Below are 114,752 nucleotides of genomic sequence, written 5' to 3' on the forward strand. Positions count from 1 at the left end.
ATTTTCCATTGTTAAAAGGCTATTGTGGATTTCGGTTTCCAGTGGCTTTAACTCTCTAAACAGCCGAGCTTCATGCCCAGAGTTCACAGTACAGCTGCATATCTCTATATATGACGGGTCACATATAAACAACTCTAGCACTAGTAGTCCACAGATACATTCCTCTATTACTATTTCTAGTGATGCTGCAGCAGTTGAGCGCACTGGCCCCTCACCAAAGCTCCTGGGATCTGCCGCATTGACCAAACATGGCCATAGCTCCTGTCAGACTGAAGCTAAACACACCCAGCGAGTACGAGAGGGAACCACAGGAGAGAGGGTGACGGAAACAAATGAAGAGGGAGAAAGTGACAAAGCACGGGAAAGTGATAGTAAACGAGAGTCAAAGGAGACGGTTAGGAGTAAGTGGTTTAGAGTGAGTTCTCCTCTGTTGTCAAGATAATGTTTGGCTTAGTTTTTCACATAGTGGATCATTGAGTCATGAGCAGCCCCAGACCCTTCTACCTACTCCTGCTATATTAGCTTCATTGCACAGCTGCTCTCTGAACTGTCAGGAAGCTGCTTAAATTAGCTGTGAATGTGTTGACACTATAAAAATAAGTTCCTGAGGTTTCGGGGTTGATGGTCAAAATAAACGGCGTTCTCGCTGACTTTTTTGTCCATTCCAGACAAAAAATACCCATTACTCTATACTTTATTTATACATATAAATGGTACTGACTGATTGTGTACAGATTCGTGACTAGCCTGTTGTGAAATGTGTTTGTCTCACTTCCCATTTGAGTATGAGTCAGCTCCTGCAGCCACAATCTGAACAATAACAATTAAGTACTTTCATGTAACATGATGAGATGCTTACCCAGCAGCGTGACCTCCTGCGTGATTCCGTAGATATCTATGATGGCCCACAGCGGACAGCCGATGCTGAGCCCACAGTGGAAAAGGATGGGCTCTCCTTCATTGATGCTGTAAAAGACTCTTCCATGGCGATCGGCCCAGAACGACAGCACGTTGTCCTTCAAGGCCAGCCTCTCTGGCAGAGCTTTGGCCCAGTAGCCCGGGCGGGTCACCAGGTCTGGGCAGGCGTACTTGGGGATGTCTGTAGTGACCAGCTCGCCTGGGTCCAGACTGGTGAAACCGAAGCGTAGAGCTCCGCTCCAGCCAGTGTGCACACCACTCAGGCGAAGACGCACCTGAATCAACAACATAATCAAAACATTACTTTGATTCTTTAAATCTCTAGAAAAAGAGGGTGGTAAAAAGGTTGAACACACACCTTCTCGTAGAGGTGGACGGGCCTGTGGCTGAAAGTGATGCCGTTACAGAAGCTGTTTTTGCGTGTGGCTCGGCGCAGCTGCCCGTCAAGCCTGATGTTCTTTCCTTTGGCGTGGGGATGAAAGCGAGGCGACTCCACGTTGACGCTGACCGGAGGAGCAGACGTTCTCCTCTCCACGCCGGCCCCATTGTTCGGCAGAGTGTAGTATTGCCTGCTGGCCACCGGGCGTTGTTGCAGAGTCGCATCTGTTGGTATAAAGAAAGCAACGTGGTGTGTGAACAGCAGGTCTGCTTTAGTGCGACCCGGGTCGTATCAGCTACGTTTGAGACAGCTGCTGGAAACAGGGATAAACATATCAGCACACAATAACTCGTTTGCAAGTGGTCCATGGCAGTTCGTTTAGAGGGCAGAGGCCGGTTATGTTAAGGAGCCACAGTCTCACACACTTCCTTTCCCACACTGACACTTTGAAGCCTCTCTGCTCCTCTCAACAAGTACATTAAATAGTCCCTTTTAGCACGTAACCCACATTTACAGTATAAAAAGGCAGACTGGCCCAAATCAGTCTACTCACCACATCCATATGGAGTATTTATATCATAGGAAAAACAAGGTAAGCTCAGACAAAACCCTTGAGCATATATCAGTGGGAAACGATTGGTTTATGTAAAATCAACATGGACAGGAGCAGAGCTAATATTAGCAGTGTCACAGGAGAGAGGAGGCATTAAAATAATCCACAGAAAGTCGGCAACAGACGCAATACGTCTTATTTATGGGCATACACCCCTGGCCTACAGCATAAACAAACCCTGAATGGCCCCTTTCATTCCTCAACACTTATCTTCAGAAGAATGAATCACACACTGCTCGCTTAATCTTTGATCTCCATCTTCACAGGAGTCAGAGTCCCACTTGGAAAAAGAGTTTCTTCGTGACCATGAAAAAAGCAAATTTAAAGGGTCAGAAATCAAACAAGACAAACTGATCTTTGGCTTCCATTGATCGTTGGAGTTTCATGTTAAATCAGATTAAACAGCAGATGAGTGTTTATGGTATAGACTGGCTGAAATCCAGTATTCAAAGCGAGGCGGTGTTTCTCCTCTGCCCCGGGCCACAGAGTGATTACATTTCTGTTTAAAATTCACTGTGATCTGGTGTAAAGACAATAACTCAGTGAAATGTTCCACAGCACATTTCCTAAATTAGACATTATCACTGATTATATTCTAAACTATGAAGCAGCAGCAAGAACATCTGTAACGTCTCAAATGCTGTGCGGGTACCCCCTTTACTTTCCGCTCTGTGAATTTGGCTTTTGAGGATATACTTTGGTTTGAATGTGTGGAGGAAAACATGTCAACGGTTTAGCCAATAAATCTTGGGATCAACCCCCTCGCTGACAGAGTGTTATACTGGGGCTCTGCTGTTAAAGGACTTACAATGACGACTCATAGACACTGGCCATTATTAGATGTAAGGCATAGCACAACAGGGCATGCAGGGAGGGGCCGCTCAATGTTAGCCCCAGTTTGTGCCTCGTGTATTTACATTGCTCTCGAGTCACAGACATAAGAATTCCATATCCTGAAAATTGAACGTCAGCGAGGTTAGAAAAAACCAAGATGGTCATTTATTAGCATGTACTTATGTTCTGTAGCTATTTGACAATATTTTTAAACTTTTCCTGACAAAAAGTTGCAACTCTGTTTCATTATCTAAACTTAGTTTTTTGCCTAAAGTGATGTCCTGGACAATTTGAACCACACTTAATGACACCATGTGGAGTTTTTGGCTTCTATTAGTGGAATCACTTTAAAAATAAGTTAGCATTTTGTTTGCCTTGTGCACTTAATGGACAGTCTAAAAAAGTGTACATAGTTGTAGTGATGTTACCCATTAGTTTGTGAACTGTAGGGCTGTCATGGTACTGAATTTTTCTAACCGCGGTGAAACACATACCACCCCTTGCGGTTCGACGGTTAAATGCCACCTCAGCCCAATGCTGGAGTATATTTTATTTGACTACAGCTTGTCCCCCCAGACGGTAAAACATCATCGACATGCGCGAACACAGCATGTTTATTAACCACTACTAAGTTTGTATGCTTAATTGTTGAAATGAAATCCCTAGAGACAGGCTAGTTGTTGTTGTAGCGACTAAATTAGCATGACGTGCTCGTCTGCGCCAATGAGATACGCAGAGGGTTGAAACAGCGGTGCTCTGACAGCCAGGTTTCTTTTGCTGATTACTTTATTTTTAAAACTAGTTTGTTCTTCATTCTGTATTGGAAAGATGAGGTACTTCTCTGGGATGCATGGATAGTGAGTTTACTGCGTCCCTTTAGATTTTAATGTATCAGAGACGCAGGACGCGTACCTAGCAACATCAGTGGGTCTATGATATTAAAAAATAAATAGCTGGGCCAATGATGGCGGTCATGCAGTTACCATGACTACCCTAGAGAACTTATGTTTTGAAGCTGTTAGTTCGGGCACTGTGATCGTCGCCAGGTTTGTTTTTTGGAGCCAGATTAAAGTAGTGGGTGAATGTGCAGAGGAGCAATGGTTTAGCAAATGCTAAGCTATCAAAGATATTCAGTTATACAGTCAGTTTCTGCTGTAAAGCTTTCAGTATGGGGCTTTATGGGCTTTTGGAGCAAGCCTCAAGTGGCCATTTGAGGAACTGCAGTTTTTGGCACTTTCACTTTATTTTACTAATGCAGGTACATGTGCTGGTGGCTGACGTGCTACACAGCCATTCTAATCGTTTCAAGCTATTCCTGTGATGTACAGGTGGCGGTAATGCACCAACAAATGCAGGAATTTGCCAGATAAAGCTATGAAGAAGAAGACTAGTAAACATGATGTGAACAACGCAAGTTTCAAAATACATTTGTTGACCTCAAGAATAGACATATTGAGTCGCAAAGAGAACACAGCCTTGCTATTTCCACTTACTTTGATGGAGTCATAGCTTGCTTGACTCTGAGGTCAATGTCAGCTACGCAAAACTCCTCAGACTACGTCATCTTCCTCATCAGGGTAATGGTTGATTGCAGGCTTGCTAAGCTTTTATTATGTGTTTATTAAACGCCTCCACCTTTATCATGTGACCTTAATCAGATGTGTGGTTAACACGCTAAAGCTCAGTCAGAGGTCCCACATACAGTAGGCCCGCTCCCCCATATGGTTCAATTACTTTAAGAGTTGTGGGAAAGTGTCTCATGAATTCATAAGACTCCACAAGACAGTGCCGTGCCAAGGGAAGCAATTTGAAATGTAAAACTGATTATGTGCATTCGTTATCTTTGGCCACAAGATGATCATGCTCTTTATTCTTTATTCATCTTTAGGCTTTTCTCCAGGCTGCATCATGCTGCATCTCATTCACTGAGAGGCATTAATCTCTGCACAATCTGAGGGAATTTAAGGACCTGTTTTGTCCCACTTTTTGTTTTTGCAGAAGTTGTGAGGCAAAAACAGTGTGTGTCATCTCTTCTACACAGCTGCTAGTAGGAGTTCTTCATCACGCGACGGCCTGCGAGATGACCTTTTTCAATGAGAAATAAACCTATAAAAATAAACTTCCTAATATATTCTAGCGTATCTCAATTAAAGCCCAAGTAAAAACAGATATTCTATTAATTCCACGTTAATAGAAACCATACAGTGCAAACATCGGACTCCTGCTCCCCTGTGACTAACTGTTCTCAGTCCAAACCCCTACGTCAGCTGGCTCTGGTGGCAGTAACCACATCGTTTAGCCGCCGAGTGGGTCTGTTGGGGGCGTGGGAGAGTGACAGACATTAAATCAAAGAGGTATTGGGAACTGATTATCAAGTAATGTGCTTGAGGTGTCAGAGAGTGACGAGCCTGAGAGCTCATAATGACAGCTTTATGCAAAAAAAACTAGAGCTGACAATCAAATCTCAGGAATAATTCTGAGGCAATCACTTGAGATTGTACTTTATATAAGACAGTGTTGATACCGGGGGATACTACAGGATATTAAACAGGCATTATATTGAGAGTATGGTCCTATCTTTTAGCGGTTGTTCAGTGTCGGTTGTTAGTCTGTTGTTTTTTGTGATTCATGGGTGACTTTCCTGCTGTGATGCTGCACTTCCTATTGGGAAAAATAAGTTACTCTATTCATAGGAAGCAATGTTTTTATGGCAAAACAAAAATTATATATAAAAACAATAATTCCTGGCTGAATTAATAGATTACACACTAATACTGTGGCAAGGAAGCAGGTGTTCAAAAGGACACTTGATTTAAATGCTCACAGATCAAACTAACGTGCGTCTTTGGCAGTAGTTGCAAAGAGGCTTTTGGTGATGATGATCCTGCTTGCATTACGATTATCATCAACAAGCCACTTCTCGCCCTTCATGTTCCTACTCTAGCTTTTTATTCAAGCCTACATCCCTGATTATGCTATTATAAATTATGTGTGGAAAAAAAAAAAAAAAAAAAGTGGCATTTTAACGCTGTTGCGGGAGCGCTGCTTTGGACTCGCTCCCTGGGAATCACGCTCAGCTCCCCCGTGATGAGAAGCGCGTCTGCACGCAGCGCGAGCACAAGTACCGGAGGAACCAGGACCAGCCATGTGTATCTGTGGCTCTAACACACACACACACACACACACACACACACACACACACACACACGCCGCTTCATTTCAAGCCTCGTGAATGACACGTTAATAACAAGTCTCACCTATTAGAGGTTTCGGTGTCGTATTCCCCATTATATCCAGAGATTCCTCTCACCGGCTGACAAGTTAATTCCGATTGCAATGTCTCTCTGTCCATCCATGAATCCCCGGTGTGATGCGTATCTGCCTGGAACCAGTTCAATCCGAGTATCAATGCTGTTAAATTATAGCACTATCTCCTCGTTTAAAGCATGCACGCGCTCCTCTTAATGTCAACCCCGAGCCGCTGCGACAGGCAGACACCTCCAACTGGCGAACAGCAGCCCCCTCCTTTCTTTAGTACGAGCTCCCCTCTGCACGACTTTAAAGACACAGTAAGCAGAGATCCCCCTCCAGAGCATCACAGAGCCTCTGAATAATTCAGTTAATTATTCACTGCGAGGCTGTGATGAAGGCTAATGAGAGTGGAGCCTATAGGACAGACAGCGTGTTCGAAGGGGGTGTTTAATCTAAAGGGAAGGCTGTTTACATGTAGAAGCTTGTGCAGGCAGCATGGGGCAAACTTTGATAACAATGAACAGATCATTCATCATGCTTGTTCCAGAAAGAGCGCAAACATCTCATCATGAAGGGGTTAAACTGATCTGAATACAGAGAGAAAGAGATTTACAAGATTGATCCTTCAGTCAGACCAATCATGAGGAGGTCATCTGATTAATCACTATTAGTATGTTGAACGAACTGATAAATAAACTGCACATTTTTCGTAAAAGTCCAAACTGCCACATGAGGAAATCCCCTTTTTCCCACCCTATCCTCTGCCCTCCCACAGCCTTGACTGCTGGGCTTCTCTCAAGCTGTTTCCTGTCTTCTGGACCGCAGCGCTCTCTGAGGAGCCCTGGCCTGCAGGGTTTGAAGCACTCAGAGCATGAGTGAAGGGAGTGCCGGGACGGAGTATCTCCCGTAGTGGAGAATTAAAGTGGCCTGAAGCCTTACAGCAGCTGTGAGTCAAATATTGTGAACAAAAGGAAGGAAAAATTGTGCACAATATTTCTTTTGATGCAAATGCAAATTGGGGTTTACTTCCTGCTTCCTGTCTGCAGGTTGAAACAGACACGATCCATATCACATGTAGATTAGAAGTGCTTCCTGGCTTCTGCAGCTGGCGACGTATATGATCCCTTTCAGTCTGAGGGCTAGTGTGTCTCGTGAGAGATGGCGTTTGGGTGAATGCAGGCTGGATCTAAATATAACTCGGAGACAAAAGCATTTGTTTCGACCTCCTCAATGCTGTTTGTTTTAGCAGGATATGGTGGCTCCTTACATGCGCCGTGGGTGAATGGTGTTTGGGGTGAAGTGAAGCAGAAGTGAAATTCCCCCCCACGCCCTCGCTGCAGAAAGAAAAAAGAACTGCTATGGCAAAAGGGGATTAACACAGGAAGTGAATATGAGGCAGCGATGAAGTCTGCAATCAAGCCGTCCCAGTAAACAGAGCAGAGCTGCAGAAACAAGTGCTGCTCCCCCTGACGCTCGCTTTACTGCCGGAGCTCAGACTGCGGGGTGTTAATGACAGCGTCATGATTGCTGGGCTGAGTTTACTCTAAAAGGCCGCAAACTGTACTTTGAGGATCATTTCAGTAAAATCATTTCAGGCACAGTTGGATACGTGCAGAAATATTGAAACAGTAGAGAAAGAAGAGACAAAACAACAGCATCAATCATTTCAGTACGTGACCCAGAACAGCATCTGTTTACGCTCAAGTGACAAAGCAGACTCGTGTCTGTGGTACTATGGCGGGAGCCAAGGAGGAAGTGAGGTGACTGTATTATGGAGCGATAAAGTCCATGCAGAGAGGTGGGACGAGCCCAACAAAACATCATCTACTGTTTCCTGTTTCCAGCTAACAGTCAATGATGTCTTTTAAAGGAGCAGTTCGCTCCTGGAAAAAGCCACCGTCAGTCAAAGCTGCTGTTCTCTGTAATCGATAGAAGCAATAATATTTGAAATTGGGGCCATAGCTGTGGAGAAAGTTGGACAAACAGCTCGTGGTTTTGCCCGTTCTACATTCCTACAACACCCAGCGTGCATTGCGCCCCTCCATCTGAATGGAACAGCCCAGTGAGAGATGTGGAGTGAAATACTACCGTTTAGCTGCAGGCAATGGCTCAGAGCGGTACAGAATAAAAAATATGACGAGACTACAAAATCTTCAGGTCTGCAGTCTGCATTTTAAACCTAACGATTTTCATAGATTGAGGAAGTGTAGTTTAGCGAGCTCCATGGCCTATGTAGTCTGGCGGAGTTTTTCCAGGGCCCATTAGAGAAGCGGATAGCGGCCTCCAAAGGCACAGAGCATTCTTTTTCTACCATAATGGCATTAGCTGATGTTAGGACTGATGTTGAAAATTGGCAAACTGGCCCTTTAAAAGATGACAACATCATTCCCCAACCTTTACCTCATGTGTCTTATCATAACTTCTAACCAACAATTCATTTTAATCCAAGCAGAAAACTGGTGACATCATTGGTGAGTCAACAAGAGAGATTAAATCAAATAGACATAACATGTTAACTGCTGAGCTTTAGAGGCCCTGGTGAGCATATTTAGTCTTTGGATGGAGCTGAGCCGTTCCCCGCTGATTATAGTTTTTGATGATGATCCGCTAAGCTAAACTCTGCTAAGCTGCGCTAAGCTTTATAAGTTTATGGGACTGAGTAAATATGGTATCAATTTTATCCTCAGCAAGACACTGACTCAGCCCGTCACCCCAAATGTCAAACTCTGTGTCCTTTTTGTGGTGTTTTTGTTGGTTTGTTCTTTGGTAATAGTCTCAAACATTTTCAGTTACAATCATGTGAGATAACACACAATGGTGATTGAGCCCATGGCCCAATGATGAAAGCCCTTGCATTGTAAGAAGTACTAGATAACTAACACCTACTCAGCCAACTCTCCCACACGAACAGCAACGAACAGTAAGTGACGCGTTTCCCATCACCCAACAAGGGTTGGTTCAATAAAAAGAAAATGTGGAGCTAACGCAACAGACTCACTCTTCAACTGTAGGAATCAACATATTCTCTTCACGGTCTCTGTTCGCGTTGCATGTCGTAAGACTAAATCCATGGAGAAAACAGGCTTACTATGAGCGTTATACAAAGAAAAGATCAATGAAGTGACTGAAACAGTCGACACTGTATTGATTACTTGGAGCTATTGAAGCTGAGGGAGGCCAAAAACACATTTACAAAAACACAGTATTGTAACTCACACAATGGCTTAATCTGTAGTATTGACTGCTGCAGCATTCTGAAAAGCTAACACCATTGACACACTGTCAATACTGCTCTGATATTGAGAGATAACTCACTCAGTACATTCAGAAAGTGAGCGGACAGTAAGATGTTAATCCAAACGCAATCGTTTGGAGCGCGTGTCAGCGGCCCTCTTCTTACTCAGCCAAAGCCTGAATTACACCCCGGCATCACCCCGAGCCCCGACCTCTGGACACTGTTAACACAGATCTGTCAGCCTGATTTCTCGGACCGCATGACTCAAGCAAAACCGCCTCGGGAAAAGTACACGTTGATGGTTTGACCACTCGAGTACAGAGAGAATTTAGACTTCCACTTCGTTTCAAATCAGGACTCCACACTTGAGTTTTGATTGACACCAATACCACAAGGCCACACCGTCTATTTCTATTTAAGTGAATGCAAACTTTAAAGTCGAGGTGAAATGAAAAATGTCATTCTAATCCTTTTAGGTCACATCCCCGGTAATATTGTGCATCTTTTTGACAATATAGGCCATAAAAATACAGAAAATCAATTTCTTCATATTCTTATATGAAAATCCGATCATTTTTTCTTCTTGTAAAACGAAATATCACGCATGCTTACGTAAGTTAGCACCAAACAATTTCAACCAATCAATCTGCAACATTTAGCCACAGAGCACCAAGAACGCTTGGTAAGTTAGCTAGCTACTGCGCTGTGGAGAACGTCTGTCTAAGCCCACTTCTCAACGATCAAATCAAATCCCTCTAATGATATGTCCCGCCTGCACGTCCTGTTTCACTCGGAAATACGTCACGATACGGAAGCTAGATACTCTCGAAATGCCGTTTCAGCTCGACTTTGAAGTGAACCATAAAGCCTTCTGTCCCCTTTTGGGTATGAAGCATCTGCGATGAAGCGATCTCACGAGGGCCCCGACAGCGTATAAAGCTATTTTCAGGGAAAGGAGGGCAGACATGCCTCGTTTGCTCAGGGAAACTTGGCCCTCAGCGGTGTGACTGCTGCCATGCAGAGCGCCGCAGTGACTGCTCCTTGGACAGCAAAGTGTTACATTTGCAGGATTTTAATTCCCTTTAAAGATCCGAAGGCAGCGTAGAAATGCTGAGCAGATGGCTGTTTGGGAAGGTTTGTATGTACGTGGTGGTCTTAGTATCAGGGGAGGGCTGCTGTCCAAACCCCAGCCACTGATCTAATGGATGAAGTGAGTCATACCCACCTTCAATGTGAACACAAGCATCTCCATCAAACACACATGGGCCAGCACAATGAGCCACATTCATACAACAATGTTTTTCTGGTCACCTCTTGCTGTTGGAGCGATGTTTTCTACTACAGCGCACGCACATCTGTTTCCAATAAGGGCTCCTATCTTTCATTAGGTCGACTCTTAACAGGCCATCAGAGTCAAGCACCTGCTTTTCAAAAACAGAGTAAGAGTTCAACCACTGCCAGAGCCTTGGTATGAGTAAAAAGTCCCTCACATAGAGGATGAAACACACCGAGCTGAAACCTTTTTAGTCCAAGCAGCAGAGCAGCAGTTCGCCTTTAATTGGAGCCATTTTAAGGGGAGTTTCTTGCCATGTGCTCGGTGCCCTCACAGATTGTTCTCATTTCCAAAATCCTCAGATCATGAGACTGAATGCTGTGGCAGTCTTAAGCAGACAAAACGCATGCATGCTTGGTTTCACTTCTGCAATTTCAGATTTCAGCAAATTAAAAACACCACCATGAAGTGAATCACTGGCAAGTGGGAGAAAAACAAAGGCCTGCCGCTGGTATGAACACTGCACACAGTAATGCAGTAAATTGCTGGATAACTTTTAACTCATGTTCACTCTATAATAATTTAAGTTTTCTTCTGTGCTTTCAGAAAACAGTTTAAATACTTAGAATAATAAGTGATTATGAAAAGCAAGCAGAACTTAGACCTTCAAAATAATCCACTTGCAAAGACCAATCCTCGGTGTGTTTTACAGCCTCAAGAAACCATTAAACAAGTTCAAAGCCAAAGAGAATTAGATTTGATTTATGGCAATATGTGGAAACCTCTTCTACATCTTAACTATTGAGCATTTCACTATATGCTAAAATGGTTTAACAACACATGAGGAAGAAACCCATGAGAACAAAAACTACTTACTGGCCTTTTCTTACACTTTTAACTGCATCTCATGGTCGTCGTGGATGGAGTTTGCTGAGTTGTCAGGGAGAAACAGTAGCTCAGTTGTTCAGTACAACGGAGCAAACTCCAACCATTGAGGAGGGCTGTGACATGCAGTTAAAAGGTCAGCCTTCCATTGTATTAATGCCCTAAAGACACAAGTGCAGATCATCCTTCAACAGTCCGATCATCCTTCAACAGTGTACGCTACGCTGCCGGGGATCAGCACGCCAAGGTCTCCGCCTTGCACCCGATTCCCATGCCTGTCCCTGCAGATGGTGGTCCCCAAAGGTGGCAGCTCCATGTTTCTTGCCACCAGATGCTTGATGTCAAGCATCCCCCCTCGCCAGGTCTGGCTCCAGGAGGTAGCCCTGGTCTCCCTAATCTGGGCGAGGTAGCTCTAAACCGAATAAGCCGATTCGTAGGAGTTTCTGAACCTCTCTTAGCCTGGACCCTTGCCTTGGGAGACCCTTCCAGGTAGGGACAACACAGCTCCCAGGTTCATTGGGACACGCAAACCCCTTTAATCCTTCAACAATAGATCACATTTTTTTCTCAATTAAGGTTTGGTTTTATGAGTTCTTTCTCTCCTAACCTCTGTGGCACAATGATAACAAGTTTTTCCAGGGTGGTTTTATTCATCTGAGAGCCAAAATAGTACACTGATTGTACCACCAGTATAATAGATGTTGGGCCTCATGGTTTATGGGTAATCTTTCATGTTCATTGTTGTCCATGTGGCACACATACATAGACTTGTTGTTGATGATAGTAAGGATAATGGACGGAGATATTGACTGTGATATGAGGAATTTCCCCCCTTCATTTTCCATTGAAGAGGTCCAAATCCTGACATTACGTAACATGTCAGCTCCTGACATGACACGACCCCTGCTGCTCTAACACAATGGAAACAGTCAGGGGGGCTGCATTAAAAGAATGTGCCATCTGAACGTCTTTAATGCTTTATTGAGCATTTTAAAGCACGTCAATGAATGAATGTTGCACTTTGCTACAAAGAACAAAACGCTCGGTTTGCACTAGTGGAACATGAAACAGTGGCACGGCTCCACTAAAATGTTGTTTTAGGCCTCTCTGTCAGTGGGAGACGAGCTAAAAATGGCCTTTCAGTGCATTTAACCAGATGCACGGACAGTGTTCTTCCTCCATCTGTTCTATTGTCTCGGTGTTCTCGGGGATGAGGAGCGGATGCACCACCGAAGGAGATGCAGGAAATACTCTTGACCCAGAACAACACAGTCAACTTCTTCTCGCCTTTTGCCGAGTGCAGTTTAAGACTGTCGCAAAAAAACGCAGGTAATCCTTAATGCTTAAACCATAATGCCTGAAAAATGTTCTGTTGTCTCATAAGCAATCAGTCTTGTTAATTATGATCCAAAAGGACAAACATTGTTCCACGCAAGAATTCAGTCTTCATGCTCCTTTTCTCTATTTTCAGTGTGACTGAACAGTAGCATGCTTGATGTAGTGGAAAATTCATACAGCTGTCAGAGGGCTGATCGGGAACAGGAAGGTCTTATGGTGTCCATGCCAATGTCTTTGTCATCTTTAACATGACTCCACACAAACAGCAGCAGGCCTGCTCAGGACGGCCTGGCAGGCACACTCCTGAAATAGACATTCTGGTCGAGTACAAAATTTACAAGGTAGAAAAGCTACTTATTCTAAATCCTTCTTTAAAAATAAAAGTGTGAGCTGTAAAAATGAGAGAGAGAGCTTGTAGGTATGGAAGGAGTTCATGTTGGTATGTGTTTGTAACAGTATGCATGTGTGTTTTTGTGGGATCATATAATAAAGAGGGACGGATGTTGTTGACCCGCAGCATTTTACCGCAGTTGTTAAAAGTCTTAATGGCATTAATCCTGTCAGACGCACAGGGGGAAAACAGTGAATTCTTGTGGCGTATATCAAACAACAAACCTAGAGTTAAGAAGATCCCAATTAAACCTGTTAACATCGTTAGAATTTATGACAGGGTTCAAAAGGAAATCGCTTCGCAAGCGATATAAAGCTTGTCAGAGTTTGCCTTCAGGCTCCCAAATCCTAACCTCTAAATTGCTTCACTCTCAAATATTTAGCAGAAAGAATCCAAGATCTCATTAGAGAAACGCAAGTGGTTTTTAGGGAACTGCTGAGCAGCCCAGTTTGGGGCTTTTCAGCTACAACCATTTTAATCCATGTCTTTAAGTTGCTCTGCTTTCATGTGTTGATCATATAATATAATTTCTCACTCAAGCTACGGCAGCGGTTTCTGAAAGTTAATGTTCCCTAGAAGTGGAAACGAGTTTTCAGTCCTTACTGTAATCTGAAGTGTATTAAAGAGAGGGTGAAAAGTGTTTTTGTAGACATGCACTCTGTTAGACACACAGAAGCAATTAAGAAGCAGTAAACACGCAACCAGCAAACACAATCATTTTTGGTAAAGTATGTCTTCTGTAAACCTCAAATTACATCATGGAATAACTTTGAGGAGCAATAAAAATATGAACAACATGTAAGCCTTTTGGTTGTTTTCCAAAATCAAATATTAACAGGTTTGAATATTTCCTGCATGTTGCTAGAGGTAACAAAATGTTGACACACAGCCGGCCCCCATGGTGATGTAGACCTTGACCGCAAAGGGCTCAGCGACGCAATGAAGGCCCTGGGGTTATGACACCAAATACTTCTGCTATTATTACCCTGCGAAGCCCCTCAGCGGGCTAAAAAAGACGTCGAAGCCCGCTTTCAACAACAAGCTCGGACAGATTCAGCACGGATTCCAGTGTTTCCACGAAGGGAAAGAAGTTCAAGAACGACCGCCAGCAGCTGTCATATTATATATACTGACCATTAGTGTGTGCTGGTTTTGTCTCACAGTCCCACAGCAGAGGGCATATAGGGTTAGCACACAGCTCCAGGTACTGCATTACATAATAGCATATTTCCCTTCCAAACCTCTTTCCATTCCTGTGCAGTCGGTAGCCAGAGACAGTAAGACAGGCCTGAGCTGCATGTTGCTACCCTAGCTTTTCCTGTCAAATGTTTTTGTAGCAGCTGCCCCTTTTCTGCCCCTCTCTGGAGATTATTAATGTCACACAGGCTGCCCAGCTCTGAATTTTCCCATAAAAGGCAGAAAAATCTGACTGGACGAACAGTACAAACCCACATGTCAAAGGTCATGGAAGCAACATTACTAGTCTTGTAAATGCAGAATTTATTAGCGTTTTCAATGTTAACAAAATACTTCAACTCCCTTTGGTTTCCCTTTGTGGCTGATGATAGATGCCTTTTAGTACTTTCATGATACCATCAAAAATCTCTGTACTCTAACAATTGGTCACCTCCAAAAATAGACCCCAAAACAAAAAATCATTGCACTCATAAACAAGCTAAAACTGAGGCTTTTGTTCTCCACTGGATTGTAAATCACTATGAAGGACATATAATTGACACTCTGGGGGACATAAGTCCAGCCTCTCCCTCCAGGGCTCTGGGTGCATGAGTCACTCATATAATCTCCCATAAAAGACATTCAGGCCACTGGCGGCTATGTACCATGAGGTCCAGTAATAATGTGCCGTTCTTTTGGTGTCAAGGGCGATTTCCATGCCTGCAGCTTCCTCTGTCTAGGATTTTATGACGATACTGCCTGACTTTAATGAAGGATGCCTACAGTCATGTCCTTTGACTTATAGAGGGGAGCCATACTGAGGTTTCATCAAGCAGCAGCCTCCAGGGAAGGAAAATGAAGCTTACGAGGAAAAGCCAAAAACTGCAGTTCCTCAAGTGGCCACTTGAGGCTGGCTCCAAAAGCGAGTCAATCCCTATTCATCCCCATAGTAAAATGCCCAACTTTACAACAGAAGCCGACATGTTTACAGCCTGGTGTATAATTCGGGGCGTGGTCACTTAGAGTGACAGTTGGTAGCTGCTAGCTGTCTGCCAAACATAAACACAGCTAATTTAGACACTGAACTTAACCTCAGGGCTCTGTTTGTGTTGTTTGTGCCTTCTGGGTGTTGTTTTATTTAAATATCTGACAAAAAATATGGCTTGCTGTGCAGTTTATTGTACTAACAGGCTTTCTAAGAACTCTGCATGTAGAATTATGATTTAGCAATAGTTTGCGGGTATTAGTTTCTGTGTTGCTGTACTAGGCTTGTTAGGTCGTTCAGTGTTGGTCATGCAATCAGGTATCCGTGGCAGCCCTAGTTAGGAGTCAGGATTGTTGTTTGCTTGCAGAGACAAAAGTTAGTCATAGTAATGAGAAAACAGGCTAATACAAGTTACCTGATTTGTTTTGGAGACGTGTGAAAGCGAGCCTCGAGTCTGCTACGTTCTTCAAGCTATCTTTGCTTTATTAGAAACTAAATAAACATCTCTGTTCAGCTGCCATCACATGTAACATTTCATTGGAAACAGGATGATTAACTACTAACTACTACTAAATTCTGAACTGGGCTAGTTGAATATGTGGAACTAATCGAAATCCAAAACATGCGACCTGCATGCCACTTGTATTTGAACACTCAAATCGGAATAGGTCTGTGTTGCCTTGGTAACATGCACATTTCCAGGAGTGATGCTAAAGAAGAAGAAGACTTCCTTTTTCCTCTTGACCATGGAGGAGAGTGACAGCAGTGGGGAGATGGCTAAATAGCAGATTTAATTACTATTTGGGGAGATGCCTCTATCCAATCAAAACTAGACGGCTCATACTGCAACCGAAGTGTGTTCGAAAATATTTTGAGAGAAATTTGCCGCTCTTGTCCATTTTGCCCGTCTCTGATGGAGATGTCCCTTACTTGCACAAAAGTTTATGCACATCCAATGTCCCAACGCCAGAGTTGTCAAATGTCATGTCATGTGACGTCTTTTGTTATTGCTGTTTGCGCACTCATTAAATCATTTTCTGTTCACACTGATATCTTACCAGGGTCACATTCTAATATAGATGAACAGTGACCCCAAAAATTCAGATATGAGCCCCAAATCGTCAAGCATGAAGGCCTAAGGCCAGAGCAGCCTAAGACAGACTATATGTGTTTGATAACTTAGTGTCTTTCCAGCACCAACCTCACGTCCAAATATGGTCCCTTCTGGCTCCAAAAAAACAAGATGGCAACGGCCAAAATACCAAACTTGAGGATTCAAAGTAGCATTTAATAAACCAATGGGTGACATTACAATGTAGGGTGGAGGCCACAGTCCTGCTCAACCTGTCTTCAGAAAAGTAGCCATTTCCGCACATATGTTCCCGCACGTTACCTGTCAGCCGAGCTCTACAGTCATGCCAGCATTGTATCCAAAATGACTGTGTTGTTTCCTTTCCAGCCCTCATGTCCTCAGCTCCTGTCCTTTTCCCTTTCTGCATCCTTCTGCCACAACCATTTAGAACAAAAGAGCAACATGAAGTCAAAGAGATGTTGGTTGTTGCTTGAGCGGAGGCATGCTCCCTGCTAGGCGGCTGACTCCGGTGGGTGTAGGTAATTAGAGAGCAGGTCCTGTTAGTCCAGGTCTCCAGGGAAACAGCTGCCATCCATCCCCTGTTCCCATGGAGCAGCTTGAAGCTGAGGTGTGTGCAGACTCCTCCACCATCTACCGCTCTGTGCTGGATGGATGCCCCTCACTGAGCACATCAACGCTGCCTTCTTTCCCGCTACCTGAGTTTTACTTCAGGATCAGTGATCACTGTCACGAATTCTGACAGCATGAGACACGAAACCTAACAGATCTGTCTGAGTCAATTACATTTCAGTCATTTGCAAGTTTAACAAGATCTCAAGTATTCCCGGACGAATAAAGATCTGAGTCTGTAAAAATGCTTCCCGTCTTCATAACTATTACTGTCAGTCACTCAAAGACTGATGTTGCAATTTTCAGAGAATGAGGAGACAGAGGGATATGATGATCAGTGTTCCAGTCTTACTATTAGATTTACAGACTTAGACAAATAAATGATGCACATGGACAAACAGTTCTTCTTCATGATGGACTTACTGCCCCGCGGCTGCAGTTGAGCCGGGGAATCAGAGACAGTTCAGCAGCAAAGAACCAGGCTCCCTCTGTTTTCTTATGATTCAGATCAGCTTGTTTTGGCTGACCCAGTGCAGCTGGAGTCCAAAACCAAATTAAACACAATTGTAAGGGACAGGAAAGGAGCAGAAATATCAAATGTTGATGATTGATAAGGTTGATGAACTTACTTAACAAAGTAAACACACAAGTCTGAGGAAAGAAAGAAAGAAATAGAAGAAATATGGGCGCCTGTTTAGTTTAACGGTTAAATCAATCTTGGCATCTGGCGACAATAGAGCCTCTGGGAGTGACAGACACATTTTCAGGGCGTCTGGTGAAGCCAGCAGTTACCGATAAAGGACTTCCCACTAAAACTTTCTTTTCAGTGCGCTGCGTTGTTCACAGTCTGGCTAGCAAGATTTACAGCGAGGATCCAGTTTGAGTTGAGATATGAGGTCTACTGAGACATGGTCCCTGAGCAGGGCGTGTCGGTGAAGGAATTTTGTCATTTTCATTTCATACTGACTGCAGAGCTCACGTGCTGCTGCAGGACCGAAAATCTAGAAACAAGGAGGCTCACATATTTTACCTTGTGGTTCTTGGCCTAATTAGATCGTCCTAATTGACAAGGTATCAGGAATATTAATGTTTATATCTGTAGAAAAAAAGTATGTTAACATTTCTGGTATGCTTTTTAAAGTAGGGTTTCTGTGAAAAGACGCTTTACGAGCCTAAGACCCTTGTTTGTACACTTTAACTTGATGTTTTGATGGCTGCCAATAGCAACCTGCATGGCATTGAAGTGGATGGCGTTACGCCAATTTTGTTCTCCACGTTTTTCCCGCATGTAATCAAAGCCTGCTGATACTAATAGATCAATACTATTTGAACTACAAACAAACTACAAACGAAAACCAGAACACTTCCGATACAAAAATCCTGTCCTGCATCTGCATTTTATCCATCCAGAAGCTACAGAACTACTTCACTTCTTCTACTTCAAAAGTTCAAAAGAGACACCAGAAGTCTCCTACTTCACCAAAAGGTCAAATTCAACAGTATGCACAGGGCTCTCAAGTTGCCACATAATGCTTGTGTAGGTTTCTTATTGGACCATGACTCGCTTCTAAATTAGATGTTATGACACAAAATCAATGTCTGGTCATTCACTATTACTGTTTGTACGTACAAGCCTTATACTGTCCTCATTCAGGAGATGAATGTAGGTGCTGTCACACTTGTGCATATTGTCTTCTATTTATCGTCCTAGAAGCAGTAACAGCAAGTGTAGACACTACACACTCACAAGGTTTCTCTCTTGCATACGTGCTCTCAGCAACTTCAGAGGGAAACTCCCCCAAAAAAAGCTAATTGTGTAAATTGATAAATTTAATGTTAGAAACAAAAACATATATACATGCATAAACCTTCAGACCTGTAGTCAAGACTAGATTAAACATCTAAAGGGTTTCTATTGTCTTCATGCTCTTTGTGCCTGTCCCTAAAGTCCCGGAATGCAAGGTGCTAGCAAACAGTCTCAGCAATGCACTTTAGCTTAGCAAGCTACATGGCAGCCGCGCAACACACATTTCCCCACACACTTCCTCCCCTAATTAGAAGATTTAATCATGAAAAATAAACTGCAACTCTGAAACATGACATTGACGAAGCGGTGACTTTAGGCTTTAACTTTTAAGTAACTTAAATTGACATTAACAGCGAAAGAACAATAAAAGCTAGCAGACAGAAGGTATGTAGCAGAAGTGCAGCAATTGCTGTTAATAAAATAAAAGCTCGACATACTGTACCTCCCAAGATAACCACTAACATTTTAAGGGAACATTTCTAACCTTAACATGATACACAATAAACCTATTTATATATATATTCATAACGTGTAGACAAAAATAGAAGTTCTGCTAGCGGAAATGCTAACCCGCTACCTTCTAAATAAAACTCTTAGCTTCAGCACGTACATTTTTTATGAATGTACAACTCCCTGTTCATAATATCGCACTACATCACACAACTACATCTGCATCATTCGTCACAGTGAACGTCAAACATCCCAGTGAAGGAACAAAACACTCTTTTCTTTATCTGACGCCTTAGGTGAGGGGTTTGCCAGTAAGTGACATGGCTGATAATTCCTGCGCCGTCAGAATCCAGCTAACTTGGACCAGACCCTATCGGCTATCTGGAGGCTCGCTCCAAAGACGGACTGCATTCCAGACATCAAAGACAAACTGTCATGGAGGAGCATGAGCCAATGGGAGCTGAGTAAGCTGATCTCATGTCGGGGACACTTTTTCATGTTACAATGTACAGTATGCAGCTAAAATGTGAAACAGGTAAACAAGCGGGCCCGGGAGGAGGTAGGGGTTACAGCTCTGAAGTTTTTCCTCAAAGGGATGAAAGACAAAGAGGTGGGCGCCGTAAACACACTGTTACATAACTATTGCGTGTGGTTTAAGAAGGAGACAGGCGTTGGGGTCAGTTTCAGTCACTCCGTTCACCTTTAACACTTCTACAGAGCTAAGTGCTTCCGCCCATCTGTGCCCCTTTTCCCGTTCTCCTCCTCCTTCCGCTGCCATCAAGTCATCATCCAAACCTTTTGTCTCACCATGTGTCTCCTCCTGACATGAGTCTGTAAGCTTTTATTTATCTTACTCATTATTTTCTTTCCCTCTCCTTGAAGCTAATCTCGCCTCCTTCCCATTCCCCCGGCCCCCTCTTCCTTTTCTGTCATGACATTGGCCTGTGACACGTGTGGGAAACTTCTGCGGGGCCCCCGCTTCAGACAGGACACTGATATACTGAGAGTGCTGGGTGACACGGCTATTTCGGGAACTTGTAAATATGAGAACTTCCTTAACTAAAGAGTACCTAATATTCCAGAGGATTATTAACAACAACAAGAAATACAGAGCGTCCATTATCACAGCTTTCTCTTTCTGTTTGAATCAATGCTATCTGATAAGACTGAGGTTCAGGATAGTGGCCGCCATTTTGCTTTTAAATGACTCTTTCAGAAACAACAACAAATTAAGGAAACAGCAAATGTAACACACTTCCAAGATGTCTTTTAAATTGCCTTTCTATCTCTATAACAGGTTTTCAAGTGCTTCAAAACAGAAGGCCAAGTTTTGATTTGAACTCGGTCTCTTGTATGGACGTGGGGAGACAAGTCAAGAAGCAGAGCGGAGAGGAGACGTTACTGAACTGGAACTTCAAAAGAGGAAGTTGAGATTAGGATAAGGGCGATGTGGAGTCCGCTGGCACCCTTTAAGCTGCAAACAGATCAGGTTTGAACGGATGAGCGACTCTGAGCTGCTATCCTGCACACTTAATAGAAGATTGAAAGTGACTTTTCTTGCACTACATTGTAATCCATACTAATTACAGGGCTGGGTTTAGGTAATCTAAATTCAAACTAGATAATTATAATAACATTGGCTGAAATAGTTAAAGGGGACATATCTTTTGAATGGATATTCTCATATTTTTATGGGTTTCACATTTTTGGGTGTTTATTGTTCACAATGAAAAAGTGAAAACTGCATAATTCTGTGTTTTTCTTAAATCACGTTTGGGCTGAAATGGGCTGTTCAGAACAGCTGCAGGTTTCTACAAAGAACCTTGCTTTGGCGGAAATCGACCATTCGTCATTCACAACCGTACACCGCAAGCTGCCTTCTTGCCTTCGCCTGTAGTCGTTGTCAAGATTTCAACTTACCATTCCGATACCTTCTGGCCATTCTGGCTCGTACATATAAGGCCGAATAACCGATCTTAAAGCAGCCATGTTTTTTACAACTTCAGAGTGACCGTGCAGTGCGACCGCTCCCCCACGTGGGATCGTACAAAAGGGGGAGGGGCTACACGGCCACTCCAAATACTGTCAGCCAATCGTGGCTAAGGTCTGACCTTTGAATGGCAAAACGGCTTGTTTGTTTCAGGAGGAAGGAGAGGCACCGCAAAATAATTACATTAAAATATGTATACAATTTTATAAAACGAAACAAACTTTACCAACATGATTCAAAAACACATTAGAATAATAAAAAATTGATTCCAGAGCTAAAATATGTCCCCTTTACAATATGCTGATTTAGGCTTGTAAAGAACAATTTGCTGCTTTTCTCTGTTTAATGCAATTGAAACTTACAAATCTTCTTATTTTTAGAGGACATCACCAGTCAATCACTAAGTATATTTCAATTTGTTTCCCTTTTTTTCCCTCTGTTGTTGCTGTCCTCGTTGTTGTTTGTTCTATTTTGGACACTATCTCCCTGTCATTTCTTACATAAGCTTTTGTTTTTGTTAACCACTTATCTTGCACCAATAAACAAAGAAAACATCAACTACTACTTATAATAATGATAACTATAAATATAATCTTAGACCACTTTGAATGAAGTCACTCAATATTCAAAATGCTCCTCAGCAGCAGTAAGAACAAAGGCTGAACGGCTGCCATGACCTGTTCATGAAAATTTAAATCAACATTAATAATGTATGGAAGCAGCTTCAACGCCTACAGACTGCTCTCTATCAGTACATATAATTAAAAGCTATTTCAAGTATATTTCTCGTGAATATTACAGATAACATGATGATGTGTCTCATTATCTTTGTCTTCTGTCTCTCTCAGTCTTTCCAGACTCACAAAAACACACACACACACACTTACACACTCACACACATGCACACAGTCAAGCTGTCTTGCATAATTAAGCTGTGCTGAATGTTTAACTGCCTCCCCTTCTGCCGGCCCAAAGATCTTCATCACATGTGAGAAATGGCCAAGGTCAAACACACACACACACACACACACACACACACACACGCAGTTCACATTCCTGTTTGACTTCCATACATTCAGTTGGCGCATGATGCAACTTAAGATAACTAAGATGTAATCAGAAAACACCAGATGAAGTCGTCATGATGGAACAGATCAAGTCTAACCTCAATACTCTGACAACTCTTTCCTCCTCTCATCCTCCTTCAAAACACTCATCCAGTCTGATGGTATCAGCTCCTCCGTCCTCTGAAGGAGCGACAAACACTTCAAAGCCGGGGCCCGGCTGCAGCTTAAAATACAGGAACACATCATAGCAGACATTACACAACCACACCTGTCGCTGGAGGCAGCAACACATAAGCAAGAACTTCCCCTGAACCGCAGCGTAAACACGTCTTAATGACAACTGTTGCCTCACACAATGTCAGCTTACATTTGGACAATTGGTGTTTAAATAGAAACATTGTTCACTCTTTTATTCGGTGATCTAATACAGAGGGGAGAAATCGATGAAAGATGGAGCTTAGCTTGGCTACGATAATCCAATGAAATCATCCATGGACTTGCCAAAGTCAGATCATGAAGGCCTTGGCTCCTTGATGGCCCTCACCACTAAGTGATATCATAGTTATGGAGTGGCGCCATCTAGTGGTGAGTATTGATATGAAGCACAATTATGTTCTCAGAATTTTAAGAATCAGTACTCACAGAGATTATGCACGCTGAATGCTTACAAGATAATTTTGCTATGATGTATCACTTTAAATCTGTCCTTCAAGTCTGCCATGTGCTCTGGGAGGAGTAACGAGCACACCTGGGCTGTCTGGAGTTGATTAGACACAGGTGACCTCAATCTTCCTGCAATTAGTGCTCTTATAAATAGGAGAAGAAGCTATCGTTCAGTTTGCTCTGCAACCAACCAGACCTGAGTTCTCCTTTGCCTATCAAGTGAATCTAAAGTGTGTTGTTCTTTAAGGTTTATCTGTCTGGTAATTCTGTGTATATGTTGAGCTTAGTTTGATGAAATTCAGTGTTTAATTGGTGTATTTTCCTGTGTTTTACTCTTACTTTGTTGAGCGTGAATGATCATTAAACTGGTAACTTGAAAAAAGTTCAAATTAAGATAACTAAAGAGCATGGGACTGACCTATTGTATGTTTTTATTCTTTGTGTAAACTACTGTCTAAATAAAGCCCTTTTCTGTGGAATCTGCTGTCTTACTGCCTGTAATTGCTTGTCTCACGTCCATTATTTGACCTCCCTTAGCTCCAGCTTTTGTTGTTTAAGTTGCACAGAAAACATGGTGTTGAACAATAGACTGTTATCATCACTGTTATCAAGTAGCTTGAGGTAAGAAAAAGGCATTGTTCAAGAAAAAGAAGTGCTAAACTCTCTTTTTAACCATACTCCACCACGCTTTCATTTCTAACTTCGTGGACTAAGTTTATTTTCTGAAAAAAAGACATAACCTATTTATGAACAAGAACAGGGAAATGGAGCAAGATAAATGCAGCCAAAAGAAACAGATAGTAAGGGGTTGTCCAAACCACAGTGAGCTAGTTTGTTTTCTTTTCTTCTAGATTATATTGGTTCTTGTCCAGTGACTTCCTTTTCTGTTCTCACACCCATTTTGTCCTTTTCCCATCACCCCGCGGGGGTCTGGGAAAGCGATGACATCACCCGAGGCCTCTGTGAACCTCTCTCAGCCGCACTGGGCTAAAAACCACACTGAATGAGCGACAGGCATTTCCTGTCTGTCTACAACAACAAATAACAGCCTGATTAATATCAGATGTGGTAACAATTATATTATAGTAGCAGAGATAAGACGTGTAACATATCAGAAGTATAGAAAAATGTTTTTCTCTAATAAGGAAATACAATTATAGGCTATAGGTTGAATCTGTATCAATCTTTCAAGTCTGCCTAAAAGTAGGTAACCGTCTGAAAAAGGTCTGGAAATGTGTTAAATGAGTACAATTTTTTTTTTTGTCATTTTAGAGTTAACAGAAATATCTATTTTTTTATGTCATATTCTATATAGGCTAAATGAGGTTTTGCAGTTGAGTTTCAAGTATCCTAGTCTGAGGGGGAAGCTTAGTCTTATTACTGTATTTCCAGATAATATTTAACAGCCTTAAGTAACACAATAATCTAGTCACAAAGAAAACAATAAACATGAAATGAATGGTCTCTCTTACCCTCTGTGCTGCACTGAAGTTTCTTCTCTTTGTTGGGCAGAGGAAAACTGAGGGGAATGCACAGGTTTGATGACTGCTTATTGCCCATGTTGTTTCCCATACTGCTCTGTTCTCTTAAAATCAATAAACTAGAAAGTTTAATAACGTTTTCTCAAAGCCTCCTCTGGTGTGCTGGTCTCTTCTTGGTCGTGTCCTGGTGATCTGTGTTAGGTGCTGTGAAACTGTGTCTTTTAGTAACTTGAACAAATCCCGCCAGAAATTTGAAGACTTGTAAACATGGGCACGTGGCTATTGCTATCTCTTTATTCCGTCCAATAAAATTCAACACGGAGGAGGGAGGACGTTGGCACGTGTGTGCGTGTGTGTGTGTGCTGTTAATCTCCACCGCGGACCGTTAAATTTACACGACAAGACTTGTGCCTTTAGTAACGGCCCACACAGTAGTTTCTAAAAAAGGTAAAGGGGGCGTTCATGTCTCTGTCCATGAGAGGTGAGCGCGAACCGGATGTTTGGTTTGATTCTACTCGCAGTGCCAAAAAAATAAAAGTCTAAAAAAAACAGCTTTCCGTTGACACGCTTCAGTGGATTGTGAAGTAACCCTGGTATGTCATAATTAAATTACTGAACTTTTTACTGTATCTGTAGACTTTTTGACACGTCACTGTGGGATACAAAGCAGGTGTAAAAATAACGTTAATGCCTAAATTCAAACTAGCTACTTCCGCTTCAGAGCCCTTGTAAAAGTATCAAAAGTGGGGATCTTGCATTAAAAATGTAACTTAAATAAAAGTACAGAAGCATTATCAGCAAAATGTATCCACTTAAAGTATCAAAAGTACTTATTGTGAGGAAGGGCCACTTCAGAGCTGAAATTGTTTAACTGCTACTAATAACTAACTCACATAATGTATTCTATTATATGCCACTCTTCGGAGGAGACATAAAGTAGAAGCACATGTGACGCTTACTTTTATGACTGTTATAATAAAGTTTATTTAGGCTTTATAGCACTTATTAAAACCAGTGTTACAAAGTGCTTTTCAGAGCATAAAATCCCGATAATAACATACATAACAATGTAGGAATAAAACAGAAAGACATACAGAATAAAAGAGGAACAACTTAAAACAATGGTTGACTAAAAGAGACAATAAATAAATAAAACCTGAAAACTACATTATACAAGACAGCCTTTTGATAAAAATAAGTCTTCAAAAGTGACCTACATTGACTCGGTTACAGTTTAATAAGTGACTGAGCCCTTGTTTATTTTATTAGCCATAATGTCTAATGTTATTATTACACCCGTGCTTTTTCTTCTGTAAAAATATCTCTACTGAAAATGCTACATTTCTCATTACACCACAAATTAAACTACATATCAAAGATTAAAGCAATGAGCGTTCATACACCAGTGTGAAAGTTAAAGAAAAGATGATCATTAACTTCTTTTCTGTTGTGTCAGTGAAAATAGATAACTCAGTGGTAACATGTCCCTCTAAAAAGCAGGTTGCAGCCTGTGCAACAGCAGTGTTACTCATTAACAGTATCAGTCAATAGTCAACAGTTTGAATCCGAACCACTTGAGTTGGACCAATAGCAGCCCAGCCTGTCTCTCTACTCATCCTGCCAGCTCAGCACTTTTCATCCATTGGACCCGGGGTGTTTGTTTGACTACAGTTTAAATTTGAATAGCAGATTAAAAAAATACACTATCAACAGAGGGAGCATGAGGTCAGGTTAATCTAACATCCTCTGCTCCCGCTCATGAAAAGTAAGTCTCTGTTTGGCTGTAGGCTATTGGTTTTTCTACACCCACTCTGATCAGTTCATTTCACAACCTCGTCTATGTCAACAGAGACTTTGACATTGAACCACTCAAATTCGGCATGAAAAACTGACTGTGTATTCAAACTGTGCTGCTGCCTGAGTGGAACTGCTTCTGAACGCTAAAAGCAAAGGTTTAGTCCGCAAGCTGTACGTTCTGTTTAATTACCATTACATGTTAAATATGTCTTATGGTAACACACATTATCTACCAGAGGAGGGCGCTGACGCCCAATGAACTTGGAAGAAGGCACAAAGGATGCGTCTTAGGGACTCATCTATTTGTGACGCACTCTACTGAGCCCGTGTTAGACACTCATCATTTACTCTCCGGTCTGCATCTGTAGTGTCATGCTAACACTGCTAAATTACAGCTTTACTCAGCTGAGCAGCCCAAACTCAGCCTCACACAGATTACCAAAACTACAATCAAAATCCAAACTTATATTTAAGACACAGCAGGACAAAACAGCTTAGTAAATTGAAGGTGTTGAAACTTCAAGAATACTATGGTGGACATTTGAATTGCAATATTAAAGCATGAAAAGTTATGTACTGAATGTCGACAGAAAATAAATGGTATCATTTTTACACATTGTTTGGTCAAATGTTTGGAAGAACTTGTAGGACAGTCTGATTAAAGAAAATGCAACTTCTATGTGTGATTTAGACCTTAAAAGTATAAATATAAATGCAACGCATGAATGAACAGGAAGATGTGAACCACTGATGTGTGAATTTAAAGGAAATGTGTGATACTGAATTGAGACAGATGTCACGTGTGCATCTAATAACACCAATGTAACAACTTAAAGCTCCTGTCAGCTGATGATGAATCAGACTGAAATTAATTCTGATGCCTCTTTATGATCTACAAAAGAGACTAGATTGACTTATGTGGTTGTTTTTAATGCCTGAAACTGCTGGTGGTAAATGACACCTTTGACTGTTAAAAGAAACCATATTTATGCATGTACAGGACAGGATCAGCAAAGAGACACGAGGTAGTGCTTTGTGCAGAGGTCACCAAGATCGACACAAAATGAAAGTTCCTCACAGTGGCTTTAAGTCAATACTGTACTTTTAATACAGTATCTTCACTCAAATCAAAGACAAAAAAAAATAAAAAATACAACACCCATATCGAAACAGCAAAGTTTTTGTCAGCTGCTTTTCATCAGAAGAACAGCTGCAAAAATGTTGCAAGTAGCAACAGTAAGACCGTATGAGAGGTGATCATTTCTCAGTCATGTGGGATCTGCTGCAGCTTGTAAGAAAGCCTTTTGACCTCTTCGTGTTTGGATTCACGATGCCTCATGCTTGTTTTTTTCCAGGGGCCCCGAATCTCTCGTGCGTGAGTTTTGCGCTCTTGTATTACTGAAAAAGAGAGGACATGATGCTGTCTTTGACTTGTTTGTTGTCATCACTGTCGACAATGCATCAGCTTCGGCTTGTGGTTTTTACCACAGCAGCGCACATTTTGTTGTTGTGATAGCAGTTGATGATGCATTCAGGTCCTGGTTAACTGCATAAACCGAGACAAACACGTCTTGCTTGATGCCATTGGTGGTTAATCTGCTCTATTTGCAAAGATGTCATAACTGATATAGTAAAAGTATCATTTTGCACACTCAACAACTTTTCTTTATCAAAACATGCTGATCACCAGGTTTTTTAAATGATTTTACCTGCTGTGCACACCCCGGCCTTAAGTGATTTACGTCTGCTCGTTTGGATGTCTTTGGGTGTGACATCATCTACCCTGAGTGCAGTCAGTGTAGAAGACAGGATGCCAGACATTCCCTGAATACTCCACAGAGGATCTCACTCCTGCTTGTGAACGCAACCCCGTACCTCCAGTGAGTGGAAAAATACAGACTCTGCTCAGACTCAGAGTGGTGAATGAGGCTCTGGTGGAGCTGATAGGTGTCTTACGTGTGGCTTTGATTCAAATATCTGGTGTGTTTTTTATTCCTTTATTTAAAATTCAACTTGTATCCTTCTGCACACCTTGTTTTAAATATAAATTTACAGCATATTATAAGAGGATCAATGACCTCTTTTATACAAAGGTGTAGCTGAACTCTCTTATCTAAACAGGTGCAACAACCACAAACACAATAGGCGTTTAAAGTTATACAAGTCCTGCACTGATGTCCTACATGATACAACAGTGCTCGCCTTCACAGCCGACTTAGTTCCTCTTCCACCGTCGTCTCACATTCCTGACCGGGTTGTTAGAGGAAGGGGAGCCCTGCTAGCGAGGAAAAGCCACTTTACTGCAGCCATACGTAATGTCCTGAGTCTGACATTCCTCAAGATCTACAAGTCTCCGGTTATCATGCAGAAAATCTGGCCTTATCTTGGCTCCTGTCACGCAAATGCGGCCTGTCTGGCTTCTTCTGCAGGGTTTCTGGTCGACCTGTGTGCTGAGATGTCAGGAGATTTGGTAGATAAGTTTGAGGCAGCTTATCACATTCTTTCTTTGCATGATACCTGCAGCATTGCTAGGCTAATTTAACGTTTTTAGCTTTGACACATTGCCCCTTTTAACAGGAAAGCTCCCAGTTAAACCTGTACACGACAACAGCTGCATAAGATTTAGCATCTGGCTCAACAGACTGTGTGCGTACGTGTGTCCACAAGCCGGCACAACACTTTGAGCCACGGGGAGTTACAGAGGCCTCCCCGTCACACACCTAATCCTCTTACAGATTTACTGCAGGTGAGTATTGTGCCATGACATCAATGTGTGGACTAAATCTTCTCACTCAGGATATTGTGTGTCAGTGAGAAAAGAGGTGAGTGTGTGAGAGACTTAATCCAGTTTGAATCCTTTGGTAATAAGACAGGCAATTGTATTCACACTTCAGTTCCTCTCTCACAGGAAGTTGGGTTAAGTTCAGCGGGCTTTTGAGGTTATATGTTGTTTTGTGTTGGCCGAGGCATTTCGTGTCTGTATGCGTGTGTTATGTTTCCAAGGTAACGTTCAGCTGAGGTATCTCTGATTTGATGCTCGGCTTTGCTTTCGTCAAAGATACTTGATTCTGAAAGTCAGCTGATGCGATGCGTTCATGAACTGTGTCATCAGTTATAAAAACAAGTTTTGTGGTCAGACTTTTGACGGTTTAAATTGTCACAGGAAATGAAGCCGATCTGTACGGCTCAAAGTAGACCATGAAACTGCGCTGCAATGTTGCTTCACTATAGCAACTCATTGGGTGTTTATGGCTAATACGTTAGCAAACTCTTTCCTGCGATACATTGATCATTAAAAACAACACGAACATGGGCATTCAGGGGGGACATCTTTCTTGTTACTAGTCAGTGTAATGTACCAAAATAATATTTTGTTTTTGCTCCAGGCCTTTTGACAGACATTCTGACCTGTCAAAGTAGGGAAAGCAGACATGTAACTACAAACAAGTAATAGTTTGTACAGTACCAGGACCCTGAAAATGGAGCTGCAAATGAAAAGGCCTTTTGATGAAGTAAGAACCAGAATAATACACTTCAGCAAACTAAAACACCCACTGAAGATTGAAAATTTAATGTTTAAGTTCCTCATCGAGTTACCTAAACTGTGCGCAGTGCCTCTTTCACTATAGTATGTACCACCTCAATGCTGCTACTACATGTCAGAGGCGCATATTTTGAGAAGACGATGATCTGTGTGAAACCCTCCTTCACACGGCTTAGGGTCCTGTTATTGATCAGCTTGAGCTGCTTGAGCCAGTTTGTTGTCGTATGTTTCGATTACACGTTTTTGTTCGATGATATAAAAACCACATAGAGCATGAATGGTGAAGGATTTTGCTTTCCTCTTCAGTAATGCTACAAATATGAGCTTTGTAATTAAGCTTTTGGCCACAATTATGACCAGTAAATATCTCAAAGTTAAAAACATACAGGACACATTACCACAAAAAATGTTAAGGGAAATGCAGACATGTCATGCAGACGCCCCAAGTAAAATGGCAAGGCTAGGGCTCAGAAGCTCTGACTTGTGTTGGAGATGTGATACTACTGTTGTATGCATACCCCATGATTGATCTTCTATTGTCTAAGATTATCCCCTTTATCAATACAGTAATGATTGCTTCACTGGTACAGGGACCAATGCTTTGCCTGTTAGGCGTGTTGCAGAGGGGAAGTGGAATAATGCCCACCAGATCTCCCAGTGCAGAAAAGCACTTATTACTGGGTGTAGGACAGTGTTGCGTCACTGGAAGACTAAAGGAGATCGGTGAAGGAGTGGATGGATGAAACAGCTCAGTTTTTCTCCTATGAAAGATTGTGTTATAAGCAGATGGTAGGCAAAATACATGAAAATATAGGGCCCTTTTCTTATGGCAAGTTCATGTGCTGAGGAGTTTTATCCTTTCCAATTACTGTACAACATAAAAAGATATTTATATAATGTGATGTACTGAGACATGCACTACTTGTGGTATTATCTAGTTCAAACCACATGACGCACTACTTGGTACGCATATGTGTAGAATGTATAATATATCTAATGCTCTACCTCTGTCATATTCCCTTTGTCCTTGTTTCCTGTCCTTATCTTGTCCTTGGTGCAGTTTTCTGTGAGGTTTCGATATTTTGATGCATGATACATTATACATGCTGTGTATGTATATGTATGTATGTTTTTTTTCCTGTTCAAAAATCAATTTAAAGAAAGTAATATTTAAAAAGGACACATTACCACATTAATGGAGTTTTGTGACACTGCAATGGCAGATAACATGTCATAGTAATGCTCAACAATGAATAGGAATCAGATCGTACTGACCTTTATAATGTAGCCATGTCCAAACATTAACTGAGAAGTAGAACTAGAAGGACACCAGAGTGTCATATAGTTTTTATGATAAATTATATGGTTATATAATGTTCTGGCATTGCATTCTATTTCATAAGAACATCACAACCAGTTTTTACATGTGAGAGTTAAATTAAAAAGTGTTTGAATGTCCTCATTTATTAAAAATGAAAGAATGTGTCATGCGATAAAGTCATGAGTCTTACATAAGAACGCCGTCAGCTCTGTTGTGTTTGATTCAAACTGGATGGTGTAAAAAGGGAGGAGTGGGATCAAGTCCCTTCCTGTCATGGCAGCAGAGTCTGACACATTATATAACCATTGTTTTCTTAGGATGGTGTTAATTAAAATGACTTTGAAGTTGAGTCAGAGCTTGGTTGCTAAATGGAACAGCCATTTGACAAGATAGTGACGTTGTGATCAATTCTGTCTCTTAATGCGGACAGAAAATTAGAGGTTATGAGAACAATTACAAAATTATACATCAAGTTTGTACTGCTGTTTAAAACATTTATAAGTCAAATTTAACTTGGTCTTTTTTCAGGATCCAGTTTGGATAGCACCTTGACATTGTCTCACACCACCCTCAGATCGTCTCACACGCACACATTAAATCCCGCTGCTTTAATGTCCCTGACCTGGCAGTTGACTGAGGGCCTTTTTCCCTCCATAGCACCCTCATCAGATCATAAAAGACGCCTAACGACTTTCACACACACGCAGACACAAACACACACACTCCTGCCAGCCTCCCTCCTGACAACAGGAAATCTAAAGACACAAAGGGTGGGCTGGTTTGGGGGTGGGGAGTCGCACATATGTCACCCAAACCACAGCTTGACTGAGGAAGCTGGTGAGGTAATGAATGAGGCTTTCATCACGCAGGCAGCGTCACTGCTCGTGTTTTCTTTCACAGACAAACATTTGCATTGCTGTCATAGATAAGAGATGCATGGCAGTTTGAAATATATGTCTTATCATGTGTAAGAATCCATGTTTTTAAAGTGAAAGTGTTTAAAATTTGAGTTTTTCCCCCACTAAACCTAACATTTCTAAAAGCAGGCAGTTATTTTGTACCAAAGGCCAAGGGGAATCATCTTTATCATCATCTGTAGAGGAAGTTTTCCTCTTTTTCTCACACCCCTCCGAGGGTCACAGCCAATGTTTTGGCTAATTTGCAAACCAAACATATTCCTTTCCCTTTCACGGCCATCTCCGTCTCCACCTCCCCATTGGCGTGTGAGGCAGGGGGACACAAGGCCGCGGCTTGACTGAGCCCTGAATGCTCTTTAGTTGTCACACTTTTCCCAAACGCCTTGCAGCTGCTCCTATTGTGGCCGCAGAGGGAGGTGCTCCTTGGCTGATTCTTTGGGCCTCCTGCTGCTGCCCTGGTCTCACACGGGTTCACACACAGAGAGAGGGAGTGTGGCCCCAACAAAGGCCCACGCCATGACATCATGCCTCTTATGAGGGCACAATGTTTATGCAGATATATGATAGGATTCCTTTGCATGGAACAAAACATGGAGACGTGCGCAAAGATAGTGGACATGCCAGGAGGTCAGCTTCACTTTAGGCTGGCTTAGGACGATTGCCAATGTGTTTCTCCTCATGTTCTTCAAATCAAAATAAGCCTTCATTTGTTAAATACATCAACTAAGAGCTGAACTGATTAGCTATGTATTTTTAAAAGCAAAATGTTTCACACCAACTTTGGCTTGAATTTGGACAATGTAATGCAGGTTTAAAAAAAGTTAGTATCTGACATCTTTTGGACCAAACAAGAAATCAGGAAAATAACCCACAAATGTTTTGTACAGCAGGTCATGTACATGAACACAGATTTTATCTCAAAGGATAGAATTTAATTCAATTTTAAAGGGACAATAAGCTCATTAATTTGCTTTGCATATTGCACAAAATTGTTTTTTAACTTTAAGAAGTCAATTCAAATGTGCATAAGTTCAATATTACAGCAATATTTTTGTATCACATTCTGGTTTTAATGATAATACTACACACCATGTGTGTTTTGATTTTTAAAACAATTTTCTGTGCAGAAAAATAACCCCTGCATTTCCTTCAACAAGGAAAAATGTGTACATAGTGTGAATACTTTTTAAAATTATTTTGTAACTATTATTATTTATATTGCCACCTGCACTTTTTGTCTATTGTTATTATTTGAGTACTTAACTTAATTTGTCTGCTTTGTGAGCTGCTGTAAGGAGTACATTTTCCCTTGTGGGGGATCAATCAAGCTTATCTTATCTAATGTCACTGGGGATCATAGTGGCAGAGGGGACGCTGTGGCTCAGAGAGTCGGTGGTTTGATCCCCAGCTCCTGCAGTCTACATGTAGAAATGTCCTTGGGCAAAACACTGACACCCTGAATTGCTCCCGAAGGTTGGGTCATGTAGTGTAAAAATACTTGTGCTATATAAGTGTAGTCCAGTTAGATAGCTATTGCTTATTACAAAGCTGAATGTTAGTAAAATAAATTCACGATGCACTGTTGGCCAACAGTGAATGTGTTTGTCTCATGATTTAAGGTATCAGATATATGATGAAAAAAAGAGAACATTTCCAACTGAGTACGAAATTCAAATGAGATTTATTAAACAGTATAAAAACAAACATATGCAAAAATAGATATGATAAACAAATATATTACTTTAGTTCAATAAATATGTCAGAATGCAGCGGCTGAAGACTACAAGTCCCCGTTTTAGTAGACGTGGGGTCATGTTTGTCTCAGCGCTGCAGCACACAGTACAGAAACATGAGGTATTTAATGGTCCGTTTCCCCGATGCGTCAGGATCGTCAAGGCTTCATGATGTGTGAAAGGTCGGTGCTTGCATTTGATTTGGCAACCCATTCAACTCTCAGACTGAACATGAAGATCTCTGCCACATCTACACTGAAAACAGGGGGGGTACATTCATTGTTCGTCACACGAAGGAGCAACTTTCATGTCGTATATTGCTGTTACAGAAAGCAAAGCAGACACCAGAGGGGGGGACGTTTACTTTCCTGAGACAGCTGTTAGCCCTCTGCTTTTTGTTTGCTTCAAAATGATTGTGATTATCAAAAGCAGTTGCCTTCATGGAAAAAAATTCAGTCTTTTGAATAAAAAATATTCAGATACTTCAAACTTCCTCTACAGGAACAGCCCCCACTTCCTTTTTCAGCCATTCCCAAAGTCATCTCGGATTAAAACTGTGATGGATTTCACATGTAGGAGGTTAAACTAGAATACTGCCTGATGGTAGTTTTGAATCTCCCTTTGAAATGATGAGGCCAACACACAGATCTTAGGCCAACAGAGTCAAATAAACTGACCCCGAATAAAAGCTCCCATTCTGTCCTGTGATACCAGTATCACCATCAGATGGATTAAAATGTTTTGTTACAGTTCAAGTCCAAATAAAGAGTCTGTGCTGGACGCTCCTTCCTCAGCAGCTGGGAGAGGTGGTGATGGGACTGTGGAGGAATGACAGCTGACCAGCAGAGGTGTGTACAGGGATGGAGACGGGGAAGTTGAAGACCGTGCTGCTGTTACCGATGGCGGGGCTGCCCGCCTCCGAGGAGCAGGTAGACGAGGCCAGGACCTGGGACTCGAACTGCAGGAGCTGACCCATGAAGCTGAAGTTGGGGGAGATGATGCTGCGACGCTGCTTGACAAACTCAAAGGCCTCGTCCAGCTTCACACGGTTGGTGCGCATGAGATACGCAAGGCAAATAGTGGCGGAGCGGGAGATACCGGCTTGACAGTGGACGAACACGCGGCCTCCTTTATTTCTCACTGAATCTGGAGGGAGAAGAGAAGAAGAAGCAACATTAGCGTACTGTAAACATCTGTCAGGCTCCTTTCACAGGAAGGCAAAAACACAAAAGTCGTTGCAACACTTTCAGTTGCTATTTAAATTCAACAGCGCTCATTAAGACACAGGAACACAGTTAATAGGGGTGCAGGGTGTGAGCTTGTGGGGGCTATTCCCAAAGGAGGCAGTCTGAATGGACAAAGGAGGGGAACAGACCCCTGCTGGGGGTATTGATCTGGGAGGAAGGCCGACAGTGAGTGAGGAGAAATTGCCTTTTGTTATGGCAGAACAAAGAGCGGCGTGGAGGGGAGCTATTCAAGCCCAGCCAGCCTCCCCACTACAGATCTAGTTTGGGGCCGCTGCCTCGCAATTCATTAAGAGGGGGCATCCCTTTTTCTACGCCTGGGAGGTGGCGATGATGTAACCACCATTGTGGTGGAGTGGGGAGCCTGTACCGAGCCAGCTGGTCGGTTTTGGAGGGAACTTTTTAAAATTTAAATCCAGGAGTCAAAGGGAGAAGTGCAGGAAGAGGGGGGCTGGGTGTTTGTGTTTGCAAGCCATCAACTGGCTCAGATGTGACAGCTGTGATGGGCCCTCACATTTGGCAGTTAAGGGAGTGTGAAGAGAGTAAGAAAAGGTTTATGTGCTCACCGATAAACTCGATTGCCTCGTTGAACCAGGAGCTGATATCAGCTTTGTGGTTATCCTCGACAGGGATGCTTTTGTAGAGGAAGGAGTCCTCAAAGTGGTTGGGGCAGTTGGCAGAGACGTTGATTAGAGCGGTGATGCCCAGCATGTCGAGCATGTCTTTTCTTGAAGCATGGTAAGCACTGCCAAGGTACAGGAAAGGCAAGATCTCTACAGGGCCCCCCTAAACAGAAAGAAAATAAACTGTCAGTCAACTCCAAAACAGAAACAGGAAGTGCAATACAAACAGAGCATGTTGTGTACTCTGATTATATAAAAGGTACAAACCTGGTCATAAAGAGGAGTATTGCAAGGACTACAGCTTGGGTCTGCGCTCCCTGGGTGGCTGGAGCTCAGGGGCAAACTTAGCCCTTGTGGAGGTGAAGGTTTGGTACACATCTCTGGACACTCTGTGGAAAATGTGTCAAAACCACCTAAAAAGGAATACAAAAGACAGTTTGGTCAGACTATATGACAGCACAGAGACACATCCATGTTTAAATATAGGCCTTCAAAAAGGTGACAACTGCTCATGGTACTATTTTGGAACACTGTTTACTCCAGAGCCAGCTGGTATGGTGACAGCTGTAATCCACATTTGTTGCCCCGTTGTTAAGATACAGTCAAACATTGTGTGAGGCTCTTCAAAATAGGAAATAGAGGTGTTTCTTACCTTTTAGAATAAAAACCCTGGCTCCACATTGGTCACGACACAGGGCATTGACCGCAAGCATCAAGGTCCCGTCTTTCTTCGCCTGGCTTAAGTCCAAGCTGCGGTCGTCAAGCAGCACCACAGACTCGTATTCCCCGGACAGCAGCCGGTTTCTGGTGTCCTCATTGGGGACAATGTGCTCGAGCCCAAGACCACCTCTGGCTCTCCTGCGCACTATGGTGCTAAAGCGCACGTTCGTGGAGCCCGATATGTGGGACGAGTTGAAGGACAGGAAGGACCGGCAGTCCAGCACCAGGCAGCCCGGGACGTCGCCCTCCAACGAGCCACGGAGGGACGCACAGTCGATGGTCGGGACCTCCATTATGACCATAGTAGGACGGCTGAAGTAGAAGGTTAAATCCAAATACATAAAGCTTGTACGGCAGGAAAACAGAAGTTTAGGTTGTGGTAAAAATGTAGGCTTTATCCTTCAAGAGTCCTTTGTTCCGGTTAGTTTGTTTAGAGTAAAAAAACGAAAACAAACAAGAAAAAAAGTTTTAAGACTATCGAAGTTGGTCGTTTCTTCTTCTTAAATGTATCCGGTACTTTTGTTTCTTCTTTAAAAGTTTAAAAAAATCAACTTTACAGTGAGTAGTTTCTGCTCCTGAGCGCTCTGATAACCGTTTATATACGGCTCGTGCTTATGAATGAGCGGCCACATACGTCAGGCGACCGCCCCTCTTGGCTTCCTGCCAGAACTGCGGACGTCATCGCCCCCTCCCCCCCTCCGGAGTGCAGAACGGTGCGCGTGCACATATGCGGGACATTTCTGTACACACGTAATGCACGTACGCGGGCACGCTGTGTCAAGCAAGTTTAAACTGGGAGTTCTATTCTTGCTGTTATTTTATCTTCTCATCTTATATCTATATCCCTTTATGTGTATAAATATTTATATTCCATCATACTTCTATAATGAGTCTCATGTTTCCTCATTTTAAATGTAGTTATTAATTTTCTGTGAGTAAGCAAATAAGGAATTTGCCAAATTTTCCATGATGTTAGTGTTTAATTAGATTTCTATTTTGCCTCTTCACCTGAGAGTTGACAAATAACAAGATAATAAGTAAATACCTGCCATGGGGGCCATAAAAGTTTATTCTTTGTTTTTATTAGTCAGAGGTACATAGTGTTCAATGCGCCGAGAGCAAAGGCTAACCATAAAAGTTAATCACTGTATAGAAATCTGAAGTCCAGTAAATTTCCACATGCTGAGAAACAAAACACCGCTCTACCAGGAAGACAACAGCAGATGGAGATCTCTTGACCTGTTAGTTTTTGTTTCAGTTGTGACCTTATTGAAACAGATGGATGAGGTGTTTTTTTCCCTTCCCAAAAATTAGAGTATATTTGAATAAGCAAACAGCATTACAATCAGTGTGGGAAACCCTTTCCATTTGTTGGTGTGGTTTGCTGACTCAGAGTGGGCACCAGTGCTGTGTCATAATAAGAAAGCAGGAGGATCACTATTGACGGACAACAGGCGTCTACGACGACAAAAGGGTGTGTTGAAACCACACGGCAGAGGCACGCCGGGGATGTTTTGTTGTGAAACAAATGTTTACTAAGCAGACTAAAAAACAGGTAATGTTGCAACATAGCCCTCCACTCAAAATGACATTTCAGTTTTAGCTCAACAGGGCCTCATTATTGGATGTTTATCTTATATTGTTGCCTTAAACATTTAATTTTTAATCTGTAATAAAGTCTTTTACTATGCTATCAGGCTGTATGTGATAAGACTTTATGTGTATATTGCTTCAAAGGACCAGGCTGTCATACATTATATAGGCCATGACATCATTCTCACTTTACTGTGACCCGAATAAGTGAGGACTTTCAGCTTGTTGAATCCACATCCATGCTGTTTGACCCCTCTGTTTAACTTGAGAACATAGGTGTGTTATGTGGAAGAGGAAGAGGGGGATAGCAGGGGAACCTTAAAGGACTTAAACTTATCCAATCACAACAGAGTGCAAAAACTCTCTGGCGAGTTTAACCTCGCACTCCTGTGAGATGAGTCAACTGTGAGGCACATGCCACAAAGCAGGAATGTTTCACACTACACAGGGGAGGGGGGTCAAAATGAAAACAGTCTGTACCCAAACATTTTGTCCTCATTTTGAATGCGTCGTTCATGGTGGGAGGCTTACGTGCTGGAAGTTGAGAAAGAAATTAAACATCTGATTAAAGAAAGACAGCTAGCACAGAGGAGGCACAATGAGGCAACTGTGAATTTCCTTTCAGTAAAAACGCACCTTTTTATTTAATTCACCGCTCTAACCCCTCTTATCTGTGTTCTACAAACATGTTACAAAAAGGCCAACGTGCCAAAAGCATGTATCATATTTTCTCGGTTGCTGTTTGGTCATGATAACCAGCAAAAAGGCACAGCATGAAACCAAAACGTGCAGTACAATAATACAAAAATGTGAGTCTGTTCTGTGTGTGTCATAATATTGATATTGAGGTCTGAAAATAGAGCTTGATTTGTTGCTCTGTTTTGGATTCCCATGATTATGGCCTGTAACCAACTGCAGCTCTCAGCCAGAAAGGGAAGTGAAACAGAAGATGACAAAAAGGCATTTCCTGTGGTCCGCACCGCTGTCACTTGCTGTCATCCATGCCTGTTTACTGTCATTGTCGCTACGGGCAACAGCTGAGCCATTGGTGGGAAAACACAGGGCCTATCCAGACTTTAAGTGTCTCTATAACAGACATGTTATGTGACCTAAAAATGTTTTGTTTCATGTTTATCTTACTTTGGGGAGATCACCAACACTTGGACTGCTACGGGAAACACCTTAACTGATGGAGTTTGTGGATTTTCTTTCATAACAGTCATACATGCAGATTTCTGTTTCTCGTTAGGTATTTGTCCATTTTTTGACCATGTAATCTTGCTTTTTATTCCTAAGAGTTGAGCCTGATAGAAATCAACCTGCCTATCAATCAATAAAAACTCAGACTTTATATACAATTTTTCAAGCACTACGTGTTCTTTCTTAGTTACCCTTTTAGCACGTAACATGTAATCCATGTTGGTGAATAATTTCCAGGCTTTTCTAAAGACTTAAAAAGTCTCTGAACATGTTTAGTTGACATTTTTCCATGTTAAGGGGCCGACAGGGGGGATTATATTACATGTCACCACAGGACTTTTTTAATAAAATACGACAAAGGCAGCATGGTTTATGGCCTGCTGTTTTAGGGCATAAGCAGTTACTGACTGACTATGTTGAAATGTTGAAATATGGGCTAATTAACTTCATTATATGACAGGCGTATAAACCAGAAGAGGTCAAAACCCCTGCTGCACTTATACAACTTTATTGTTAGACTAAGGTCATCATCGAGATAAAGAATAAAACTGAAACATAAGCAGCTTTCTCATAAATAATGTAATTTCCCATTTAGCTTGTTACTATCCCACAAAATATAACTGGCTGGTGACTTTTTTTTTTCAGGTAGACACTGAATACTTTCATCATAACACACTATTATTTAGAGTCGATATACATAGATATAAGTATTTGTAATAGCTGCCAACAACATATTGTATTTCAAAACTGTATTTTATTATTATTTTTTATATTGTCGCTTACCAAGTGGACAGGCTATTGGTTTAACAGGAGAAGTCATCGTAACAAATACATTAATAAACACATGAAAATACTCCAATATGTGACAAAAAACCACAACTCACCCACATAATAATGTGTGATGAAGCAATGTACACAAACACATTGCATTTATTATGTGATTTGTTTGACAAGATGTGTAATTTCATACTCATTTAATGGATAACAGAGGGATAACTGACATGTATTTTATGTAGACAAAGAAATAAACTATTTTTAAAGTTTTTTTTTATTAAAAGTGTACCATATATATTGTATTATAGGATATCCTTACATTTATAATGTCTGTACAGTCCGGGCACTCGAATGGAAAATAACTACCTAAAACTGGATGAAAGCAGCTCTTTGCCTACTCTGACATCAACAGTACAGAAGGAAGTGTTAAGATTTTTTTAGATTAGGTTAAAGAAGCAATTCTGTCTGTACTCTTGATCCAAGTGAAAGTTCTACATTCACTGTCTTAAGTAAAAGAACAAAAGTACTAGCTTTAAAATATACTTAAAGTACCTAAAGTCAGAGTAGGAGTCATTATTCTAAAGTCCCTGACAAATTAATGTAATCAAACCAAACAATAGGACTATATATTTACTATACTAGGACCCTCAATATTTCTAAAAAAGTAATTTTACAAAGGCTAATGCTAGATTTAAGTGAATGAAATAGAGGCTGAAAACTGAAAGACGAGACAAAGCATATTTGTAGCATAAATAAAGAATGCAAATTTGATGTGATTTAGCTATTTGTTATTAGCCAACGTTGTAAAAGTAATTTTCTTTTAAAACGTTGAATTATCTACGATATGATTAATACGTTTTAATATCTTCACGTAAGCTGACAAAAAAACAAAACAGAACAAAAAAACGATTGGTAAAAATGATTCAACGTTCCCGGCGGAAGTAGAATCAGCGTGAACAGGAAGTACCTCTCGACCAATCAGCTTTTGCAAAGCGTCCTAAGCTGACGTCAGCCCGGTACCGATGAACAACCGGTAGCGGTGAAGGGAGCTGTGTGGTGTCCGTTGTCTGTTGCTTTGTTCGCTAATCCCCCTGTCAAACGTGCAAACATCATGCCTTTCGATGTGAGGAGGTGAGTACGGGGCTTCCTCTCATTGTGGTTTTGATATGAAGGGGCGGGAGTGTTTGTTTTGCTGCCTGTGAGCTCTGGATGAATAAACGGTTGGCAGAGCATCTGTTACTAATGAGCGAGTCAAAGTTCTAACAGTTGTGGGTCGCATTTGGCATGAATGGGCTACATTGTCGGAGGGGGTGTAGACTTTTTGTTGAGCCACTGGAGTGATGCTCAGGTATGCTCACAGAGTTTTTGACTGGGTTCCTGTCTGCGCATGTGCAGATTTCCTCATCCATCCCAGTATTTGCAAGACGTGAAACCGATAACAGTGACCTCAGGGCAAAGTAACAAATTACAGTAAACACAGTTTTGTCATAGTTGCATATTTTACTCACCAAACTTGATAGCCTTGTTTAGTTTCATTAACAAATCCAAACGTAATGCCTCTCCCAATACACAAAACATTCAGGATCATTATCCTCTAATACACAGCAAAACTCTCTAACATACAATTAGTGTCAGAATACACCTGACTACAGGTACTACAGAAACAATCAACTTAACTATTGATACTTGGGCAACAGGCACAGAGCTAACAGTGACCCTTAGAGGACTGTTGAAACTGTCAATAGAGCACACCCTAGTCAAAATAAAGGATGTTTGCATTCAGATACAGTGGTAAGTGACAGACACTGACTGGTCTGTCAGTCTCTCATGGTTACAACCACAAACTCAATCTCTAAATTTGAATAGAAAGACCATCTTTGTCAAAATACAAAATACATTTAAAGTAGGGCAGGCTCTCAAGATTTTGTTCATCATCAATTTATTTGGAATTTTTTATTTTTATTTAATTGCTCGGTATATTAAAAGTGGAAAAAAATCCAAAAGCCAAGAGGATGGGTTCACATTTCTTGTCTTATTTGGCCCAAAATCCAAAGATCTTCAGTTTACAACGATGTTACAAAAACAGCCACAAATTCTCACTATTTGTGTTGAAATTTCTCTACAATCAAAATAGTTGCTCTCTTTTCTTTTGATTGACTAATTGAATTACTGACCAATGGTTTTAGCTGTATAACTCCTGAAAGTAGTTCCAAGAAAGGTGTGAACCAAAACAGGAGAGAAATTTCAAAATAACAACGTACTATAATCTTCTATAATCTGATAGCACACTTATATTGAAAAGTTGCTAAATATATCGATGGACTGAAAATTTCTCCAATTCTCTGTTTTGTTTTATTTACAATTTATTGCCATAGGTTTTCAGACTGCGACAAGCATCTATTTGGTGTCACTTGGGTAACTGATAAGGAAAATTACTATATGACACAAACATGACCTATCTGTTTGACTCTGTTTAGCTGTTTTCCTTCTCTCCCACAGACCACAGCCGTGTTGTAATTGAATTGAGGATCTGGCGTAACTCTCGCTTACAACACAGCAGGTGACCTGTGTTTGCTGGTTGTGTGAGAGCGGGTGTGTCATGAGGTTACGACGTGGTCATATCCTGTTCAGATCTTCACTGACTGGTTACCCTGATCGTACAAAACCTGCGTTGCAACAGCTGGAAATAGCTCGATTTACCAACTTACTGTTGTTTAGAGGTTTCACCCACTCAGACACACTGGTGGGTTAGTCAGCCGTGTGAGAGTGTGCAACAACATAGATTACCGTAGATTACACCATGTCTGAGGGTAGCACGTTTTCCCAGAAGGCTGTGGTGTATATCACCATTAACCGCATCAGGAGTTACCTTGTCTCATTGATAATCTGATTGTAAACAAATCCTGTTGACGCACCAAAGCTAAAATTTCTTTGTACATCTCTCAATACTTTCTGAGCCCTGTTTGTGACACTCAAGATTAATGATTCCAATACTGAAGAGGTAAATCTTGAGAATTAGTTCACAAATATATATGTAAGGTTCATTCATTCACTGAAACAGCAGAGCATTGTTTTTAATCAAATGTCACTCAAAGAGGGGTAAACGAGGCATTTGTTGAGGACTATTTTCAGATGCGGAATAATATACGTTTGGTGTTCTTCGCTGCTGCGTAATTATGGCAGCCAAAAAAGAGAAATTTTTAACATCCCCGTGTTTATTCTTTAAAATGATCCAAAATTATTGAAAGCCAGACTTCTCTTATAATCGTACGCCAAAACAACATAATGCTCAGCTTATTGGCATTATTTAGGTAATCTACTTTGTTTTTCTACACTCATTGTTTAGAGACATTTTATTGCGCCATCCTTTATGATATTCAAAAATGTGTTTTATGTAATAATTTCATATTTTTGGAAATAGGGCTTTGACGGTCTTAAATTTATCGGTGAATCACTGCTGCATCACCCATCATCTGATGGTCTCTGAGCTGCCACGATCCACGTTGCACGTATTGCTGATCGGTTACCTTCTTTCTCCCACCGCTACACACACTGACCTTTTGACCGTCTTTCTCGGACATAGGTTCAGTTTTTACGTTTTCTTTCACTCTCTTGGGGTTACCTGAGAAGTGTCTCACTGCTGCATCTCCTGATATTTGTTCTGCAAACTTGAAACCTGACAGCATTCAGGTCTTACTGTTTCCTCTGTGCCGCCTCAGCGACCTGTAACTGTGACGTGCAGAGTTTGAGTAATGGGAAAAAAAGGTGCTTTACTGCTAATATTGGACCTTTTAGTTTCATTTTCATTTCAGTTTCAGATAATTCATTGACCCTGGGATTTTGAGAGGGCATGCTGTAGGTCTGTGATAGAAAAAAAAAAATACAAAAGCAGTGATGATGGTCACTGGGTCCAGCCCGCGGATGGTGTCACATAACCGCGGTGTTGTCATTCTTCTGTGCTGCTCTGCCGTTACCATCACAGCCCTATTTAGAAATCCAATTATATATTTAATTCAGCCTCTCTTTGAATGTTTTATTTCAAGTTTAAAAAATCTATTATTTCGTCATTGTTGGTCATCACATTTTGTTTTTTTCATATTCCCTCCTAAAATGCTTCTTCTTTATACTTTTTGTTTTATATCAGTTTATGTGACTTTTCTGGTTCAATTCATCTGTTAACAAGCAACTAATGGATACATTGAAAACACTGATGAGCCTTTTGTGACTTTTCTGAAATGTTATTCCCTTGACTCATCACCTACTGTGAAATCACCTATTAGTTACATTAAAGATCCCTCTGCCTTTCTGCTCTACTTTTGAACAGAGTTAACAGAAATGTCTAATAATACAGATAACCTCATTCAGGATGACTAAACCTCTTTTCCTCAAAATGAATGAGTGGACTCTAGAAGAGGCTTTTTAGTTTAATTGGCCTTCAAATTATGTCATGTATTGACAAAGAGGGTTTGGTTTGGTTTAACCTGATGATGCAGTGTGTTTGCCCTGTGATGATTAGATCATAGTGACTAAGGATGCTCAGTGTCAATGGATCTCCTATCTTCACAGTGACTGTTAGATACTTGATGTACACGTCAGGCAGATGACTCGATACAGGAGAAAGATGGAAGCACATGTGTTGCATATGGCTTGTGATGTGAGAAGAGGAACATGAACTGTCATTTATGTTATTTTTTTTCCCCAAAATACATTTAAGACATGATCTACTGACTCATGTGTGACTCATTAGTGAGATATGGTTCGTTTAATTGGGGCCCTTTCTTAAAAAAGTGTCCTCGTGGTGTCAACACAGAAACGCTGGTACAACATGTCCTCACTACTCACAAAACATCTGAGGCCCTTCACACACGGCTGATCAGTGGGAAGTGACGGAGGGAGACGTGCTGACTGTAATTCAGGAAATTACAAACATCAACGAGAGGTCAGCTCTCGGAGTCAACATTAACATTCATGAATACAAAGTGTTCTGAGCCCAGCTAATGAAGTGAAACTGAGTTCACAGCCAACCATTTTAATACGAGTGTGTCACACGTAGAAGGAAAGTATTTAAATATTTTCTGTGTGGTTTTAGTAGCTACATTTTAAAATATAATCTTATAATTATGAAAAAATATTGAACATATTCAATGATATATTGCTTTAAATAAATACGTTTAACCTCATGTATTTTTACATTATGCTTTATGATGTATTTTAAAAACTCCCTTACCAAGTATAATCCAAAACTATTACCTGAATATCTGCCTATTTGTCATAGTTAAAAATAGATACACATAAATATACTTGGGCAATACATTATATTCGACTTAGGCAATATAAGTTATGCTTCTCTATACTTTAAGAGCAAAAGGTGACAAAAACACGGTTTAATCTACTTAAAAGTCTAAAAATTAAGACTAATAGTACTTTATATACTGTAGTGTTATTGGTGTGGTATGTAAGTATGCTTCGAACTATTGTGGGTAATTCACTTCCTAAATCTAATCTTGAAGATCTCAGTTTCGTTCTCTATGGCGATAAACAGTAATAGTGGGAGCACACTTCCCAGATATCCAGACAGTGTTGCATCTGTGACGTCTCACTGACAGTCGCTTTCCTTTTCAGACTGTTTGCCTTCATCTGAGCGTCAAATTAGTTTCTTTTTCTTTGGATTTTCACTTATTGTTGAAGTTGTATCTGTAGTCATCGATCTTTTCTTTGTTTGTTCAGCCATAGTAGATTACTGTTTACTCACAACACTTGCAGAGACCGGAAAAGCAGCCGCTTAGCTCCGCCTACCCTGTCAGACCAACCACTGCTGGGTGATGGAAACGTGTCACTAACTGGGCGCCGTTTGATTCTTTTCTGCGAAAGTCGCCACAGACACCCAGTCTGTAAAAATACCACATATGCTTTCATCAGTGGGCCACAGGCTCTATCACCATTGTGTTACCTTATTCGGTGATAGATAATGACTTAACAGACATTTATTAAAATGAAAATCTTTGAGATTATCACTTTTAATGGTCAAATAATATATTTGCAAAGCAACAAACATATTTCACCATAAATATGTCACTCTCAAATAGCAGGTGTCTCTGCTCCTGTTAATCATCCTTTGTTGGTATAAACCTGAATAAGGCCTCCATTCACTTTAACACATGAGGCTGCCACTGTATCAACTTTTTCAGCTCTCTGGCGCCAATGTGCCTGGCCTTTTAAAGACGCTTCCCTCTTTCGGTCAATGCTAGCCTCTCTTACTATTTGGAATTTATTGGATTTAACCTGTAGTATTAATCAGTGATGCCTTTATTCATCTTTTTTTCCTGCTTGCCGTTATTCACGACATATCTAAGGTCTGACGTCCAGTGTTTCCTGGAGCCAAGTCTCCATCATATCAAAGCAGGATGGTGAATAAGAAGAACAAGTCTTTGAACCAGTGAATAATGTGATGACGTAGTTTTGTATTTTTAGTCTGTGGTTCCTGGATGCTTGCGGGCAGATGCTGTCCGTGTGTAGGACTATTTACAGTTCCATCTCACGTGTGGAGCGATCAGTGGAGTGAGATTCTGTTTCCTCGATCATATTCAAATTTAGCAGTGGGAGGCTGTGACTGCTAAAAATACATGTTTGTGATCCTACAGCGAGGAGTAAAGATATTTATATACCTGGTCTCATATGTAGACTTTTCAGAGGTATACAAACTGATTGTGATGCTACAGCTAACAGCTTGCCCTCATATCAAAATGTAGCTTGAGCATTTACTGAAAAATGAAAAACACTGACTGCATGTCAGAATAATCTCAGTATGATAAACATTTAAATACTGTTCAATTAAATTTACTACAATTTCTATATTAATTTACTATAACGATATTACAACAAGCTCAGCAGTCTCTGCCTGCAAATATAGGCAGTGTCCTAATCCAGGGGATGCAGCCTTCGAAGGACGTATTTGAAGGCCGATTGTGTCACAGCGGCGCGGCGAAGCCTGTCCCAATTCGACAGCTCCTTCAGATGCGGCCGACATATACATCCTCCTTTTCCCGGGCCACGAAGATCCATGCATCCTTCGCGCCCATTGTATCCCGAGATGCATTGCGCGCCATTGCGAACAAGTTGTAAGGGCCCTTGAAACAAATTATCTTCAAAATAAGAGGTTAAGTTACGTGACGTTAGTTATGCTATCTAGTTGGCCCACTAGCTACCCATTGGTAAGCGACAGGAGTGGTGTTTGGTGACGCAAACAGGAAATGCTCTGTAGACCAGACCGTCTCATTTCAGTTCAGCGTAACGGTCTACACAGGCTATGCATGGAGAATCCTCCGTAGACCGCCTCCTTCGAAGGCTACAGCCCCGAACAGATAACAGATAAAAGAAAGTACAATCTTATGGAAGCACAGACTGAAATAAAACTTTTCTGAAGAAATCAAAGTTGGTGCTTGTTTTTATTTTTTAGACTTAATGTTGAAAAGTACCTCATACTTTCCCACTTCATAAAATCCAAACTATCCCTTTAAATGAAGAGAGTTGACAAAGTTCTCATAATGGCATGAGTAATGTAGTTTTTCCAGCAGGAAGGCGTGTAATCCTTTACAACTGGAAATGAACAAAACTCGACTTTCAAGGTTTCACACGACTATAGTGCTCCACCTGTGTGATGGCCTCAGGAGGTCAGTACTGTAGCTGGGAGGAGAGCTTTTGAGGAAAGAGTCTCACATTAAAGTTCAACATTCAGGAAGTGTGTTAGTCTGAAAGTTATTCTGATCGTGATACAGAGCGACCCCTCCCTTAGCGCCTCCGCCCAGCTCCCCTCTCTCTGCTGTCTGCCCTATATATCCTGCCAGGCCTGCTATTCGCACACAGTGATCTAATACCAATGGGACAGGGGTGCAGGAAGTTATAGATGGATGTGGATCAGAGAGAGAGGAAGAGACTGAGGAAAGCTGGCCGAGGCCTTCAGGATCCAGAGGTTCTTTGTGGAGTAGATAAAAACAAAGGAGTGAAAGCAGGAGCCGAGGCAAAACAGGCAAAGCAGCGGGGTCGGAGCTGGACAGGAAACCCACCCTCCCACTTCCTCCCCCGCCCTGCATTGCATCAGCTGTGATTATTTCACTGGCTGCTCTCAGTGGAAGAAAAATGCACAGATGTGAGGGTTTCGGAAGGACATGAGGAAGGAGAGCGAGTGTGAGAGGAGAGATGAGTGGGCGGGCTTTGCGAAGTCAGCGCAGTTTGGGGGTCAAAAATGTTTCACTGCCCAAAAAGGACATGCGCAAGAAGACATGAACCTAAATAGTTTTGGAGTTGAGCAGCAGACTTTTTCCCCACTTCTGCTCAGCTCCCCAAATAGGCAACAAAAGTTTCACAAGAGGAGAGTTGATTGTGTCAGGGAATGATTCACGGATGCGTTCACTGTTTTGCCCTTAATCCGTATTGATATGAAAATTTTAAGTGAAGATTAAGTTGAAAATAAATCCTGTCAGCTGAATCCCACACTGTTCTGTACTACTGTATTGGACTGTAACTCGCACGTACTGGGCCAAACAGATCAAACCGTGTAATTTGAAGCTCTACCACAGTTGTGTTTAAATTCTAGTGTGCCTCTTTTCATTCGTGTGTGTGTGTTTATTCTGGCTTTGTGTATATGTTGAGTGTCAGGGACCTTTGTTGGGGTTAGGTCAGAATTACAGAGCACACATACAGAGGAAGAGGTGTAACCCTGTAAAGTGTGTGTGTGTGTGTGTTGCGGCTGGCTGTCTGGACCTGTTGTGTGTGATGGCGGTGGTCCAGAGCTAACATTCCACCACTCTTCTGTAATATCGCACAGCCTTATGGGTACACAATGTGCTTCTTTTCAGAGCACGTAGTGTTGACATTTTCTCTCTTTTTCTCACTCTCCCCTCTCTTTTTTTTGTTCCCCTTTTTCTCTCTCTCTTCTCAGATTCGATATCTACAGGAAAGTGCCAAAAGATCTCACCCAGCCCACATACACAGGAGCCTTCAGTGAGTATTGTCCTTCACAGACAACATGCCAAAACCATTAGTTTCTAATTTTGGAAGTTTTCATGGTGATAGTTTGTTCAAACAAGTTTTTACAATTCAACATATGTCCTTGAATATTTTTTATTTTTTATTATTATTTTTTAACATATTTTATTTACAGTTTTGAATGTTACAATGACAAATCATTTTACAACACAAAGTTGTATAATGAAATGCTAGATGTGGTCTCTTTATGCAGCTTAAAAAATGACAACGTGACAATGAAATATATGTAACTATAAACTTTATTTGCAAAGCACTTTGTGAACAAGGTGCTTCGCAGAAAACAAACCAAAAAACAGCATCATCCAGAGACCTCCCCACCATCAGACTCACCTTCACTCAAGGCACTGAGTAAATCTAAGGCCTGATTCACATTCATGCATCTCTTCCTCTTATCCATGTTGAATTGGAGTTTCATGACTTGATGAGCAGCTTGATGACACACAGGAGTTGCAATTGCAACACACAATGCATCAATCTAGACGTTCGAAATGAATTGTGCGAAAATGATGGCTTTCTATATATGGGTACATTTGACCCTCTGGTGGTTTTAGGTATATAAACGGTATAAATGGCCATTTTAAAGTCTTTCTATTCTAAAGCTTTATGTTGACATTTTTTAACAATAGGGGCGCTCCCGAACGCACTTTTAGGTAAAGTCAAAGACTGGGGGGCTTGAGTATTTCTTGGAAAAAAAGTTACATACAATCAAAAGACAGCTGCGGGTAAATTTTACTCATTGGCGATCTAGTGTAAATCCCAACCTAAAATACATTTTTTTGGTTGATACGAACATTTTACATTTGATGTAAAAATATATATTAAAAAAAAAATGTAAATAAAAATGAAACATGGAATTACCAGCGGTAGATGTTAGCTTAGTTTAGCTAGCTTGGTTTTGTCCAAAGCTCAGAAAATGTGCAAAACTTACCAGCATCCATAACTCACAAATTTACACCATACAAAGGGCAGACACCAAAAGTTATTGTTTTATTATTGTTGTTTTACACTTTACACTGGTTTTTGTATTTATTGAAGAAGCAAAATGTATTGTTATTATTTAGCCTTAGTGGTGCTCGTGGCTGAATTTCATTTTTTCATATTGTTAAGGTTCAACAAACAAGACAACATCAGTTTATTAGTGAGCTTAAGAAGTGCTGGGAATCTGATTTTGGAAACTTGACTAGCTGTTTCCTGTGTGTAAACTAAGCTAAACTAATTACATGCTAGCTCTAGATTCATGTTTAGCATAAAGACATGAGTTGAATTGATCTCCTTATATTACTGTTGCAAATTTCACTGCCTTGATTTAATCTAAAAGGGTGGCGATAACAGTTTGTTAAAATGTCTTTACATGGTGAAAGTAAGTTAAAAAAACCAGCAACTTTGTTTGTACTTACTTTAACTGACTAACTCTCTAATCCTAGCAGGACTTAGGAGCTAGCGTTTAACATACCCAAGGAGTTTAAATGAAAGCTAAATAGAAAGAGTACTAGGAAATGCTTAGAGAGGTGGAGGTATTGAGGAACAGTTTAGGAAAGGGAGGAGTTGACAGCTGTAATTCAAGTACCTGCCTGTCCCTGACGGAGTCACTGAGCGCGGGGCCGTACCTGTTTTAGCTCAACTAGTATGGTAAGAATGTTAATGATCACGCTCTTTCATCGCCTCAGGCACCTGAGAAGTCATCAGTGGAAATCTGAATGCTTTTCCTCTCAGGTCATCTGTTTCCTGCTTGTCATCAATAAGTCATTGTCTCATCAGGGATGGTACTGATTATTCACAGAAAACAAAAGACCTGATGACACATTTTTAAGTACTGGTTATTCATTGGTCAGCGGATGACAACGCAGAGTAGCACAAAATGTCAAACCAAAGTAAGCTGGTGACAGATTGGATAAGCAGAGCTGTCACTGAATAGTGAGCAGTTTTAACGTGATTGTAAACACCTTCCTGGAGGACGGGGAAGAGAATGGGTTTGCTAAACATATACGCACTGTTTCCACCCAGGAGGAAATGGATGGAAGTTCTTCCTGCTCGCAGCGAAACACCCTTCCTGTCTCCATCCACTGTCTCGGGATGAGGGCATTGGGTTGATTTGGGTATTAGAAAACTATGATTGCTTCACCCGCGGCAGTTTAACTCACATTTTAGCTTGTTGTTCAGAGGGAACCAGAAACAGACCCCCCCCCCCCTCACACACACACACAAAGGTCAAATATTTGACCCCATCTGCTTTTGTTATTTTGTTTTAGGGCCACATTCCTTTGAGTCCAAATTCTTTACGGTATACACTCTGTTTGGGCCACAGTGGTTTTTGTAGCCTCTTACATCACGGCTAATTCTGTTATTTGACTGACCTAATGTCCGTTTGTCCTTCCTGTGCTAATAGAAAATCCTTTGTGTGTGCGTTTTGTGAGAGACATGAGCTTTTGGCTGTACAACAATAAATGGAAGGGTTAGTATCGGGGTGTTACAGGCTGATTCATGGTGTTACTGTATCTGATGCTTTGTGTCACAGATCTGTCAGAATGAAGCAACTTTTGAGCCCATCTCACAGCCTGCGTAAACACCAGGAAGGATGAGCTCTCATGTGAAGTCTTTGTAGTTCATTGGGATTGTCAGTGTTTCCATTGCAAAGCTTTAAAAGATCAAATCAGTAGCAGCCCATTATTTGATCTTCAGTAATCCCCCTTCCAGTATTCCTCTCTTTAAAGCCCGGGAAGAATTACCGTACGAGTCTTTTGATGAACCTGAATTGATGACCTATGTGTCATAGCGACACTCCCTTTTGTTTGGTGGTTAAACATTACCTTATGTAAAGCCTGCACCAGCCACAGTTTTGGCCCTGATGCCTTGCTAACCACAAGGTCATGTGACAATGTGCGATGCTAGGAGACGGTTGCCCTGTAAACACGCCTCACCTGCTGAGCGAGAGCTTCCTGACCCAGGCTCTCACCACAGCGGATAAACCACAGTTACGCAGACACAGATCAGTTCCCTCCATATTTATCTGAGTAAACACACGACAACGCTTCATGATCTGATTAGTTTGACACATGAAGTGAAACAGCCTGGCTGCTTCTCCTTTTAGGATCAGACTTTATTTAGGCTCAGACTGAACAAAAATACTGTCCGTCTTTCCTTTAGTTCAACCCTTACAGCTTCTTCTTAGGCGCCATTTTTGGTCTGGGTGATCGTCAGTGTGTGAGGAAACCTAAAATGAGCTGTTTGAAGGACTTACGTAGCATGAGCTCACCTCTCTCAAAGCAGATATGTTGTCACGGCTGCCTGTTGTGCTGCTATTTAATGTGTAATTAGTGTAGGAGGGCCTTTAAAAACCTGCGTAATGGCAGGCTTAACACTCCTCAGTAAAACAGCTATTTAGGGATTTTTTTTTATGGCCCCTGTGATTTCATTAATGTCAATATCTTAGGTCAGCCGTTCCTGAAGGCTGGAACAGCCCGGCTCACTCTGTTTTCATCATCCCTGGAAATGAGGCTCTAATATTTAAGATACAAGTCTTCTAACTGTCCCCTTCTCTGCCCACAGTTTCCATCCTCTGCTGCGTCTTCATCCTCTTCCTCTTCCTATCTGAGCTGACGGGATTCATAGCCACTGAAATGTAGGTATCACCGCTTCACGTCTCAGAATAAACCATGTCTCGTAATATCCTGTCGCTAATCTAGAGATGGCTCCTTTGTTGCCACACAGGCGCTGGACCCCGCCGTCCCAAATATACACAAGACAGGGACTTAATCATGAATGTCAATGCCCCCATTATGATGTACTCTGCTCTGCCCATGTTGTAACCAATGAATGCAGTGAGTTTTCACACAGGAAATTGGCTGTGCGTATGCGTCAGCCTCTTGGCGATGTGTAATAAGGGATGACTTGGGGAGGATGTGACAGAAAGGAAATTACACTGACGGATACACAGATGTGCTTTACTTATTATTTGGCAGGAGATTAATCTACTCAAGAGAAAAAAATTATGTTTTTACACTCAAAATTACAAAATGATTAAATATTTTTTGGCTTCTCTAACGAGCATTTCTTCTCCTCTCTTCCTGTGACAGCGTAAATGAACTGTATGTGGATGATCCTGATAAAGACAGTGGTGGGAAGATAGATGTGAGTTTAAACATCAGTTTGCCAAACTTACACTGTGATTGTGAGTATATACATAATATATACATATATATAACCGTCCATCTCTCTGCATTACACTTCCTGTTTGTATGTTTTCCTTTCCTTTCCTTTTTACAGTTACTTTTCCCTTATCAGACACTATCACACTAACCATGCCCTATCATTTAACACAGCATATTGGCATAGATAAACACCGCCCTAGATACTGACGAAGGATCAGAACAACTCAATGGTTTGTTTACGCGCCTGTTTTGCGGTACGATTGTAGATAACACTAGATTTTCACCCTGCCTCCGGCCTGCGTCGCCTCCGTTTGATCCCCTGCTTCCGCCCAGGCGCCATCTTTGATATAAAGTTGCCTCTGCTGGCTGTAAGAGGAGTGTGGGCAGGCCCGGGTAGAGCTCGCCAGCACAGAGAGTCACTGGTTATTTGCTCCTCATGACTCCTGTCAGAAACTATGCTCAATGACAAATCGCACACACACACACACTCGCACACAGATTTGAGGCTTGGGCTGCAGAGAAAACACACATTCACTGGATTCAAGAGATATCCAAAAATGGCAAAGCTAATAAATCCTTGTGTGAAGAATCAAGCCCAGATTTCAGGAGAGATTCTTTGGCATGCAGACGCACACATGTCGGCCATGTGTTTAGACGAGCTCGCTCATAGCAGACCTAAACAAAGGGCCCCTCCTGCCGCTTCCAATTAAAGCTCTTGATGATTGTATGTATGGTGGTTTTGTTTATTTGCAGAGTTTAGACTTTTTTTGCAGACATGTGGGGCCCTCTTAAATACCGGCTCGAGCGCGTTGGTCTGACCACACCGCTGCAGCTGCGTGTAATGACCAGAAATGCTCCTCAGCCGTTCTCCTGGAGAGTTAATATTGTACATCTGGTTATTTTCCAAACAGGTTGTCATCTTTTAGATTGACCTGGAGGGAGAAATCATTCCATCATGGAAAAGCTGGCATCTCCCTCTCTTTTTACTGTTTATCTGCCGTGCTGTTGCAGAGTTAAACACCGTCTCCCTCCACTGACCTTTACAGGTTGTTAGATCCTGCTTTGTGACTTCATGGAAAAGCAGATCCTTGTGTAATAATCTTATAATAATCCCCCCCACACCAGCGCGGATCAACTTTACATGAACACACTTCCAGGTCTAAATGTCTTAAAAAGGAGAGACAGACACTCTCGCAGACTGAACTTATATTTGTGCACTGTATTTTGAGATGTGGACAGACGACGGCCGTGGGGGGTCGAACTTGTCTTGAATGTCAAAGTTCAGACAGACGGCATGTGGAGGTTTTAGCGCACACCCAGCAGACGTCCCTCTCCGCTCACAGCACAGGCAGGCTCTGAAAATAGGCCAGTGCCAGTGTGCCAGCGGCCTGCAGGAGGGGGGGTTGGGGGGGGTCAGTGAAGTCTAGATGGAAAAACACAGACAGAGAGGGCAACGTGCAGGATAGGTGGTCCGTTTGGACTTTCTGTGTTTACTCTGTGGGTCACTCTGCAGGGATATCCGACATTTCTCTCCTCACTCTTCTCTTGTGCTGTTAATGAAGACGTGCTTGTGTGGTTATTTGTCTGCTGCTAAAGATGTTCTCATTATCCATTAATTTAACAATCATCTCTTTGATGACGCAATTAAGTTTGCAAAGAGTAAAAACAAAATTTGAAAAATTGCAGAAAGTGGAGATTCTTCATCTTGATTTTACTGAGACAAATTTTTCTTTAATTTATAGTTTTTGTTTGTTTTTTGTCACTTTTTTACAATTTTATTGTAAAATTTGGTAAATTTGTGATTTAAAGTAATAATCTCGAAGATTTTCATTTAAGTAAATGTCTGTTAAGTCACTATCTATCTATATCTGAATGAGTGAACACAACAGTGATTGAGCCTGTGGCCCACTGATGAAAGCCTTTGCATTTGCAGTATATCGTATTATTCAGGAGTGGGTGTCTGTGGGGACATTCATAGAAAAAATCTCAAGTTGCGCCCAGTTAGTGACGAGTTTTCCATCACCCAGAGGTGGTTGGTCTGCCAGAGAGGGTAGGCGGAGCTAAAAAGAGGATGAAACTGAGATCTTTGAGATTATAACTTTACATTTTCATGCTTTAGTTTTTTGGTTTTTACTCAAGAAATTATTGGATTTTGGTATCAAACTGAACAATTGTTGATCATTCAAACCAAAAATATTAATTTGCAACAATCTTCATGATTTTTTAAATAATTTCTTTAGGAAAACTCAAAATAAAGTAAACTTTTTGCATTTTTAACACCAAACGAATCACTACAGCGTTGATAGATGAATGGATAACGAATATATTGTAAGTTTCAGCTCTGGTTTGGTTAACAGATGATTTAAGAGCTTAATCAAACATTAAAATTGATAGTGATTAATATCTGTTGTTTGTGTAATAATTAAAATCGTTTTGATGCAGCAGAAGAAACTGTCTGTTATTTTGTTCCTTCTTCTTCCCTTCATATTTCTAATTCCCGCGTGTCCTTGTTTCCTCAGTGCTCGGTTTGGACATCCAGGATGAGATGGGCCGACACGAGGTTGGTCACATAGACAACTCGATGAAGATTCCTCTGGACCAGGGCAATGGCTGCCGCTTTGAGGGAGTGTTCACCGTTAACAAAGTAAAGCCTGATCACTAACACACCTTATAAATGACTTACTTTATACGGCTGTTCAGAGAGAGTCTGCTTTTTTGTGGCCAGTACTTCCAACACGATGGATCAGATAGGAGGTCTGATATTTCGTGGGACGTGAGCTCTCAGGCTATATCTTTTGTTTATTTCTGTTGGACTATGAGTTAAACATGGAGCCCCTGCCTGAGACGAATGGCGCAGCCCTGCTTCCTCCTCCTGTTTAAATTGAGTTACGTTAAATAGAGTAGCGCTGGGATCAGCTTAGGTTACATCTGACAGTACAGTCTGAGCCCTGTGAAGCCCTGTTTGTGCTACCTCCATGTTGTGCGTCACACTTTCCAGTGCGTTCAAAATGATTAACCCACCAGTTGACCATTTAACACTCTTGTTTGTGGAATACGTGTGTGAAACGTCTTGCACCATTTAGTTTCCAATCACCTGTATGTTCAGTCATTAGTTAACTAGCTGTGTTGCAGGTGCTTGTGGAGTCTCTGATACGAACTTACTTTGTGCGTGTGTGTGTCTTCAGGTACCAGGAAACTTCCACGTGTCGACGCACGGTGCTACAGCGCAGCCCACAAACCCTGACCTGACCCACATCATACACAAGCTGGCCTTTGGAGAAAAGATCAGGGTCGGGAGACATTAAAAACACACTTAGAAGAAAAAAACACATCCAGATAAGACATGAAGAATGGAGGATTAAGGCTTTTCTCTCTTTTGTCACGCAGGTACAAACAGTAAAAGGAGCCTTCAACGCGTTAGGAGGGGCAGACAGGCTGCTGTCCAATCGTACGTATGCTCCCTGCACATGTCCTCACCAGAACCACTATGTCACATTTATGTAAGGCTGCTGGCTGGCGTTGGACGATGCAATGAAATGAGACACCTAGTGGATGCCTGGGGATTCAAACTGAGTGGAAACTTTCCTCACACAGCTGACACTGCAGCCTGTTGCGTCACTAACAAAACTTCAATCCATTTTTGGACACTTTTTATTGAGATATTTCTGTTTTTCTTGCAGCTCTGTCATCGCATGACTACATACTGAAGATCGTACCAACAGTGTATGAAGACCTGTCAGGCAGGCAGAGGTTCTCCTACCAGTACACGGTGGCCAACAAGGTGCTGTAGTCCTACTTTTTTTACCCCTCATTTTATTCCTGTTCATCATACCTCTGAGTCATGTTTTTGCACATGTCATGGAAGAAAGCGTGACCATCCCAACATATGGCAAGAGCATGTATCGCTGTGTTAATGTGTGCACTCACCTGGAAGTTAAAGCTCACCCCTAGTGACTGGAAGCGCTGCCAAAGATGTCAACAAACCATAAAAATGCATTCCTAGAACTGTGTTGACTGACAGCTGGGTTTGGGGTTTGGGGTAATAACAGTGCAGGTCAGCTGTGAGCCGAGCAGGATGAGGGCCTTTGCAAGACACTCGGAAATACCAAGCTGAAGCATAAATACGGGTCCAGCTGAGACAGGCTTCAGTGTTGAATGTGATTATATAAACTCACTGATATCCATGTCATCACATTGTAACCCCCCCTTCACTTACTTCCTCTATTTTATTCAGCCAGCATTCATTTTAAATGAATCATTTATGAGCGTTGAGTGACTTTATCCTCAATCAATGTTGTGATGACTCATAAACACCTCTGGAGATGAGGATAGGGTTACAGATTGCTCTACAATGAACTGTGAACATAATCAGATGAACTGTGTCAGTGTGATTAAATACATTTTTCTCCAAAATCAAAACATTGAACACTTTTTTTTTTCTGTCCCTCACAGGAATATGTTGCTTACAGCCACACGGGCAGGATCATCCCGGCCATCTGGTTCAGATACGACCTCAGTCCAATCACAGTCAAGTACACAGAGAGGAGACAGCCAATCTACCGCTTCATCACAACGGTGAGGGAATTCTCCTCCGGGCTTTAACAGGACATAAATCATTTGAACATAAGTAAAAGTGTTTTTTAAGGTTGTTTAAAGGTCGCATATACAGTGAAAACTGACATTTTTAACCTATCTTAAAGCTGCATCAACAGATTTCTTTGCAGCATTAGGGCAGTGAAAGGAAGCTGTAAACACAACGCTTATTATTATCTTAATTAAAGGTGCTACGTTGAACAGTTTTACATTTGGAACTTTGTGTTACAGACCACCTGGAAAATGTAGTTCCAATATTCAGTGTCTTTTAGCTCTGGTTTGGTCTCCACCACTCCCATCTGAACATGTAGCCCCTTTAAAGCTGCACTAATTAATACATTTTTCAATCACTGAAAAAAAGTGTAAAATTTATTGTACACAGAAATATTTCCCCTCTTCTCTATAAAGCGTTTTAGCATTTTTAAGCTAATTTTCCTTTACGCATCTTAACTGCTTTGCTCTCTCTGGCACTATCATCAACCCTGTTTTCATAAGCAGCACAAAATGACCATTTTCGTGAAGAACACTCTGATAAAGCCACTGTATACTAACTACGCAGCTCTGAAAAGCAAACAGACAAAGCTAGCAACCAGCTGGTAAACAAAGTAGCAGCTAATAAGTTTTCTCAGGAGATGGTAGCACCAAAAAACAGCTAAAAGGAGACTGGATTTAATTATGTTGCGTAACTGCTTATGCTGCACCACGCCTGCTGTATGTGTGAAAAGGCAACTGTTTGCTAACACATTCGCTATAACAACTATGAAAGCGAATTATACGTATATCGTTGTTGTATTTACAGCTTGTTGTGCTGCTCCTGTGATGACAAATTATCACTTCATACAGGTTAAATGTAAAATAAATAGACACAGTGTCACACACACTTTACCACTTTACTTTTATGTTTAAATGTTTTACCTTTTTTCTTTCTTGGATTTATAAGAGGGTTTGGAAGTGTTGAATATAAAGTAGTATTTTGAAAGTTTGGAAAGTTCGTTTTAGTAAATATGAAACCATGGCCAGCTGTCAGTCAGCTTTAGCTTAGCATAGCGCCAGAAACAGGGAGAAACAGCTAGCCTTGCTCTGTCCAAACAAACAAAGTCTGCCTGTCAGCATCTCTGATGGTATTTAAAATGTTTTATTTTCTTTATTTTTTAATCTGTATTTAAAAAATCCCTAATCTTCCTGTGCCTCCACTCCCACCTGACCTTGTTGCTTGTGGAATTTTGGCTAAGCATGTACCACCTCATTAGCAAAGCTTCCTGCTGACTGATAATGCGGTCAGGGTCAAATTGGCTGCCTGAATGATGAGCTACACTATTATTTGTCTTTCGTGTTGTTTAGGTTCATCATGACTTAAGGCAACGGTAGGATATGAGTGTGCTTGAAGTGTGACTATGAGTCATGGCTAAAGATTGTGAGTCAAGCAGCGGCAGCGCTCTTTGGCCGTAATCCAGCACATTCTGAGGTGTCACTGTGATCTATTGTTGTGATTACACGTTATTAAAAACAGCTGATAGTGAGCCGTTCATAACCAGAAGAGAAAATATCAAAGACTGACAGAGTGACTTGTTTTCCACAGATCTGTGCTATCGTTGGCGGGACGTTTACAGTCGCAGGAATCATCGACTCCTGTATATTCACCGCTTCAGAGGCCTGGAAGAAGATCCAGATAGGAAAGATGTCATGAGGACCGCTCCCCCAGCCCCTCCGCACATCTTTATTTATAAGTGAAGAGTTGCTAGCCTGTTAGCTAAATCCAATCCCTGCTCGAACCAACTTCCTTTTGGAGATCGTATCCCCATGACCAATGGAGTGGCTCTGGCAGTCGATCTAACTACCAGGCTGCACGGCTCAGTTACTGAACGTCCTCTCAGGCTCCGTCTGCTCTGCTCTCGCATGTCGTCAGCGTCCGGAGAGGACAGGAGAGCTCTTTTGTTACTGAAGTCTAAAGTACTGTGTGTCGGGGTTTAACCAGTGTGGGTATTTGAAGGTTGTTATTAGAATGAAGTAAAGAAAACAGCTGATGTTTGTGCTGATATTCAGTTTTTTTATTTGATCATAGCACCATGTGACTTTAATCACTACATATATTCAATCATAGGGGGATTTTGTATTCAAGGCTGAATCATTTACAGACCGCAAGACCCACTCAACATTTCTATGAACTTAGAAAAGGAGGATGATTGTTCAACTCTAACTGTGTAACCGCTCTGTGTTTAATAATGTAAAAGATAATGATGATTTGAAGGATGTGTTCTGGGTAGACTGGACCAAACTCTTTAGTGTTTTTGGGTAATTCACTTTGCTCTTTTGTATCATTGTTTATTCAGTCCATCCATTTCAAGCTTTGTGCCTTTAGGTTTACAGGATTATCATGAACTCATATGTTTGTGTGTGATTCAGTGGCTGCCACTTAAACCAGAGTTTCCACAGGCTCCTTCATGCATGTTACGTCTTACAGTCATCACTTTTTACAGGTTTCTTTTCAGGACAGTAATCGCACTTTTCAGTGCATTTATACCAAATATTTCTTTAAGGTTGTAGTTTGGATTTTCTTTTTCTACTGGGTCCAATTTCTTATTTTTTCTACGAGAAAATGATTAAGTTGGATTATTTTAACACGGTACCTGAAGTTGTTTGGCTTTGTAACCAGAGCACCTTGGAGATGCCAACATGTTCGTCCTCTTTGGTTATTAAGTTTCTCTTTTATACTCTCTTGTAAAAGACTTCTCTGATCGAGGACAATGATACTGACAAATCCGCAGAACTGGTCTTTCTACTGTAGAGGTCATACACTTCCTGTTACGTCTCAAATTACTCTGTTATGCTATGTGTTCCTCAAGTAAAGGTGCCATAGAAATCACTGTTGTACGCCCCATGTCTTCAGGATTCTCTCATCTAACTGTGATCCATTTCACCTGTTGTGCCAGCTTTAGTTTAAGTTTCAGAATCAATTGTTGTTTACACATCTCGAAAGGAGCACTCACCTACTAAGTTGTTTCATAAGAGGAGATTGTATGTTTCTAGGCCTTTTAAAAAGGTGCAAGACAATGGTTAACTCGTATTAAAATCTAAAGCGGTCAAGTTACGGAGTCAAAGGTTGCATACAGAAGTAAGAAAGCTGTGAGAAGTGAGATCCGGGTTGAAATTGTATCTAAAGGTATCAATTTGAACCTCCTTTTTCACAAGAAACTGACTCTGTACCTGAAATTTGCAGGGTACCTTTAATAGTTATTCATAGGAACTAAAAATGGATCCTCTGCACCTCTGATTTCATATCATTAACCAAACTCCAGTGCCTGTAATTGTAGGTGTATAAAGTGGACTTTGCACTCAGACGCTGCTTATTCCCCTCAGCTGGCACCCAGACTCATCACCCTGCAGGGTGTCATATGTGATGTGAGCCTGAAGAGGGTGTCAAGGCTGTCATCATGCTTACGTCCAGCTCTGATAAGAGGTGCTTAGTGTGACTCACTCCTTTATGCGCCCTACATCCCTGTGTTTACCTCCGTCACTTCGGCCTTTTTTTTGTCACGTCTTTTAGTGTCTCCGCCTCCACGTAATGACACAGAGCCATAAATATCTGCTCATATCGATGAGTGGTCCGTTAGTTGGAGTATCACTTGGCTCCTCTAATTTATTACAGCAGGATAAATGCTCTAAAAAAAGAGCAGCTTAAACTTCAAATCATAAAGAGAAGAGCAAGAAGAAGATAAATTTCTTTATTTCTTCCCATATGAGTCATTATTTGTACAAATGAAAGAAAAATACTCTGTATATAAAAGATACAAATATTAATGTATGAAGAAAATACTGTCATAATGCTGCCACCCAGTGGCTTCTTTCAGGAACTTCAGGCACATATAAATCAGTCCGTTTTAAAGGCAGCAGCCATGATGGGAGAGGAGTACAGGTCTTTATCTTGATCTCTATTAATAAATGACTAGTTACATGTCAATACTGGGATGCTCCTTAACCCTTACAATCCTCCCTCCACCTGAGCTGTACACTTCTCTCTCTCCCTCGGGCTTCATCTTTGGTGTGATCACACATTGCTGGAGGCCAGGCAGGGGGCGTCGGGTGTGGAGAAGAAGTCGCAGAAGCCCTCCTCAGACAGGTGTCCGTACTCGTTGTTGTAGAAGGTCTGACCTGAGAGCTGGCTGAAGAAGTGTGGGCGGTGTCTGGAGCCGCCGCCGCCGACGCCGCTGCTGCGACCCAGGGAGCCATGGGAGGCCGTCAGAGGCTCTGTGCTGCTGCTGCTGCCCATACGACTGCGGATTAAACAATGAGAAACAGATCTGAGCATTAATGTCAAGCACTGACAACTGAGGCAGCAGAGTATGCAGAAATAGATTTACAGAGATATCTGTTGGAGTGAGTTCATGAACAATTGTTCCAATATTTTTTCTACGGATTTATTAATTTTTTTAATGAATCAAATTAGTTCATGTTCATCTGGACCTGTATTTGGACTTTAAAAATAAACCTGGTGATATTCTATATTGCTATTATAGTCAACAAATGACAAAACGACTATAATTTTATCCCACTATCACAAAAATGTACTGTACTTATATAGCGCTTTTCTAGTCTACCGACCATTCAAAGTGCTTTTACACTACCCATTCATGCACTGATGGCTATGCCTGCAGGAGCAATTTGGGGTTCAGTGTCTTGCCCAAGGACCCTTTGACATGTGACTGTAGCAGTCGGGGATTGAACCCCCAACCTTCCCATTAAGAGACAACTGACTCTACCACTGAGCCACAGCCGCCTCATCATGTATTGCCTGTGTTTCCAAAGCCTGATGTAGCTATGAGCTGCTGGTTGACTCTATCACAATGAACAATCATTTTTGAGTCAATCCTACAAACAACCTCCTGCTGCTATTGTTACCAAATGGGTACTAATCCTCAGTTGCAAATACATCCCAACATTTACACTTTGTGCTCCTGTTTAAATAACCTTTATTTAAAATACAGTGCTGCGCTGTTCCAGGGAATGATTCAGCCTTTTGTCTGACCGCCGGGGTCAGCCTTACACATGGGTGTGTATGTGACTGACTGAGTGAGTGATGGTACTTTCACAGCCATAGAGAGAGAGAGTTGCGACATCGCAATGGCGGATTGTGGAGCGTATTGAACCTCCACTGATGCGACTCTCTGTCTATACGGCTCTGGATACTTTGTTCGGGGAGTAGGCGGGGCTGCTCCTCCGCTGTCCTCACCTATGTCTGCAGCGCGCACCTGCTTTCAAACACGTCATAAGGACAGTGCCTCCACTTCACTCATCTCCTTTTAAAGGTTTTAGTTTTCAGTAGGACATGCGTCTCAGACAGGGGAGATAAATTACCTTGTCGGATTTGGTGTTTATAAAAATACAGAATATTTCCTTGAAAACTTCAGAATAAAAGCGTTCCGTCATATTTCTTGACTTAGAAATACGTTTAGGTCTAAAAAAAACCTCTTCATAAGTTTCTGGAGGTTCAGGAGCTTGAGGTGATAAGACATATTTTGAGATGACAGTAGAGTATAAACAAAATCTTTGCTCCTGTGACAGTTCAGAGTATATTGCTCTCACAGCTTTCTACCTCCAGATGCTTTCTAATGTCTTGTAAGCTGCTGTGTTGTCAAACAAACAGACAAACACTCTTTATGCAACATGCATAGACAGAGGGAGCAAACAAAAGCAGGGCCACTTTTCTGCATCTCTTTGTCTAAACTGTTCATGTAGCCCCAGATTTTCTTATTAAACAGGTTTCACTTTGGTTTTGTTATAATTTTAGCCAATTTTGTGTAATTATATCCCAGTTTTTATGGCTGCTTGTTCCTTGTTGACTTCTCATGCACTTTGCTCCAGGAGATGGTAAGTATTATAATTACGATGGCCTTTGAGTAAAATGTAAAAAGTATTTCTAACATAAAAAAACAAAGGGGCAGAGGTGCTATCTCGTCTCTGACAGCACACACATGATAATTACCTCCTCCCACACGTTATTGTAAGTAGGAGTGAGGTGTTTGATAAATGCAGCCGATTCTTTACTTTTAGAAATGACCTTTCTTTGCTAAGGTGGCTTTTTAAAGTGTCATTCTCAGCACTCACTAAACTGAACACTTTTCATGTGTTCAAATGACTCAGATTGTTGCTGCCTCCTACTTACCCATGCAGACATCGAGACTCTGCTGATGCTCACTTCCTTTGCAAATCTAATGCAGTTTCACTTCACATAAGGCTGCGAGGGACTACATTTAGACGTGCTTAACAAATGACTGTTTTCTCACATGACTTATGGAACATCTGAAAGTTGTTTTGAGGTGAGTAACAAACAATCCAAATGTCAAACACAGACTCTAAATAACTGGCTGCATGTCTCTCGTGTGTCACCTTCAGCTTCAGACAGTAACACGGATCACAGCTTCTGTTAGATTAACCTTTTTGAGGCGGCGCCCCTGTGTTTGTGCTCAATTCTCTCAAATTCTTCGGAGGCCAGCACCATCCCGCTGTCCGTCTGATTATCCTGTGAGGAGACACAGTTGGACATCATGTGAATGAAACGCCTTCGACTGACCCCTCTGCTATGTCTGTTTGTGTCAGCAGCAACTATTTTTTGGTAATTATCAGAGGAGAAAATTGTTAAAGTCAATGCCATTTACAAAATGTCACCAGTCGGCTCACATTTTCAGCACCCGATGAGCAGATAAAGAGCTTACTTGAGGAGCTTTCTGTTGGTTCATCTCCAGGGGCAACTCTTCAAATGTCTTCACTCTGGGCTGGCAGACTTTAGAGGGTCCCACAAACACGCAGCCGGCAAAGGGCACGCAGTTATAATACCTGCTGAAGAGGGGCAGCAAAGACGAACAGATGTTTACAAGATAAACACAGAAATACCAGGAAGAGGAAAAGAAACAGTAACAAACCAAAAGCAGATGGAAATATACACAAAATATGTGAAATATGAGCAGATTATGTTCTGATATTTTAATAATTGTTGTTATGTATTGGGACGATTCAGGTTGCCAGCTGTGTCTCTGTCCTGTGCATATGGTGGTCAACATTTTATCAGCAAATTCATTTTCTCTTCTCAGGCTGTGGAAATGATTATTAATCAGTGAGTGGGTGAAAGTATTCAGTACATGTACACAAGCTAAAACAAACATCGGAACAACATCACGATAACACATCTGGGTGATGAAAATGTTTTTCCACTGTCAAAAAACAGCTCATTAACCGCTGTAATCGCTGTAACCTCTGTAACCTCTGGCTTCATTATGGATCCTTAAAAACAGTCTTTATAAATTTAAACAGCTATGAGTAATGTATTGATAGACTGAAGGCGTTCATTAGCACCAGTGTTCATTTTGGCACCTATTTTAGATTTAGTCTTAATCTTCAGACGAAAATGCTGATTAGTTTTGGTCACACTTTAGATATTTTTACCCTTTATAGTTTTAGTGTAGTTGTAGTCATATTCTAGTCATTACTTTTTGTCAAAACATTTTCTGTCTTGAGGGAATTTGACCTCCTTCCAGTCTTCCTCTTCTCTGTTTGCTTCAGGTAAAATTAACACTTTAAATTTCAGTAGATCACCATACAGTAATTCATCGCTTCTCATTTAAACAGTCTGACTGAAGCAGACAGCCGATGGTCGCTCCTTTTTGTGCGGAAGAGGTGTAAAATGCCTCTTTTTCTGTGAGTGTGCAGAGTCTGAAGCAGAAAGCCTGGGGTTACAGCAAAAGTTCATAACCACCTACGTGATACCAGTTATCTCCAACTGGGTTACCCAGTTACAGGAATGAACTGCTCACATTTTAGTCCTGCTCATCTCGTTAACGAGAACAAAACATACGTATCATCAGAGTTTTTATTATCAATGTTCTATTTTTAGCTTGTCAACGTCTCGTCTTCATCATGGAAAAAAAGATTGTTGACGAACATTTTTCGTCATTATTTTCGTCAATGAAATTAACACTGATTAGCTCCAAGATATACTGGGCCTTGCACACAGTAATAGTATTTAAATTGTAAAGCGTGAGAGATTAAGGATAGAAACACAAAAATCTCCATGTAGCTCATCAATAAGGACTAATACTGGTCATATTTATAATATATTTTGTTATTGTTTTGCTAACAAATCCAATGAAAACAGCAAAACCTAAAATGCAGAAGTGGGCTTCTGTGTAACTTTCCAGCTCATCGTTTTTTTCTAAAGATACAATTTTTAAAGAACAGTCGGGTTTAAAAACAAGCAAAAAGAATTAAAAATCCTGAATCAGCTGAGCACTGTCGCTTTACGCAAACTTAACATAAAAAGAGATAAAATGATACATTTCTTAGGGGCTGTTTTCAGCTGTGGATTTGGTGCAGTAGTGATAATTTACAGCAGTAGGATGGTGTATGTGTGACTGACTACAATGTGTGTGTGTGTGTGTGTTCAAGGTAACCCATGTCGCCCAGGGCAACAGTGTGGCGAGTATGAACATCAGTCTTTTTCTGCACTGACTTTTTCCGACTTGTTGGTGAAGAACGACGAGAGAATGCATCAGTACCTGGTGGGCAGAGTGTTGCAGGCCACTCTCAGCTCCTCTTCAGACGGCGGCCGTGATGACGCCTGTGAGAACCCATCATCCTCCGAGCTCTGTGAGGGGTTCAGAGGGACGTAGTCCTTCCCGTCCTGGAGGGAATATATTTAAGGTCAAATCAAGCTCTGAAAACTCTTTATGAACTATATCAAGACAGTGCACTTACAGGTAGGCTGTTGTCCTGCAGCAGGTCTCCCAGGATCTGCACCAGAGCGGGGAACGTCGGCCTCTCTTTGGGCTCACCCTGCCAGCAGGCTAGCATGATGCCGTATCTACCAGCAGAGGGCAGCAACATCACAACAAAGACGACACAGAGCTGCACAATTAGTTATATCTCTTAAAATTAAAAGTAATTAAAATTGGGATATTTATGAGTAGACTAAGGACTGAACGAGTACAGACAAACAAGAAAAGGCCTTTCTTACATCTCAGGTGATGCTGTCTCTGGTGCTCTCATCCTGACGCCGTCTTTCAATCGTTTGCAGAAATCTTCATCAATCTGTACTCCGGGGTACGGAGACGCACCTGAGGGCGTACAAAAGGAGGATGAGACATTCAGTGACATGCCAGGTGAACTTGCTGTGCATTTGGATACCAAAGATGAGGATTTTTTATAAAAGAGCTGTTTGAAGGAGATCGATAGTACTTAAAACAGACGCTCCACAGCTCTGCAGGAGGTTTTACTGAAACTCTGCTCCTTTGAATTCTACAAAAATGACTCCTCGTAAAAGTTGAAATGTGTGTGTTATGATTTTGTTGATTTTTACCCAGTGAAAAGATTTCCCAGAGAAGAACTCCAAAGGACCAGACGTCACTCTGGCTGGTGTACACTTTGTCGAAGATGCTCTCTGGAGCCATCCACTTCAAAGGCAGACGAGCCTGCGAGAGCATTAAAACATCACGCAATTTTACAAGATCGGCAAATAAAAAGGAATGAACATCTGCCGTTAAAGTGAATTATTATAAAGTCTCCCCAAAGTAAATAGGGAGGTTCATAGCGAGTGTGAGGATGCCGTACATTGCCTTTCCTGACGTAGTCGGGGTCTTTGTATATGTCTCTTGCCAGGCCGAAGTCACAGATCTTCACGATGTTGTTCTCTGACAGGAGAATGTTCCGGGCTGCCAGGTCTCTGTGGATACACTGTGGATACACACACACGACGGGACATACATCAACACGCTGCAGGCAGGTGTGTGTGCATGTGTGGGTGGGAGTGTTTGCATGCTTTGTTTCCACCTCGTTTTTTATGATTACAGACACGTGGAGTAAATTAATAGCAACTTTAATTTTAATCATCTCTGGCCTTAACGTGTGTGCATGTGTGTCTGCAGTAGTTTGTAATAGTGACTGGACTTTGTCTCTGCCAGGCAAAAATGTGTGGAATCGCTGCAAGAGATACTACGCACCTCATAAAGCTGTCAGGTACACGTGCCTACAGTCGTGTCTGTTTGGGAGGAGTCATTTGAAGCCTGAACAGTTATAGCTGCTTCTGTTGTCACCATTTTATTCTTATTATTCTTCTGAAAAGCAGTGAATGTGAGACTGCGGCTGTAAGTACATTTAGAAGGTGTTTTTCTAAAAAAGTAAATTAAATATATTAGTTTTAATTTTAATATAATTTCATTTCATTACATTTTGTGTAACTTCATTTAAAATTTAGATTAAATGTATTAGTTTAACTCAATATGATTAAAATTTCATTTTAAATTAGATTTTTCCCCCTAATCTGGTTAATTAAACCTTTTCTTATTATTTTTACATTTCTGTTTGAATTAATGTTTTATTCACATTCTCTGACCAGACACACCTGCCACCCTAATCAGAGAGTCAGTTCATACAATGATGTCAGAGGCTGCTACCTAAAGTGCCCAACTGTCAATCAGTAATCATTCACACACTGATGGCCCAAGGCATCAGAGGTAGCTGGGGATTGAACCGGCAACCTTTCAATTGAAGGACAACTGACTCTACCGCTGAGCCACAGCCGGCCCAGTTAAGAAGTTGATGTCATACATAAGAACTTGTAAACCAGGCTTCTTCTCTTGGTTAAGGACTTCAATTGACATTTCAGTTATAATACCCCAATAATACCAATAATATGAAATAAAATAACATATATTTGTTTAGAATATAATAATATATAAATCAATCCCTCATATAAAATGGTCACAGCAAAGGTTAAATGCTGGCTCAAAGCAAACCAGAGCTGTAGGATGTTTAGCTTAACTGTCGCCATATATTTTTAACTGTATTTTCAGATCTGTAGTTCTATGTGGTTTTATGAAACTGACTGCTTTATTTTTCATTACATTGTTTTTGCACAGGCCCAACTAGGGACAAGAGTTGCTGTGCTTTACTGTGTAATGAGTACTTTTACTTTTGATACATTCGGTACAGTGTGCTTAGACCTTGTACTTTTCTTATGTAAGCTGAAAGCAGAACCTTTGTAGGAGAGTCATTTCATCTTAGTGTGATGCTGCTGTAGTATTGTGTACATTGTACAGTTTATTGATTTGGAGGGAAGTTAGCGCACAAGAAATGTACTTTATCATACTGTACTAAAAGAAAATCATTTCTCTAATGTGGCTGAGAACAAGCTGTGACTTGTGTACGGCAGGAGGAAGCAACATGTTTTTATAAAGGTGCATCACTTATTGTTGTTTCCTAGGATCTCTTAATCTGTCACCTTTTTCTCAATATATATGGTGCATTGCATTGTGGGACAATTGTCCATCAATAGTGCATTAAAGAAATGGATTTAGTATGCATTCTGAGTCTTTCGCTACTTATTTTGTCTCTTCTCTTGTTTGAGCAGTCCACTTAAAACGTGATGAGAATTAGTATGCATTAAGGAATCATGGCCCAGCTCTTGTGTTTGGTCACGTATTTAATAATTAACACACATCGTCCTGAAGAGCTGAATGATCCCGGCTCTAACAGATTATCTCTGAGACAATCCTCTGGTGACAATTCAGCACAGCTCAGGCACTAATTGTCTTTGTAATATGGACAATTAACCTTTCTGGAGGCCAGGAACTCCATCCCACGAGCCACCTGGAAGCTGTAGCAAATTAGATCTTCTATTGTCAGGGGAGTTTTCCACAAGTCCTCCACTGCAGAAGAAGAAGAACAAGAGGGGAAGGGCAGTCATTAAAAAGTTGTTATGAGTTAAATCACGAACTGTTGTGATGTGAAACAGACTCACTTTTCTCCACAGCGGGAGTCTGATTGGGCGTGTTGGATGATGGAGTCTGAGGACTGTTGAGTCTGGAGGGGGATGGAGAAGCTGGCTGCCGAGCTCTTTGGTCCATCTGACCCGCCTCGATCATCCGCCTCACCTGGCTCTGAGTTTTAGGAGAGCGGTCCTGACAGGGGAAACATTTGAATGCATCACCTCCCAAATCATATAGAGGTATGGAACAAATGTGGCAAACAGTAGTTTTTCATTTGTCAGAAGATAAAGGGAAAAGAATGCAAATAAGATTCATTTTGAGGATAAGCTGCAGCTGCATAATCACAGCAGAACAAATTGTTTCAGTTCAGTGTTTTGAATACCCTGTATGGGAGGAAGAACTCTCTCTTGGCTCGCAGGAAGTTGGACAGATTCCCATACTTGCAGTATTCCACTATCACCATGAGTGGACCTGGAAATACAGACAGTTTAATAAGCTGTTTTCTTTTTTTTAATCATGATATTACTGTTAGAAACGGGGGTTCAAATGCTGCTGCACTCTTTCCATTATTTGTCTGTCAGTAAAACATTTCTGCCTCCTCTTTGGGAACTCATTTACGCCACAATATGTTGAAAATAGTGAAGGGCAGCATTCTTTAAGCGTTTCCTGCCTGAGGTTAGCTGCAAGGTTAAATTGCTGCTTTTGTTAGAGGTAAACATTGTCAGATGTAAGCTCCTCACAAATGTTCTCTATAGGTCAAATTAATGTGTGGAGGGTAAAGAGTGGGTTTCAAGGAAAAAGAGAGGCAGCTGTTTGACTTCCTCAGTTGGTCTGTTTTAATTGCAGGAGCTGAAAAACAAAAGAGTCCTAACAAAGCTTTCCAACAGAACAAAAACAACCAATAATCAAACTCTGACACCCACAGATAAACATAAAAAGTACAGTAGTATTTCTATGAACTTTTTGTTTACACCCAACACATTAAATACAGCACTAAGTTATACATATGAGCAGTGATTCATTCAAACTGTTTTAATGACATGTTACAGCATATTAACCTCTACCCACACACACTAGAATATAAATATATGACATTATAAACATTAAATTCTCACCATTAGGTTTGGTGCAGGCTCCCAACAGGTTCACTACATTCAGATGGTTCCCGATGTGAATCAGAATCTTTAACTCGGACATCAATGCTTTATGCTCACTGGCTGTGGCTCCATCTGAAACACACATGAAAAGTGAAGTATCAGTAAGTAAAATCCATCTAATTGTTCAGTTAACGTTGTTATGTTAAAGATCTCAGTATCGTTCCCTTGGCGACACCTATGGTGATAAACAGTAATTGTGGGAGCACACTTCCCAGATATCCAGACAGTGCTGCATGTGTGACGTCCACGGTTGGCTCCGGTTGTAACTCTTGACTTTCCTCGCTGACGGTCGCTTCCCTTTTCAGACTGTTTGCCTTCATCTGAGCGTCAAGTTTGTTTCTTTTTCTTTGGATTTTCACTTATTTTTGAAGCTGTATCTGTATTCATCGATCTTTTCTTTGTTTGTTCAGCCATAGTAGATTACTGTTTACTCGCAACACTTGCAGAGACCGGAAAAGCAGCCGCTAAGCTCCGCCTACCCTCTCTGACAGACCAACCACTGCTGGGTGATGGAAAACGCATCACTAACTGGACGCTGCTTGTTTTGTTTTTTTGCGAATTACACCACAGACACCCATCCTGTAATAATACTATATACTGCAAATGCAAAGGCTTTCATCAGTGGGCCACAGGCTCAGTCACCATTGTGTCACCTCATTCAGTGATAGATAGTGACTTAACAGACATTTATTTAAATTCAATTCTTCAAGATTATTACTTTAATATTGTAGCGTTGCAGGGTAGTTAAGACGGTTTGACAGCCCAGATTTATTTCCATCCCACAGCAGCAGCTAACCCGAGGTCTAGGTGTCCCCGGAAAAACAACATAGAGGTTTTCTCACTTAGCTCTACTCACTCAGCATGCGTCTTCTCCTTCCCAGAACACCTAACTCCCCTTAAAAGTCGCTTTATCACTATAACTCCCTCTTCCCTCCCCTGGACCTACTTCTCAGCCAATTACCCTCTACGGTTGACACCTCCCTCAATAAACAACAGCAAAACAACAGCAAACAAAACAGGAACTTACCCAGCATATGTACCAAGTCGTACGTTAGACTTAGTGTACAGTATGTATGCATATCAGGGCTGTTTAACTAACTCTAATTAAGAACTAATATAAGTTTGTGTATCAGCGGTTTCATTGAAAGCTGCTACAATGATCAAACATAATATACACATACAAGTCATGGATCTCACCTTTGAGCATCTTAACAGCCACTGTGTCCAAACTGCTGCTCTTGCTGATGCCGTAGATTGAAGCCTCAATCACTTTGCCAAAAGCACCATGGCCTAAAACCTTCCCTGTGTCAGGAGAGAGAACAGTGAAGAAGCAGCACATTCAGGCTCATTGACCTCAGCAGGTTTTAGTCTCGCTGGAATACACAAACAGTTGTGGTTGCAAAATGTAAATGCATCTGGCCTCCTTATAGACAAGAGGGGAGGTATTAGACTCTCAATGGCTGCATTTGGAAAACAACGTGCTCACATAAGTTGCTGTAGTGGAACAGATGCTTTACCTCCGGGCGATTTTACAAAGCTCTGCTGGGAGCGAGCACATTTTTAACATTAGCAGTTTACTTGGCAGCAGTTTGCCCGGCTGGCTGCGATCCAAACTCATGCCATTAAGCATTCTGAAAATGGAAAACTAATTCAGTTTCATCCATCTATTTGCTCTTATCCCCTCCTGTAAATATCCTCGCTCATTCCCTCTCTCTCCCATTCAGTCATTTATCCCATCATACATCTGTTCTTTTTTTCCTACCAATCCCGAATGCTCACCGAGTCTGAGTTTGTCTCTGGAGATCTCCCACTGCGAGGAGTCGTAGGGCAAATATTCACACTGCTCATCCAAAGGCACCTCCCCTGGGTCCATGATGATTGACAGATAGCCTGTCTTTATGTCTGCAGGGTTAACCTGAAGTTCAGAGAGAGAAGGAGGCGACATGAGGATAGGAGGTGTCGGGCCGAAGGGATGAATATATGTTGAAATTACAGGAGAAAAATAACACGAGCAGAGAATCAGAGAGAAAGGTACAAACACAGAAAAAAGCAGACCTTATAGTGTGTTACAAACAAGTGAATATTGCAATTTGATGCTTTGTCTTCAATTAAAGACAGGAAGTTCTCCAGGTGTGAGGGGATTTTTTTGCCTTACCCAGGATGATGAAAGCTGTTTTATTACATTTGATATCCTCTTTTTTTTTTACATTTTCCTCTATTTAGAAAACCCATTTAACTAACTTTAATGCTTGTTGATTGAGACTCAAAGCTTGCTGATGAAACTGTGTTCATAGAGATATGTGCACTACTTCTTAAAGGGAAAAAAGCCTATTTCAGTCAAAGCTCTCTGTAATCAGTAGAACAAACAGCTCGTGGTTTCGCCCATTCTACATTCCTACAACACCCAGCGTGCATTGCGCCCCTCCCTCTGAAAGGAACGGTACAGAATCTGAAATTTGATGAGAATATACTGGTGGTATATAATCTTAGTCTGCAGTCTACATTTTAAACCTAACGATTTTGAACGAGACATGACATCGGAGGCGGGCGTCCTAGATAGAGGAAGTGTAGTTTAGCGAGCTCCCTGGCCTCCGCCAGATGACGCGTTTTACGTCGTCTGGCGGAGGTTTTCCACGGCCCATTGGAGAAGAGGACAGCGTCCTCCAAGGACACAGAGCCAAATTTAATTTTTTTCTACCATAATGGCATTAGCGCCACATAATAGCATGATAGGACTGAGGTTGAAACTCGGCAAACTGGCCCTTTAAGTCTCCAGTTTTGAGGCACAATGCACATGGATACCTTCATAGACCATTTAAATCTTCAGATACAATAGTATCCTATGGTAACGGACTCACTTTCTAACTTTCTTTTTCACAACAACGCATCAAGGTTCTACCACATGCCCCCAGACGCATATTTGAGATTCTGTATATTAATGTTGGAAGTTCAGTATATCTAGATTAATGTAATACATATTAACATATAGAGTAGGTTTCTGCCACTAAATCTACCTTTGGGGAGTTATATATATTTTAGAAAAAACTTTTTTTTTTTTCAGAAAGCTTAGACGCTCCTGCTGCTTATTCTGATGAGAAGAGCTAGTGTGATCTGGGGCTGCACAGTGGTGCAGTGGTTACAGCTGTTGCCTCACAGCGAGTAGATAGCATGTTCTCCTTGTGCATGCGTGGGTTCCCTATGGGTACTCGAGCTTCCTCCAAAGTCCAAAGACATGCTCGTTAGGCTCATTGTTGACTCTAAATTGTCCGTAGGTGTGATTGTGAGCGTGAAAGGTTGTCTGTCTTTGGCCCTTTTGACATTGCTTTCCGCCACAGCGCCGTATCAAAGCGCCACCGTCGTTATACACAGAACCAACGTATAATGCTCCTGCTGGGGCGTAAAGCCGCTCCAGTGCGTGTTTTTACACAGCGTTCCGGCGTTAAGGAAGCAAAACGTGCGCAAGGTGCAAACAAACAGTGCATGATTCAAATACACACACGCGGCGCTGTTCCGCCCTGCCGGCTCCACTGTTCACTCAGACCTCGTTTCGCCTCTGTTACGCCTCTGTTACTACCTCCAATGCCGGCTCAGACGCACAGCGACTTCCCCACACCTAAAGATGAAACATAACAGAGGCGTAATAATCCCGCCTTGAACTGGCAGTGTAAAAAGGGCTTTTGTCTGTCTCTCTCTGTCAGCCCTGTGATTGACTGCTGATCAGTCCAGGGTGTACCCCGCCTCTCGCCTAATGACAGTTGGGATAGGCTCCAACCCACCCTCGCCCTGAACAGGATAAGTGGTACAGATAATGGATGGATGGGTGTGATCTGAATGGCTATGAGGTCAGCATGGGTGGCAGCCTCAGATCTCAATAATGAGGTTTTTTAAACTAAAGGTTCTTGATTTTCTTCTTCTTCACAAGTGAACAAGAAGCAAGAGACAAAAGGATAAAAAAAGCTGTAACAGTTAGGAGATAAAACCATGTCTTAATTAATCCTATAGTGCCATCATCACACTGTGAGTCGCTGCTCAGCAACTGTGTGAGGTCGTCTAATATTTGACCAAGAGAGGAGGAGTAAAAGGCAATTTGAGCCTTATTATAGTCGTGATTGTTGTTGGGGCTAAAAGCAGTAAAACGCTAATTAGACTCACTCCCGGCAGATAACAGTAGCACTCTCTGTAGGTAATTTTCCGACTCTTTCAAAGATCAAACAAGTAATGCCGAAATGCCGACAGACATGCTGGGAGTAGGAGGTTAAAGTGTCTCCGTCACAGCCTGTCAGTTTCTCTCACAAACACACAGACATGCAGGGCAAAGCGGCGGCCTCTGACCCTCTTCACGTTGCAGAAGATGAGGATGAGCAAGGCCCAGAAGAAAACAGCGATGACTCCTGTTCCGATGAGAATCACAATCTCCACATTCGCCTTGTCACTTGATCCTAAAAGGAAAAAAGAAACATGTAAAGAAGATCACTTTTAGACGCAGATGTTTCCTTCATTCAATCTCTGGTTGATGACATCACTCTTCACTTCCTGTAGGGGGTGCTGTATTACAAAGTATAGGTCCCAGCATTCTTGCGAGCCCCCTATATTAAATCTTTTGCCTTACATAAATGTGCTAAACAGCCATTTACTCAATTCTGCCATTCATCTTGAGCGCACTTGCAGCAGGCCCATTGAATTACTCATTCTGAATACTAAATATCCCGGCAGTCAATGACTTTGATTTTATTTTGGAGGGCCGTTCATAACAAAGCGCACAATCTACAGCTGCGGTGAAAAGTGTGAGACGTGAATGACTAAAACACAGATCTGTACATTTAGTGTTCAGAGATGTGAGCTTGAGGGTGACAGTGATTTCAAGCCTGAGTGTACTCGAAAAAAGCACGTCAGCTGTTCGAGTGTGTGAGTGGATACAGGTGGTATGTTAACAGTCTGTTTCTACATGTGTGTGTGTGTGTGTGTGTGGCTGTCTCACCGATGACCCGGACGGCGGCTGAGGAGTGGACACAACCGCGCTGGTTGCAGGCAGTGCAGGTGTAAAGCCCTGCGTCCTCCTCTCTGACCCGCTGGATGCTGAGCGTGCGGTTCGAATCCTGCAGCTGGATCCCTGCGAGGACACACACACACACACACACACACACACACACACAACACTTTATTTACTTCTCATTGTAGATTCAGCAATATTTTCAATAACACTACTTTAATTCCTGTCACAGCTCTGGATTTCAATCAATAGTATTTATTCATAATCCCGTCACCTTGTGCAGCCGCCACATGTCCCAGCAGCCTCTCTGAGTGAACCCGGAGCATCGGCTGTCACTTATACCCATATTGACCACCCATCCTCCCCATCATCTCATCCCCTCTTCTCCTTTCGATGTTAAGAGACGCTGAGAAAGCTAATGAGCCGTGTCTATCGGCCGCAGGGTTTTATGTATGTGTTGGGGGGTGGGTGTGCATATGTGCAGCACCCGTACAAGGCTTCTTGTCACTGTTTCTGTTTGACACATTTGTTCAACAGTATGTGTGTGTGTGGGTGAAGCAGGTGGGCGGTCGTGTTAGCTGGGCTTGTGTGCCCTTTTAATAGCTGAATTGCCATTTGTGATGATGGAAAGTGCAACAAGAAACGGCCACATCTGCCTACAGAGAAGAAAAAGGAGTAAATATGAACAAAGCTGATTGTTTCTGCTCTTTTATCTGATGTGAAGCCGCAGATCCTGCAGGAAAATCACCTAAGGGGAATTAAAAGTCCTGCTAAATAAGGACAGAGAGGTGGCAAACTTCATGAGTAACTGTTGGTGTATGTGTGGCTGCCAGGTGGGCGGATGGGCGGCCTCTGCTGTTGTGCAAACGTGTGCATCACCTGTGTAGGTGTGTTCATGCACCTGACATTTGGTGGAGAGGCTGGTTGTCTTTGAACCAGGAGAGGCGGGGCAGGGGTCTTCCCTCCGCGTCGCACTCCATCCGCAGAGACTCGGTCACATTCACCGTCTGGTTGGTGAGGCTGCGCCTGTACCGCGGCGCCTCCAGAGCTACGGAAAGAGAGAGGGAGGCCAAAAGACAGAGAACAGAGAGAGAGAGGGAGAAGAAAAGGGAATTCAACGCTGTTGTTTTCTGTGACCATTGCATGGTGTTAAGGTACATGATATTCACTGAAGGGTCTCTGAAGGATTGACAAAGGGCAAGAGTCAAAAAATCCCATTAAGATGTACATCCATCCTTCAGGTCCTGATGCAAGGTTACAGCACACAGCCTGAATGAAGCACGGATCTGTTTGTGCGTTTCAGCCCTGCAGCGCCTCAGCTCTGTTTTCTGTCACTACATATTGATGCTGTGCAAACACCAGGTACTCTCTCTGTTATGTGTGGATGTGGGTACCAGGCTGCGTGGGCACTTCTCTGTGAGTGTGTGTATTTTTAAGCCTCCAGCATCTCCACCATGCCTATTGAGACCTGTGTGTGCTTCCGCTGCCAAAGGTTTGAGCTGTTCTCTATAATTAGCTGCAGTTAGAGCGACTCCTCTCCCTGCCAGGCGATGTGTATATGTGTCTGGGTCTGGAGCTTTTATCCCTTTTATCTCTCACCTTTGACAGAGATGTATCTGAACAGGCACTGTTTCTCCCCGCTCCGCCTGCTCTGAGCCTCGCACACATAATGACCCTCGTCTTGCAGCTGCACAGGGGCGATGGTGAAGTCCAGGACCCAGCTGTTGGACGGCTCCTGGAAAGAGAGCTGGCCGTCGAGGGCGTCCGCGTAGAGGTGCACGCTCCTGCAGTCCAGCTCCTGGGGCCTGCCCTGCTCGTCCTGCAGGGCACGGGGGTCGAGGCGGTACCACTGCAGCTGCTCGTAGGTGTAATTGTCGGCGCTGCAATAGAGAGACACCCTCTCCTGCTCCAGGGGATTCTCAGAGGGCCGAACGTCCACACTGAACCCCTCAGGGATGGCTTTGGAGATACGGACAAGGGCAGGTGTGGCGGTTACATAAGCGAACAGGAAACAGCTTGTACCCTTAATGAAAATGATTCCTTAAAGGGTTGGTTCATTCAGCAACAAAATGATTGCTTGTGCCTGCCTGACAATCTAACCGTGAACAGTTTTTATTAGGACACTTGAACTATTTCCTCTGCATGGACAGATTTAGAGCCAAAGGGGTGTCACGCACATAAAAGTTAACTACCAGAGGAAAAAATAATTATGTTCACAAAAAGAGGCTGTCGAATTTTTTTTTCCTATAGCACTAAACATCATTAAAAACCACAGAAGAAAACCTTGGATTCACACCTCAAGCAATGCTTTTCCTCTGTCAAACATTTAAATTGCCTTACTAATTAGTATGTTCAGGCTTCCTCTAACCTTATTCTTAATTATGCAACGTCTGACTCAGACACTCAGTAATAAAGAATCCAGCTTATTTTTAACAGAACTCTTTGACTTTTCAATGAAGGAGGTTTTGACCGTATGGCCCCTGAGCTTGTGCTCGGGGAGGCCCTCTCAGTAATCTGTCTATGTTTTCAGGTAGAAAGTTCTGTGGCTGCTGAATTTTTCAGATGTAATTTCAAAAGCTGCAAGCCCCACAGATTCTGTTTACCTCCACTGTAAAGGGGTGGAGGCATTGACTGTATGAAAGAAGTGGATGTAGCCACCGTGAAGTTAAATGGTTTGTGAAATACTGTTTTGGAGCCTCAAGTTTGATATTTTTGCAGTTTTTTGGGAGCGAGAAGCGACCATATTATGACGGGAGGGCAGATACTTATTGCCTGTCTATTGTGGTTCAAAGGGAAACTCATCAATCACAGACAGGCATGCCCTAAAGCAAACCTAGCTATATTGTCAGTCTAAAGGTCAAGGAAGTGCCCTCAGAGATTGAGGTGTCTGAACCCAAAATGATCTGAATGGTGACACACAACAACAGGGGATTCTGGAGGATCTTTGCTGTGTTTCCCTCGCTGTGAAATCTAACCACACATACTTACTGGTTACATAGAAGTAGATCAGCCGCTCATCTTTGCCAACCTTGTTTTCTGCAGAACACTTGTACATGACGGAGACACTGGCGTTGCGAATCTGAAGCCTGCTCACTCTCTGTGAGGTGAGAAAAGGTTGATGGGACTTTAATAGCATGCACATTGTAAAAGAAAGGGTTATATCACACTGTCATGTAAGTCTTTGTAAGCCGACACAAACCAGACTGCGCTGACATATCAGCCAGAAGCAAACTCACCCAGGTGTGACTGAGACACATCAGGACGTTGTGTGTTTCTGCATGTGCCCGTGTGAGAGTTTCCTCTCATTGCTGTGGTTTATAAATGTACAGGCATGTGTGTGTGTGTGTGTGCACATGTGCCCCCTCGCATGTGTGTCTGCATGTGTTTATAACACGTCCTCACAGGAAGTCTGCAGAGGAAGGCTGTTCTAAATATTTCTACTGTGGAAATGGCTCCTGATTGACAAATTTTGTTATGGAGCTCAGAATTTGGGACGCTTACATAAAAACATTACAGTTCACGGATAAGTCCACTTACATAAATGTCTTCTTTTCTGGGTTACATCTTAATCGTATCAGTCATTCTTTTACAGTGCTCCTACAATCGTATAATCATATTATACATTCAATATGTTCTCGTTCATGTAAATGCGGGCTTTTAGAAGAAATACCAATCATAACTGAGCCATGTAATGTACCTTTTGTCGGCCGTCCACCACTTCTACAGACGTCTCGATAGCCTCGATATCGTTCACGGCGTTTTCTGAGTTAATGTCCAGCCAGTTCTGACAGTCTGCCATCCTGTCACTCCGGCCCTTCCTGTCTCGTCGGACCCTGGAGAGAAACACAGACGCGTTCGTGACATCTCTCCTCATTGACATGCATGGCAGAGAGTGAGCAGCGGGGAAGAATCCAGAGGCACATCAAACCAGACATCCTGAGGTTTTATGAGATTTTTGTCTCAGATCTCAGAATCAGCTCGCACCCTAAAGCCGAGGCAATTATACTTAGTGTCCCGGCAACTAATGGAAAAACTACGACACCAATTTCTATTATAGGGATCCATAGAGTGAACATCGTAGCAGAACTAATGAACATGAAATGGATTTTTGTTTTGCATTTACACCTTAAGGCACGGCTGCAATGTTTTATAATAGCAGAAGGTATCCAGGGTCAGTTTCATTTCAATCTCTATATAGTGTACAAACAGTTTTGCATACTTCATAAACAAGTCTAAATTGTAAACATAATATGTATTCAAATTTTTGAGAAATGAACTTCGATGAAAGAACCTGTTTTGATTTCCTCGAGGCATGTTTTATTATCTTCTTCAGGATCATTAGAAAAAGATGCTTGTTTTTGTTCCTACGGGGAGCAAAAACCATATCTTCTAACTCCTTCATCTTAATGAACGGCTGAATACTAAACAGGAAAATCAATGATTCACTTTATTTCCTATTAAATGAGAACAACAACTCTCATGTGTGTGTGTTCATAGCTACAGCCAGGAGATGGTTAGCTTAGCTTGGCATAAAGTATGTTCCAGCCTCTCTGAATTTATAGTTAGTTTGTTTTTTTGGAGGCTTCCTGAGTTTTTGCAACCTTGCAACCTCACTGACAACAACAACTCATGGTAGTCTCAACGCCAGGCCAAGAAATATTTGCACTTCAGCTATTGTACAGATAAAACACCCGACATATGATCTGTTCATGAGCTTAAGAGGTGCTGAAAGTCCATTATTTTACCTTTGGAAAGAAAAAGCGGGTAAGAGAATATTTTCATGCACTGGGCCAACAACGTTGCTTAAAGTTAGAATCTCAAAGTTCTCAGTTTCTTCTCTTTGGCGGCACCCTATGGTGATAAAAGGCAATTGAGGGCGTAGTCGCCCCAGATAACGAGACGTCCACGGTTGGCTCCGGTTGTAACTCTTGATTTTCCTCGCTGACAGTCGCTTTCCTTTTTAGACTGTTTGCTTCATCTGAGCATCAATTTGTTTCTTTGGATTTTCACTTATTGTTGAAGTTGTATCTGTAGTCATCGATCTTTTCTTTGTTTGTTCAGCCATAGTCGATTACTGTTTACTCGCAACACTTGCAGAGACCGGAAAAGCAGCCGCTTAGCTCCGCCTACCCTCTCTGGCAGACCAGGACCATGGAAAACGCGTCACTAACTGGGTGCAGCTTGTGCTTTTTCCGCAAAAGTCGCAACAGACACCCAGTCTGTAATACTGCAAAGGCTTTCATCAGTGGGCCATAGGCTCGATCACCATTGTGTTACCTCATTCGGTGATGGAGAGTGACTTAGCAGACATTTATTTACATGAAAATCTTCGAGATTACACCTTTAACAGTGAAGGTTTCATAAAAGAAGAAATGAACAGCATGTGAAGATATTTTTAAAGAAATGCATTTTAATAGAAAACTCAAGGTCTTAGTTCTACTTTTATTGCCTGAGGAATTGATTTTTTTTTCATGGCTTAGAGCTCAAAATATACCAGACCAAGATTACAAAAGAGGGTTCAGTTGCATTAAGTGTTTATCCTGTCACCCTGCTCAGTTTTCCTCCACCCCGCCAAGCACTTTTGGAGCTCTGCTTTGCTAATGTTGGCAAAAGAGAATCGAGATGTTTGTGGAACTAAAAGCCTTTCTCATAACTATTCCAACAACTTCAAAATCTGTCAATAGGACACTTTAGCAGGCAGGTGGTTTGAATACCAAACCAGAAAAGCTGCTGTGACACACAACAGATTTATTATTCCTGCACTATATGTCTGACCATCCTATTAAAAAATGGAAATTCAATTCTTATTGAGCAGAAAAGGTCAAGACCCATCCCTCACTGCGCCCACAAAATGTCACGAGATGTGCAGGAGACGGAATATGAACGGCACAGCTGGAGCCAAAGTTGAGCCTAACTGATGTGCCACTGTTGTGCGTTTCTGTCTATAAGAACAGGTTGGTGCGCTTTGTGTTTCCATGTTGCCTGCCCACATGGAAAGGTCAAGAGAACAGCAATAACTTCAAGAAAAAAGCCTTGGAGGGAGATGGAGGCAGGTAGATAATCTAAGCATATTGAGCAGAAGCAGCTACAACACTGGGGCTTATATATGACTTTAGGGAAAATAACTGGAACGCATCGTAAATGTCCATCCAGAGAATCCATTATATCCTGTGGAGGGTCTGAAGGAGAGGAGAGCCCAAGGCGATTCCTGGCAATAACTGTGAGCGTGTGTGTTAGTGTTAATGTGTGCATGTAAGTGTGTGTATGAGATATATAGATCCCTGATGGATTCAAATGCACCAAGGTGGTGTATGTGCATTTCTCTGTGTGTGTGTGTGTGTGTGTGTCAGAAAGTGAGACTGCTGTGAGAGAGTCGAAGCCTGGCGGACCGGCTGCAGAGAAACAGAAACATTATCGCGGCGTGGGGGAGGAAGCAGGTCGGACATTGAACAGACACTCTTTCCTGTCGTCCTCTCTTCCCTCTATTTACCTCTCCTCCACCTTCCTCTTAATCTCTGCTCTTTTCATCCACCTCCACATCTCTTCTTTCATCACCTCCTCCCTCCTTTCTAGACGCAGAGCCAGCGGATAATTTCACACTGACCTCTTCCTCCTATTTGGTCCTCGCGTAACGCTTCATGCACTGCTTCCCACTCCTCTCCTCTCTTCTCTGTCCTGTATCAAAAAACCTTTTTTTCTGCTCCCACACCAGTTTGCAATAAAAAGAGATCACTTCAGAGTGTGTGACTGAGGGAGAAGTTTTCCTTACGGTCTGCTCTGAGTGCTGTTGAGGACACACGAGCCCCAGGCTTTCCACTTCCAGCTGACGTTGGGCGCGGGGAGACCATAGGCGGTGCATGTTAGAGTCTGGCTGCTGCCGCTGGGGTAAGGACTAGACGGGTCTGCCACTTCCTTTTCATGGATGTGAGGGGGGACTGGGGAAGAGGAGAGACATTTAATAAGATTCAGAGGTGCATGCATCTCTCAGTATACTCTAATTTGGCAGGAAAAGAAAACACCCTGGAATAGACGCCAGTCAGTCACAGGACTAACTCACTCACATTTAGTCTGTGGTTATGTATACACTCTATTGTCCCTACCTGGAAAATGAGCAAACCTCTAGAGTTTCATGGCAGGAATGTTAATTGTTGCACATCCTCTAATGTTTTACGCAGAGAACATCTGGCATGATGTCCACTGAGGGTACACAAACAAACAGCCTGCTGCTTACCGTTGATGACGAGCGTGATGTTGAGCCTCCTCTCCAGCGCAGCGGCACTGTTCTTCAGCACCACCGTGTAGAGCCCCAAATCCTCTTGACAAACATCCTTAATCTCCAAAGCGTGGTTAAGGTGCATCCTCATCCTTTTCAACTTGAACTCTTGCCGCTGGTTTATCAGCTTTCCATCTTTATACCTGGACAACACACACACACACGCACACGCACACGCACACACACAAAAAGGTACTGCAGTACAGGAATGCCTCCAGAAGAAGTGGAAAATTGTTCACTTCCTTTAGTGAATCCATCAGAGAGTCTTGTCTTACCATTGTGTTTCAGGCGTTGGGAATGCAGACACATTTACTTGTAATTTGAAAGACTTCTGGCCAGCAGTCACCTCCACCACCGGTCCGTTTCTGTAGTTAAGGCTGATAAATGGCTTTTCTAGAAGAACACACACACACTCATTACCATACTACAGCATGTACTACACAGAATAACTGTAACCAGTACCCATTTTATAAGTAAAGGGCCTGCTTGCTTTGGGTTAAGCCATGCTAGTAGCATGACTCTAGGGATGGCAGTGTAGCTCTGTCTGTCGGTCGGTCTATCATCTGAAAAGCGACTGGATAGATTGTTATGAAAGTACTTCAGACATTCATGGTCCCCTGACAATTTGTCACCCGCAGGTATTAAGTGATTAAATGATTGGAGCCATTGGAGAAACTATCAAAAATCAGGTTAAGGCATTCATGTCTACCGCAGAATTAATCGTAAAAACTATGGGATCCCATTTCATTTTTTTAAGTGCCATCTGCATTTTCTTTGTCCCAAATCTAAATCATGTTTCTCATGTGCTACAAGACATGTCAGGGACAACATCAGCAGTCATCTCCATGGCTGGGCCTGTCTGCTTTTAAACTGCAGTGTACCAAGGACAGGCTGAACAACACGTTTTCAGATTGGCAGGTTTGAGATGTCACAAACCTAAGGAGCCATTAGCAAATGCTGCCACACTAACACGAAGAAACTATGATTCTGAACATGGTAAAAATGCAAAAATGCAAAATGTGTTAGCGCTGTTATTGAGCATGTTAGCATGTTGACGTTAGCATTTAGCTCAAAGCAGTGTTGAAAACAGCCTTGCAGTAGACTCTTAGTTTTGTTAATATTTACAGATACTCATAGTTCAAGATGAAGGAGAGGTTGCAAATATGCACTTTTCTGAGCCTGTGCTTACCATAAACTATGACCTGAGTTTGTTGTGTTAGTGTTGTTTCCATGCTGGTGACGTTGCAGCTGTAGGGGCCAGTGTCTGTGACATTGACACTGTGGATGGTCAGGATGCTAACTGCCTCTGTGGCGTGAGACAGAGCTTCACGATAGGGCTTCATGTCCACCCGACTGTTTGTCTGGAGTTAGAAAAAGTAGATTTTTTTCAGGTTGACAGTTTCAGGATATCATTTATTGATGCCGTACAATGTGGAAACTAACTGGTGCTGCTACCTGTTTGCCAGGGTAAGACCACTGAATGTCCACTCCAGTGTTGAACTCCACCAACGCCGTGCAGTTCAGGGTGAGGGCCTCCCCCACTATCAGCTCGACTGGGTCCTCAGGAAACAGCTTGACATCGTAAACCTGACTTCCTGTCCGGGAAAATGAAAAAGGGGGGAGGGAAACAGAGGGACAGTGGGAGAGGTCACGGTGACATCGTCAGCAGTTTTTCCTTCCTTTCAGGACCAGAGGAAACGACTTTCCTTTGGACCGGAGGAGCCATCCTACTATAAAGAAGTGTCTGTCATAAGCTTGCACTATTTCCATTCATGTGTCAAGCTATAAATCAGAGGGGAAAATTAAAGTTGCGTAAAGTAAAGACTCTATTCAAGATAAGAAAGGAAAAAGCAAGAAAGTGTTGGACAGAAGCCAGTGTCTTTGATATTGAAGCCACCTTTCTCTGGAAATTGCACGAGTGTAAAATAGCATATAAGCTTGTGAAGTCTATGCAGCAGACTGTGATTCCCTGATTGTTTAAACGCTCCATTAACGTTCGGAGTGAAGACCCGCTTCTCAGTTTTCATCTCAGACTGATGCTGCTGTTACTTTTGGCCGGCAGCGGTGGGTATGAGTTTCCACTCGCCCTGTGAAGTGAGAGGTGAATGATCTCACAGCAACGAGCCTCCGGGTCCCTCAGAGTTCACTCGCAACGAGACGCAAACTCGACATGAAATCTTTCTTCTTCAACTCGGTTTCATCAAATGAAATTACGCCTTCCCTTGTCTTCCTCTGCTTTCTTTTCGTTTAATTCTGCGAGCAGAATGGTGCCAGTCCCCACATAAAACAGGGAGAGGTCTTTGAGGAAATGACATAATGAAATCAAATCCCACAAATTGTCAGCATTAAGGCGTAATTTGCACACTGACAGCCATGCAGAATTAAGGTGGTGACAATGCAGTCGTTCAAGTGCCACCTCTAATTCCCAAGCTAATTTCTCTTTCAACAAGAGGCAATAGAGCTTCAAATCTTATTGAAATATTTGCACTGGGTCGGTTTTGTTGTTGTAGCTGCTGAAGTTAAAGTTTGAATGATCCTCAGAAATATTTGGCTGAAACAAGGGAGACTGAAGTAGGGCTGCAGCTACTGATTCTTATTATTATAAGTGCTTGAGTATGGATGAATCAACAAATACCTTTGCATTTTTAAAGATCATATACATCCATCCATCATCTGTACTGCTTATCCTGTTCAGGGTGGCTGGAGCCAATCCCAGTTGTTATTGGGTGAGAGGCGGGGTACACCCTGAACCCAATCATGCTCACACCCACACCTACGGGCAATTTAGAGTCACCAATGAACGTAACGAGCATGCCTTTGGATTGTTGGAGGAAGCCGGAGTACCCGGAGGGAACCCACACATGCACAGGGAGAACATGCAAACTCCACACAGAAAGGCTCACTATGTCTGGACTGGGGTTTGAACTTGGAACCTTCTAGCTGTGAGGTGACAGAGCTAACCACTGCACCACCGTGCGTGCAGCCAATCATATACATAATGTAGAGATAAGGCAGGCTGAATTGAACATGGCGCAGCTCTTTGCATCACTAGGCCTACACATCAGACTGAGAGTTAAGCTACAGTACATCCATTCACTGACCTTGCTCACTGCAATCGAGCCTAACTGAACACACCTGCTGTCTTAAATTGGTCTATTTTAGGCTCCAATTGCAACTCACAACAGCCGATGTTTTCTGGGCTATTCTAGGCATCACCGTTAAGGTGTGTGTGTGTGTGTGTGTGTGTGTGTGTGAAAGGCTCGGCCTTCCTCAAACATAGCAGCATTTAATGTAGCATTTCATTCTGTGGTTGGTTTCTTCAAAACCTTGCTTACTTATGGACATCAAAACTAGCCACCATATTGATTTAGCCCTGAAGGCCAACGTCTCCCTACAGTGTAGCTAAAAAGGAGTGAGAGCTGCTGCTAAGTGACAGAGCGGCGTGATAAAAGGCAGGAGAGAGAGAGAGAGAGAGGTGGAAGGTTTTGCGTTATGTAATTTTAACTTGAATTCTGCAGCCTTAAAAGCATCCATACGGACTTACATTAAATGCAGACTTTGGCATTAACTTGGATTAGGTCCACTGCACGGACTAGATACATTGACTGGATGTTTTTTGCTGAGATACTGAAGCATTGACGGCAACATTTTGGACACTTTCTGTTGTAACCCTGGGTTGTCTCTTCTTTTCCCCACTGACTATCCTTTCTCTCTTCCTCTGCAGCACATGAGAGACAGTAATATTCCTCTATGTAAAACACAGAGCGATGGGGTGAATAAAACAACACTTGCATCTATGATATTAAGTACTTTATTTATTCCAGCTCCTCAAGGTTTCTTTTAATCCCTCGACTAAACCCTTTCAAGCCTTGGAGTGAACAGAGTTTTATACCTGTAGTGTGGAGCAGGTAGTCGGCTGATTCATACTCTCTGCCTCCCAGGGTGGCGACACACCGAACTCCGATAATGTGCACATTGTCAATGGTTTGTCTGGGGATGGACCAGCCTCGCTTATTGTCCCATGTCATCCCGCTCTTCTCCAGAGGGACGCTGGGTAACTGAGATGACACACATCATAAAAAGTACATTACTGGAGCTCCAATTACCAGCTAATGCATCACTTGACAGCTTCAATTGGAGAAATGGGTTATGAGAAATGTGTGGTGAACACGAACCGTGTGGAGAGTGATGTTCAGATCAGGCACTGTGACAAGACATGGCACTATGACGTGCGTGGAGAAGCGTGTGATTAAAATGGTCTCCAGGTTGTCTCCCTTGAGGAAGGGCTGCTCGGAGTCTGCATGCAAATAGAAATAGAGAGCTGTTAAAGCCTTTGGAAATTTGGCTTGAAAAGTAAAAATACAAATATGAAATCATAGTGGAATCAGCAAAATCTGAGTGAAAATAAACATTCATAATAGTTCGAAAAACTGGATCAGACACATCTAATAAATCTACGTAGACTTTTTAACACTCAGCGTTGTCTCGCCCTAAACAGTGTGCCTGAATCAGAGGGGGAAACAGAGACCCTGAAATGTATTTATTCCAATTGGTCATTGATTTGTGAGTTAAAATATGCAAGCTGTCCATATCATAATAAGCTGTTAGCATGCATATGCAATGTTAGCTAAAAAGTCCTAGTTTGTTCCAAAGCTTTGTATGCATGATGCTAAATGACTACTCTGCAGCATTAGCTAGTGCTATAATATTACAGAACTGATCTCCTGCTGCCAATGGCAAACACTCACTGCCGATAATAAGCCCAAAGTAAAGAGGGATAATTCTTGGCTAACGCTAATGCTTGATGGCCGAGCAGCCACTTGACTTTTCCTTTGATTTGATGGTAGAATCTGATTAAATATCCGAGCCTAACCACATTTGATGCAATATAGCGAAGTCTCAGGAGCAGGAGCACTCCTCAACCGTGCCTATTCCGTCATTCCCATGAATTCAAACCGAACCCTCTCCTCCTCTTTCGCTTTCACATTCTGCACCCCTCCCTCAAACCCCTGCTCTTTTTCTGTTTCGACGGCCCGGGTGCTACGGGCACAAATATCACAACAGTTTCCAGAAACCTAAATAACATTATGTGAAATTTAGATAGAAACAATTTTTTTATACTTTTACTTTTAACTAAAACGTACATAAGAACCTATAGAAGAGTAGGATTTGTATTTCCAGTGGCTTTAAAGGGTGATCCTTATACCAGCGGGGGTAATGGCACCTATTACCAAAGTAACATCACGAACAGACAGCCACACATGTCACAGCCTGATAATGACCCCTAAAGACTCACCATATGTGGAGTTTATCATGATTACATTTAATGCAACAGTTCGGGCTGTCTCCTCGCAGTAAATACCATTAAGAACTGTTATTACCTGTCAGCTGAGAGACGGACAGCCAAGAGGGTTTAATCCCCCTCTAACCAGTCGCTACAATTTCACCACGAGCTGCCTGGAAAACACCTCTCCTGTATTCCTTCTTCTACCTTCATGTTTCCATTTCTTTTGACTCTGACTCACAGCTTGTTAAAGGAGGACTTTGCAGCAATTGTGCCACTAATTCACATTGCAGCAACTTCAAAACCTCATATAACCACATTGTGAGCGCACACTATTATAAAATGCTTATCTCTCAGGCTTTCCTGTCAATACCGGCGACTTTTGTTCGGCAGGCAAATATGCTGTGTGACTACAACCTGCTCGCAGCCTTTCTTACTTTTTTTTTTTTAACCAATAAGCTTCTAATATTTTTTTGCTGCACTCAGTCTATGACTTCACACTGCTGCAAGGCCAAACAATGGTTCTATCGAGAGGCTTATATTTCTGCCCCTCAGCGGTGTGAATACACAGAAATAATACACAACTCTGGCACTTTTTTTCTCGATAAATCACCACAGGTATTAAACTACAATTAGTTGAGTCATGGTGGATGTCCTGCCCGGGGCAAGAGGAGTTTGCAAACATCAGGGGTATAAGCGTGGGGAGGAGTGTGTACTTTACATGAGTGTTTGTGTAGTCACGCCTGTACATGTACAGTACTTTCATGAATTCAGGTCAAACAGTGCAGTCATGTGTGTTTAGGTGATAGTGTGCAGCAGGGACGGGGTAAAGTGGGCAACGTCTGCCTGTCTAACTCGATCCACATGCGTCCCCTCTCGTCCCCGCCTCACGCTGGGTCTAATTTATGGCTGAGATTTCATCTGCTTCTGATCAGCCCCCTGCTTAGATCTGTGGAAGCTGTTTTGGCACCTTGTCAGAGGGGATAAACAGGCGTTTCACATGAGTGGACTGGTCAGCAGGATTCCCCAACATGACAATCATCTGTCTCTGTCTCATGTCTCTCCCTATCCACTCCTCCTCCTACTTTTCTCCCACAGCGCATGGAGCGAGGCGAGGAAAAATACAGAGGTGACCCTGAAAGCCAGAAGTCCTAAAGTCGGTTTAAAATAGGAGAAGTAGGAGTGATGATGCTGAATCCTAATATCATGAAAGACACACAGATTGGCAGCAAAACCCACTTTATTGTGCAGGTTTTATCAGATTTGAGGCTCTCAAAAAAACACATGAAAGCTCTTTTGAAAAATTTCTAGAAAAATCTCTGGAATATTTTGGTATTAATAAGTTAATAACTTTCTGTAATTAGAAAAGTGAATGAGCCGCTTGTCCCTTTTTACATATCTAATTTCCGAAACATTAACCCTGCCAGCACCCGGGGTGTTCCTGAGGTAAAGTCAACACGTCTAATAACGCAGGAGCGGCTTTGATATTGAAGTCACATTCAAACAGGAGATCTGTTTCAGTAGGACGTCTTTGGTAATCTTGTGAAGCTCCCAAGCAAAAGAGAAACGAGACACTAAAGGGTCTGTCACAGGCGGGCTAAAGCTGCAGAGCAGGTCAGACAGGCGTGAGATGAAACGTGTTTTCTTCAAACACAAAAGTTCAGTAAGCAAAAAGGCCCCACAAGCTGCAGACTCGCCCCTCATGCCTGTGTGAAATGGATTTCTTAATAGTAAATAAAACTCATGGTTCCGAAGAAGATATTTTGTCAAAACTGAAAATTGATACACTTTGACAAGTACCTTTAAATGAAATAAGAGAGGGATGAAACAACACTTTATCATGAATATTTCATGCTGAGCCAGCGAGGTCATTTGAATATTTTCAATTTGTATGAGAGAGTTTGCGTCAGCATGAGTGTGTGTGTGCGTTCACCGAACTGTGACTCACCTCTGACGAAGACATAAATGCTGACGGCAGTGGTGCCGACGATGACGGCCTTTACATCTTTGTAATAGCAGCGGTAGTAGCCTGTGTCTTTGGCCCGTGGTGCGTTCAGGACCAACCTCTTGCAATACGGCCTCCCAGGCTGCCCCGGACACTCGCTGACCAGGGCTGCCCGCTGCCCGGGGTCCCTGGTGGCTGGCAGCTGGGCCTGACGGACGGTTAGCTCCTGTCCCACCAGCGTCTGATCAGGCCAGGCCCAGGCCAGAGTGTGCTGTCCCCTGAAGAGATGACAGGACGAGACAGATTTAGTGCAAGTCTCAGCAGGAGGACAAATCATCAGCCGCAGATAACATTTTAAACAAAAGGAAATGTTTAACCTTTCAAACCTGTCTTAAAATAATACTCAGGCGCTGATAACAGTCTTTTAAAAATCCAATTAAAAGCATTTTGGTTTCTGGCATTCTTCCAGCAACGTCTGCTGTCTGGTTGCCTGTGAAAAGATATCACTTTGTCCATGTTTGTGTGTAAGTGATGCTATAAATTTATCTGCGCATCAACACGTCCCCCTTTGTTTCCTGCTTTGCAACATAAACTCAGTTATGGTTAACCCGGGGGGCATCATGAGCGAGATTGAGTACTATCATAACAGCCGTCTGTAAACTGATACGTAGCTCTGCTCTCACCACCTGCCGCCACAATCTACAAATGTCCACATTTGCAGACAGTGCCAGAATATGATGACTGGAAATAACTGCAAAAATATAATAGCGGGCAATGAAAGCATTCTGTGGGTTATTTTCCGACCCTTGTGAATATTCAATATATAATTGTCTATTTATCGAGATTCAAGAAAATTGACTGAAATGACACCGACTTCCTCTCCCAGCAGATTTTCAGAGGAGCTCGTCATATGAGGTTCATATTCAAACAACTATTGAAGACCTGTGTTGGAAGACGTCCAAAGGTATCACAAGCTTTCCAAATACAACACAAATTAACTGGTTAATGGATTGGCAGCAGTGCAGCAGAGATTTCATGAGGATAAAGATGGTCATTATGATCGAACTTAGATCTCAGTTTGACTCAGTTAAAATCACTGTTGGCAAATAATCTGTAATGTCTTATGACCTTTTATGACCTTACAATGGAAAGGTGGATCTTTTTAGGTCAGATGAGGGTCTAAGGGAATTGAAATGACACATTTAAGCCCATGAAAAACACTGGACGTATGCTGCGAAAACTGGACTCAAAGTTGTTGAATATCATCTGTAGAGGAGGAAGTTTTCACAAACTTCACTTACATAAAATACCCTTAAAAAGTATCACAGGCACTGAATAGTTTTAGAATTTATTTTATTGCTGATAGATTACACAGCGTTTTACTAGTACAGTTGATGGGTTGTGAGTTGTTTGGTGTGTTTTGTTTTGTTTTGTTTTGTAATTTAAAGGAGCAATTCGCCACTGTCAGTCAAAGCTCTCTGTAATCGATAGAAGCAATAATATTCGAAATTAGAGCCGTAGCTGTGGAGGAAGTTGTACAAACAGTTTGTGGTTTTGCCCATTCTACCTTCCTACAACACCCAGCATGCATTGCGCCCCTCCCTCTGAAAGACGCTGGAGTGAAAAACTACCGTTTCGCTGCAGGCAATGGCTCAGAGCGGTACAGAATCCAAAATATGACGAGAATATACCTGTGGATCGTCTTAAAAATCTTCTGGTCTGCAGTCTACATTTCAAACCTGACGATTTTGAAGGCGGGCATCGGAGGCGGTCGTCCTAGACTGAGGAAGTGTAGTTTAGCAATTTCCCTGGCCTCCCTTGTCATCCAGGGCCCATTTGAGAAGCGTCTTTTAAAGGCACAGAGCAACATTTTTTTCCTACCATAATGGCATTAGCTCCCCATAATAGCATGATGGGACTGAGTTTGAAAATCGGCGAACTGGCCCTTTAAGGCATAAAAATGTAAAAATATAGACCTATTAAATGTTTTGATCATCAATATTTATATATGTTTTTTTGGAGTTAAAATATATAATATAATATTATATGATGTAATATAATATAATATTTCTCTCCAAATTGAGCTATAAGTATGTATAAGGTAAAATAAAATGTCATTTGTCTAGAAAAGTACCTGGAATTTGTACTTTGTACACATCTGTTGAGTAAATGAACCTTATCTTCCTGCCTTATATTGTATACTCTGAATGTCTCTTTGGGTCATTGTTCTGAAATAAGAAGTCTGGTTTTTGTTTTGGCTTTCTACCAACATAGATTTTTCATTTCTGATATAACACACTGCGAGTCACACACGGCTGCTCATACACACTCCCAAACCAGAGCAGCACACACACATACCTGCATGTAATAGTGAGTGTTTGGTGGACTGGAATCACTAGGTCGTCTTTGGCGCTGTCGAGGATGGGTGGAGTCATAGAAAAGCCAATCACCAGACCTGTGGGAGCGAGCACAGCATCTGCATTAGGTTCATGTTACACAGGTCACTCAGGAACGAGTGGTTTTGACAGAGCTGCTGGTCGGCTGTCGAATCTCTGTAACACATCAGGAATCTGAAATGTGACACGACAGCAGGTTTTTCATTACATTTACAAGCTGTAAGGCAATCTGCAGGTACAGCAGTCGGTCTCTGAAGCCAACAAACACCCAAACAGAAACTCATTGCCCCCTCTGAAATAGCCACATTATTTCCCCCTTGATTTCCCCCTTCATTACTAATGTATTCACTTCTCTGACTTGTGCCTGGTTATTATGGCCGGTCTAGAATGTCATTACCGTCTCAGAGTCCCCTCGGTGTGCTTTTAGCGCTTAGTCAGACTGCACACCTTCACTCTATCATGTTTAACAGTGCCACCATGACATATGCCCCGCATGGATACCATTAAAGATGAAAACACACACAGAGCAACAGCAGAGTGAGAGGGCTGTGAAGGTGCTCGCATTTAAGAAAGAAAATGATGCCCATTTTTCACATCAGACTCAGAGTTTGTTTGAGAATGTTTGTGATACGTGTGCAGTCTGTGTTGAGCACAGAAAGCTAGGCCGGGACAAGGACAAACACCTGAAAGTGCAAGTAATACTTTTCATCTCTCAGTCGATATTCTATCTTTAGCCCGCAATGTGAGGTACTTCAGATAAGATAGTGAATACAACAAAGCAGCAGATGCACATTTTAAAATCTCTGACTCACATCTTCAAGCCTGTGTGTAAAACAGACAACAGAACGAGAGGTTTTTACAACAGTCTGTCAGGACCTGCTGTCAATCAAAACACATAGCACAGGACAGCCACAATTCTTCAACACAAACCTCATTCCTCCAGCACATCCTGCTGCACAGTGAGCACAATAGAGCAACTCTACTCTCATGTAAATATTTTGTTAACCTTGTTTACAGTAAAGTCAGAGACTGATCAGTCTGCTGAAAACAGACAGAAACTCAAGAGATACGTCAGACTATAAAGCAGTAAAATAAAACTATGCACGGAAACTTATGCACTGCAAGGGTTACCTTTCCTAAACTTACTTTAAACACTGTCTAAAGTAAAAGAAGCAATATATATATAGGCTACATCATAAAAAATTAAGAAAAATGTGTACAAGGAATATATAGAAAAAAGGCATGTTATTTTGCCAGGACCTTTTAGACATTTGTGAAGTCTGAACTTTGAAATGTACATAGCCTACTATAGGCTTTCTTATCGCGAGTCAGACAAGATTAAAACCACTCTTATGACATGTAAATATGGAGCTAGCTTATGTTTTATATCTATTAAACTTATATTAATATTATACACATTTTAATCACACATTTAAATATATCTACAGTATCTAATACATCGATAAACAAGATGTTAATCTGTAACATTTAAATGGGCTGGTAGGTTTATTCCAATGATTTTAAACGTCAAAGTCCGTGAACACAATGTAGTAAGAACTATTAGTTAAAAAGGTGGAAAATAGGCTTTCCTGCTGCACAACGTCTGCTAAATATCATCAGATAATTTCAATTCGGTGTGAGCTACAGTGGGAACCTGAAACTACAATTTTGAAATATTCAAAAATACGAAGAATGTATTGAGTTTACCAAACCTCTGTAGCCCACTTCTTATTTCTGCTTGCTGATGACAGCCCGAGGTTAGCCGGTACTAGCAAAATACACACACGGCTGTTAACTGTTAACCGTCGAGTTGTATTATGGGTAATTTAGGCAGCTCGTTTGGATAAGAAGAAGAATGGTCGAAAAATACTTTAATAAATAAAATGTTACATGAAATAAGACAGAGGGGCAAAATCAGTGAACAACTCTTTAAACCATCTGCCGGTTGGTAGGTGATCAAATTTGTAGATAGATAGATAGATAGATAGATAGATAGATACACAAACAGACTGATATTTAGATATATAGGTATCCAAGACAGAGATGACATCACACATCTGTCACCCACCCCCTTAAGCCTGTAGGAAAATAATACAATTAGAGAGAAAATAAAATAAAAATAGAATAAAGGCTATTAAAGGTACAACTAAACACTGCAACATTGGCTATCAAAATTATAACTATACACTGCCACATTGAGTAGTGGCTGTATGGAGGTAGTGCAAATTTAAACATGATGAGCAGAGTTAGTGCAAAAAACAGTACAGTGCAAATGTGCGTAAAGATTTCTAACCATTAATAAGTGAGCGATAAAGTGTCATAATGATTTAAGTCCTGGTGTAAATTCACTTTTCAGGTCTATGACCAGTACAGGGGGACAAAAGAGTCCTGACACTGTCTGTGGAGCAGGACTGGGACAGCACTCTGCTGCTGAACACGCTCCTCTGCCTGATGAATGTGCTGTGCAGAGGGTGGTGGGCGTTGTCCAGGATGGATAACAGTTTATCCAGGGTCGATCTCTCTGCTGCTGTCACCAGGGAGTCCAGCTCTGTGCCCACTACAGAGCCAGCTCTCCTCACCAGTCTGTTCAGCCACGTGGCGTCCCTCTTCTTGCTGCTTCCTCCACAACACACCTCAGCATAGAAGAGAACACTGGCCACCACAGACTGGTAAAACATCAGCACCAATTTCTTGCAGATGTTGAAGGACCCAACCCTTCTCTGAAAGTACAGACCGCTTTGCCCTTTCTTCTGAATAGTGTCCATGTTAGCTGTCCAGTCCAGCCTGTCCTACAGCTGCAGCCCTAGTGTTTATTGTGTGAAACTTTGTCAGGAAAAACGTATTATTGATCAAGTTTTTCTTTTATGTTTTAGCACACTTGACATCTTTGTTCATATCTGCCATAGATCACGACATGTGTTTCTGTCTCTGCTCAGATTTTAAAATTGATATCCTCATTTAAAACCACAAAATAACACTTGTATGAATGTGAACTAGGACAGCTAACGCAGCCATGCTGACAGAAAACAAACATGTTGAGGGGCTTAAGTGGGAAGTGGTGGCAGGTCATGAATCATTCCCAGCTGGACGCCCAGCAGGCCATTCCTTCCCTCCTCTTTCAGAGATCTTTAACTCCATCCCACAGGACAAGAACAGTTTCCCCAACATATTGTCTGAGCTCAGATGTGAACCTGCCACCGACTCCAGTCCCATCACCACCCGTCTGCAACACAACACCGCTTTGTCTACTCTTCCTCACACCTGAAAGGCTGTAAAGCCAAACAGTAAGAGAAACATACACAGGGCCCCCCAGGAGCTACAGACAGGGGGAAAGTGTGAAAGGAAATTCCTGTCAGGAGAGCTCATCTTCACTATTTTAGGAATCGCAAACTTCCTTCACACACGCTAAGAGGAAAGCACAGATTCGTGTGGACCTCCCACACCTTCCCATTCAGATTTCAGGTCCTTCTGTGTCCATCATGGACCTTGATGCTGTGTCTGACAGTATGACTCTCAAATAACTGAGTATGAACCAGTATGAAACTTCCCTTTTCAATGTTGACAACTTTAAAGCTGCAGTAATCTAATGTTTTTATATCAACAGTGGATTATATTCCTTTGTGTACTCTTACAGGGGTCGCCCAAGCACACTTGTCTCCACTGTTCCTCTCAGCTCTACAGAGCCCTTTGCTGTCTTTAAGCTCTTTGTTGTGGTTGTCTGGCCTGCCCCTTTACTGTTTTGGTTCACTCAGCTCTCATCAACAGCCTGCTGTTTTATTGCTGTGTCATTTTCAATGTTAAAAGCTCAGGTAAACCCTCTTCAAACTACCTGTGAAGCACCATAAAGCACACAGACAAAGTTTGTAAGTAGCTGGTGTAAGATGTGGAGCAATAGCTGAAACGCCAGATATTTTTATATCAAGAGTTGGTGGAGATCAAAACAGGTAGAAGAGCGTGAATATTAGACTTATCATTTAATTAGATGGATAGACACACCACCAAAGATGAAAAGAAAAGCTATAGCACCAAAAATCAACTGTGTATAAAATTCTGTTACATCTACATTCAGGCCGTGTGATTAATGACAGTTGCTCTGAAAGCCAAGTGGAAGTAATGTGATGATGTCACCAAACCTCGTCTAAAGCTTTTTGGGGCCATGGACCCCTTACAGGGGTGAACATTTTCCAAGGACCCCCTCATAATCGTAACACCGATTAAGCATATGCTTATTACTATTTGCACTCTAAGATGCCATTGGAACTATTTGTATTATACATTTTACTCTGTCCCAAGCATTACTTCACTCATTTTAACCACCGCTGGAAGTAAAAGCTCTTGTGCAGTTGTGTGTGGCTTCTTAGCTTGAGCCACCAAATAAGAAGCCGTCTGTGCCTTCTCTGAAGTTGTGGCCAGGTTCACCATCTGTTTTCTGGTGGATGTATTCCTCGCTCTTTCGACGGAAAATAATATTTTGTTTTTGTCCAAATATTCCAGCTGCTTTATAATCAAATGTCGCTTTAGCTTGGCTGGCTTCATAGCTTTGTTCCCTGGCTCCTGAAGAAACATGGCGCATTTTGGTCTCCCATCACCAAACTCTAAATAAATAAAACTGAAGTCTATATACCTGTCATCATATTTTCTCAATTTAGCTAGTTTGGGCTTAGCATCACGTGACGATGAGGACTGATTCAAATATTTCTCCATGCTCGCCAGCTAGCTAGCTGGCTAATAAGCCAAGCTAGGCAGCCACAGGAACGGTTCGTTGCGACCAGAGTGAGTTAAGTGATTCATGACAGATTGATGTGATGAGTCACACTCACATCAGTTTCTATTAGCTCAAAGCTAACATGGGTGGGAGTAATGGACACAATATGCTAGTTTCATTGGCGCACATGGTCCTCATCTGTAGACATGCAGTTTTTAATGATACAGCACAATTTTAAAATTTGTTATACATTTATTATAAATATTCTGTGGACCCTCAGGCTATTATTTGCAGACCCCCAGGGGTCCAAGAACCTTACTTTGAGAACCACTGCTCTAAAGGAGGTCAGGGTGGACAGTTGGATGTACAAAGGTAGAGACTTTAACATTAAAGACTTTCATTTGCATCATGCTCCTACCAGCAGTTGTTGTTTCTTTCTCTGCAGAACCGTAAAGATGGGCGATTGCAATACTCTAACAGTCCTTTGTAATGAATTTGGACAACTGTAACAATTATGTCCTCCTGTCAACAGAAGGGCTTGATTATAAACAGCTAAAATGGACCAATTAAGAAGGCAATAAGGGAAAAAAATGTATGCCATGAGAATACTTTTAAATGTTTTATCTCTATTCTATCAATAATTGTACATAAATCATGATCTTTGTTTTAAAATATACATCAAGAATCAATGGTACAGCCAAAACGCTACACACGTTTGTTTATAATGTAAGCACAACATGAAATAGAATATCTCAGGAGGGATCATGGGAAAAATGCATCAAACCAGTACAGCCTGATGTCTGCGAGACGTGCAGAGTGAGTTTCAATAATGGATGTTTCCCTCACAATCAGCTGAGAGATCGCACGCTGACAGACAGGATGCAAATGGTAAATCTTTCGCAAATGTCATGACTGACTGGCGTTCTCTGAGAGACAGGAAATCAAGATGTCGGAGGTGTATTTGGGAAGCAAAACAGGCATTTACTATGAAGGGAAGATTTCAGCTTTAAAATGCTCCACTATAAAACTGTTATGTCTATCAGAATACAGTAAGAGAGGGCAAAAGGGAGGCATGACACCCACATGGAGTCAAGTTTAATGCCAAGAAAACATTGTGCAGATCACTCAGACTGATACTGTTCATTACAAATGTGCTGGTGTGCTGTCAACACTTTGGACACGGTCTATTTCCAGGGTGAGTTTAAGGCTAACAACTTACTTCTCGAGACATAGGATCTCTTATACATAACTTCTTCCTAAGTGGCTCTTAGAAACTGCTGAACAAGGTACAGCAAAGTCATAACCTAATGTGTGCTGGGTTAAACATGGCTGCTGGCCAACACTCCTCTGCTGTTTGGACACTTCAGATTGATGGGAGGCAGGGAGGGGGCATCTGTACTCAGCACACACCCGTGATGCTCCAGGAGCGGCTAGCTCTCACCCCATGTGTCACAGTGATGGAAATGTTTTATGCCAGATGTCAATACCTTCCATATGGATGTGCTGAATAATGTATATTTCCAAACTGTGAGACACCAGATATGAAGGCCAGTCCGCCTGTCAGCTACGTAAACGGTTTGAAAAAATATATAATCCCATTAGGAATTGTTTGCATTCTGTCAAATATAATTAAAAGCACACATTGCCCCAACGTATAGCTATGTGGAGTGAACGCCAAAGAAAACCAAACACATCAATTCATACAAGTTCACGGCTGATAGCGTATCTTGTCATGATAATAAACACATTCTCCTGCCGTGACCTTTCATGCTGCGTTTCGTGACACTGTTATGACTGTTATCACTCAGTTAGCTCATTGAACTTAATATGCACTAAACTGTGAAGTGAAAAAAAGCATTAACAGTGCATATATATTGTGTAAGCATGGTTCTCAAACAGCAGATTCAGCTGGAGGACAGTCAGCAAAAACAGTGGTGTAGGAGCACAGTGAGTAAGCAGAGCTGCAGCTGTGAACTCTGCGCTAAGGAGACGGTGTTACTCCTCTGCACACAAAGCTGAAGCTGCAATATGGAAATGCGTGGCTCGACAATGTCTGAGTATGCTGCAAGTTAAACTAAATGTTTAAGCCCCCTGTTGTAGGAGGAGCCTCCCAGATTAATATTATTTCTTATCTTTGGTAGAATATATGTTCTTTGCTTCAAGGAAGTTGTGTGTCTTTGCCAGATAAACCATATTGTCCTTAGATAAAACATTGCAACAAGAAGGTCAGCCTCTGTGATTCTTTGACCCCCATAGTGTTTGCCAGCTCTATTCAGCGCGACTGTAGAGGCGCCTCTGTTGGACTATTTTTTCTTTCATTTTAGCTTTTTAGTTTAGGTTTCTATATTCAATTATTTTCTTTGAGTTAAGATAATCAATTAGTAAACAGTTAGATCCTGCTTGATGTGTCTAAACCGACCATTTTTATACTGTTCAAGGGGCCTGAAGCCTGTTCCAGCTGTCATTGGGCGAGAGGCGGGGAACCTGTCAATCACAGGGCTGACACATATAAACATTCATGGTCACATTAGAGTCACCAATGAACCCAACGAGCATGGCTTTGGACTGTGGGAGGAGGCTTGAGGGAAGAACATGCAAACTCCACACAAAGACCCCCTACATCTGGACCGGGACTGGAACCAGGAATCCTCTAGCAGTGAGGCGGCAGTGCTGACCGCTGCACCACCGTGCATACCCCACACTGAATGTCATGAATGCATATATCTTTTATTAGTATATTTCGCATATTCATACAGCTTTATGTGAGGATTTATTGAATGAAAATCTGGAGACAATGTATCTTTTGCAAAAAACAAATGTAAAGTGGATGCTTGTTGATACTGATTACATCACCAGCGGGTGAAATTAGTTTGTTTTTTCTGTTTTTATTTCATCCAGACATTAATGGAAGCAAAGTGCTGCCTGGAAAATAAAACACAATAGCACAGTATGCAAAAAACGGTTAGCAGTAATGTTAAGTGTATGTTTGAGAGACAGCATGCAAAACTCACTGCTTTGGTCCATTATTCATACCATCTTTGCAGATAGTTTGCTTTAGCTAACATCTGACAGAGCAACATTTATCTACCCACACTGATTGCTTGTCCTGTAAACTAGCCTGCATCATGATTGGCCAGATGACAAGCACCTTACAAAACAGGGGGCAGAGAGCCAAAAACATATTTGTGCCTGGTTCCCCTCTTTTCCCATGCATTCCAGCTGCTGGGGCAGAGATAAGCAGCCGCTTTGGGTGATTAACTCCAACCAATAAAAAGCAACATCACACTTTAACCTACAAAGATAAAACACAATGTTTCCAAAGTTGATTTATTCCCTCTGTTATCGTAGGATTACGTGGGACGTAAACACACAAGTTTGGATGTGTAAAATCCTCCAGACACATAAGCAAAGCATTAAGTCTCTGACATTCATCTTAGAGACAATTTTCCAGGATTCAAGCGCTTAAAATGATTATTGTGACTTTATGAACGATGTGTTTCAGCTAATTGCGTTACACTCTGATCACTGGGGATTAAAGTGAAGAATTACTGAAGATTTAATAAAGAAATAATCATTTAACAGCTCACTGAACTTGTCCTTGCAAAAACACGACTTTGCTCTTGCAGTATGTTGTTTCTCTGTTGTTGTGAGAAGCAGTTTTCACAGTGGGAGTAATGTGTGTACCCTGAACCGGCTCCAGCTAGCCCTGCCAGGCAAACATGAAGGTCTGAGGCCCAAACAAAACTTTCAGGCTGATATTTGTTACAAACAGCAATAAAAGAGATAAAAAGAGCTCCTGAAGGTTAAATGTATTTCAGACTGTGACAGCGATCATATCGAGATGGCTTCATTGCACACATGGTTCACGCAGCTGCCTCTGCCATGATGGAAGAGCCAGATGTATGTGAGAGCCAGAAGTCAGAATATTTCAAGGACAATTGTGCCGTTTCACTCAGCATGTGCACCAGGCTACACTTTGATGTGTCAGCTTCACATACCTGGTTGACAGGGAGCGAAGACGAGCGACCAGTTACTTGTCAATTGAAATGTTCAAACTGCATGCCAGAGGAACATCAAAAGTAGCTTTTCTTATGTAGGTCTGAGGGGCCAGAATCCAAGGATGTGCAAAGGACTGTTTGAGTCTTGCAGAAACGTGGAGCCAAAAGAATATGATAAAAATGTCAGAAAGAAAGATAAAAAAAAATGTTTACTTAATTTATTCTGGACAATTTCAGCCTTGCGCAAAATGTGTGCAGATGCACAGTGAAGTTGATGCCAACATTTCATCATGCTCTAACTGCAATATCAAAGGTGGTCAAGCGTTTGAATAATGTTTACAAGATAACTGAAATGTGTCCTTTTCATCACAGCCTGGAGCCAAAGGCAAAACGCAACAAAATAAAGAAATAAGTGGACATTTCTTGAAACATGCTTATTTTCTTTCGTTATGGGAGTTTGATATGAAGATTTATGCGACTCTGGAGATAGTATATGTGGCACGATCCAGCTGCTGGTTTATTTTAAATAACACATGGAAATGTGAGAAAACAGCCAGCCAGCTGGCTCCCTCCAAATGTAACAAAATTGGCTACGGGCACCTTCGGGATTAAAATTGTTATTTTTACACTTCTGTTTTTTATGGATCACTTACACATCTTTCACATTTGCTGGACGGCAAATTAAGTTACATTTGAACCCAGTCCAGTCGCCTGTTTCCCCCATAGATTGTATAAAAAGATGGACGAACAGCTCACCAAAAGTGAAGCCAAACCCTCTCTATTGCCCCCTGCTGACTGGTTGCAGTATAGGTCATAAAGCCGGCCTACTCCATGTCAACAGATGGGACATGAGTCAAACTATAAGATCTATATACACCTCAAATACATTTTTCTCAAACATAATTTCTGTCATTATTAGTTCTCATCATGCTGATTTGTGTCCAAGTGTTCATTTATTAGTTATTTGGTGCTAATAAAAAAGGGGGGTGTCGCTTCGTGATTGACAGCCGCGAGAGGAAACATAACTAAAGGAATCACGACAGCCACTGAACTTTCAATAATATCTGCTTCAGACCAACACGAGAAGTTGCTCTGCTGTTGACTGAGACGGCCTGAGGTATTTTTGCAGTTAAATGTGAGTTTCAGGCTTGGGTCAATACTGCGGCTCCACCAACATACTGGGCAGACTCCAAATGTGCAAGATGACAGCAACCGCATTTTGGCTTCACGCAAGTATGAGGGAAGGTAGAGACGCATCGTCCATCTGTAGCCTTTGTCACTGGTTTCCCACTGTTGCTAAGTTAAGCTAACAGGCTACAAGCTGATGCAATAAATGTACCGTACAGACATGAGAGTGAAATCAATTGTCTCATAACTCTCAGAAAAAAAAAGGTGTTTTTGTTTCAAAAAAGAGGAACTATTTCCGTTCAGAAAAACAAAACCATAAAACACAGCTCTCTGTTCTTTCTGAAATCACACAAAGAGTCACGTAAATCAAACAAAGTTGCTTCTGAAATCACTTGCTCCTTTGCTTGCTACCTGATGAGGTGTGGGTTTGAACAAGTGTTTGTTTAAAGCACCGCTACAGCCTGAAACGAGCTGTAAACAACAATCAGGAGGTAATGAAAATGTCCAGCTGTTGTCTCTGAGTTATAGAGGCAATGCTATTTACTATTTGCTTGTTTTATGTGCTTGTTTTGTGGGGAGTTATTGTAAGACTAACAGTACAATTGCTCAAGTGAGTAAGAGTACAGTATAAAGCATCTTTAACCGGTTTAACTGCTTAAGGATAAGAATCATTCATCTCCTTCTTTGCTGTGCTCTCTCCGGGCTCTTAGTGGTTTTATTACAGAGAGGCAGCACTGTAACTGGACTTTACATTCTATAAAGGACACCTGCTCACGTAAGATAAGTCATACACACACAGGAGAAGACACCTAGCTGCCATACTGTCCTGAAAGCAGTTTAAAATGTAAAGCTTCTCTGACGAGCAGACAGATATGAGGCAGGAGTGAAGAACATTAAAGGTACGCTCTCTCTCTCTCCGTCTCTGAGGGTGCGACACAGGGCACATTAAAAGCTCGTGTCAAAGGCAGCGCCGTGTTTTTCATTGCGAGCAAATTTCCTGTTTTCTTTATCATGTTCACGCTTCTCCCACTTCCCCTTTTCATGGACGGCGAGGGAGATGTTGCCGTTAGTGTTTCCTCGCTCCTCTGTCGTTTTTGTCTCTGATCAGTCACATGACAGGAACAGGAAAAGAAGAACAAATAAAGCTTTTCTAAGGATGAAACATGGGATGCTACATGGGGGTCTTAAATAAATAAATAGAGGTTTTCACAGATGTAGAAATTGCAATTGCGTACTTGAGTGCTGTGGCTACTGTGTTAATGGGAAAAAAGCCTTGGTTCCTGAATTGATCTTTTTTTCCATAGCTGTTGGGGGTAAACAGCACTTGTCGGTGACAGTGCAGCTACAGCTCTTTCAGTGACACAGTATCTGGCAGAGGGCCAAGGCTACGGCACTCTGAAATAGCCGTGTATGTCCGGTGGAGGACAGGAGGCCATGCAGGCCACAGAGCAGACCTGCTCTCTGGATGTGGAGTCGCTCTGCCGCAGGCTGTAACATACTCTCTCTCCCTCTCTGAGAGAAATAAAGCCCACTTCCTGTGTCATCTGGACACAAGGCCGGGCCAGGCGACAGCCTGACTGGCAGCTCGGCTTTGATTTCATTGTTACTACTGAGGAGGATGACATCCACAACGTCCCTGGCCGCTCCACTATTGGGGGAGCTCGGCCTTTCCAACATCCTGCCAGAGGAGGGGTGAGAAATTAAGGATGCGGCGACTGGCCATCTGGGCCGGCTTCCTATGTTTAAAACCTCTGTCCCTGACTAAATCTTCCTGTACCTGCCTCACAGGCACACCGGACAACTCAAGCTCTTCCTCTGCGGCCAGTCACTGTTTTAACTGGTCATCATTTTAACGCTGAGAAATGGTTTCCCCTGCTGAGAAGGGAACAAGCACATTCTGGTAAACGCTTTGTCCTGCTCCTGCCAGTGACATTTCTGTTGGGAAATATCTCTCTGATTACAAGCTAACGCCAAACATTAGCCCAGACCTGGCCTGCTGTGATGGCATGCACACTCCTAAAACTCACGCTGCGACTGCTCAGAGGCCAAACTTTGATGAGCCCCATTACCGTGCTTGTTACCTAATTCATAGAGATCCAGGCAATAAACAAGTCGCTGCTGTCGGGTCAGATGACCCAGTGGGCTAAATCACCGCTGCAGCTTACGTTAGCGCAGTAAACAAGGGCAACGCAGGGAGTGCCGGGTCAACAATTATGGGTCTGGATGCCTAAAGGGAGGGAAGCGGGCAATTTCCTCCGGCTCTGCCAATGGACGCTTTCCCATGAACCCCAAGCGACCTTCAATGACAAGGCAAGAGGTATGAGCGACCGACAAAACGCCGCACGGACGTCCAAGTCGCAACCCCATATGCACAAACATCTGCCTGAGACTGAGCAGCAATTTGAATGCAATAGCGATAGTGGCTCTCATTAAATCGATAAGTGCTCTAAATGATGCTTGTTTCTAAGCAACGTGAGCACTGGAGTGTTGTAATATGTGTGTAAAAGCCAACACGTCCCAGGATCCAGTTTCAGCATCCAGAACACAAGTGGAGTGATCGTCCATTAAAGGCGATAGATGCCAAAAAGCAATATCCCTGCAGTGCCCGTCAACACAACATACAATTAATGTCCTCTCCAAGGCTGTTTCAGGTGCTGATTCTTGTTTTATAGCCTCCATTAGCAAGTCATTTGTGACGCTATGCTAAGTATTTGGATCTGTGTATTAAAGGCTTGTGTGAACTAGACAGAAAAGTCAGAGAGAGAGAGAGAAAATCAATCGGCTAAACCTCCTCTGTATGGAAATGATTCCCTCTGTGGTGTTTCAGGCTAAGAAAAATGTAGCAAAACGGGAGCCCGCTGTGGCTAACGTTTTACTTGCACAGTAGGGACAATGAATGACCACAAAGGTCTGCTTCTACATGGACATCTATAAAAGTGTTCATCGGTTTTATTGTGTATTTCGGTCTTTTACAGGCAGGTCAGACTGACTGTGAAAGACAACAGTCCTATTGATTCTGAAAAGGGCAGGGAAGTTGCTGAGAGCCATAATGAGGGGGCAATAATTGTACATACCTTTTTGCGACGGGTCAAGCAATAAGAGAGCCATTAAGAGGGCTCTGCCATCAGAACAAGACTGAAGCTGTTAGTATGCCTCATCAGGACAGCTTGTCTTGGGGTCGAGCAGCTTCAGAGACCGTCTAATGACACCGTTCTACTTTGGAATTGAGGGATGAGTCCAGCACTTTCTGTAACTCTCAACAATAGGACATTCACTTACACTTCACGCCGTGATCGGCACAGCCTCTCCTTACAATTTAAAAGCTCTTTTGATTTGCAGCGTGGTCAGACACACATCAGATGAACCAGTTCTTTCCTGGCACAACCGGCCCCAAGAGTGTACAGGCAAGTTAGCAGCTTTGTGGCACTGTAGGCACAGCAGTGCCTCAAGCAAAGAGAGTGAAATGATGACAGCATGTTGACATGGAAAAGTGCTTGAGATAAAAAGGTATAATGTTTATCATGTTCACCACCTTAGTTTTAAGAGTTAGCATGCTAACACTAGCTAATTAGCATAAGTCCAGCAGAAGCTAATCGTAATATCCTTAAAGATTTGCAGGTATTTAGTCATAAAACTAAAAAGCTGGACCCACATGTACCTGATTATGCTGTTAGATGAAAAGTGAAGGGATTACTAAACTTACTCATTCAGTGAGAGTAGCTTAAATGTATAGAAAATGTAAAGGTATCGATCACAAGTTTGACTTGAAACCATTGTTGGAGCTAGAAAGTCAGGGGACAATCAAAGTCCGTATGATTTATGAACAAGATTTTTGACCCATATTTTACGGCATTCAGCCCAATATGTAACAAGATATTTAACACAAAAGCCATAAACAGGGCACTTGTTTAGCTCAGTGGGTAGAGCAGGCGCCCCACATACAGAGGACACAGTCTTAAATGCAGAGGCCGCAGGTTTGACTCCCGCCCTCGGCCCTTTGCTGCGAGTCATCCCCCACTCTTCTCTCACTGTTTCCTGTCTCTCGTCAGCTATCAATAAAGGTAAAAATGGCCCAAAAAATAATCTTTAAAAAAAAAAAAAGCAGTAAAACGTTAAATTAGTGGTGGCACAAGAAATAAGTCCAGGGATCACCAACAACATATTCATTTAAAAGGTTAAAGGAAGCAGGATGTTTTCAAATATGCACTTTTTAAAATAACATTTGGTACTAAAATCATCCCTTTCATTGTTTAGTTTTTTTTGAGTGGTGTTGTTGCTTCAGCCACCTGTAGGACCATGAATGTCTGGACAGAGTGGTAATTGAGAAATATCAGACTGGACCAAAGTGCCGGAGCCAACAGCCCCACATCACCATCCCTGCAGCCAAGTAGCCAGCATGGCTGCAAACTGGGCACAAAAAAACATGGAGGGGTCAGAATCTAGAAACAAAACTACCACAGATGTTTTCAATCATCTATCTAACACCATCTTGGACACATATTTGGCTTTTGCTGCAGATTCCTGCTGTTGAAAGAGCTTATCTCTCAGCTCGAGTCATACTTGGGGTGTTGGTGCTTTAGCAAGATGAGAAAGTGAGTGACCAGACATCCAAATGCCCCGGGGGCCTCGCTACTCCATGCCAGTGATGAGTGAGGCACCGGACTCCCTATTTATTTGGACTTTACAGCCAAGAGCTTCCCACACGGAGCAGAGACGGCGGCAGCATTCCTCCCTCATCCGAGGCTGCTCTCCAGCTGATAGAAGGAGATACTCAAGGACAGACACAGAGGGCCTGAGGTTTGAATCCTGGGATCAGCGGTGAGAAAATAGGGGGGTATTGTTGGCTAAAACAACTCGACCTCTTAAAGTGGGTGACTAGAATAATACCAAGAGTTGAGAGTCAGATTTCTGGGATGATCTGATCAAGCGGAGGTATGCGTACAGAAAACACTAAGCTAAAAGCAATATCAACACTCGGCACCCAGGACAGCGAGTAAGCCAAAGATCATTGGGCTCTAGGGTTCAGATTTATGAGGAAAGAAATGATTCACTGCTTTCATATGTGGCTCCTTAACTGGGACGCCAATTATGCTTCAACAAAAACAAGGAAGACGCATCAATCAGTGATTCGCAATCCATTCAATGGCATCCTATACCAGCCAAGTTACACTGTTACGCTTTTATAGAAGACTTTCTCTGGCTTGTGTAATAAATGTTTTGGAAGCACCATAATTCAAACCAGAGCCGGAGCGTGACAGGAAGACGGTAGAAAATGGCTCGGGGTGAAATCTTAAAGCGCCACACAAACGCAGCTGCTGTGTAAATTATATCCTCTCCCCATGAAATGACAATGACTTCTGAGCTGGCAGGTCCACAATCCATGCGGCCTCAAATCTTCCCCTCCGATCAGAATAATGGGAAGCCAAGCGCTCTCGTCATGCTTGCATCGGAGTGTTGTTCAGACGTATCTTTGTAAGGTCACACAGCGGTGTTTTGTTGAAACAAATGTGGGTGGTTAAAAAAAGCCTTTAAAGTATTTAAAATATGTGGACTGTTTAATCTTTTGAAAGAAGAATTTTGACAAGTTATTCAACAGGAGATTTTCGTCAGAATAGACAAAAGGTTTTCTGCATTCAAGGTCCATCCTCTCAATCTCAGTGTTCGGCATTCATGAGAGGACATAAAGACTGAAAAGAAACACTTCTTCTTCAACACAGCGTGTCAAGATGAAGTTCAAACCTCCATATTGTTTTAAATAACATTCAATTATATCACAAAGTAGGAGTTGGTTTCAGTCTGAGGTGCAAATATCTGCAGAGCCCGGCCTCCGTCTCCCACCTCTCCTCCTTAATGATGCACTCCATCTCTCAGGTAGACACTGTGCGGCTGTAATTGATAAATGTGTGTCTCCGATATGAAGCTGATGGTTCTTTCTGCCTCCAGGATAGATCTGAGACATTGTGCCTCTATATTGTGTTACCAGCACAGAGTAAGAAAGATGGAGGCCCTGTGCGCTTGAACCAACAGGCCTGCAAATAAGAGTTTCATAAGATTAAACCACACATTCTCTAATAGGGACACCAGCTTTACAATTCCAAGGTACACATCGTGATTTCATGGAGAACTTATGTGAGCTTTTACTCGATTTTGAGCGTTGTCAAAGTGTGGGTGGAGCCTTAAAAGGGACAAACAGGCAAGTAAAAAGAGAGGGGGGGGGGGGGATGCACGTGACTTCAGGCTCGGATTTCAACTTTTGTGACACTTTATTTTATAAATCATAAAAGTCAACAAAAGAGAGGACCATCATTCTCATTCAAATGTACTATGTGATGCCTTAAGTCCTCATCTGTTCCACCAAATGTATGCGACGCACCCAACACAGGATCGAGAGCCATCCCTCCACCCCTGGAAGATATGATTCCAGTGGCCATATGTCGACTGCCCCTCACAAGAGTTTCCCCTGTTCTTTATGAACAGCTGTTCGGCAGGAATTAATGATGAACATCTCAAACATACACATTCGGCCACTTGGAAATACCGTAACCTCAGACACACTTCCAGGCTGCTCAGTCAATCACAGGGCCCTGCTCGGGGGATATGATAACAACGTGGATTTTTAATTGTTTTCTAGACGCAAAAGTGATAAAAAAGCACTTCTAGAAGATCACACTGTAAATATCCAGACCTTATAATGACTTCACCAAAATAAAACTACTTGAAAAGACCACTTTTAGACATATGAAGAGATCTGACCCCCACCCAAATCCTCCTCCTCCTCCTCCTCCTCCTCCTCCTCCTCATGTCAGTCCAGTATACATCAGCCAGCTCTCCTCCCACTCTGCCTCCTGCAAAATCTGACCTACATACTATACATTTACTTCAATGCAAAGTCACTCAAACTAAAAAAAACACACTCTTTTTCCTCCGTCTGATTTCAGCATCAATTAAAAGCTCCATCTTTATCAGACACAACAACAGCATGCCTCCCCCTAGTGCCTATCTGCATGCAGACTGAGAGACCCCTCACTGAGCTCCCTATTAATGCAGTCTTATATAAAGAGGCAAATAAGCACGCTTTCAATAATGGAGTGATAAGTAGGTAAGTGGTGCGTTTAAAGGTCTGCTAAAAATAAGGAAACTACGTGCGCACTGCAAACAGAAGAGATGTTAAGTGGAAAGTAACGCTTGTTTTTTGGGTGGATATGATGCATTAAAAATAATGAAACATCACGCTACATTTACAATTAATAAAGCAGAAAACTTTCAAACATTTAAGAGCACATCTTGACACGAAAAAACTATTCGCCAGTTGAAATAAAAGTTGAATCAACCTCCAATCAATTATTTACTGAAAGTTTGTGTCAGTCACCTCAACCTTTCCCTCCATTAAAAGTTTTGGCTCCAAACTTTCACGCTCACTGCAGAAGTCTCCTCACCTGAGGCATATGCTATTCCAATCCAAGTCCGACAGAAAAACGTAAAGTCTGTCTTCATCTCCAGATCTCCGGTCCAGAAGCGCACGAGCCTGCGCGGTGATTCTTGTAAAGAGCCGTTAGTTTGAGTGCCGGTGGAGACAGAGGAGAGGTGGCACGAGTTAATGTCCGTGGATGGGGGAAAAACTCAGGTGAACCTCGGCCATTCGATGCCTGTCTGCACTCTGCACAGAGTCGAAATGCTGAGGGGGGACAGGGAGGGGAAAAAACGTATTTTTTCTCTCCTCGTTTTGTCAAAAGGATGCACAAGGCACTGAATGGGATTTACAATGATTTCCCTTTCCTCTGCTCGTGACTGGAGCGCATGCACACCCACCCATCCAGTTCATAAAACAAGCTGAATCGGACGGGTGTGTGTGTGAGTCCTCGTGGGTATGGGGTGTGTTTAGGGGGGTCACACTAACATCCATGACAAATTTCCTTCCTGCAAGATCCCTTTCCTCTATTCCTCTGCGTTAAAAACCTATAGTGATCATATTATATAGGACAATAAAGTGCTATCTTATTGTATAGCTTTACTTTAGAATCAGTGTTTATGATGCTGGTTTGGAGCTGTGGTTTTCCATTTGTTGCTGTGGTGCAAAACAGTTTTATATTGATTTATATTTCATGGATTTTACGAGGCATTTAAATCCCCACTGACATCCAAATAGCTCAGCAGGTAATCCTAATACCGCCAGAAATTTAGAGAAAGCCACAGCAGGAGCAGAGCAAAGTCGCTGAGAAAATGAACAAAGATAAAGCACAGCCTCAGGAGGAGTATAACATGATATTTTTCCTTTAAGTCACATGCTTTTAATCCGCAAACTCATCTTGCCTCTAACTCCTCTGACAGAATATGATCTTATCTTTAAAGGTCAAATGTCTGCCGTTTATTTGAGGTGGTTGTCTTTTGTCCTTATCAACACAAATTCTCGGAGCTGTTCAATAAACCAAAGCCGAGCAGAGGAGTCCTGGGAGTATCTCTCCATTGAAAGTGTAATTACTCTTCCTGAGGGGTCAGATGTAATGATGCCTTCGCTTAAAATGACCTGAGCAGGCCTGTCCAAGTCCTGTTAACCTCCCCTCCGCCCACACATCTATCATCCTCAGGGAGTCTTCAGAGTGTGAATGAAAATCATGTACCGAGAGCACAACACGGCCGAAGCGAGCCGCTATCAGCTCTGTTTTATCTTCCAGGGGGGGATTTGGAAAATTGAAAACCCGTGTACCATAAACACTCAAAAAAAAGTCAGAGGGTACAAGAGGTGCACTCAAAAACGAAACGATAGAGTTTCGGGTGCAGTTAGCTGCTTTATTCATTTACTGTGTGTTGTAGCAGCCGCTTTGAGATCCAGTCCGACCTCTTAAGGAGCCACAGAAGAACCAGAGAGCCCATTTCAGGCAGTTTAATCAATCCCAGGCAGCCTTTTTTCCAGCACTGAGTGTGCTGAAAACCCAGCAGTCTGCTGTACCTCCACTTGGAAATCCATTACAACCATAATAACACTCCAGCTGACTCAAGACTCCTTCCCAACTGTGCCTTCAGCACCATTGAACACCAGTTCATCCATCAAACCGCAGCTGTCAATAAGATGTATGAGGACAAATATTTTCTCTCGACATGATTGTGTTATGTTCAATGATTTCGGAGCCACGGAGAAGCGGACATCACAAGTGTTTGGAATAACAGGGAGTCAAAGGATCATTGGGTGTTATTGTGGGCACGTGTTCCCCCCAGATCCCTTACGGCAGTGCACCTCTCTGACCCTGAAACACAATGTTGTGATTGAATGGTTGTAATTAAAATGTTCTCCTGGTTCGAGCCCAGCAGCGCCCTCGCTTTCACAGGAAAATAAACATGGTAAATTGTTGATAGTCTAACAAAAGTATGCTCAGGGAGTTACCAAATCTCATTACCAATATAAAACAGATAACGTCCTAAACGAGTGGCCAATGTAATAATAAACTGCACACACAGGCCGTAGTGATAACAAACAACAGCCCTCATGGAGGACAGCATCAGATGAAAAGGTTTCAGTTTGTAATCCCGCTGGCTCCTGAGAGACAACCGAGAACTCAAGGACCCGTCCTTGAAGTGCCAGCACACCATCCGGCCCATCCTCGGGTCAGGAAACACATTACGGGTCCGCAGCTACTATCATAGGAAGGATATGTGGAGCAAGCATGCACCAGGCTCTCTCTCTCGCGCTCATGTTCATGCCCATGGGCCTCTGCACTCCGCTGCACTCTGCCAAGATACTCTGAAGTAGCTGTCAGTGTTCAAAAGGGTTTCTGTGTTTTTGTTTTGATTGAGGTTGCCAAAATTTCTCACCAGTTGTAGGTCAGGTTCACTATCAGTCAGGCACCGTGGCAGGCTCCCTGACTGGAACAGGGAGCAGAGCCTGTGCATGCTGGCTTGTAGATTGTTTACTAATTAACTTCATAAATTCAGTTTGCTGCTCAAATAAATTATTTAACTGGTACGTTTTTTAAAATCCTAAATGAATTTCAACCTGTTTAATTAGAATTCTTGGCCACTTGGGGGCTGCGACACAAGCAGTAAACACAGCGATGATATATTCACAGTTTAAAAATGGAATGTGTTAGCATATCCACTCGCAGTGAAATTAATTAGTCCTTTTAGCTCCTAAATGCTAAACTATGCTCACCAGCTCCTAGCTATAGCTTTGCCTGCTCCTCAGACCTGGGCAGGTAATGCGCAGTGAGACGTTCACTGATGAGGGCTTCCTAATGATACAAACAGACTTGTTGAGAGTGAACCAAAGCACTAAAGTTAATTAGCTAAGAGATGCTAAAACGCTCCTATAGAGCTGAGTGCACCTGCAGAGTCAGGTGAAAACTCCCTCTAGGTTCAATGAGAGGCACCTTTCACACTGCGCTTAGTCATTTTTCCTGCTGTGAATATAGAAATATTTATTAATGCAACTTTAATTTTTAATATATATAACACATATTTTTCTAGAGAGGCACAGGGTCCAAAAAGAGCCACATACTCATAGACACTCACATAACTTAACATAAATACAAATACAGAGGTATTCCATACATTATAGACAACTGTAACCTTTTACTTTACTTTGCATTGTTTTTTATCACAATCAGTGGTATTTCACTTCACTTGTATCCACAATCATTTCAAGATGCTACACACTATGTGTGATTTTCAACTTTATATGCACATTTTCTGTGCAAAACCTAACCATCTAGTGATAAGTGAAAAGTGTACATAGTTTACATAATGTAAATACTTATTATTGTTATTGTATTTAAATTTATTTTATTAATGTCATTTTGTCCTCGCATTTTTTCACTTGTTTTACCCTTTCCTTAACTTTCAGCTGTTGCGACAAGTGAATTTCCCCTAATGGGGGATCAATAAAGTCTATCTTTATCTTTTTTAAACAACAATTTTCATCCACTTCCTGTACAGTGAAGACCATGTATCTCCAAAGTTGGTGGTTTTGCATTTTAGTAATTAAATACAGGATGAGGTACATGCTAAATGGTATATCAGATCAGAACAGGAACACATGAAATTAGGTGTGGGGTGCCCCAAGGGTCAATTTTAGGTCAAATTCTTTTTAATCTTTATATGCTTCCACTTGGGGACGTCATCAGGACGCACGTCATCAATTTTCACAGCTACGCTGATGACACGCAGCTGTACATTGCCGTGTCTCCTGATGACACAGGGCCTATTGATACCCTTTTAAACTGCATTTTAGATATTAAGTCATGGATGGCAGAGAATTTCCTACAGCTCAACCAGGACAAAACAGAAGTTTTAATCATTGGTCCTGAAGGTAAGAGAGAGAAACTTTTACCAAAACTGCTGTATCTGTGTGTGATAAAGTGTATGTGTGCCTCTGCAGGTGGGTCGGGAGGGGCAGGTTTCCAGTATTTGTATTATTGTGATATGTTTTTAATTCTAGTGATATGTTTTTAATTTTTCTGTGAAGCACTTTGTGTTGCATTCTTTTTGCATGAAAGGTGCTATATAAATAAAGTTTGATTTGATTTGATTTGAACAGATCAGAAAGCCTTTATCGTCATTGTATAGGAATACAACAAAATTGGTGGCGACACTCAGTGACACATTTCCAACATAAACACATAAAAACACAAGACATAGGACAGCAATAAATAAGTATAAAAATATATAATATTGAGGTGTCTAAGTGCAGCAAAGTGCGGGTAGGGTGGCCTGGTAAATGGTCTGCACTTATATAGCGCCACTGTAGTCTTCCAACTACTCTACTCTTACAGTCTTGTGGTGCTCACCCATACACACACACACCTCCGGAAGCAATCTAGGGTTCAGTATCTTGCTCAAGGACACCTCGGCATGTAGACAAGTGGAGCTTGGGATTGATATGACAACCTTCCAATTGTTGGGCAACCCACTCCACCACTCTACCACACAGCCGCCCCGGGTGGTTTTTTGGGTCGAGAAATTCCCCCACTTCTTAGTTATATTGTTATTTTTAATGCCTAACATGGGGTGTGTGTGTGTGTGTGTGTGTGTGTGTGTTAAAACCCACCACTTAAGCATGTAGAGGACAAAATCAGCAAAGAGCTTTGTCCACAGGGGGCGCCAAAATCAACACAAACTGAAAGTTCCTAACAGGAGCTTTAAAATTAATTAAAGACAGAGTGAGAAATGGTAAAAAGTTAGCACATCGTTAAACATCCATCCATTATCTATACTGCTTATCCTGTTCAGGGTCACAGGGTCACCCTGGCCAGGTCTCCAGTCAGTCACAGGGCTGACACATAGAGACAGACAAGCTGTCACACTCACATTCACACCTACATGCAAACTCAACACAGGAAGGCCCACTACGTCCGAACCGGGATTCAAACTACGAACCTTCTAGCTGTGAGGCTCTAACCACTGCAGCCCAACATTAAACATGTTCAGCAGTAAAATGCAACA

At 42.1% G+C, this 114,752-nt stretch overlaps 4 protein-coding genes across 6 annotated transcripts in view; 1 reads left to right on the forward strand and 3 right to left on the reverse strand.

The window, feature by feature from the left end:
• Positions 1-6,239, reverse strand: part of neurl1b (neuralized E3 ubiquitin protein ligase 1B) — an 11,592-nt gene extending 5,353 nt beyond the window's left edge. Inside the window, exons 1-3 of the mRNA XM_069669909.1 lie at positions 6,002-6,239; positions 1,277-1,521; positions 860-1,193 (exon numbers count right to left, since the gene is read on the reverse strand). Coding sequence (XP_069526010.1) covers positions 860-1,193; positions 1,277-1,521; positions 6,002-6,032 — 610 coding nt within the window. The 5' untranslated portion in view covers positions 6,033-6,239. The remainder of the gene's footprint in view (positions 1-859; positions 1,194-1,276; positions 1,522-6,001) is intronic.
• Positions 6,240-33,680: 27,441 nt separating this feature from the next.
• On the reverse strand, positions 33,681-36,908 carry dusp1 (dual specificity phosphatase 1). The gene is made up of 4 exons (XM_069669602.1): positions 36,271-36,908; positions 35,886-36,031; positions 35,562-35,781; positions 33,681-34,897 (listed from the first exon to the last, which is right to left on the reverse strand). The coding sequence occupies exons 1-4, from the start codon at positions 36,677-36,679 to the stop codon at positions 34,542-34,544; spliced, it is 1,131 nt and encodes a 376-aa protein (XP_069525703.1). The 5' UTR covers positions 36,680-36,908; the 3' UTR covers positions 33,681-34,541.
• Positions 36,909-40,935: 4,027 nt separating this feature from the next.
• Positions 40,936-60,748, forward strand: ergic1 (endoplasmic reticulum-golgi intermediate compartment 1). The gene is made up of 10 exons (XM_069669603.1): positions 40,936-41,036; positions 48,844-48,905; positions 52,497-52,569; positions 53,024-53,118; positions 55,618-55,742; positions 56,284-56,388; positions 56,486-56,546; positions 56,779-56,879; positions 57,551-57,673; positions 59,271-60,748. Exons 1-10 carry the CDS (start codon positions 41,017-41,019, stop codon positions 59,376-59,378), a joined length of 873 nt encoding a protein of 290 aa, XP_069525704.1. The 5' UTR covers positions 40,936-41,016; the 3' UTR covers positions 59,379-60,748.
• Positions 60,749-61,405: 657 nt separating this feature from the next.
• Positions 61,406-109,940, reverse strand: flt4 (fms related receptor tyrosine kinase 4). Of its 3 annotated transcripts, none has more exons than XM_069669731.1 (30): positions 109,757-109,940; positions 92,452-92,548; positions 90,097-90,371; positions 87,040-87,161; positions 86,757-86,922; positions 84,320-84,459; positions 84,054-84,225; positions 83,140-83,257; positions 82,823-83,007; positions 82,361-82,526; positions 79,289-79,424; positions 78,580-78,688; positions 77,191-77,550; positions 76,493-76,639; positions 75,580-75,711; positions 74,934-75,040; positions 72,381-72,516; positions 71,799-71,903; positions 70,560-70,673; positions 69,827-69,915; positions 69,477-69,636; positions 69,290-69,384; positions 67,289-67,411; positions 67,038-67,149; positions 66,696-66,795; positions 66,437-66,542; positions 66,238-66,362; positions 64,402-64,522; positions 64,123-64,208; positions 61,406-61,962 (listed from the first exon to the last, which is right to left on the reverse strand). In XM_069669731.1, exons 1-30 carry the CDS (start codon positions 109,812-109,814, stop codon positions 61,737-61,739), a joined length of 4,188 nt encoding a protein of 1,395 aa, XP_069525832.1. In that variant the 5' UTR covers positions 109,815-109,940; the 3' UTR covers positions 61,406-61,736. The 3 variants fall into 3 exon arrangements, with proteins under 3 accessions (XP_069525832.1, XP_069525831.1, XP_069525833.1); XM_069669730.1 differs by having other exon boundaries at positions 64,402-64,525; XM_069669732.1 differs by lacking the exons at positions 87,040-87,161; positions 90,097-90,371; positions 92,452-92,548; positions 109,757-109,940 and having other exon boundaries at positions 64,402-64,525; positions 84,320-84,451; positions 86,757-86,911.
• Between the last annotated feature and the right edge of the window lie 4,812 nt (positions 109,941-114,752).

The sequence above is a fragment of the Semicossyphus pulcher genome, unplaced genomic scaffold (assembly GCF_022749685.1).
Source record: "Semicossyphus pulcher isolate SPU_LCO1_2020_fin unplaced genomic scaffold, fSemPul1.0.p SCAF_2, whole genome shotgun sequence".
NCBI lineage: Eukaryota > Metazoa > Chordata > Actinopteri > Labriformes > Labridae > Semicossyphus > Semicossyphus pulcher.

What these genes read in the sequence shown, in the direction of transcription:
- dusp1 (XM_069669602.1), bottom strand. Translation starts at nt 36,679, where the DNA reads ATGTATTTGGATTTAACCTTCTACTTCAGCCGTCCTACTATGGTCATA. An exon ending in CAGGGTTTTTATTCTAAAAG is followed by an intron (nt 36,032 to 36,270) that starts GTAAGAAACACC and finishes ATTCCTTTTTAG; the next exon opens with GTGGTTTTGACACATTTTCC. An exon ending in ATACTCCTCTTTATGACCAG is followed by an intron (nt 35,782 to 35,885) that starts GTTTGTACCTTT and finishes CTTTCTGTTTAG; the next exon opens with GGGGGCCCTGTAGAGATCTT.
- ergic1 (XM_069669603.1), top strand. Translation starts at nt 41,017, where the DNA reads ATGCCTTTCGATGTGAGGAG. An exon ending in CACATACACAGGAGCCTTCA is followed by an intron (nt 48,906 to 52,496) that starts GTGAGTATTGTC and finishes CTCTGCCCACAG; the next exon opens with TTTCCATCCTCTGCTGCGTC. An exon ending in TCTACCGCTTCATCACAACG is followed by an intron (nt 57,674 to 59,270) that starts GTGAGGGAATTC and finishes TGTTTTCCACAG; the next exon opens with ATCTGTGCTATCGTTGGCGG.
- flt4 (XM_069669730.1), bottom strand. Translation starts at nt 109,814, where the DNA reads ATGAAGACAGACTTTACGTTTTTCTGTCGGACTTGGATTGGAATAGCA. An exon ending in TGGAATAGCATATGCCTCAG is followed by an intron (nt 92,549 to 109,756) that starts GTGAGGAGACTT and finishes TCGCTCCCACAG; the next exon opens with GTCTGGTGATTGGCTTTTCT. An exon ending in CATCACGCTCGTCATCAACG is followed by an intron (nt 82,527 to 82,822) that starts GTAAGCAGCAGG and finishes CCTCTTCCCCAG; the next exon opens with TCCCCCCTCACATCCATGAA.